We start from the raw sequence: 140,041 nt of genomic DNA on the forward strand, positions 1-140,041 counted from the left end.
GGGAGGGCAAGACCCTCGTGCCACCTCAGAGGCAGGCACAGGGGACAGAGCAACCATTGGCACTTGCCAGTGCTTAAAGTGGCTGTCACATGGTTAAGGCTTCAGAGGATTTAGCAGGGAGCAGGGTGCTGGGAAGGAGAACATGGCCCTCGGGCACCTCTTCGCAAGGTGTGCAAGACTTGCTGCAAATCTAGCTCTGGGCATAGCACTGGGAGCTAACAGAAATGATGGGGAAGGAAGATGAGAGGAGGAGGAAGGGGGAGCTCTCCTCCTTTCTTTCAGGAGACCTCACCCTTCTGGCAGGGACCCGAGAGGGCGGTGGTAATGGTGGGGACACCAGTGTCACCCAAGCACCCAGCCCCATGCAGAAGGAATACGGGCCATTCCTGCTGGGGAGGGATGCGAGCACTATAAATAGTTTGTTTAACACACTACGGCCAGGCCCTGGAAAGCCCCGGCCCATGCACATTCCCTGTTGCTGGCGCTGAGACGGCAGCTGTTGAAAAAGGCCGAATCCAGCAGCTGCTACCCGGAGCTCTCAGCCCCCACCCGGCACCCCCAGCTCTCCCACTCCCTCGCTGGGTGGCTGAGCCCATGGCATCCCTTGGCAGGGATGCCGAGGCTCACCAAGGAGCTGCTAGCTCTGTGCTCGTGTTGGCACTGTTCCCCAGGCCGGCAGTGGCTGCAGGATGCCCCTGCTGCCCTGCTGCTGGTGCTGGAGGGGCGAGGAGGGTGCGGAGGGGGCTTTCCTCCCTGACAGCCCTTGCAGCAGTGGGGATGCTGCTGAGCCTTGCTGGGAGTGGTGAGGCCATGCCCCAATGTGGTGGCAGTTGCTGCCCACGCACGTGCCCTCGGCTGCGGCTCTCCCCAGCTCCGGCTCAGGGTGCTGGGCTGGGCTATGCCCCCCGCCCGCCCGCTCTGCTCACACAAAGGCCCCTTGTGCCCACGGGAGTGACATTCCTGCAGCCATGGGGCCAGGACAGAGCGAAGCACAGCCGAGGGGGAGACAGGGCCAGAGCCCGGCTGCCGGGGCAGCTGGTGGGGCCAGGTGGGGCCAGGCTGCCGGTCCTGCCCCCCCTCCTACGCCTGGAGGATGGACGTGAGCAGCTGGTGGGAGAGGAGGGACCCCCAGGACGGGCAGGCAGCTCTGGACTGCAGGAGGCGGAGGCACAGGGCGCAGGAGGAGATGTTGTGATGTTGGGGAGCAGGAGCAGTGGTGCTGTGCACCCATGGGTGCTGCCTGCTGACCTTGTGCACTCCCACCTAAGGCAGACCTGTGGGATAGGTGTGGGAAAGGTGGGAGTGGGCTGACTCTCGCTGGCGGGTGCCCGTCGCAAGGCAAACCCAAAGCCGGGAGCTGTTTTGGCCACATCTGGCCCCCGGCCCCTCTTGCTCCTCACCTGATACCAGCATTTAAGGACTCTGCTGGGCCTCCTCGTCTCCTTTGCAACTAGGGGGATGAGCCAGGCTACCCTGAGTGGCGTTAGCTGGCAGCTGGGGACCCCCTGCCGATACTGGCCTGCCAGCTGCTGGGGCTGGTGAGGGAAGGGATCTGCCAGCTGGTGCGCGGAGGGAGGGAGGGGGCACCTGTCATCCCAAAGCCAGGGTGTCACTGTGCCCTACAATCGGGCCTGTGTGTGCGTGACGAGGCCTCGCAGCTGGGACAGCAATGACAGCTCCGCGTGCTTGCCCCGGTGCCCTGTTCCCACCTGAGCCCTTGTCTCCTAGAGACTTTGGGATTGCACGGAGGACCAGGGAGCCCTCCACTTGAAAAATCCCTGGGATAACCACACAGCCCTGCTAACAGCACGCTGCTTGTTCTCACTTTGAAGAGCAGGGCTCCCTTACACCTCTTACGTAGCGCTGCTCCTGCATGTTGGCATTAAGACTCTCCTCCAAAGGAAGAGACGAGTTTTATAAAATCCTAGGGGATACAGACCCGCTCCCCACGGCAAGACCTGCACCTGGTGATGCCCATCCACCCATGCCCCAGGCTGGGCAAGCAGCATGCCCTGGGCTTGGCTCTGCATCTCATCCCCCCCTAACCCAGTCCACGGTGAGCAGAGGGAGGACGTGACCCCCAAGTCGGTGCCCAGGCCACACGTCCAACAGATCTTAGTTTATTCCCGGATTGTGCGGTGAGTAGGTGAGGAAGCGGAGCTGCCAGGCTGGCAGCAGTGGTTATTGCTGCAGGTGCATCCTCCAGCAACGGCAGGGGTCTGGGGGATGCTAACTGCCTGCCTCTGAAGGGCAAAGGATGGCTGCCACCCGCCCCCAAGCTGGAGCCACCCCATTACCTCAGAAGGTGAGTGGAGTGCAGGAGCACAGAGAAGTACAAATATGTTGACACTGGAATCCGTCCGCACTGGGCGCAGGAACCCAAGGGAAGAGAGTGTAACAGTGTGGGAGGGTAAGGGGGAAGAAACCCAACTGTGTGCTGGAGAACACTCCCCGAACCACTCCCCCCTCCTCTCTGGGGGAGGGCATCACCTCCTGGGTGCTGGACCCTCCCAGCCCTGCTGTGGGCCATGAGCAGGGGCAGCAGATGCCCCAAGAGCTCCCAGGGATGGAAGAGGAGGCCAAACTGCCATGATGGCAGTGGCGTTGCTGTGCCCACGCAGAAGAGAGGAGCTTCCTGCTGCACTACAGGGTGGCACGTGCTTATGTGGCAGGGGAGACCCCAAACATTCAGTGCTTAAGTTACAGGGCTTGACCCAGTGGAGGGATGCAGGGGCATGGAGCTGGAAGGGATTGTGTTGAAGGCCACGCAGAAGGAGCCAGTGGGCTCCACGCTTTGGTCGTGCTTAGTGGCGATGAGTGCAGTGCAAGGACTTGAAGAGGAGTATGGCCCTTCCTCCTCCCAGAAGGCCACTGTCTCCCCAGGAACCCACTGCATCTGCTTGAGCAAGGCAGTACCTTGGCAGCTGATGCTCCCAGGTGTGGTCACAGAGACAGGCAACGCGTGCCGGTGGGGATGGATGGGGCAGCACTAGAGCAAGCGATACGAGTGTCCCCCTTGGCTCTTTCCCCTGCAGCTCCTGCTTCTCCCTGCTCCGTAGCTGGCGCTCAGCCTACTCCTTCACTCCAGCCATGCAGACGTACCCCATGCTGCTTGCCCTCCTCCTGTTCTGGAGTGGGGAGAGGGGAGGGGGGAGTGGAAAGAAGCCCAGCCCAGAAGAGGAGAAGGGTATCCTCTGCCTGCTTTGACCCCTGGTCCACCAGAGAGTGGCGTGAGGCTTGCTGGGAGGCAGGGCTGGTGGCTCAGCGCAGGATGGAGCAAGGGGGGGAAGAGTATCCTATGTCCAGATCCAAGGGGAGGCACTTGGAGTGGGCCTGGCCCGCTGGGGTGTCCCAGTCGCAGTGGATCTGTCGTGGCTTCTAGCCGCACATCGTCAGCAGCAGCCACTGGGAAGGAGAGGGAGAAGGGATGAGCAGGGGCTACTGCGTTTTTGACATGCCCTTATGTGTCAACTTTGTCGGCCCTCCAAGAAACACGGAGCCTGCAGCAATCCTGTCTTCTCATCTTGATCTTTTACAGGTTCTTTCCCTACCCAAGGGGCCGGAGGGCTTTCTACCACCCACCTCAGGCGCTCCCTTCACACTAATGCCTTGTTCCCTTGTCTCCCACCCCACCTCCCACTGAGCTGAGCTCTTACCTCGGATAGGTTCATGACAGCGGTGCCAGTGCCTTCGGGGTCCATGCTGCGGAAGAACCCTGCAGGGGCACAAGAGCAAGGTGAGCAATGCATCCTTCTGTCCCTGCCCTCCCTGCCCCAGAGCCACCACTCACTGAACATGGCCTCCAGCTTCACCAGGCAGCAGACAAAGTTGTCGAAGTCTACACCCATGTCAGCATCTGCATAGCGGGCCACCACCACCTGATGCAGCTTGTTGTTCAACTTGAAACCTGCAAGGCAGAGAGCAGTCGGCACCCTAGGGAGGCTGGAGAGGAGGGTGTAACTATGAAAGTCCATGCCCCAACCTGAAGGGGCCACCAGCCCAGCCAGGGAAGGGCACCATGTCCAGCCTCAGCAGGAAGAGGCGATGCTCTCCCTGGAGCCATATGACTAGTTAGCAAACTATTCCACCCCAGGTCTCTGCTTCGCTAGGATGGGACCCTGCTGGCCAGAGGACAGAAGCTGGAACCACCTTGTGTGCGTCTCTAACTCCAAGGCTCCAGCACTCAGCACAGCTGGGATGGAGAAAGCCCCATGTAGACATGGGCCACATCTCACTATCACAACAAGTTGGCTCCAAGCATGTAATATAGGCTGATTACACTCTTCTCCAGATATTTGGGACAAGGCTCCAACAGCAGGAGCCCCCATCCCAGCCACATCCTTCTCCAGACCTACCGGCTGACTCTAGAGCCATGCGCATTTCATAGGAGCTCATGGTGCCCGACTTATCCAGGTCGTGTTGGCGGAAGATTCCCTGCAAAACATCATAGAGGATGTGAAGGGCAGGCTCTCCTGTGGCCTCTAGTCTGGCCATCCCCTCATGGTGCTGCCGCAGGAGGGGTGCTACCCCTGTGCAGTGTGCCATGTTCCACGCTCCTCCTCACCAGCCAGCTGCGGATCTTGTTCCACAGGATCTGGAACTCCACCAGCCCGAGGCGGGCACTGCCATCTTTCTGGGGAGCAGAGGGTCAAGGAGAAAACAGCCAGCAAAGGGGCTGGTGTAAAGGCAAAGCCATCAGATCCCTGCCACTCGAGGTGAGAAAAGCCTGGCCACACTTGGCCTGCCCAATTTCTCCCCTAACTTCCCCTCTCTGTCCTCCACCATCAGCAAGATCAGAGCCTGCAACCCAGCAGTTCTGCAATGCTTAAACTTGCTGCCATGTCACTCCCTGTGAGCAGCTGTGCCGCTGCTGTAGGTACCACATTGCTGTGGTGTCCTCGGAGCAAAACTGAGCTGGCCTGCAGCAAAAAGGGATGCTGCAGGGCCAGAATAGAGAAGGGCTCGGAGGTGCTCCTCTACACCCGCCTGACCTCTCAGGTGCGTGTCCTCATGCAAGCAGGAGCACAGGCCATGGCTCCTGTTGCTTTACACCCCTCATTCTTAACTGCTGGTCAGGATGGTTTGGGGAGAAAGAAGCCCAACAGCCCTCATTCCCGTCCAGGAGTGCCTTGAAGGCTGGGTGGCATCCTCTGTGGGGAAGGAAAGCACGGGGAGCTTCCTCCCAGAGGGGAAGGTTGAAGGTGTGAGTAGGGCTGGGCTGGGCTTCTGGTGGTGGAGCCAGGGCCCAAAGCAAGCAGGGGAACTGATGGCCCTTTCCAAAAAGCCTGCTGCTAAAGCCCAGGTGTGTAGGACAAGCGGCCCTGAAGCCGCAAGGACGCTTTCCTTCCTTCTCCTGATTAAACAGCCTTGGCACAGCCAGAAAGCCAAGCCCCAGCTCCCACGGAAAAGTCTTGATGCTGGCAGGCTGAGCACCAGGGAATCTGGTCCCTGCCCACAGCGCCAAGAGGATACATCCATCAGGTTGACCATATTGCGGCAGGAGTCCAGGCTGAACCCATCTGTCTTCAGATCTTTGTCTGCAGACAGAGGAGGAGGTTGAGGATATGCATCAAAACCCAACCTGCTGAGCAGGCCCAGGCTGTGGGGAGCACGGGGAGGATGGGCAGCACTTACGTCTAGCGATGACTCTGTTCAGAATAGTTCGGAGCTCGAAGACACTGATTTCCATGTCCTGCAGCAGAAGCAGAGTTAGCAGCACCCCTTGCCTGCTCTCTGCCCCACTTGTGGCCCTTTCCCTCCTCCTGCCTAAGCATCTCCACCTTAGTCACAAAGCATCAGGGTGCCAGTGCATTTCCTGCATGCCCAGAAGAGTTTGGGCCACAGCTGGATGCCCCTTCTCCAAATCTGTCCCCATCACACCACCCCTGGGGGCAGCTGGGCTCAGCTGTGGTGGAGATGGACTTGTCTGCAGGATGGGACTGAGTGAGCATGGGGTGGGCTGGAGTTCTCATGGCCAGGTGTCCCCTCCCATCCCCTCTCCAGGCCAGGGCTCTCCAGGGCTTGGCGCAGCTGTACCCACCTCCCCTGCCAGCTGCTGGAACATGTTCTTGAAGCCATCCTCTATGTCATCCTCAGTTATTTCCTCCTGGGGTGACGCAGGCCAGAAAGAAGAGGTTAGTGGTCAACCTGGGCTCTGCCCTGCCTTCCATGCTCAGCAAACCCAAACTGGAAGGAAAGCTCTTCCTTGTTCTTCTCATTTTTGTTACTTCCCACATCCCATCACCTTGACAGCCCCTCTCCAGACACTGTGACATCCCAAACCCAGGCAGCCTACAGCTCCTCTTCCCAAGCCCCAGAGCCTCAGCATCAACCAAACCAAAGTGGTGGCTCCTACCTCATCTGCCAGATCTGCCGAGATCTCCTCATCCAGCTCCCTGGGAGCAGAAAGGAGGAACGAAGTGATTAAATGGGGTCCCCAGCCAGCAGGCTGCCTGTGGTGGGGAGATGTCCCACTGTTCACAGACACAGGGCATCCGCTGGCCAGGCAAGGACTCACGCTGTGTCTGACTGCTTCTCAGTGAAGACCCGCAGGATGAAGTCGGCCTCCTTATGTGGCTCAAAAGTTGAGGGCACAACGATGTACTCGCCCGGGGGCAGCCGGATCTGGTTGCTCACCTCCCGCAGGTTGATGAAGGTCTCAGACCGTGCCCGTGACTGGTTTCGCAGGAAGAAGTCCTTCTTCAAGTGCACAGGCTGGCTGCCCTGGGCCTGGGGGAACAAACGTGCTATGGACCACTGCCCCACAACACGGGGGACCCACAGGGAGAGGTGGGACCAAAGCCAGCCCTGTCGGGCAGGACATCCCTGCCCTGTCCATCCCAGCAGGAGCCATCCCTCCTGCCTGCATGGAGGTGCCCAGCACCCATTAGCACCCTAGCCACTGCCAGCACGGTGGGAGCTCCCACACCACTGGGTGCACAAGTGTGCATGCATGTGCATTAACCCATTCCTTGCACTCTGCCCAAGAGGGGGTAGGCTCCAGTAGCGCAGGACGTACCTCCTCAGGAACCTGCAGGGAGGAGAGAAAAGGGGAAAAAAATCAGAATCCCTGTACCTGCTCCCTTCCCTTACAGCTGCAGGGAGCACGGGATGGGGGACATTAACCCGCAGATTGGCCGAAGCAGGTGGGAAAGGTTTCCTTGAGGACTGGGGTGCCAGGCTGAGGCAGGACTGGCAGGGCTGACCCAGTCCCAAGGAAGCAGCATCAGGGTGGGCAGGGGTTACCTCGTAGACAGCGAAGCCAATGGTGTGCATGTCGCCCCCGACCCGCCGCTCCCCGCCGCCGGTGCTTCTGCATCAGAGCCACCAGAAAGCTGCAGGCTACCTCGTCGTCCCCAGGGTCGTCATCCTCTTCCAGCAGCTTGATCTTAAACTGGGGGTTGATCCAGAATGTGGCTGGGAGGAAGAGGATGCATGGATGAGACATCCTGCTCCATCACGCTGCCAAAAGCGGACATATGGATGGGAGAGGTACCTGGGTGATTCCTGCAGCCCCCAGCAGTGCTCCCCCGGCGCCACGTGCCCTCAAACACCTGTGTGTGCCATCTGCTGAGCTCGTCCTTGGTGAGGGCATCGGGGGTCAGGTTGCAAATCTCCAGCCTGGAGAACTCCCTCATGAAGTCCCGGAAAGACATCCTGTGGGAGGCAGGCAGGGGCTGAGGCTAGGCCGCTGCTGAGGGGGAGGGAGGAGAGCACAAGCAGCTCTGGACCCAGCCAACATTTTGGGAGAATTAAGTGACAGCAAGACCTTCTACCCTGAGTTACAGCTCACTTAAAGCCTGCTGCTGGGCTTGGGGAAGACTGTGTATTTACCCTTCCTAGATGTTTATTTCGCATTTAGTTGGGCTGTATTTCCCTGAAGGGAGGAAAATTATTAACTAGATCAGATGACAGAATGTTAGCAGGCTCTCCAGTGCTGGAATGTCAGCTCATAAAGGCAGGTCATGTGCTTCAGGTGAAGTAGGACGGCAGGATCTCCCTCCAGCTACTCTGCTCCTTCCCAGGCTAACTGCTGAAAAAAAGCAGCACTTTGCTGTGGCACTCACCAGAACTCTCCATCCTCCATCTTCAGCTGCAGCTCTTCCCTGTCATCAGGGTCAATGTTGTCCCACTCAGAGGAGCTGGAATAGCAGGAGAGAGACAATTAAATGAGGACTACTCAAGGTGAATTCAGAGCTGCCCTCAACTGCCCCCCTCTCTGATGTGAAGGGCACGGCACACTGAACTTGCGGTGCTCTTGATTGCTGTGTGTGCGGAGCCCACTGGCCTGCCAGCAGCGGGACTGAAGTCTCCCATCTGTCCAACTCACCCATCGCTCCAGGCTCCGGTCCACTCCACCTGACCCCAGGGGTTCCTGATGCGGATGAGCTGCTCCTGCTGTCCCCGGTAGTTCACCTGCCACAGGAGGTTTTATTTTATTTTATTTATTTTAAAGGAATTTTATTGCTATTCAAGTCTCATCTAGCCAACTCACATCTCTGAAGGCTGTGACAGAATAGGCATGGCCCTTCACCAGCTTCTTGAAGGTCACTGCTTCCATATCAAAGGCACTTGTGATCTGAGGAGAGTGTGCAAAACTCAAGTGAATGCAATTGAATTCGTGCAGTCCTATCCCTACCTCTTCCCTCCACCATGTGGAGAATTCCCCTTGCTTTGCACTGCTCCAGCCACGAGAAGCAGAAGGTAGCAACTCCCTGTGCTCAAAGGCTGCTGGCTGAGGAGGATTTAAAGACAGTTTCCCTGCCAGAGGACCCTGGAGATCCAGCGGGGAACCACCCAAACTTCAGAAAGCAAGAAAAGGATTTAATGAGAGGGAGATGGAAAACGCTGTTCCAGCTAATTCACAGACACTGATGCAAGACGTGGCCAGAGCTATAGGCAGACCCTTGCTCAGCAGTCCGCACTTGAGATGGACATTCCTGTTCCACCCAAAGGAGCCCATTCACAGCAGCTGGGCTGCAGCCCCACACACAGTGCCCCAGGGCTGCCACGCTGGCTCTGGAAAGTGTGCTCTGCTAAGAGGGGAAAGAATTAACCTCCTGCCCAGTGTCCCAGCGAGGGGACTGCTGGCACAGTCTCAGGCTGCGAGGCCTCGCTTTGGCCATTACTAGGGCAGAGCCCCTGGTTCATGCCAGTGCACCACTTACGTCGATGGAGCAGCCCAGCAGGGAACCTCTCTCCAGCGCCTTGCGGATGATGTGGCCCATGTTGCGCGGCGGCCGCTTGAGGTCATACATCTCTGCCACGCCGCCGGTGAAGTCCTCGAAGCCCTCGGTGGTGCTGCCCCCTGACAGCGACTCATAGCAGCCGTTCAGCCTGAGCACCGGTGGGTGAGGGGGCACGTGAGGTGACAAGGATAGCACACTGCTGCTCCCCAGGCACCCAGCGCCAGCAGGGCCAGGGACAGAAAAGACCCCCTCGCTTCTGCCCCGCACAGTGAGGGGCCCTGTCCCCCACCCGCCCACGTGCCCACCACAGGGGTACCCACTTGGCATAGGCCTTCTCCAGCAGAGCACTCCAGAACTCGGTGCACTCTGCCGAGTGGACAAACAGGAGCTCCCCGTCCTTGGTGGGCAGCTGGTCATCCACTACCACATCCACCCATTCACCAAACTGCCAGATCTGGGGGGTCAGGAGAGAGTGGGGTGAGCTCAGAGCATCACACAACTTGCTCATCCCTACCCCAGAGGGATGCCCTCACCCAGTGCCCTCCTTCCCAACCCCAGCCCAACCAGCTGTGGAGGGCCAGGAGCTCCCAGCCCACCTGGAAGTGGAAGATGCCAGCATAGTCCTCCTGGAAGCTCTGCCCGTGGGGCACCACACGGTGCAGGAGCTCCTCATTGAGCGTGAGGGAGCCGATGGCAGCCAGCAGCCAGCAGTCACCTGGGGGAGGAGAGGAAGCTGGTGTGAGCACCCACCACCTTCCTAGCTGGCCGGGGTAGGTGGTGGATGTGTAGGACCCCACAGCGTGCTTTTTTGCAAACGTTTGGGGCTTCCCCACTCAGAAAGCACATGAAGAAACCAGAGAGGGTCCAACAGATGAATGGAGCTCAGGGAGCCAGGCTCACTCAGCCTGCCTTGGAGAGAAGTGTTAGCTCAAGGCAACAAGGAACAATCCTCCCTGACTTGGAGCCACTGTCCAGACCATGACATACAGCCAGCCCTCCTGCAGCCGCTTATCTAGGCCCTCCAGGGACTCATTCATGTGTCTGCCCTCTGTATCTCAGACACGGAGTTCTGCAGCAGAATTACACTTTGCATTTAAAAAAAAAATTCATCGAGCAAGAGGTCTAATGCTTCTGCCCCAGCTTCTCACATTGTGAGCAACACCACTGCACTTTTCCTTCCAAGTGCTCTTAACCACAAGTGCTGCTCCAGGCCAGCACTGCACTTTAAAATCCATTGCCGCAGTTCCCCTTTCCCTTTTGCCTTTGAAGACTGTCGCACCATAGCTTTAAGCCTGGATAACCTGTATGGGACTGTGGTTTGACCAAATGGCATTTTAGACTTTTTAATAACCACCTGAACACCACCGCAGTGCTCAGGGCTGTTATCTGCTCCAGTTACCACTGCAAGTTTGTTCTAATTACTGAATACATTAAATGTGGTCAGCCCTGAAACCAGCGTGCTATATGTGCTAAGGCACATGATACTTCCAGCCAAATGCCTAATTCAGATCAGGATGACACTCTTGGTGGTACCCAGATCTGGTTCTGATGACCATGAAATCCCAGTTGCCAGTCCTTCCAGCCTACCCAGCCCATTAACACTGCTTCCCTTGTCTTAGTGCCTTTGCCTTGGAGAAATGATAAATTGCCACTTGCACTTTGTAGCTCTCCTCTCGGTTCCTTCCTGCCACACTGTGTTCTTTCACAAATACTTTGCCATGACCAGCATGTCCTCACCTCAGTTTGTTACTGTCATCCAGCTGCCACCCCTCACCATTTACCAAAGCAGAGACCTCTTTGGAGCAGCTCCTGGCACTGTCAGCATGTTTCAGGCATGAATACACCCAAAACCTCCCCTGGTCTTAGCATGGTCAAGCTGTGCACACAGCACCCCATTTTCATGGAGCCTTAACCTAGAGCCACCAGGAGGCACAGGGTGTCCCCAGCCTCCCAGTTTCCACCACACTAAATGGGAAGGGAACCTTTGGTACAGAGATGGCTGTGCAGTCTGGCATGAAAATGTGCTGCATGGGCCTGGGGAAAGGTGCTGTGAAACAGGTCCACCCTCAGCCTTACAGAAACACCTCTTCTCCAGCCACGCCAACCCTCCCCAGGCACTGCTCTCCAGACTAAGGTCTGGGGATACAGCTCCAGCACTCACCCAGAGCCCCCTGGCAGATGTCTGTCCGGGTTGCACCGCCAACGATGAACTGCGGGTCATCCACTAATTCCTGCAGGAGAAGGAGAGAATCAGACGCTGGTGCTGAATCTTGGCAGGGCCTAGGCTTCTGTGGGGCTGGCCCCCGCTGCAGCTCTGACTTCGGAGGAAGGGAATACAGTCCCTGAGAGACGCACCCCACCTGCCCTCTGCCAGGGAGATCTGCTTGACTGCAACCCCAAGGCCATCACAGTAAGGCAAGACAAGATCTGCAGTAGCCATGTGCGTACACAGCTAGACAGACTAACGGCATTCCCCTTGCGCTCGAGGCACCGGGGAACATACACCCCCAAAAGCCCCAGTAACTGAGGGTGACACATCCATGCCATGACACCTAGAAGCAACGACACAGCCTGCCCACTTTAAAGCCCACAGTCTGCTGCCCAGAGGAAGCAGGACCTGCTAGACACAACGCTCTTCTGAACAGACGCTTATGGGGCATTGCCAGGCCCTTGGGATAGGATGCTGTGAAGCACTGGAGAAACTTTGAGCACTGAGAGAAGCAGGCCAGGGCCAGGCTGCAGCTTGGCAAACCACGTCAGTGCAGACCTTGCAGGGCAGGGACGCCAGCCCAGCCTGAAAAGAAGCCAGCCCAGCACTTACCGATGGACGCTTCCACACCACCCCCCGCGTCTTGCTGGAATGTGGCCCCAGCTCCTTGAATCCGAGGGCAGAGGGGCCGGCTGGGAACTGGGGGTCCCTAAAGAGGGTGCCGCTCTCAATGCACTCCTGTTTGAGGGCCTCATAGTCCTGGTTGAGGTATTTGATAGCGTTGTCGTGTTGGCCAACGCCTTCGGCTCTCAGGCGGTCCCTTTGCAGACGGGCAGCCATCCCACCAAAGGGCATCATGGCTGGGCACCGGCAGCACTGCCTTCAGCTCTGCTCCCTGCAACGAAACAGGCACAGCCAGGCTGAGGCAGGGCCCAGCACCCCTGCACCGCCCTGGGGACGTCAGCCATTTCACACAGTGCCAGGCTCAGGGCTGGATCCCCAGCTGCCCACCACCTCCACGGCGGGGACCTTTTCTGCTGGCACTGCCCAGGAGCAACGAGCAGAGCCTGCACACGGAGCATCCCCAGGGTGTGCCGGCGTGCCAGGAGAGCCCCCTCAGATGCCACCCCCAGCTGCAGCCCCATTCTGGGCCACAGCCTCCAGCCCGGCCACCGCAGCCCTGCTGTCCGTAGGGGACACTGACCGAGCAGAGCGGCTCTGAGGGCCGGCTGGCAGGAGGCAGCCCGTGGCTCTCCCGTTCCATCCCGCTGAGCAGAAAGGCCAAGCTCAGAGGAATTTCAGGCACTTTCGCCACTTTCCGCCCCCATCAACAGCCTCTCCTCCCGGCACAGCCTTCCGGGACCTTCCCTCCTCTCGTCCGTTGCAGCTGTGATGGTGTCAGCGGCCCGCAGCTTCTCCCAGCCCCGGGCTCCGCTCCCTCTCCCGGCTGCCCCAGCACTGAGTCAGTAGGGCCGGGAAGGGAGGAGCCCTGCGGGGGCAGGAGGGCCCTGTCGGCCCGGGGGGGACGGCGGAGGGAAGAGGCGGGACGGCCCAGGGTGACTCAAGTGGAGCAGCCTGCGGGGAGGCGCCGGGGAAGGGATGGGGGATGCCGCGGGGAAGGGATGGGGGATGCCGCGGGGCACCCGGGGACGGGGCAGGGCAGAGCCCCCCACTGTGCCGGTCCCTTGCCCTGGCGAAGGCCTTGCCACAGGCGTCCCCTGGCAGCTCACGGCTGGGTGCTTCGAACCGGCAGGAACAGCACAGGGCGCTGCCCGGGTGGGAAGGAGCTGTCTGGTCCGCGCAGGCAGGGTCACCTGCAGCAGGGCCGTGGGGCAGGTGCCACCACCACGGGCCCACCGGCGTTGCGGCTCACCCTGCCCCGCTCCCCAGCTGTCTCAGCTGCTGCCAAATACTCCAGAGGTTTCTCCGCGTGAGGCAGCGGAGCAGTCCTTGGGCGAGTAACCCAGGAGCTAGCAGCCCACTCTGAGCGGCTGAGGGAGCAAGGTGCAGCCTGGCTCTGGAGAGGCAGCTCTCCTTGGCTGAGGGAAGGCAAGTGACAGCGAGAAGGGTACAAGCCCCTGGCACAGGGCATAAACTTGGCTGCTAACCCAAGAGGCTGCCCTAACCAGAAGCTTTTCAGGAGGAAAATCTACTCCTCCCCGTCACTCTGCCAGTCTGGGGATGCTCTAAACTCGCTATCCTTCTCCAAGGCAGTGCCAGCTCTTCTCTACAACGGCCCCAAATCTATGGAGCTCAGCCCTTCTCCACTGCCTCCTCCCTCACACTCCTGCTCTGCAGCCAGCACCCTGGCAGCCTCTCCCAGTGTCGAGATACTCGTTGCCTGCAGGGCTGGCGGGATGGCTCCTCTGCTCCAAGCACCTGCCCAGAGCCCAGAGGGGCTGTGGGAGGAGGAATCCTAAATACAGCCACTTGCACAGCCTCCAGCACCCACCTCGCCACCTCCCCGGCACTCACACCCCAGCACCCACACCCCAGCCTGCCGAGGGCCAGGAAACTCCCCCTGCCCACAGCCCCTACCCCCTCTTCCCCCCTGCCTACCGGTGCTGGACATGGCCGCAGACATGGGGAGCTGCGTTGCAGCCCAGACACGGGCACCGTACAAGTTATTCTTAGCTCTGTGGCTCAAAATACTTGGGAAGGTTGTGCTTAGTGGCAGACGGAGGTCACGCAAGCGCAGAGCAAGCAAAAACATTTCAGACCCCTGGATGGGACAGGAACCACGCAGGGGCCTTAAGCGATGGGGTCAGTTGCTGACACCCCTGCCAGGCTGATGCTGCAGGCTCTTCTCGGAGGAGGAAAGGCGGTTGCAGAGACAAGCCAAGCCCCCAGGGCAGTTTTCCACACCAGGCAATCTTCATCCACAATATGATGCTTTCCAGTATCATGGGCATCTCTGACCCCTCCCAGGTGGGAGCAGAAAGACATGCTGGTCCCTGCCGGGTCCCTGATACCTTTGCACCTTAGCACACACTGAAAAGCCCCTGGACAGCATCATTGCTGAAACCCAGCCAAAAATCTCTGCAGATCCCTGGTTGCCAGCTGCTCTCGGAGACGGAAGGAAGGGGGAGCTCCCTTCCTCAACACGAGCCAGGCCGAGTCCGGACACCGCATTCTGCCGCATACTCAGCTCGGGGCAAGGGGCCACAGCCGCCCCGAGGGTCCCACACTGCGCAAGCAGCTCTCAAGCCCTTCCCAGCCCCCCGGGTGACAAAGATCCTCCTTTCCCACAAGCTCCCCTTTGTCCTCGCGCAACCCCTCAACGAGATGCGGCGTTGGCTGGGGGGTCGGCAGCGCATCCCGGGTGGCTGCGGTACCCATTTCACTCACCGCCCTGACTAGGAAGCCTCCGGGTCCCTGCGGCTGCGTTACCTAACGCAAAAATCCCCGCGGACCGGCGGGGCCGGGAGGGACCGGGAGGAACCGGGAGCCCGGCGGGAAGCAGCCGCGGGGGCCTCCGCCCTGCCCGCCGCCCGCCAGCGGGGACCGTCCGCGGGGACCCCCGGCGCTGGCCCCATGCTGGGGGTCGGATAAGGGCGAGGATGGAGGAGGGGGGAGGAGGGGGACTTACGGAAGCTGCCGCCGCCGCCACCGCCCTGCCCGCTTCAGCCCAGCCCAGCCCGGCCCGGCTCGGCACGGCCCCGCCGCGGAAGGTGGGGTTTCGGCGGGCAGGATGTGCGAGCAGAGCCGGGAGGGCGGTGGGAGGGGGAATTAAAGGCGCAGCGACTGCTCGCAGCTACCGGGAGATTTACCGGGGCCGCCGGGCTGGGCGCCCTCCTCACCTTTGATCTAAGCAATGGGCTCGGTCCACAGGGAAACCGGGGCTGGAAGGAGTAAAGGAGGTGACCTGCCCCTGGGAAAGGGTTTAGGAGTGACACGGCACTGCCCCGTGCTGCTGGCACCCCAGCTTGGCTGGACAGAGCTCTGTGCTGCGCCTCATCCCTTGTTGTTGACCTTACGGTGCCACGGCTGAGCCGAGACATCCCTTCTCCTTCCCCTGTGCCCGGCGGGGCTGTGCTCACACCACCTTCTCGTGCAAGCCTTGGCGGCCATGGCCAGCACCCACCCCACCAGCTGCCCCTTGCTGCTGGGTGCCGGCAGGGCCCACCTCCAGCAGGCCCCGCTGCCTGGGGCTGCCCGTACGTGCCCTCCATGACTCATGGCATGGCTATGCGGGGTGGTGGTGGGGTGGTGCCATTGCCAGCGGGCACGGCCACAGCGGGGCTCGGCACAGCACCACACAACCCGCTGTGGTGCAACATGGCTTTGCCTGGCATGGCATGGCCCAGCATGGACTGGCGTGGCTTAGCCCAGCACGGCCAACGTGGCTCAGTACAGCATGGTTTGGCCTGGCATGACCAGCTCAGCATGGCCCGGCCCAGCCCCAGGAAGAAGCTCTGCATTGCCATCCTTCTGGTGCCAGGGCTGAACATGGTGATCCCAACGAGTGTCACCAGCTGCGGGGCTCCTCCTCCTCCCCTCACGCCTGGTTGCAGCCGGGGAAGCTGTGCCCATACCCCCTCACTGCCGGAGCTGGCATCCAGCTGCTCCTCAAGAGCACCTGCCTTCTAACCCACCTGTCTTGCCCCAGGAGGGCAAATCCTTCCTAAGCAGGGAGCAGGTTGCACATGGGATCAAGAGCTCTGTCTCTTGCCTGAGGGAAGGGCAACTAGAACATTCAAAACCAGCTGTAGCCAGGTCCTGCTACACCTACAAGAGAACATGCCAGCCCTGGCTGCCACCCAGTGGCACTGCCATGTTGCCATCTCCAGCTAGGAGAGCCCACCCACCGCGGGCAGCTCATTCTGCCCACCCTGGTGCAGAGGAAGCTTTGGGGTGCCCTGCTCTGGGTTGCCACAGTGGCTGCTCCATCTTACCTTCAGCCAGAAGGCGGCTGCATCACTGCCCGCGGGCTAGAAGCATAGGGGGGTCCCTGCTGGGGCCACCAGCCAGCTCCGAGGCAAGCTGCAGGCAGCAGCATGCTTTCAGAGGAGCAAGCAGACCTGAAGCGCCAGGACTTGTTCCTGCTTTGGGCTTGTGCCTGAACAGCTCTGTAGCTTTTCCTCTGGTCTTGACCACTAGTGATCCACTCAGATCCACCCAGAACAGTGCCTGTCCTTGTTGTGACCCATTCATCGCTTGCCTCATTACCCCTCGATAGTCTTTAAAGCTGCTTTCACAGCTCACTCTCCTGGGGTAGGAGGCAGCTCCCCCGTAATCCTGTCACACACGTAATCCTGTCACACACGCTGTCTCATGTCCTGCCTCTTCTGCTTGGGAGCAATTTTTGTCAAATGTGCACAAATACCTGCACAATTTCCTTGTTCCCTTCCCTCAAGCTTCCCTTTGCAGCGATGCCTGCAAGGACTTGGCAGCAGGCACTGTTCTTCGGTTCTCTTTGTCTGTGCCCAGGCATCGCCTCTTCCCAGTACCCTGGCTGTGGGCTGCCAGGGGCGGGAGAGTGCTTTGTGCCCAGCTCACGCTGCGCTGCTGGCACACGGAGCCACAGAGCCTGAACACAGCGAGGTGGGAAGGGAGCTGGGAGCCCGGGGTCACTCCGCCCCGCAGCTCCCCTCTCCGCGGTGCCATCCTCTGAGCAACGGCCACCACACGCAAGTTAATGAGGAGGCAGCAGCTGCCCGGGGCCCCCCCAGCTCCGGCCTGCGCCAGGGCAGCAATCCTGCGGGCTGGCTGAGCTACAAGCAGCATCACATGGCAGGAAAGCGCTCCCCGCCTGGCTGTGCTCCAGGGGTCTGGCACCCCTCACCCCTTCCCAAAGGCTTCAGCTGTCCACCCAAACCAGGCTAGGTGACAGCAGCCACATAAATTGCTATTAGGACCGTACGGTTGGGCTGACACGTCCCGCCAAGGCTACAGACAAAACTCCCCTCCTCTCCCACACCATTCCCAAAGCATCTTCCCCCACCCAGCCTCAGCGCGTGCAGCTCCCCAGCCACCTGCTTTTAGCAGCAATGCCTCCGATGCCTCCACCAGCCAGAGGGAGAGCCCACTTGGGCTGGGAGAGCCCCCGAGCCACGGCTGGGTTCCCGGCAGCTGCGCAGGGCTTGTGCTCACAGGGGGGGCAGCACAACCCCCCACTCCTCCTTTTGTACCACGCATGCTCCTGGATCCCTGCTGCAGCTGGGGTCCTCTCCTAGGTCCCAGCCCCCAACCTGCTCGACAAAGAAAAGACTGCAAGAACAATAGCTCATTTTTTTCCTTTTTTCTTTTGTACACAAATATATACAGGGTATTATACACATCTCTACACAGACAGTGCCACTCAGAACACACAGCTCTCCGTGGGCAGAGCCCTGATGGCCACAAAGGCAGCCCTGGGCCACGGCCGAACCTACAGAGACTGGAGCATCCCAGTCTGCCTGCTGGACTGGGGGGCAAGGGCAGTAGGTGGGTGCAAGATAGGGAAGCAGGATCAACATCCTCCCTGCCCCAGCCTGGGACTGGACCAGGAGCTCTCGGCTCATATGCTCATTTCATTTCTAGCCCATTCCTGGAGCAGATGGGTGACGCTGTGCCCCTCCGCACCTGCACGTGCTCCAGCCCTAGCCAAGCCCTGGGAGCCAGCATCGCCTGCCCTCCCCGTGTACTGAAGACTCACAACTCTTCCCCTGCGTCCCCCCTTTCCTCCAGGCCTGGGATTCCTACAGAGAGGCATACAGGACAGTCAGCTACACCCTCCCACGAGCAGCCCCCTGCCTGCTCTGTGGGTCCAGCTCCCCTCCTCTCACAGGGAAGCAAGGGGGAGAAAAGCCATGGGATGTGACCGCCCTTCCCTGGAGCAGAGCTGATGCCTCACTTGTTCAGGTCTGTTAAAGTGCTTGGAGCTCCAGGGCCAGCATGGGTGATCAAAAAGGTTAAGTGACTGTCCCCTTCCAGGTGGCCCATCAGACCCTGGAGGGCACACCCCAGTGAGCCCAGCACCCACAGATGACAGGCAAAGGGAGGGACAGTAGTGTCTGCAATGAGCACCAAACAGGATGGTGGCAGGGGATTGAGGGAAATAAATATAGCTCAATAGCAGGGAGATTTATTATTTTCCTTTACATTTTACACAAGGGGAAGGGGGAAGCAATTGAGGGCAACTGATCCTGACCAGAAACCTCCTCACAAAGAGCCTTTAAAGAGGGTCAGGCTTCCCTGCAGGTGCCAGGGGATCCAGTCCACCTCTCCGGCCCATCCTGACCCCTGCCTGCCTCTGGACACAGCTATTGCCAGGGAGGGGGCAAGGGCAGAGGTAGGGGAGGAATAGCCCCCCTCACTCAGGCTGGGTGATGGCAGGGGAGCCTGCACCCAGTCAGGGCAAGGTGAAGAAAGCCAGTACAGCCCCATGAGGATTTTGTGCTCCTACAGATGGTAGTCTTGCTCAGAGAGGGCTCCCAGGGGCTGCTCTCCCAGGGCTCACTCCCTCTCTGACAACCTCAGCTGGGGGAAGACCCTGCAGCAGCTCAGGGAAGGCAGCCTATGGGGCCCCGTCACAACCAGGCAGCACCGACCCCGCAGGGTGCCAAGGGCCTGCAGTCCAGGACCCTTTCTCCCCTCTTCCTAGCACCCAGGAGACCCCCAGCACAGCCCCCCTTGTCCCCAGGTCTGACCCTGCCGTGCAGACAGAGGGCAGCAAAAGGGGCTGTGGTACCACACAGGGGTCAGGTTGATTTGTTTGAAAGGGGAGTATAATGTGCAAAAAAAGCCACTTAAAATGATGCTGCAATCCCCTGCCTGTGCCCCTGGGGAGGAGGGGACAGGACCTGGGGGAGAGGCTGCCCGCGCCTCCTCCTGCCCATGAGAAATGCCCTCAGCACCCCTCACCCTGGGAGGGGGCAGCCTAGCTCACACCGGCCCCACACCCCTTCCCTGGGGTGATGCCACCTTTGACCACAAGGCCAGGCTGTCACCTTCCCTGGGGTCTGTCGCCAGTCCCTGCACCCAGCCCAGCTCCTAGCACATCACGCCAAGTGGATGCTGCAAGGGGTTGAGAAAGGGCACAAGCAGGCACAGGGAGAAGGTGCAACAAAAACCACTCCCCTACCAAGGTGGGGCATCCCACACACTGACTAAAGCTTTTCGTTTACCACCTTCCTGTAAATCTAATAAATTATTAGTGTTCCTTGCCAGGACAGGGGACAGAGGGGCCTGCTAAGACGACCCCAAAGATTCTCCTTGTGCCCCTCCCGACAAAGCACCCAGCCTTCCTCCTCCCTGCAGATCCAGAGCAGCACCAGGGGGGTCACAGTCCCCCTCCTCCCCAGCCCCCAGGGTTTTGGGGTCCAGGGATGCATTAAAGAAGGTAGCTAGTAAAGAGCATGCCCGCCGAGCTGCCAGGCTGGTGCAGGGGTGGAGGGGCAGGGAAATGGAGAGCTTGAGGCAGGGCCCCTGCCCTCACTGAAGGCAGTGGCCCCGGGGGTGGGCAGGCAAGGGCAGCAGCTGGCACCCGTGGGCGCCTCTCCCTAGGTCTCCGTGCACACAGCCTGCCCCGCTCCTGGGCATCCTTCCCCATCTGCCCTCTGAGGTCCCTACTGGTGGATCTCGTTCTCTATCAGGCTGTCCTCACACGACTGGAAATCCGTGTCATTCATGCCATCTGTGTTGATGAGCTCCTCATCCTGCGACCCCTGCTCCTCCGACTCAGTTGCTTCACCCTCCGGTGAAGAGTCCTGCAGCACTTGGGCGATGTACTTCTGGCCAGGGCCAGGCACGGTGTTGGTGAGGCGTGGGGAGAAAACAAACGCATGTCAGCCTCAGAGGCTCCTCGTGGCAGCAGAGCACAACACACACAGTGCGACACAAGAGGTTGAGCATGGGGATACACTGGGAGGCTGAGGAAGTGTTCAGACCCCATGGGATGTACTGGGAGAGGGGGTAAAAGCAGGGCTGGCTTGGCCCTACAACAGCGGATGTGCCAAACACCAGCATCCTGGAACAGGCGGCATCCCCAGGGAGCCAGGGCTAGGAGAGCATGGGGTTTCTCAGCTCTTTGGAGCCCATTATGACTAGGAGACTCTGCTCCCTTTTTTTTGCCAGTGGACACATCCTTCTGAGGCTGTGTCTGCCTCCTATGGGGAATCTCCTTTTGGCAAGATGCCACTGCCCTTAGGTACATGGAGACTGGGAAAGAGCCTGGGTTACACGTCCACACCCCAGCCCTGCTCTCCCGAGGAAGCCAGTGGGGGGCTCTGCTTTACACCATCTCTGCATGTATCCCCTGAACAACTCTGCAGGCCTCCAACTAGAAAAATCTTACAGTGGAAGGAAGCAGCTGGAATGAGCCAGTGAGCCAAGAAGAAGTAAAGAAAACAAGACTCTGGGATCTCAGAGTTGGGCAGGGGAGGGGAGAGTCTCCAGAGCATTTTCATGGCCTTAAAGGCAATGCCCACAGAGACCCCATTGCACTGGAACTAGGACCAGCCCCCCAGTGGGTGACAGCCTTTGCTGATGGGCAAGCACGCAAAGATGCAGAACGAGAACGGAGACTGACCCAGCTGGATTCACCGTCCCAGCTGAGAGAGGCAGAAAGTAACACGGTGTCTGGGAATCAGCAGGAAAGAGTTGTGTGGGGTGGGGTAAGCTGGGGAGGTGTTACACTTCATCACCCAGCTCAGGTGAGGGGCACAGCACTCAACACTTGCCTCCCACCCTCACTGGGAGACTTTGGGTGCTGCCTCAGAGAGGTTAGGAGCAAGGTACTTAGGAAGTTACCTCCCCCTTCCCAAACATGAATAAGGAGCGTGTCAGGGTATGGACAGGGACTTACAGCTGATTTGGGAGCTGGCAGACTGGTGGCAGGTCTCCCATTCTGCCTGTTTTCTATGGCATCCACCTCTGTGTGGTCAATCTGGAAAGGAAAGGAGAAACCAAGAGACTGCTGGGGCAACACGTTTGCTGTTCCACCACAGGAGCAGCATATCAGCAGCGTGGACAGCCTTGGGACTGTTGCCTCTGTGGAGCCAGGGTTGAGAGGCTCTGCTGGGGAGCAGGCTGGGACCCCTGCTGTTCTGCAGCTCAGCTGTGCTCTCGAGGAGAAGCATCCTGAACCCCCACCCAGCACTCCACCTCACCTTGTAGTTGTGTGCGCTGAGGTATTTGAAGTGCCCGAAGCAGACGTGACACAGGCAGATCACAATGGTGATCACAAGGACCACGAAGGTGAACATAGAAGTGGGGGCCAGGAACCCTGGGGCAAAGGAAGACCAAAGTGGCAGCGTCAGAGGGATGCTGACCGTGCTCCGTGGCTGGGGACTGCCAGGACCACAGCCTGGCCAGGGAAGCAGCTCTGTAGGTGGTCAGGGCTGGCATCCCAGCCCAGCACTCACCTGTGCGCATGGTAGAGAAGAAGAGAAGCCAGAAGAGGCAGAGGATGGGGGCTGCCACCACCTGGTTTACAGCCCCTGAATGGATCTTCTTGTCCAGCTTAGCAGGCAGGTAAGCATAATACAGGTTGTATCGGTCCACCAGGTGCTTCAGCAGCATGTACATGAGCCCTGGGAGAAAGGGAGCGATGCCAGCAGAGTGGGGCATCAGCCTCTTTCCCAGTGTCTCTGACTGGCAGGTAGTATCTCCCCAGCCTCTGACACAGGGAAGTGGAAGGGTATCACTTACCAAAAGGGACAATGATGGGGCAGGTGATGCTGTATGTCATGACCACAGTGAAGACGCACATCATCCAGGCGTAAGCAGCCCCAAACTGGAACTCATAGGCCTGGTGCTGCAGGAGGGAACAAAGAGCCATCAGCATGACCCTGGGAGCTGAGCGAGGGTGTGCAACACCCAGCTGTACACACAACACTGGGCAAGCGCCACCGCAGCACTCCCATCCCTGGGTGGGGCCACGAGCCACCCCGCCAGCCCCGCTACATACTCTTTTGACGTTCCTCCGCTCGGCCGCTGAGCGGGCCAGGCAGAGGCGTATCATGTACATGAGCAACCCAGGGATGCGCAGCAGGTCCATGGCATTCCCGATGAAGGCAGAGGCAATGACGTAGTTGACAAAGAAGGCCCCGTTGTCGGGCAGGAACACACACCTGGAGAGATGCAGCAAAAGTGGGCTGCAGGAGGTGCTTCCCCCTTGCAGGGCAGCAGTTAGGAGGCCCCAGTACCTTTGGACACCAACAAGAACCTCCCCCACTGCAAAGAAGGGCCTTCTGCCTAACTCCACTTACTCAAATCGCACGGCAGCTTCAGCGAGGAATTTTTTGTCAAACAGCCAGCGGAAAAACACATCCAAGCTGTGGGGGAGGGGGACAAGAAGAGGAATGTCAGAAGCAGCAATATGGACATGCACATGCAAATATAGGGAAGCTGCTTTAGGAGGGCTCAAAGCTCTGACCATAGACTGCTTTGTTCCCTCTTTGGGTCTGTCACCAGCAATTATGTAAATCAGACATTGGAAAAAACAGTGCAGCACCCAGAAGGGTGCATAAAACTTCCCACTCATGTGTCGTCTTCTCCCTTTGCCCTGATCCTATCAATAAACTATTTTCCTCTCTCCCCTGTTTAGGCATAACAACCATGCAAGGAAGAGGTGACTGACTCTACAGAAGAGTACCAGGTACCCTCCAACAGAGATTTAAGGAAATCCCTTAGGAGAAACAAATCCCATTTCCATCAATTCTAATTTTTTGATATAAAATTGTCATCCGCTGGCACCTTGGGTTCTGGTGGAATACAGAGCTCCAGAGGCAACAGCAGGGGGACCAAATCCTCAGAAGGAAGTGCAGTCTGTTTAATGGTATCTGGTCAAAATGCAAATCTGAAAGCATTTACCTGCCCAGATCATAAGGTTATATGCAACAAGGTGTTTTTAACCCAGCCAGGAAACGTTGCTGTAGTCACCCACTGGGAAGGAGGACTATTCTTTTGCCTCCGTCAGAGGGTTTGTCTATTCTCAGGATGAAGTTCACCACTGAGGGGCTGTACCCTGAATCCTGAATTTGGTGTGTGTGTGTGTAGATCCCCACCTTACAATCTGTAACTCACTCCCTACCACAGTAAGGATCCCCCCCATCTCACTCCCATCCCCGGTTTTTCCTTCCTCACAGTTTCCCTACTCAGCCACTGTTCAGTGCTGGGAGCCGATGCCGATGGCTGGCAGCTGGTGCATTGCTATTTGCCACAGGGCATTTCTATAACCCCTGCAGGAAGATTTGGGGCTCACATACAAACAGATGAGCATTGCTGCAGCCTACACATAACTATCCCACACAGACAGACAGCGCAACCTACTCAGTTATGGCTCTAATGGGGAATTCACTAGTTTTGTGCAAAATCTGGAGTGCACAGAGGTGAGGAGTGCCTCCTTCACCAGAAGACCTCGAGTAGACTTTTCACATGCATCATCAACTGTGCCAATTCTTGCCGAGTTATTTCTAACAACTTGTTACATACACATGTCAATACACCTGCAGGTTAAATCAAAAAGCTCCTAGAGACCCAGCCAGGTATGGTCTGGCCTAGTCCCCTAACTAGAACTAAATGCCACCTTACCACGGGGATGGTGGCCAGGGCACTTGTGCAGAGAAAAGGACGTGGTGCAGGAGAATAACAAAGGGCGCACCTCAACCCTCCCCACACTCCAGGCCTCTGCACTTGCTTTTGCTTCCCATCACCCCTACCTGCTCAGGCCCAGCGATGGCAGCAGCAAGACCATGAAGATGAGGAAGGTGTAACACTTGTGCATGGTCGTCCTGTTCTCCCCAGACCTGAGGGCAGAGAGGAAGCTGTTAACCTTTCACTATCACCCCATCCATCCCAGGGGCTGCCCCCACATTGCCTCCTTATCAAAAAGGACTTCCCAGTATCTAATCTGAATCCCACCCTGTCCACCTACTGGTACATGGATATACTCCTTTTCCCTCCAGTATGTCAGAGGTCTGTTTGCAAGTCCCAGTTCCTCCCGCCTTGTCCCACAAGCCCCGCCCCCCCCCCCCTCAAATTTTTAGAGGAATCTCTGCAGTCATCTCTCTTGACCTGTAATCAGAGCTGGTGACATCCTCCCCACCAGTCTTTGCAACATAGAGTGGAAAACAAAGTTTACATTGCACGTCCTGTGGGAAGAGTGCCTCATAGGTAGCACTCTTCTACTGCTTTGCACTTCAAATACCTTCCCTATGGCCAGAAGCTGTAGGAGCTAAGGCGATTTTCCCTTGGAAAAGTTATAACTTACACACGGGTACAGGCACACCACCCCTGCCCATTCACCTGAGCCAAGGCTTTCTTTGCTACTAGCATTTCTCACAGTAACCAGTTCCAACTCCTCCCAGGTTTCTTCCTGTAGTGGGTTTGCACGGCAAGGCTTTGGTAGCAGGGGTTATAGGGGTGGCTTATGTGAGAAGCTGCTAGAGGCTTCCCCCATGCTCAATGGAGGCAATGCCAGCCAGCTCCAAGATGCATCTGCCACTGGCCAAGCTGAACTAATCTGTGGCAGTGGTAGCGCCTCTGGGATAACATATTAAGAGCCGGAAAAAATATCTGTGCCAGTGGAAGAGAGGAGTGAGACTATGTGAGGGAAACAACTCTGCAGACACCAAGGTCAGTGCAGGAGGTGCTCCAGGTGCTGGAGCAGAGATACCCCTGCAGCCCGTGGTGAAGCCCATGTTGAGACATGCTGTCCCCCTCAGCCCATGCAGATGAACCGTGTAGCAGATCCACCCACAGCCCATGCAGGACCCCACGCTGGAGCAGGTGGATGGGCCTGAAGCAGGCTGTGACCTGCTGGAAGCCCACGCTGAAGCAGGTTCACTGTCAGGACTTGTGGACCCACGGAGAGAAGAGCCCATGCTGAAACAGGTCTGCTGGCAGGACTTGGGACCCTGCGGGGGACCCGTGCCTGAGCAGTGTGTGAAGAACTGCAGCCCGTGGGAAGGACTCATGCTGCAGAAGTTCATGGAGAACTGTCTCCCATGGAAGGGACCCCACACTGGAGTAGGGGAAGAGTGAGGAGGAAGGAGCAGCAGAGACAATGTGTAAGGAACTGACCATAACCCCCGTTCCCCACCCCCCTGTGCCACTCAGGGGAGAGAGGTAGAGAAATCAGGAATTAACTTAAGCCCAGGAAGAAGGGAGAGGTGGAGGGGAAGGGTTGGTTTTGTTCTGATTTGGAACGGTAATAAGTTTGACTAATTCTTCCAAGCCGAGTCTGTTTTGCCTGTGACGGCAATTGCTGAGCGATCTCTCCCTGTCCTTATCTTGACCCACGAGCCTTTTGTTACATTTTCTCTCCCCTGCCCGGTTGAGGAGGGGAGTGACAGAGCAGCTTTGGTGGGCACCTGGCATCCAGCCAGGGTCAAGCCACCACACTTCTTGTAGACCTATGTCAAGCTCTGCTCAGCCAACCAGGCTGCACAACAGCAGCCAAGGGTTGGCAGAACAGCTGTCCACGGCACACCACAAGTATCCATGAGGTGTAACATAACACTGCACTTGGGAGTGGAAGGCAGCAGTTCAAGCAGAAGGATCCAGCCGGGAGCTTTACGTCAGCGGGAAGTGTCTAGTGGCCAGGCAGCACACTGGTATGACTACGAATAGGCATTGGCTGTCCTTACCTGGTCCAGTGTGCTTCGAAGAAGGCAGAGTAATACACGATGGTGGGCAACAGAGCAGAGAAGCACCACAGCAGCAGGGTAGGGAAGAACTGGGTAATGATGGGGTTCTGCAATGAGGCAGAGAAGAGACCAAATGTTACATGGTGTGGCAGCTCTTGTACCAGACACGGGTACAGCTGTCTTTGCTGATGCTGAGCCCCCCGCACCACGGCTGCCGCTGCACCCCCCCCTCATGGTCAGGCTGACAGGACCTGGGAAATGCGGGCAATCTCCTTCCCTACCCTCCAGGGCTGTTGTGCCTCAGTGTGGTTCCCATGCTACTCATCCTGCACCCATCTCCAAAGGCCTTACGTTGAGGTACTCCACGGGTTTGGTGACATTGAACTTGTCCATAGTGGTGATGATGATAGCAGGTGTGGTGAGGAAGAAGAGGAGGATGAAGAGGACCACGTTGATCACGAGGCAGCGGATCCACCAGATGAAGCCCCGGATGGAGAGGTGTTCCCTGGGAGGGGGAAAGGAGGGCATCAGGATGGCTGCATGGAGGAAAAGGGCAGGTCCAGGGCCTCACGTGCACACCATGGCCCAGCTTGCACGAATAGCACTTGAGGTGTCAGCCCTATGCCTTCCTCCTCCAGGTCAGATCAGACCTCTAGCTCAGCCCGGCTGGGCTTCAGCAAGAACAACTCATTCAGTCACCAGAGGAGCAGATGGGGAGGAAGAGAAGGTGCACCCCTCTCTCATCGGCAGGGCCCAGTGAGCCCCACAGAGCTGCTCACCAGTAGATGTTTTGTGGGTCAGGGGCATAGCTGACGGTCCAGTTGGAGACGTGGAGGGACTCGCTGCAGGAGGAAGCCCTGGGCTCCCCACGGCATGCACAGCCCTGGCACTTACAAGCGTTGAAATCTTTGAGGATTCTGCAGAAGAAGAGGTAGGTGCTGACACAGAGGCCTGGCAAGGACAAGCTGAGGAGCATGCCTTAGTGCTGGCATTCCTCTGGTTTAAGGTGAGAGCTGGGACAGGTCACCTTTTGGGGGAGGACAGGACCCTTTGCACTCACATGGCTGTGATGGTCTCATTGTGGAAGGTGACAAAGGCCATCCCCAGAGGTTTTTCATTCACCTTCTCCTTCTCCCTCTTGTAGTCATCTTTGAGCTTCTCCTCCAGCTTGGTATAGTACTCTATGGCCTCCACCTGGGCAGGGGGATAGGGGTCAGAGCAGAGACCTGGGGACCCAAGCCCCCACATGCCCCACCACCCAACATCTCCAGCTCTCCCCCCACCTCCTCACAGCCCCTGATGACACAGCAGCACAGATGGCCGCAGGGCTTGGGATTGATCATGGATGGTGTGTTCTCCTTGCTCTGCAGGTTGGTGAAGTAGATTCGCCCACGCTCAGCTTTCTTCCTGAAACAGGAGAGCAGAAGAGAAGAAAGGGAGGAAAGAAAGAGGGCAGCTCAGAAGAGCTCTTGTGGCACTTGAAGGGGGAGCCCGCAGGACCAGCACACCCTGACTTCTCATCCAGACCAGGGTTACCTCTCCGCATCGAGGAACATCAGTCGGGCCACATCATAGCAGGGACGGGCCTCTAGGACGGTGCAGTTGGCGTAGGCCTCCCTGTGGATGCGAAGCACCAGCTCATCACATCTGGCACCAAAGGCTGTACCCTCAAGCAAACCCCACACATCCCAGACTTCGCTCCTGCCCTGGGCCAAGAATCATGACACACAGCAAGAGCTTGCTGCGGGAAGCGGGGGAGCCAGTAGGCCCTTACAGAAGCAGCAAGACATGGGGCAAATACTACATCCCCCGGGCTTTGGCACAAGGAGTCTCTTTGGACTTTTGCTCTGTGGCAGAAAGTAACCCCTCTGACCCCACACCCCCTTCTCTGCCTTCATGGGCCACAGGGCTTATGGTTGAAAAGAGGTAGAAGGGCTCCCAGAGAGTAAAAATAATTTCTCCTCTCCCCCTGGTGCTTCTAAACATGGTGGTGACTGTGTGCTCACTGAAGTCCTGATGGAAAAGGAATGTATTTATTTTTTTTTGTTAAAAAAGGAAAAGACACTTTTCTACAAGTCTGTGACCAGAGCAGAAGCAGAACCACAACATCCCGTAGTCACTGCTTGAGCGCCTCCTACCTGCACCTCATCTCTGAACCTGGACATGTCCTGTCCACTGCTTACCACTGACCCCCTATGGCTCTGCAAGAGATAGCTGGGCATATCCGAAGGACACTGCACATTCAGATAAAGATTTGTGCAGAAAAACAGAAGTGAGATACCCAAAATAAAAGCGTTCACCGATTTTGACTAGCTTTCTGCTCTCAATATATTACTGCCCTTCCACTAGCGCTACCCCAATAAAACCACCCCCATTACCAAGCAGCGTTTAATTAGGGACACAGTGAGACTCACTCAAAATGCTTCTTGATCTTCTCTGGCTCAGCATATTTTGAAATCCCATTGATGAAGAGAGTTCGCTTAACCTGGATGGAAAAAAAAAAAAAAAAAAAAAAAAAAAAAGAGAGGTGAGGGCAGGTAGATGCAGATGTTGTGGAAGACTGGATTACAGCAAAACCCCAAGGCTAAGGCTCAGGTCAGTGATGGGGAAGGGCAGCCCCATCATTTCTAGCACCCAGAGCTCCCCATCTCCTATGCTTCCACTAGCTGTTGGTATCCTGGTGCACTGCAGATTACCAGGCTAGGGGCTTACACTGCAGCTGCCTGAACAGAAACAGGGTCTACCCTTCAGAAATGAAGGAGGCAAAAGCAGCTGGAGCAACTCCTGAGGAAGGCATAGGGTCCCCCACAGATTCACACAGCGCAGGCCTCTCCTGTCTCCCCACAAGCAGTCAGGGCTGCTGCTCTGAAGGAGATTTACCTCTGGACAGGCAGAATAAGAGAGCAGCCAGAACAAGACAGCCCCAAATTGCTGTGGGAAGGGGGGTCCTCAGCACTCTCTCAAAGGCCACCTGATTAGACAGAAGGGCATGGGAAAATGCGCCTAGGAGAATGGCCAGATCCTGCTCACCAAGTCATCCTCTTTGTAGCGCATCTTGGAGGTATGCCGGCGCATGCTGTACACTGTCAGCAGCAGGTACAGGAAGGCAAAGGACGTGTGCAGCCACAGCAGGTTATTCCTGTAACAAGGGAGACCACAAAAGTCAATGCAAGTTTACCACTACAAGTCTGCGTGTGGCTGGTCAGGCCCTGAAGGTGCTGGGGCCACAAGCAGTGTAACCAGCATGGCACCCACATGCCCTACAACCAAATTCCAGGAGCTCAGCCTGGAAATTAGAGCAGGGACAGCAGCCTCACAGCAAGGGGCAGACATGCAACCTTCAAGGAGGTGAGCCTCTGTAGCAAGCGGACATTTATGAAATAACCCCTGAGGGCCTCAATTATCTATCCCACCCCTACCCACACTTACCCGGAATTCAGGTTCGCTATAGTTGTCCTCCCAAAGCTGTAGGCATTGTTTTCTGGGGAGAAAGAGGCAGACACAAGCATGTTCACTTACAGCGAGTGGCACAGAGCACCACTAGGGTGGGCTACGGCAGAAGTCTCAACTGCAGAACACCCCAAAACCCCACACTGCTCAGGATTACCCTCTGGATGCATTATGCTCAAAAGCATAATGTGAGCATATGGCTCAAAAGCAGCCAGGATTTGTCTGTGTTAGTCCTGTCCTGCTCTCCACAGCTCCCCAGTGGTCTGGGAGACAGTGTCAAAAGCAACTCCCCCAGCCCAGCCAAAGGCTCCCTGCTCTCACCTAGCAAGTCCCCTGAGAAGTTGACAGGTAACACAATGCCCACGGAGAGCACACCCACAGCCACCAGCAGCCCGATGATGTGCCTCTGGAAGGACAGGTAGTGCACTGCATCACCCCCGCACTTGTCCCGTATCTCGTCATCCCTGCCAGGGAGAGAAAAGCTGTCAGGCAATCTTCTACGTTCCCTTGGGTGCTGGAGAAAAGCACTGGGTCATGGCTCCCCTCCTGGTTCGAGAACACACGGCACCCCTGGTTCTGCCCTACAGAGCTGTGTCCAGGCCCCGGGGTAGGGAGCCCAGAACCAGCCTTGAAAAGCCTGGGCAGAAACCTGCCTGCACAAGGCTTACTGCTGCCCCAGTACCCATGCCCCTGCCCCCCAGGACAGGCAGCTGGACATGAGCAAACCCCACCTCACACCCTTCTGGTGGGCCTTGCCTCTCCTGCTGAGATTATCCCACAATGCTCTGAAGACAAGACGTGCTCAGGAGACTACTCCTGAGCATCATCAGGCTGGGGGTATCTCCCTGCATCTTCCAGTTCCCTCTTTGCAGCCATTCCTTGGACAGCAGTGTCCCTAGCAGGAATCTCAGGGAGAGGGGCATCTCTGCAGAGCAGTGATCAGTGTTTCTGAGATGGGACCAAGGCAGAGGAGACCTGGCGGCTGGGTGCTCTTCTCTGTCACAGCCTCACTGTGTGACCTTAGTTTTAACTTTAGGACTCATCATCTAGTCCCGTCTTTGCTCGTCCTCTCTGGGGACCCAATTTGCTTGTGCTCTTCAGAGAAGGGGCTGCAGCAAGGGCAGCAACTTCACACAGCTGTACTGTGCTAGGTGTCCCAGTGCCCCACATTGCCTCTCCTCCTTCCCCGTGTGGGTCCCCCTGCGCAGGTCCTGGGGCACTTACTTTATCCTGAAGATAGCCGTCAGCCAGGAGCAGAAACCCTGTGCAGGACAGAGACAGGAGGGTCTCGCATCACTCTGTGTTCCCTTATCCCTGCTCCCTCCTTCAAAGGCTCAGGGACCAGGCCGGTGTCCTTGTACCTCCACAGACACGGCTCAGGGAGAGACAGACCACAGGCACCCAGAGGTGCAGAGCCATAGATGGGCCAAGGTGAAAGAGATGACAGTGCTACTCCACGGGGCACAACACAGGCTGGACTCCGCCATGCGGCTGTCCCCTACCAACTAGCAGCTCAACCTCCCAGGCAACCCATGGGCTCCTGGCTAGCATGGAAGATCTCCACAGCCTAGGGATAGCCAGAAAATTCACCACACAGGTACTTTAGCCATCATCCTGGACAAGAGGAGCTCTGCAGGGACCAAGAAGGCAGGCTGGGCCAAGCCAGTGCTTCTCAAAGGACATCTTGGGGAGAAGTATTTCCTGGGAGCTTCACAACCTATCCATCACACCTTGTTGTCCTGCTGAACTGTAACTCCCCTTTAGAGAAGAATACAGCAGTAGAGGTAGACAATGGTGTGAGGAGGAGCTGGCAAGTACTGTTTGTAATGCTGAGATGATAGTTTGGACAGATGTCCGTTAAGCCACAGGAATGTACAGCCTACTTATTTATGTGGCTTCTAGACGTGTGCTTAGTTACGTCTCCTTGAGCTCCATACCACACACACACACGACAAGGTGTGGGACTTAAGGCTTGGGAATGGGCAAAAAGTGTTTCTTCTGAAGAATCCTTGGTTCAGACAAGCTGTGGGCTCCTGGCCACTCAAAGGTGAGGTGTTTTGACTCTTGCTACTACTCACATTGTCCCTCTGGTCGAAGTCCACAGAGCTGGAGACAGAGGTGAGGCGTTCGTAGCGGTCATGGTTGTCAGAGTGGAGGGCGGAGGCTACGCTAAAATGACAAGTGGGAGGTGAGGGAGAGAGTTAGAAGATGCAAGGAGGCAGCCTGGCAGGAACCAAGAACACCCGGAAGATCAGAGGTTAATTCAGGTCAGTTTGCCCCAGTGAGATGGGGAGAGGTGAGATCAGAGAGCAGAGGTAGCAGTAAGCAGAGACCCCTCCTCAGACGGCAGCCCGAGCCTGGCAGCTCCCATGGGCTTGGCCATGGAGGCTACTCGCTCAGCACCTTCCGAGAGGCACCCGCCTGACACAGCAGCCCCTGTGAAGACGGGCTGGCAGCAGCTGCCATGGAAAAGAGTTGAGGCCTGTTTAGTTTAAATAGAGGACAGAAGGTGGGAACCAGAGGGTGCCACAGCCCCTCTGGCTCCAGTGCAGCCACGAGGCGGCAGCCCCGGCACTCCGGAGAGGTGCCGGCAGCAGCTCCCATCCTGGAGGGCCTCACTCACCTTAGGCAAGAGGAAGGCCAGGAGTCTGGTGGGTTATAATATTCCGCTACACCAGTCCTCCCTGCCCTTAGTACTTCAGTGCAGGGAAACCCGGGAGAAGGAACGCAGCTGAGCCCCAGTGGCTGTGCTGCCTGGGACCAGGCTCAGCCCAACGGGCTCCACAGCCTCAGTTGAGCCTCCTGCCTGGAAATCCCTCCAGCAGGAGCAGGGCAGACTGCTAGAAATGAATGACTACAGGCTAAAGGACAGGAAAGCAAGAGAGGTGAATATCCCAGAACTCTTTACTCCAGGCACAGGCAGAGACCTAGATGAAGAACCTGCAGCAGAAGCATTCAAGACAGACAACAGCCCCCACTACAAATGGAGGCAGCGTGCAGCTGGCAAAGGAGACAAGAAAATCGTCCAGAGACCTAAATTAAATAGCACTTGCAAGATGACAACAGCAGGCTGGGATCTTGGAGGTACAAGAAGAGATATGGCTGATCTGAAGGCTAGAAGCAAATGAAGAACCCCAGATGAAAACATGGTCTCCCTGTAACCAGTACAGGCTCAGGAAGATCAGATGGACAAGAATCTGGAGAAGCAGCAGCTAAGAGAAGTGCTAGAGATGAGGGGGATGACACTATGGGAAGAAAGACAAGCAAAGTCCCTGACGACCCTGCCAAAGGAAAGATGGATGGACACGTGGCCTCCCTCAGAGCAGAGCAGCACCTGCTGAGTCCCTAGCTGGAAGTAACACAGAAAAGGAAAGGAGATTAGCTGAAGGTCATGGGACTACAGCAGTGCAGATTAGACAGTGGTGTGGCCCGACACCTTGCTCTGCTGGAAGGACAGAGGAAGCTTCAATCAAGCTCTCAGACCTTCAGCCCTTTAAAAATCCCAGAGATGCTGCAGCTGGGTGCAGGAGCAGGGGCAAATTCCTGCTGTCTGCAGCCCCGAGGAGAGCCCAGCACCATGACACTGTGTGGTTTTGGCTCATCGGTACTGGAAAAGCAGAGGACAGTGGCAGCAGATGCAGCACAGGAGGGAACAACTGAGGGGAGTGCCATGGTATGAGATGACCAGGCTAACTCAGCACCATTCAGGGGGATGCAGATGATAATCAGGATGACCTGCAGTGCTCGGAAGACAGAGGAGGCCAAACCTCGCCTAAATGGGAAGCTGAAGAGGGAGCTCCAACGGTACCTGCACTTAGGCGGAGGCTTTTTAAAGCAAAGCACTAACAAAGCAAGTGGGTGGAGGCAAGGTTGCCTTAAACTGCAGGAAGACTGTGGTGGAACCCTGCCTGCTACCCCAAGTTTGGTGCCAGCCCTGCCGCAAGAAGGACAGGGTCTGAGGCATGGCTAGCCTCAGGCCAAGGGAATCACAGGCTCCAGGAGGGGAGGCCAGGCATGCCATGGAAAGGGCTTGTGGCAGTGCGAGGCAGGAGGTGGCTGCGTGGGTGGCAAGCCCCACAGGGCTCTGTGATCGCTGTCCTTACACGCAGAGGTGCAGGCAGGTTGCCATGACTCCTGGTACAGACTAAGTCACCAATTAAGAGCGCTGGATAGCTACCACGAGCCCTGGCAAGGGGCAGAACCTGCTGGTTCTCAGGCAAAGGGACACACCACAGAAGGATCCCCTCCTACACCAAGAGTGATGCTGCACATTCAAGGGCTGGGAGCACCAGGTGGCATACACATGTCCCTAACCCACCACCTACCACTGCGTCCCAGCAGAGAACAGTTGGAACGGGAAGATGCCACCAGCCTTGGAGGAGCACAGCCAGGACAAAGTTTCCTTGCTGAGCTCCACAGGCTTTTGGAAGTTTCTGGCTATCAACACTGTTCCGGCTCAAGCAGTATGTTTAGGGTGGGGTGGATGTCAGCAGAGAGCTCCATGAAGCTCAGATGAAGAATGGCAGCAGGAAGAAGTGGTCCCCTGGAGAGACACAAACACTCATGAGGAAAACTGAGGTGGCCCCCTTGAAAAGCCTCAGAACATGACAGCTCTGCTACTTCTGCCTTACTCCCCTCACAAGGTATTAGCAGTGAAAACTTGCCAGACACACCTGAAGCAGGGCCAACCACCAATGAAACGCTCAAGCACGAGTGAGGGGTCCCCTCTGTGCCATGTACCACAGCTACTACCACCTCTGTTTTCACAGCTCTGACTGCTCTCCTCCTTTGGGGGCAAGGAGCAACTACAAAACCAGGAGCATCCCTGTACCCTCTCAAGGCAACAGCAGTGGCAGGCCCCTGCTTTGCAAGCAATGGAGTATGAGAAGTGAGGCTGCAGCTTGCTGCCCCAGCCTCAGGCGTGTGCCAGCCTGGCTGGAGCGACCATTGCAGACTCTGCACCACCAGCTGATCATCTCCTCTGCAGCACGTACCACCCAGCCAGTCGGCAAGGCACGGGGGATGCTCTTAGGCATAAAAGCAGCAAGAAAGAGGAAAGTGCAGAGAGGGAGGTCCATGGCTGTGCTTAATGGGCAATGCCAGGTCAAGGTGCCAGAAGATGCTCTCAGCAGCACTGAGGCAGGAAGTTTGCTTCTGCAAGGAGAGAAACGACAAAGGTGCTGCCTTGCTGGGTGTGCTGCCAGCCAGGGGTAGGTGGTGAGGGACAAGGGCCAATGCTTGCCCTTGTCCCAGCAGCTTCAAGGGGTAAAAGAAAAAGGAGTTTTCCAACTGCCTGCCAGATAGTCTCTGTGCATCTGCCTGACCTTGCAGCTAACATGGGAACAGCCCTTGCGGCACCCTCACACAGGAGAGGCCAGGCAAAGGAGGCTCCCCTGTACCTGGGTGACCCAAGAGTGCTGTAGGCTCAGGCAACCAGGTTTATTTTCTCCATTGTAAGGCAGAATAGTTGCACATGGGTAGGTAGTGCAGGGTATGTGATGTGGCACCCTCTGCCTCAGCCAGGACTGGGACTTCCTTGGCACTGCTGCCCTCAAGGAGTCTTTAAGGACTTCTAGGGGAAAACAAAGGGTGCATCCAGCTGTGGTAGTGGCTGACACAAAGGGGAGGAAAAGAGAAGAGCACAAATCCACACCCAAACTCCCAGCCACTTAGATTAGTTCAGAAGCAAGACAGAAAACTGCAAGAGAAAAGGAGAAAGAGTGAGAGCAAGAAAGAGAGAAGAAACAAGACCCTGAAAAAACAACATACTATTCCCGCTCCTCTCGCTCCGTCTGCCAGCGTCGGCGCCTGGGGGTACAGAAACAGAAAGGGAAAGGTTACAACCAGGGGAGCAGGTGCTGTGTCTCCTCTGTTGCAGGAAGCTATGCACCCAACACGGCTCCACAACATCCTAAGGAACAGAAACCTGCCAATGGTCAGGCTAGAGAAGACCTTCCTTCCAGAGCCCAGCACTGCCCCAAGCCACAACAACCCGGAGTCCCCACCAGCCCAGCAGCAGAGCGCTTTGCTGTCAGCTAAAGGGAAGCTGGCTTCACTGGGAAGGCAGCCTGGCTCCACAGCATGGGCATCCCAGGGAGCTCCTGAGGGACAGGAACTGTCTGCCACCTGAGCTCCCCTTCCACACCCCTCCTTCCAACCCAGACAGCCAAGACACTTACATCCCACCCTCCTGAAATGCTCATCCCACCCCACGGAAGGGCCAAGCAGCAGGGACTCCTCCCTGGGATCCTGGTCCTGGTGATCCACAGCCCTTGTCCCTCTCCTCGTGCTGTGCTTACCAGCCCTCCCTCACCAAATAGCTGGTGCCCCTCTGACTTTCTGCACGCAGCCACTGCTTGCACTCCCTTGCACCCAAGGTGCTCAAGCACAGCCTCTAAGAAGGGCCATCCCTTTCTCCCCACTGAAGGTCAGAGCTTCCCTTCTCCTCGCTTTCCCCTAATGCCCCCGCACTGCTCATTTCCCCAGCCAGGCCAGGAAAGGAGGAGCAGAGGAGCCACAGGGACACAGCTACTTCTCTGACACTATCCAGGACCATTTAGCTAAACCAGCAGAGTTACTTGTTTGGTGCTGAAAGAAAACAACTCTTACTCTTCCCACTGCTGTGCAGGGAGTGCTCAAGAGCAGCTTGCTTGAATCTGTATTGCCAAAGGAACCAAAGAGGCTGGAACTCAGCCCCATCTGAGCCTTTGGGTGTGCAGGTGATCAAGAGGAAGAACCACCTACCAAAGGCAGCCTTCAGAAGCCACACTTGGCCTCCAGCACATGAAAAAGTACCATTGGCACAGCAAACCACTGCTGCAGAGAGGCTGACTACCTTGCACAACTCCTCTAGCTTAATCAAGGAGAGTTCCTTGTTCTGAAGTGGCATAAGTAATCATTGGCCTTCCTGCTGTTGACAGCAAAAACAAGTATAGCATCTCACTCTGCTGTGGAGCTGCCATCCCCAATGGGCCCCAGCTTTTGCTGACAGACACTGTAGCCCATGAATGTATTGGGCAGGAAGGATCCATACCCAGATCAACTCATCAGCACTTGGGACATGAGCTAAACTAATATTAGCACAGCAGTAGTTCACCTGGAAACTCAGCCTACCACTTTCAAGTGCTCTTAACAAGAGCTGCATCCAGCAGAGCCACAAAGACACCTTCAGAGGCTTAACAAAGACTTCACTGTGGCAGCTCTCACCCTTCCTGTGACCTCTTTTCCTCTCTTCTCCCTCCATCTGCTGTTCCTCTGTAAGGGTCCCTGCACACCTGTGTCACTGTAGGGACTGTAAGTGATATGGAGACAGCAGGGACCATTCCCTGTGTCAAGAGAAGGATGCTGTAACAAAAAAGCTGGTAAACAGGGATTCTTCCTGTTCCTGGAGCTCAGGGGATACTGGCATGCTTGCTTCTCTTCCCCAGCTGCCTCCAGCACATGCGATTTATCCCTTCTGCCCTGCAGCGAAGAAGGGTACCGCTCATGCCTTGTTTTCCTGCCCCTCTCCCATGCTTACCTGTCAGCATCAGTCACCAGGGCCAGGCGTCCATAGTCCCAAGCAACTTTACGCAAAATTGAAAAGACAAACAACAGTGCCTGGAAGAGAGAAAAGGAGGAGCTGTGAGATGAGAGCCACAGGAACAGGGATGGTAGGAGGGGACAGAACTGCTCAGCTAACAGCACACCAAGACCACAGGATACCACAAGCTCCCCAGGACTGTTAAAAGCAGACTATCCTGATGGCTACGGAAGGCAGAGGTCCAGGATGCAACACACAGTAGCTAAGTTAGGCACAGGATTCAAAAGACCCTCAGGTCCCAGGGAGGCAAGATTATGCCTACAGCATCTGTGGTCCTGCAGTTTCTAAGCAGGAACAACCAAAGCCTTTTGGTAGGTAAAGCTGCAGGGACTTGGCACCATAAGTGGGAGTTTTGGGATGCAGGACTGACCTAACCTTACCCATGTCCTTACAAAAGTTTGCAACACCCTTCCACGGGCTCACTGTGGTGGTATTGGAGTTAAGTCAATAGTGACTAAGCCACACAATCAGGACCATAAAGTCAGACAGCAGCAGAGTCAGGGATGGTACCTGGGGCCCTCAACTCTTAACCATTCAACCACAGTCCTCCCTTCACAGCTAATTAGGGGAGAAGGTGCTAAAGCAACAGTAGGTAGACTTACAAGAAAGCACATAAAGTCAAGGGCTAGGACAGTGGGCACCCCACCAAAGGGCAACCCCTGCAGCACAGTGCTGCGGATGCGGGCACTGTAGCAGTAGTCCTTGGTGCTGTTGCTGCATGTGGAGGCCTTGCATGCGGCCCCTGCTGAGCCCAGGGTGGCGATCACGTAGGGAAGCATCTCTACAGCTTCATCGTCTTCCCTGGGGAAAGGAGAGAAACACCTGGTTAGACACACACCAGCTGGACAACAGCATAGCCCTGCTGGAGTTAGGGGCCAGCCCTGCCTGCTACCTCAGGCTCCTCTGTGCTACAGGATTTCCCTGGGAACAAGATCATCTGGAGAAGCCTACTGAGTTTGGGGAGTGCTGGAAGAGCCCAGCTGCTTCAGCAGCTGTGGTCCCACCACACAGTCCCAGAGCTCCCTTCTTTGTTCCCCGACACATCATTTAGGTGCACCTCGTTCTCACAGACTACTCCTCTTCCTGAGGACATGGTGTCTCAGCCTCTCTCCCTCAGCAGGGAGAACGTTTAAGTACAGGAAGGAATGAAAGGGTGGGGTGGTGGGGGCGTGAAGTCACACCTGGATGATGGAAACAAACTGCTACGGACAGTTGCTGCATCATGATTCCACAACTTCCTTTGCCTGGCTGCATGCCATTAGCTTTATTAGGCTTAATCACCACACTCTGCTCACTGCAGGCCTCAGCCCCAGGGCACCCATCAGAGTTGGTTACATCCCTGCCTGTCTTCTTTCCTTCCTCTGACTTGGACCCATTTAGATGCGACTACACAGAAGGAGGAGAGGAGGCTTAGGCTCTGCCATTTAGCTGGTCAAATATTTATTTCAGTTACCTCCCCAAATTGCTACAAGACCCACAACTGGGTATGGGTCAGCATCACTGCTTGGACACCAGGAGATCTTCCTCCTGTGCATAGCAACTCACAGAGAGGACCATGCTAGCAATGAATAAATGCAAATTGAGCATGACTGGGATGCTCTAGAAATGACAAGTCAACAGCAGAAAACACAACCACTTTGTGGAACAGGGGACAGAAAACCCCAGCAGCTGCAGAAGGAAGCAGTGACAACAGATGGAAAGATCTACTAAGGCTGCCGATTCGTGAACCACTCCTCTTATCTAGCACCCAACCACTAGCCCAAATCCTTCACTACTACCACATACGATGCAGAAAGGCACAGCATCCCTTCTGGGCAATGCTCAGGGGCTGCTTACCCAGAAATACCATCCTGGTGGGCTGGGCAAAAGAGCCATCACTTGCCCAAAGTGTAAGGAAGCCACCATGCTGCCTGCCCTGTGTCGGTTTCAGCCTCTTGTCCCAGAGACGGACCCTGCCACCAGCCCTGACCTTCTAGCTCTGTGTTGGATGGTGACATTAGCAGAGAGGGCACGGGGCTCTTCCCTCCGGATCACAGGTATATCCTGGCAATCTCCTGCCTGGCTGCAGATATTTATCAGCATCACAGCCCAATGCTGACTGGATAATGACCACCAAACTGTTTACTGTGGCATCCTAGAGAGCTTGGCTTCAAAGTTATCCCTCCTGGCACAGCTGGCATGGATGCACAGCTGCAAAAACCAATGACAAAGGGCACCACGGCAAGCAAAGGCCCAGCTAGGTACACGCACTAAAGGGCATGGCTTTTCCAATTTGGCTGACCCAAGCAGCCTGTTAAGAGATATTCCTAGGTACAGGGCTGGAGCAGGGCTGCCAGGAGCCGAAAAAAAGAAGTAGAAAAGCAGGAGAAGAAAGCCAAGCCATGAGATAACAGCTGGGAACCAAGTGGGAAGCCAGGCAGGATAATTCACCCTAGCTGAATCAATGACAGATGTGGAATGCTCCAGGGAAGGAATGGGAAGGGGCTCACCAAAGGAAAGTTATGTGCTTTGGAGTGTGAATGGTTATACCCCTCTGCTTTTACCTCCAAAGTGCCAGTCTCGATGGACTCATTGCAGAGTGAAAAACCTTGCCATTACTCTTTTTGGGAATCTTGTAAACTTTTTAGGTTGTAAATGGTGTCTTGCAGCAATGAGTTCCAGATGTTGAATGAAAGACTATGATCCCACTGCAACTCCACAACCTTCAGTTCTCCTTGCACAGTGAGAAAAGGCTAAAAGAAAAGCCTTCACTTTTTCTAGACCTACTAAGCTCACTACTATTAAGTGCCCCCTCCCTCCCGTGTCACGAGGTGTCTTCCAGCTCTAACCACTCTCACCGCACATCCCCAATATATCCTCTCTTCTGACCCTATGGAAAGATGACCAGAACCACATACAATATCCTAAATAGGGAAATGACCTTGACTGCCAGAACAGCATCTTGATGCTCTCAGCATTTCTCCTTACACTACTGTTCGTGCAGCTGAGCATGACTTACTTCTCCGACAGCATCTTTGCGTATTGAGGAAAAGCATCTCTGTAACTGGCCCGCAATGCTGCGGCCCCGAGTAGTCACGGTAATTCAGAAGCCAGCCATGTCTCGGAACAAATCATTCCTTCCAACACGCGCAGCTGCACGCTTCTCAGTAACCCCTTTCTCATCGCCTCACACCACTCTTGATTCATATGGTGTTACTTTAGAGTCACTTCATCTTGACAAATCTGAATGCCCTCAGGGTATCGGCAGATTTTGGGTACCTTTCTGGACATTACCTTTTCTGCGTCATTAATAGTGAAGGACCTCATCCCTCTGCTCTTGTCACACTGAAATTGCTTATTTGCTCCTAGGCCTTGTTTGTGGACCCTCAGCCAGCTTTTGATACAGGACTCTACATCTCCTCCAGTGGACACTTCTTTTAACAGTTTTGTGGGGAATTTCAGAGGTTTTCTGAACATCCAAGCAAGTTACACAAGCTGGCCGAATATTACCTATTATTTTACCAAAGTACTGAAAGACTTGCAACAAATCAGGAAAGTATGATTTTCCTCTGCAGAGACCAAACTGTTTACCTCATTCCTGCATGTTTTATAGCCCCATTTTCCAGTCACCTTACTAAAAGAAATGAAGCTCATATGCTCATACTGCTCACAACACTATCATAATCATTATTTATACAAACTATTACATGTTCAAGACAAATTTTGCAGGCTTATGGGTAATTTAAGCCACATTTCACAGAGACAGGTCCCAGAGATGGATTTTTCTTCTGAAGCCTAGAGGATGGTCTGGAAGGGACTGGAGATAAACCTTCCTAGCCTCTCCAGTAACCCAGAGCAAACACCCAGTAACGGAAAAGCTGCGATATATGCCCAAGGCTTACATGGCCTTTTCATCAGCCCAACCAGACGGCACAGCAGCAGTCAGCACCATCCTTAGGTATGCAACCTCCCCATCCAGCTGGTAAGCACAAGAAGGGGCTCCCCATGGAGACAGAGGTGCTTTATGCGTGTGGGAAGGCTGGGAAAGCTTGAAGGGATGTTCTTCAAGGGATGTCTAGAGCACTTCTGTCCTTCCAGCTCCCCCAGCTACAGGCTAGAGGTGACCTGCCATCAACATCACTTCAGGTCAGACCCACCAAGGTGCTCAGCTTCCTCTGATGCTACAACACAGGTTAGGCAACGAAGAAAAAGCTTGGTGAGCATCTCTGCAGGTTTCATTGACAGTGCCTACCCAGTATCCTTCATCCAAAGACCTTTTCCAGGTGCTTATCAGTTGAGCGAGAGGCTGGCTACTTTTGCCAGGCACAGTGCAACCTGTGGGCCTGGCAATATCTCTGTCGTCATGCTCAGTCTGCACCTCATGTGCAAACCTCTGCCCCCACCAGGCAGGGCATGCTGCAATGTGCCCTATACTGCAAAAGTGCAGGGCTGGTCCTGCAGGCAGCCAAAACTGGGTGTAGTGTTTTAAGCAAAGTTCAGGCAGGGAGGAAAGGTGGCGCTTGAGCAAGCACAGCCTTGCAACGCAGCAGTGTACTGCCCAATTACGAAAGGAAATCCCCTCCAGCAGTGTGGGAGGGAGAGGGGAACTTCTCCATCAACAGCTGCCCCCCCTCCCCAAATACACATCAGATGCCCTGCCTCCACCCAAGGCAGAGACGGCTTTGCTAAGCTTTCTGTTCACATCCCACTGCCCACCTCTGGGGAAAGACTCTGCATGTCTCCTTACACCTATGCTGCTGTTGCAGGTAAGAGAGCTCCTGTGACCACACAGGCTGTGCTGGACCAAGACATGGTTGAAGGTGCCCTTCCTGGTCCCTCCTGCCCCTCTCAGGCTGCGGGACAGGGCAAGCTTGGCTCCACCTGGGCTGAGATGCTAACAGCAGCATGAGCTCCTGCACATCAAGACAGCTAAGGTGCAGGGAGTTGGTGAGAAACTGTTGTGAGGGCTGGGGTGGTGGGAACCAGCCCAGCGTATCCAAGCCCTTTCTTGACTGCAAGCATGGCTTCCCACTACAGCACACAGCGGGGCCAAGTAGGCAGTAAGAGGAGCAGGACATCAAACCAGGTCCCATGCAAGCCCCTGGGCCTTCCCCTCCTGCACTCTGTGCATTTAAATGCTGACTTCCTCAAAACAGCAAGTTCAGTGTAGAAAGACTTGCCAAAAGGCATAGGCATTTTTGGCTCTTATTCAGCAATACTGGACTCCATCCCCTTCTCTATAAGCAGCAGGAAGAGGAGACGGAGGAACAGCAGTCCCCCTACTTCCCCCATCCCCAGAAAAGACTGCTCCCTGCCCTGCACCACAGCCTCCACATCCCCAGCAGGAACAGTGTGTCTACACTGCCCCATGCGTCAGGAGCAGAGACATCCCACTTCCTAGCTGAAGTCCCTAAAGCACATCCCACCAGGCGCTGCAGTGCATGCAGCCTCCAGCCCAGCTCCCACCTGATAAGCCTCGTGCAAACGCAGCCCTGGGAACTGCTGCTCTCGAGGGCTTGGCAGACCCAGCAGGGCAGCAGCTCTCCTTCTCCTTGCCTTTGTCCTTGGACTGCAGATCAGCACAGCTTGCTGGGTTTTCCTCTGGATGAGCACCCATGTAGGAGTCAAGCAAACCTCCACACTCCCATCTGTCCATTGCAAAGGGAAAGAGGGAAGAAGGCAGTGCTGGGAAGGCCATGATGACATGCCTTGGCCCTTCCATGGCTGTGTCTCAGCCTGCAGGATGAGACACGTGCATCAGGATGCTTGCAGAGTCATCCCACAGCCTGGGCAGGGGGTGACACCTGATAGAGGCCCAAGGGGCTCTTGCAGGGCAGGGGACCAGGAGGTGCCCATGGAGCAGGCTGCCTGCCCCACGCTGAACTCTGTTGCAGCACAGCGTGGCCAGGGCATGTGATAAAAACAGTGCTGTGGGCCCTCCCAAATGGAGTATTTCCCATTCTCCTCACCAGTTCACCCTGGAGTCTTTGCCCCTCATGTCCAGCACTTGCATCCTCTGCCAAACCCCTGGCACCAGGAGGAAATAAAAAGAGAAAGCACTCTGCTAGGATTCAAGCAGGAGTGGTGCAGAAGCTGGACAGCCATCTTACAAGCAGATGAAAGCATCAACATGGGCAAGTGTCTAGCTGTGTTCTTCCAGTCAGACACGAGGAGGTGACCTGAGAAATGCTTGCAGAAAAATATAAATCAATAAAGCATACGCCTGCACTTGCAGCCAGAGTGACGTAAGCACACAAGCTACGTTCATTTGTTTTCTCACCATTAAATGTTAATAACCCCATCTGTAATTAGAACAGTGAGACTGTGCTCCAGTACAGAAGCATTCATTTATGGAAATGTGACAGTCTCACAACAGGCTGGGGGCACACAAACAGGCAGCTGGATACCCAGCATGTCTGGGGTATTTCCAGATTAAAAAAACAAACCACCCAAACCCACAAACAACCCAAGATTTTCTAAATATCCAGGACATGATGTCCAGGGAGATGAGGTGCATTCTGGTTCCTGAGGGTGCCGTGGGCATGGCCTGTACCTTGCAGACCTGCTCCTCTGGGGTTCCCCTTCATCTCCCAAGCACCATAGGTGATCCATGCTGTGACGCCAGAGACCGAAGCCTGGAGGATGTGCCACCCTGAGCCCCTGCCTGCCAGGGCAGCACAGACCTGCCTACACTGGGCACTTGGGGACCCTCACACAGCTGCTGGCACCAAAGGTTGAGGAAGCCTTTTCACCCACCAGTCACCTAGGTTACCTGCACCTTGATGGCAAAACCCAGCAAAACTCCGTGCAAACCACTTTCAGCCATGAACAGACCACAGGAAGAACAGTCCAACTCTTGGAAAGTGAGCAGGGAAAAGCCTCAGGAAAGACTGGGAAGAGGGGGCTGGCAAATTAGCAGAAAGTCTTTCTCAGAGTACGGCAGCAGAGAAAAGGGGTAAATAGCACTTTTGCTGCAGACAGAGTGGTGGGAAAGCTGCCCTGCACCATGCTTCAGACCTAGCATGGGACTTTCAGGCAGCTGAGGGACAGAAGTGCTGATGTGCTGGGTGCAGCAAGGAGGAACATGATCTGCAGGCCAAGGGAAAAAAGCATCAAAGAAGCAAATGTGCTACCGGTGCATTTCAGACAAGCCTGGGCAAAGCACCAATGAGTATACAACAGGGATCAGTCCTGTATCACCAGGAAGGAGGAGGGCCTGCCAAAGCCCTGCATCTCTATCTCCTCTCCATCACCTCCAGCCAACATACAAAGCTCCTCTGCATGCCTTGTCATCTGTATGAGCTAGCCAAGCAGACACCAGGCCTCCAAAGCTTTTATCTGGCAAGGTCAGCTTCTTCAGAGCAAAAACTAAGTGCACCCTTGCCCTGGGTCCAAAGTCCTTCCAGCTGGCTTTGTATCAGGCCTCAAGTATCTACCAGCAAAGGGCATCACACTTTTTTTTGTGTACATCAGCTTCCAGTCCCAGTGGTGGCAGGTACCCTCACTGTCATGGCTAGCTCCTGGCCCCACGCTGCTCAGACGTCCACTTTGCCACAGCTTGCACACTGCTGGCTGTGTACACCCTGCTGCTCAGGAACCCCGGTCTTGCTCCCAGCACAGCCAACCACACAAGTGACTCATCTGTGCTGGGATGGTGCCTGGCAGAGATGGAAGTAGATGGTAACAGCAGGGAGCCTTTGGATCCCTGAGAAACCTAGGTTTAACTTCCTCCTAAAGGCAACCAAGACCCACAGAGATCAGTTCATAAGCAAAACACGAAGGAAACATGGCTTCCCCACCTTAAAGGAGGAGGGGAACTCCTCCCAACACTGTCCTGAACCTGCTAGAGGGTGACACTGAAGAGACACAGATGTTTTGGAGACTCCCGCTTACTTCCTGGGGCTCAGTACTGGGTTGCTCCTTCATTTCAAAGGCTTGAGACAGGGCTGCCTGAAGAACTCCCCTGGGAAAAAACACAAGCTGGGGAATCTCACCATCAGGGAAATCTTCAAGTTTCAGGTGAAACCATGCCATTTTATTTCCACAACTTCATCTTGACAGTCCTCCCTTGACCAGGCCACATAACACTTCTTTCTTGGAAGTTATTTTCTCATCCATGACTTTCAATAAGGAGAACAGCTTTTCGGCACTAACTCCCATGAAGCTTAGGGAACATGCCCATTTCTCAACTCCTGTCCCTTTCAAGATCATCCAGATTAGTCCATCACAAAATCTTGCCTTCAAACATCAGCAAAACCTTTCAAGCTGCCTTCACCCACTGGAAACTGTCTGCCTTGCCAAGCCATACAGATTTAGCTCCAGACAGCTATGTCTTTTTTTTTTTTTTATGTCTCTTTTACAGCAACTCCCTCCAATCTGCTGGTAGTGCTTTTGGTCATATGGTGGCCTGAACATAACGTACCATGCCAAGAGGAGCTGTACCACAGCTCAAAACCCTAATACACTGTAGTTCATGGTCATCTTATTTCAGCTGGCTAATCTGTCCTTAGTTTCTCTGGCTCTGCCATCTTGCTCCCATGTTGCACCTTGCTGCCCTCCTGCCTGAGTCTTCACATCCCTTTGGACCAGGTGCTCCTGGGCAAGGGGCGTCTGTCCCTGTCTATCAAGAAAGGGCTGATAGTGTGTCCCCTCCCTGTCCAGAGAAGTTTAATGCAAGTGTGGCACCCAACTGCAGTTCTGCTGCCAAGGTGGCAGCCCAACTGCTACAAGGAACCAGCACAGCTGTGGCACCTGGCATGTCTGCACCACTAAGGAGAGGTTCCCAGTCCCATCTTGCTTGCCTCCTGGAAAAACACTATGGAGTCTTGACACCACATGGACACCCCCAGGGTTCCATCCATGTGTCCCCACCCTAGTCCACAGCAAGGGCCTGTCTCCTCCTCTGCTATTAAGAGGAAGCTCAAACCTATCCAACAGTTCTCCACATCAATCAGCTCTCACTCTGCACGGCAGAGTCACAGGCAACCTGATTTGCATTAAATTTTGAGTGTTAGATTTCATGAGTCACCGAATCAAACACTTTAGTTCCAAATATATCTACCTGTCACTTTGCCTTCAAGCTCCTGGGCTGTAAATCTATCAGAAAGAAATAATTTGTCTGCCAGCTTGTACTTTATAGTCTATAAAGAACTACCATTTGCTGTTTGGCTTCCCTTGTTTCCTGTAGGCATATACTGGTAGTGATACAGAAAACGCAACAAAAATAAGTTGAGTGGTGAGACTGACGAGGCACTGGACTTCACACTGTATATTCTGCAAAGCACTGGCCATATGGCAACCAAGCCCTGGTTGGGAGTAAGTCCCAGAAAACAGGGCTTCCTCACCTATCACCCAACATGCCAGCAGTAGCAACTCTACCAACTCCCAATGGACATTTACTAAACCCGAGGATGGAGACTCCACCACCTCTCAACACCAGCTCTCATCCCTTTTTCCTTTGTTTATCAGTAAGCTCACTTCATCTCAAGAGCTTCTTGTTTATCTCTGATCTTAATGCTCTTGTGCATAGGGGAGTATTAACATACTTGCCTTCCCTCATGCCCCATATCTGTCCTCTACCAGTCACCACAGACTGGGTATTCTCACCTGCACCCAGCTTTTCCTCTTGAGTGAAGCACACTTATCCCAAAACCATGGTTTTGAGCTTGTCTCTCAAGGTCACATTGACCGTCTCCTCCTCCTCAGTTCTGCATGACAGGAGCCTTTACTTCCTTGCAGCACAGTACTCAAAGGCAAAGGAATTTTTGTCTGCTGGGCATGATTGCAATCGCTTACCTACACAGTGTTATCAGCAGTTCCCACCAAGGAAACCCTTGGTGATGCAAGTCACCTCACAGTGGCAAGGAGGATCTCAGAGTTATCCAAGCTGCCCCTCAGGGTTCCACAGCTGGTTCCTCACCAAGGGCTGGTGGGATACCCTACTGCATCAGCCCTGGGAGCATCCCTGCTCCTTACTCTGAGGCATGCAAGCTGCTCACTCAGAAGTTATTGGAGGTAAGCTTCTCTCTTGCCCAGTCCTTTTACCTTAAGCACTGACACCACCACTTGTTGGTGCATGCACCACAGGGTTGAGGCTTCATGACCCTATTTTTAGCAAGTGCTCCATAGAGATCCAGGAAAATTGAAACCGTGCATAAGTTTGGGAATGGTGACAAAGCGGGTGCATGAGTTGCTTAGAGCAGCATCCCTGGAGATGATGCTTAGCAGCACACTGAAAAACCCTCCTTCACATCAGAAGGTGAGGAAGCTTGGCACTCGCAAAGGAGAGCCCACCAGCCTGGCTCTCTCATCCAGCAGGAAACACATGGGATGTAAAATCAGGGAGCCTAGAGGGAAACGCCTTCCCTTGTGGGCACTGGGGGGCAAGCAGCCAGGATGCTGCATGACCTCCACCTGGAGCAGGTTCTCAGCGTTGCTCCCGCAACAACAGGAACTCCAAACCCAAGCACCTGCACCCTTCCTATACAAATAAAAGCTGATTCTTTTCAAAAGTCCTTAAACAGACTGCAGCTCCAAGTGTTTGTATTTTTCAGGCTGGGGACATCCTTGCCTTTTCCTCACAACACTCCTAGGGTAGCACTTGCCTTGCAGGGTTGGTCTACAAAGGACCCAAAGCACAGGCAAGCAAAGGTCAACATAATCACAGCCCTGCAGCAGGCAGAATTGAGCTCCCTTTATGACTGCATGCTGAGAATAGATTTGGCAGCCACAGCAGAAGAACTAAATTGCTCCTCAACAACAGCAGACATCAGGAAAGGGCTCTCCCAGCGAGTGGTCTGGATCTGGCCAGCAAGCCAGGCCAGTTATAGGAGGACATCTAGGAATGAGCATTCTGCATCTGCTGGGGAAATCATGACAGGAGTCAGAGCTCTGGCAACAGCAGCACAGCCCAACCAACAGCACAGCATCAGGGCTCTATGCACAGGGCTAGCACAGCACCCAGTACAACCAAGAGCAACAGGGCAACCTTGGCCACAAGGATGTCCGAACTAGGACATTGTGACGTTGGAAAAACCTTGAGGCTTTACAGCATGCAGGTCCCCTTATGCACTGTCGCAGCAGCTACTGAACTCTAACAAGGGAGACAGGAGCTGTGAGACACCAATTTTGCTCTGCTATGAACATTATTATTTATTCAGTGCCCAGCCAGAGCTCAATATGGACGTTAAATACAGCCTTGAGACTGTCCTCGCCCGAAGGCCTCACCTATGCTACAGAGAGACACCCACTGGATCTCATTTGGCATATCAGTAGCCAAAGATGTCCCAAATCCTCTTCTGCAGAATGCTTGCTATGATGCTGCCAGAGGGATCTGATCTAGAGGCAGCTCCGTAATAACCTTTATCTGCTGGGAAAAATGAGGGTTGAACACTCCTGCATTTTCAGGGCAGCTCTGCCTGCCTTCGACTGTGGGGCTGGGGTCTGCAGGCAGGAGTCACTTGCATGCACCAGGCCGGGGATGCCAGGCTCTCAGCCAGTCACCAGCACTTGAGAGAGATGCTGACCGGGCTCTTCTTTTCAATGGTTTCCCTCCACCCTGTGGGGCTTGGCAAGAAGAGCTGGGCCTGGCTTGGGAACATAGGGAACAAAGCACCGATTGGGCACTGGGCACAGAGACAACAGCATCTAGCTGAGACTGGGAACACCGAAGTGGTACTTCAAGACAAGCAGCCCAGCTCCCAGAGCTGCAGATAAAAGCGTGCGAGAGAGTGGCTGCTTGACTTGGAGGAAGGCGCTGAATTTTTGGTAAGACATGGCAGTGCAAGCCTCATGTCAACTGGACTCTATCTCAATGTTAGGACAAACAAAGGAACGGTACTTTAACTGGGCAAAGCTGCTCTGAGTCACTGTTTATCCAGGGAGCACAGCTCCACAAGAGCAAATATCAAGCCTATGAAAGTCCACTAAGACTTGCAGTTGGTAACCTGGATGCCTCTTGCCTGCAGGCCCAGCTGAAGCCAAGGTGCTCCTCACACCTACTTTGTTTCCTGAACCACTGAAACCCTGACCTGACATGAAGGAGATGGCTTGGAAGTCACCCCAGAAACAATGTGGAGCACACCAAACACTGTGCAACAAGGGCTACTGGAGGTGGTCAGGAAGGGCCCTCCTGCCCAGATGGACCAGCATCACACAGAAGAACCAAGACTGGATACCCGCCAGGCAGCCCCCTCAGGCATGTCTGCCAGGCAGCCACATCATCTCCTGGCCATGGCACAAAGAAAAACAACAATGGGTGCCTTCCATGGGCTTGAGTCTGGAGAACACCCAGGAACAGCTAAACATCATGGCCTGGAGCTGCTGTAAGGCAGCCTGTAACCTGGAAGCTGCTTTCTATGGAAAGCACTGCCCTAAATAGAGTGCAGATCAGTGGGGAACTGCCTGATCGCAGCCACAGCTGCAGCCTTGAGAGGGACCATGCTCAGAAGTACTGTGCTGCTCCCATCCTGCCGCCCCTGTTGCCAGGCTAAGCCCTTCAGCCTTGATCTTCACAGTGGGAGCCAAGACCCATTGCTTCTTCTGGCCATGCTTCCCTAGACCACCCCTCCCTCCCAAAGCGCTCTTTGTGCTCTGTGCTTCCATAGATGACTTCTGAGGCCAAAAGAAAACAGCATGATAGCACTGATGGCTGGGGTCGAGGTGCTCCAAGCCTCGGGTGAATCTCATCTCTGATCTTGTGTCTCCAACCTTGTCTGAAGCCTTGAAGTTTGAAGGTCAACCTGTACCCACAACCCCAATGTTCACCTGGACACAGGTACCAGCACACAGCACAACACTGTCAGGATGCACCAAAGCACACCACAGGTTTCCACCAAGAGATCATACTCCTGGCTGTTTTCCTTCCATATTCCCCATGGAAAGGGCATCGGACTGTATGGATCGATGTGAAGTGCAGCATGACAGAGGTGGGCAGGAGGGGCAGTACACCCACATAAAGAGGAGCCAGTGGACCCCAAAGACAATCAGGGTACCTTAAGAACATTGAACTGTTGTTTGATAGTTCACATGCTGCAGAGGGTGAACATGCTGTTCCATACCTCATTTCTGGATCAGGACAACACACCACATGTATTGCATGAAAAGACAAATCACTGGTTAAAGCAGTGGTTGAGGTCTTTAATACAACACGACAGAACACCAAGCAGTTCCTCCAGAATTTTCCTTAGAGGTGCGAAGTTTGCCTGGTCTTCACAAACACATTACAGGAGCAGAGATAGAAAAACAATTAGTAGATTATAGCATTCTGAGATTAATTACTAATAAATAACCCAGATGAGGTTACCACTCAGTATTTCTCCCAACACAAATCTAGCTTTGGCAGCTGTATGGGCTAATGCTTGTTAAAGATATTTCTCCAAGGCTCTTCAGGCAAAAGAAATCACCCCTGCTCAGGAAAGCTCCTAAGTACATACTTATCTTGAAATACTCTCACTGAAGTCATGATAACTTAAGTACATGGCTAAATTAAAGTGTTTACCTAAAAAGGGACAGGCTTGAGCACTGTACTCTGCTTCAAGGACCGGCTGTTTTCCAAGACCATTCTCCGAACCCCAGCTATGTGCAGTGGTTCTCAACCCAGCCTCAGTTGAGCGTCGCAGGGCAGAACTGGCAAAGACCAAGTAGCTTAACCAGAATTTTTCTTTAATAATGAGAAATAGGTTCCTGCAGTACACTTCATAGTGACTGGTTAAATAAATCATCCTAGACCAGAAAATTTTCTTCTCTTCATGGGGAAATGGTTCTGGCAGCCTTGAAAGGCATGCCATTCATCCTGATTCTGTTTCCAGATTCCATTACTTCTGCTTTTGGCTGCTCCTCCAAAAATACTGCTCCCCCTTCTCAGCAAAGGGATTGAAGATCCTTTTCTGTCAGGAGACACCTCACCTGCCTCTGCTCTCATTAAGCTAAGCTTAAGAAGCTCTGTACACCTGGCACTTTTCCCAACACACCCTTCCAGCCTCTGTTTCCGTGGCTGATGTCTCTGTGTGGTCAGCATCTTCCTAGCTGTATTGTGCCTGAACCTCTCAAGTATGGACACAGCCAGAACTGCAAGGAGAATGGTACTGATGTCTTCTTGCTCTACAGCACAACTCCTTTGCATTCATAGCCTGAGAGGCCAAAGAGTTCTCTTTCAGTCACGCTGTGGCCAAGTATTTAAACCCCTATAATGTGTTATCCTAGCTTGTCCTCTCGCTTCGTGTTTCCTTCCGGCACATGGTGCCCAAGCATGGCATCCCTCCCATGGTGCCCAAACTGCCCACAGCAGGAGAGGAAAGCAAATAGTTTAAAATGTTTTTAAAATAAAAACAGTTTGACAAGTGTCAACTGTTACACAGTGAACTTCAGTTTTCCTGTTTGTATCAACAAACACTCAAACATCCTAGTTACCCCATTTTTACATCGTGGGACACACCTGAACCTTGCTGCCAGACTTGCTACCAATCATTAGCATCAGGGCTTGCCTGGCTCTTGGCAAACACTACCACACCACCAACATGGCCTTTGCGTCTCTATTGCTGTTATGAGGTCTTTTGAAAAGGTCTTCTGCACCAAAGCATTGGGTCCCTCAGTTTCCCCAAGCAGCTGTATGACCTAAGATCTCCTGCACTCCTGCCAGCGCAGGCAATCTACAGATGCCAAGAGCAGAGGTGAACTCTATTAACGCATGGAGGTGAGGCTTCCTAACAACTGCTTTTCAGATCTTGGTGTGGAAAGACACGTGCTTACATGCCGGAGATAAGGCAGAAGCCTCTCACAGGACATACTGCTTTTTATCAGTGGAGAAAGTGCAGCCACACTACCTCACCTCACACACCAGTCAGGCTGTTCCTGGGATGCCTTTTGCCTGGCTCTTCCAATGCATCTCAATCAGCTCAGAGGAGCCAGCCCAATACTTCACAGGAAAACACTAGGCAGCTATAGGTTTACATGGCTTAACACACTACCTGGACAATACAGGGTAAGGCCAGACGGTGCTGCATATTTGAGCAGCAGATCAAGAAAAGCCTGCACTCCTCAAATGAGAGCCTTGAGGTTCAGTTTGCACTTTGCAAGCCACTACCACCCTCCTGAGAGCTCCCAGGCAAGCGCAACTGCTCCTACCCCCAGTCACCCTCCTGTTTGATAAGGCAGAAGGCCACAAAGTTAGCAGTCCCCTGCCTAAACATCACCCTAGGAGATATATCCCAGGCACACCAACTCACAGCTCCTTGAATCACGGCTGCTTGCAGTGGGGACATCCCCTCTCCACCCTACACTGCCGGGGCTGGCAGCACACCTTCCAGGATAGCCTCCAGGTGGGAAGGTCCCTGGCTGCTCCAAGGGCAAACCTGGCAGCCACACTTAGCTCCTCCAGGGCCTGAAATAGGAAAGTACAGGGATGCAGGAGAGCAGCACCTCCTCCAGCCTCTCCTCCTGGGTGGCCAGCCCTGCTGCTGCTGCCACCCTACCTGCCTGTTTACACCAGAGACAATCCTGCCGCAGCCCAGTAAGGGAACAGGGAGGCTGGAATTTCACCCCTGGCACACTGCCCTCCACTTAGGCCACCCAGCTGGCAACTTGGTCAAAGCCTCTGAGGAATCCCCACATACAGAAATCAGGCCTCTGCTGAGGCTGCAGTGCCAGCCACCAGGCATGGCTGCCAGGTCTTGTGGCAGGGGGACACATCCTGTCAGGGTCAATGCTGGGACCTCCGAGACCAACCCTGCTGCATGCAGCTGTGCTGGGCTCCACATCTCACACGTAGCTGGGGGCTGACTCATTTACTGCAGCTCATCAGAAATCCACAGCCCCAGCAGTGCTTTAGGGTCAGTGCTTGCTCTCCAAGCACCACAGGGGTAGGGACGTGCATGTATGACTGGGCAGCGATCAAAGAGATCCTTTGCTTGGTGCCTTCTACCCAGCACACCAGTGAGCACTGCAAAGCAGCCCAGGGCATTCCTCTGCTCATCTTCAGAGTCTCACTTGGATCTGGCTACATACAGTCTCCTGAATCAGGGACCATCTCAATGGGAGGAAGCCGACAGCTACCAAGTCCCAAGTTTTAGCACACTGCTGCCAGCTGCAGTATCTCTGTCCTTACATGAAACACCTGCAGCCCCTCAGGGACAACTGCAGCCTAATACAGCCATGTGCATCCCCCTCCTTCCTCCTGAATCCTAGCTGCTTTCAAGGCTCCCCTCCAATGCCCTCCATCCATGTGTCGGTAGGGGTGGGAGGTTGTGGATGGCTTCCCAGGGCCAGATGTACAGAGCTGTTGCTCAGGAAGCTTCCCTCCAGCCATGCCCATAACAGCCCCTTGACAAGGGTCACCAGTACCTCTGCATGTCTGCCAGCCGAGCTCACAGCTTCCAGGCCCAGGTCCCACTACGCCTGTGCTCACCAGCCGAGAAAATTCCTCCCAATATAGCATCAGTTGCCTATTTATAACATGCTGTTTACCAACACCAAGTACACTCTCATTGGAAGCGGAGGATGAGATGAGTCAAGGGAGCATGAGCAAGGGACCCTTCTCCTGTCATGGGAAGAGGAGAGGACTGTGGAAGGGTTACTTAGGGCTGCGGCATGGCTGATCACCCGCAGCTCTCTCACCAATGCAAGCAAACTTGAGGCACGCTCAGCATTTTTTTACATCAGACCCTTAAGCTCTGGGAAGATCTTGCTGTGAAAGGATGAGATCAGACCCAGCACACAGGAGTATGCCAACATCCCCCTGCAGCCTGCTCCAGGCTCAGGAAGCACCCAAGTGCTGCCAGGTGTTGAAGAACAGATTTAACATAAGGTCTCCAAAAACTTCCTGACAGCTCCTAGGGCCCTCTTCCAGCAGCTCAGTGGAGGGCTGCTGGTTGCTACAATGCTCTGACAAGACTTCTTCAGGCAGTGCCTGCCTCTGGGGGAACACAATCCTGCCAGCCAGCAGCCCTCTGGCAGATGAGTGGGAAGGCAGCCCCCACTGCTTTCCCTTGCCCAGCCTCCATACTCTGGATGGTCACTCTGCCCGCTGCATTTACTCAGCGCCCCTGGGAAGAGTTAGATTTGCAGGGCTGCATAAAGCAAGGACATCTGACTGCTGAGGTACCAATGACACCAGCCTTCAGCACTGGGCAGAGATAAGCACAACAAAGTTTGCTATGGGTGTCAAAGTTAGGTAGTGGGAGGAGAGGAATTACAACCCCAGGCTCCCATGGCAATTGTTTCACATTCAGGATACTGTCCAGGAATATGCACCTGAGCAACAGAAGGCAAGAAATAAGTACTTCCTAGGGCTCCTTAAATTTTGCAGACTTCCTTTGGTGTCCAAGCTATACTCCCTCCTGGGTGGCTGGAAACAGATCCCGTGTGATGTTATTGAACTGCACACCCATATGGTGGCAGATCAGAGTCTTGAAGCCCATCCAGGCGAAACAACCGGTGCCAGCCCCTGGCTCCTCCCAGAGCCACTACCACATTTTCCATTCTTCCCTCCTGGCTGCATCCAGCCATCTCCCAACGCCAGGCTCATTTTTAGAGCCTCACATTTTCTTCTCTGTCTTCAGGAAAGTTACTACTTTCCTGCCTTCAAATAGCCAACACCTCTTCCGCCCGACCAAACTGGTAATGGACCTCCTGGCTCTGCTCCCCTCTGTCATTTCCCAGCTCCATCTCCTATGCTACTGCACTTACCAGCCCCAAACGGGCTGATGAGGATGCACATACACATTAAGAAGCTGGATCGATTTCCAAGTTTTTAACCTTTCCTAACAGGCACTGGGAGGGCTGGTGTTGGGGGCTTTAACATAAAGCCTCAGCTGGGGGTTGTTGCATATTCAACTAAGGCTTTGAGTCCAGCAGCATGCCTGGAGCACACTGCCCTAGCTGCAGGAACACAGGACATCATGACACATAGGGGCCAGGAACTGCCGGTCAGCTGCACGATGAGTTGTGGCTATAAGCCATCCACTCAGCTCACCCTCACATACCATCCCTTCAGCATGGCTTCTCCCCACCAACAAGCCACAGATTCAGTGGGGGTGCAGGCTCCTGCACTTGCAAAGGTGGAGGCACCAGCAGCACTGCCCATGTCCAGGGTGATCCTTCACTCTCTTCATCCTCCTGACTCACCTCAGCACCCACTGCTGGGCCCCCACTCTGCTAGCTTCCCACATGTCCACATTGCAGCTCCTGGACATCCCCACCCATGCCCCAGCCCACCTACTCCTGCCAGCACCAATTCACCCGCCCCCCTGTGCTGACTCACTCCCTGCCACTCACAACCACGCATCCAGCTTGCCTTCGGCATCCCCGCTACCCCAAGTCACAGGGCGAGGTATCAGCACACTGTTTTAGAGAGCAGCAGTGAAACAGCGTGGACTCACAACGCAGGACAGCCTGGTTCTGCTCTGCATCCCACTCCAACCAGCTGCATGACCACAGGCATGCCGCTGGTATGACCCATGCCACTGCTTCTGTCCCTTGGAATCACATACAGCCCCTCCCAGGGAGATCACATAGTTAACTCACAGGCATTAGAAAGACACTCCACTTTCCAGATTAGACATCCCAGCAGCACACAAGTATTTCTTGCTGTTTACACCCCCACCCACAGTCAGCTGAAACCCCTGTTGAGTTACTAAGAGAGAAGAGCACATTCTGGAGCCATGGTCCTTCGTTCCCATTGGTAAGGTCCAGGAAAGTGGCTGGGGGCTGTCACTGCCCTGCTGCCCCTTCCTCTGCCCAGGCTTTTGGATTACTCCTCTCCTGGGTGAGCAACACCTTTCCCGTCCCTGCTCGAGTGTCACCAGCTACAGGATTAAAACTAAAAATGTTTTTGAATGGTTTCCCAGCTGTTTGCTGGGGCAACTGCAAGAGCACAAGCTTCATGCCACCTCTGCCAGCTCAGGTCATCTCCAAGCAGCCAGGGAGATGCCCAGGCAGGCAACAGCGCACCTTATGAAGTTTTGCCACCAACTGTTTAATCTCCCACCCAAGGTCAACGCTTAGGCTCTTCAGGACCAGGTAACACTCCCTGCCCTCGAGGGAGGGGGTAGTGCCACTGAAGAGCAAGTTTGTCTCAGAGTGAGAAAGAAGGAACAAAACACTTCCCATCCACTCATGGCCTGAGGCACAGGACGCCCCTGCCAGCCCCAGCATAGCCTCTCCTGTCTGCAAGCAGTGTCCACCTTCATCTTTGGGTACCTGCAAGGAACAGTAGTGCTGCAGGGTACTCAGCTTGGATGTCCCAGCTGCCATTCCCCATCTACAAGCTCTTAGTTCTGTGCCTCTTGGGGCTCCTACATGTCACTTCCTACTACCTGCCACAGTGTCTCCACTGTCACCTTTTCTCCTTTAGTTCTTTTCTACCTGGAGAAGACTTCAGGTTTACATTATGACCAGGTTAAACCCCAGCCCTGGGAGGGGGTCCCAAAAGGGACAGCACATATGCCTGACAACTTTCTATGGTCTGTTATTCTTCTGCCCCAGCATCCACAGTCACTGGAATAGGAGCACAGAAACTATATCTCAGCTGTTCCCTTTGGTATTTGTCTTGGTACCACAGCACTGGGGAAGGAGTGGGATAATCCTCCCCCAGCATGGCAGGTGGCAGAAGAATGCGCCAGCAGGGCTGCCTCCTCCTGGACCTTCTTGCCTGCTGGGTTACCAAGGGATGGGGCAGAAGTTCTTGTCCCACCATCCCCAATGCACATGCTTTAAGAAGAAGTAGAGGCAGATAATAATAACAGTAACAACAACAAAAGAACAAGAAAGCCAGTGCCAAATCACCTCCCTCCTACCACGTTCAAGTCTCAAACCCTCATTGATCCCAAAATCCGACTGGCATGAGGCTCCTGCAGGCAAAACGGGGCACGAAAATGCACAGACATCTAAAGCAAGAAGGCAGAGCAGGAATAACAAGGCAGCCAAGCCAAGGCAGCTCGGGTAGGAGGAGAGGGTGTTACCCCAGAGCTTCGCTTGGAGCCTCCAGAGCCAGGTCTGCAAGGAGGGGTTGGCAGGAAGGGCAGGCTTTGCAATCAATAACATTTGGAAGTCAAGGGATGCTGTTGAGATGCTGGGGTGGGCTGGGAGACAACTTAGAGGTCTACCAGGATGACTGACAGGCTGGAAACATCCAGGATAAGGGAGGGGAGTAGAGGGATGAGCAGACAGGCACCCTTGCTGTGGGCCAGACAGGCTCATCACTCTGCAGTGGCTGGGACTGCATCTCAGGACTAGGCTGGGAGTTTCCAGTCCACACCCCAAGTCAGTCACAACACACAGCTCTACCTGCACCATGGCTTGGATGGGCTGGAGTCTGCCTTCACTGAATGGGTTTAAAAGTCCCTTTTCCTGCTCCAAGAAATGCAGCGCAAACAAGAGACAGCATATGTGCCACTGTCCAAATAGCAAAGCCCCCTCTCCCCAAGCTGTCCAAAATCTGCTTTGTTCTCTATTTACCAGCCACTCACCTCCAGCACATCAGTCACTCCCATGTATTTTGAAAACAGGCTCATTAAAACTGTACACCACCTCTACTTTGATTGGCCCATCTCTTCTCTCCCCTAGATTTCTGAGCTCCAGCTAAAGCACTATTTGCTCTTTCACACCTAGCCAACCCCAGAGACATCTGTGAGCACAGCTGTGTCAGACACAGAGGTAAAGACCCAAGCGATCAACATGTCTCTACAGGCATAAGACTGCTCATGGAGGTGCAGTTATACTGGCAAAACTGCTTCTTGGTGTTTTGAGGTGGTGGAATAAAACCAGACTGAGAAGCCAGAGCATTTTTGCCAAAACAATGTATCAGCAGAGCAATCAAAACAGGTAATCCTACACATCAAGCAGGACAGAAAAGCTGGAGGTGTTTTGAAGGAGGCACCTAATGCGCTCTACAGACATGGCCCAGACCGTGCTCAAATACTGCCACCATACCATGTTCTCATGAGGTATGCCCCTCACCCCGTATCTACCAGAGGGGAGCTGAGCTATAGCTGCTATTCCACAGGACTCTTCTGAAGCAACTTGGGCTGTTCCACCCAGGAGCACTCTGCTACCCAGAGGAAGACACAAATGCTTACCAAAGCTCTGCCCCCATCAAATGGAACAAAGCTTGAGAGAAAAAAAAAAATAATAAGGGAGTGAAACACTGGGGGTTTTCCCCTTTCTCCCTTAAAGCATATCAAAGCATTTGCTCTTCCCTGACTCGCAACCATTGTCAGGAGCTATCTACTAGCTTTGAAATTCCCCTCCTACCCTAGGCGATAATAAAACACGAAGACATGAGAGCGTGAGATTCCAGGAGCATTAGGCAGCAGGGATTTACAAGGGATACATCCTGTGAGGCACACTGGATCATCTTTATTTTTAACAGCATTACAGCGTTAGTGGGTGAAAGGGAAGTTGTGGATGTAGCAAGATTTTAGCAAACCATCTGCTGCGACTTCTCACCCAATCTCTCTCTCAAGGTTTGTTCATCAGGCTAAGGCAGAAACATCACCTCATGGACTGAAAACAGGCATAAAGACCCTAAATAAACCAGCAGCTATAACTGACAGAGCACTGGACTGCAGGCTGGCAGGAACCAGAGGTGACGTTTGGTTTCATTCATCATTTTCACCAGCCAGGGTGCTGAGTTTGGAGAGATGGTAGATGCTGGCTGCTTGCAAGTAGCTGTTTGGCCAAGAAGCAGTGTGCCACTGGTGAAGGGATGCTATAGATCACGCAGAGGCAGATGACAGGCTGGGGGCAAGGAGAGGCAGGGAACAATTTCAGAGGCACATTCAGAGAGTGGGCATAGGCTTATCAGGGCACCACCCTATATTAGCTGGGGTCAGGCTACTGCTTTCTTTTACTGGAGATGCCTCCTCATAAGGTAGAGGACTCTTAAGGAAAGGACTTAAGACACCGAGGCAGAAGCAATGAACAAGGGCAACTTTGAAACCCAGAGAACAGGGGTGAACAAAGAAACTGGCAACAAGCAAATATGGGGACCTCCACTTTGCTTGTGGAGAAGGCAGAGCTGGCTGCACAGCTCTGAAGGTGACTACAGCCCCAGCATCTCACCATGGGTTCTTCTTGCCACTCGTCATGGCCTGGCACTTCTACCCTAGCAAGCTAATGATACACAGTCATAAGGTATGTTATGCTTATGCAGGATAACGAAGCCTCACCTTAATCTTTTCCTTGATTAGACAAACAGATTGATCTTCTTATGTTTCTCAGCATAAAGCTTTCTCTCCAGCTCTTAGATTATCTTGTAACTTTCCTGCATTCTCTTCGATTCATCTGCATCCTTTTCTGAGCACCGACAGCATATTTTATTACCAGTCTCCCCACCACCTCCTACAGCAGTAAAATCTCATTCCTAGAGCTACTCACTGCTGCCTTTCCAGGTATCAAATGTTTCACAAGGAGCCAAGCTTGAAGGGGCCTCTGGTCATCCGGTGAGATTCTCTGCTTGAGGCACAGCCAGCTGCGACTCATCCATATCTACAGACTTTTGGCTAATTTGTTTTAGAACCACCACACACACACACCCAGACCCAAAAACATAAAAAACTTCAAGACAGCCTCCTCTTCTGCTTCACCATCTCAATTGATACTACAGAAAACCATGAAGTCTGAACTCCCTCATTACAGCCGAGTGGCTTCCTGCCTCGTCTTCATTACAACTACAGCCTTCTAGAGAAGTACATTGCTCTACATACTTAAAAGACCATGAAGTTCTCTCTTCTGTCTTTTCTTCCTCAGGCTACACAGTCCTAGTTCATCTCATCCTTCTTCCCACACAATATTTCTAAAGACCTTAATAATTTCTGTTGCTTTCCTGGATACCCTCTTGTTTGCGCACGTCCTCCTCCAAGGGTGGCATCTACATCTGAGCTTGGTCCTTCAGCAACACCTCATCCATGTCAAGAGCTCTAATTGCTTCCTGCGCTTTAGAGGCATTGCTCCTCATACAGCCTGGCACAAGGCTCACCTTGGGCTTTTCTCCTCCCCCAGCAGAGCACTAACTCATCCTACTCTGGAACTCTGAAACTAGTATCAACATTTTCCCTTGCCCTGCCTAGCCATGGTCTTCTTATCAGATAGGAACCCTTTCGAGTACAGCTTTTCAACTGGTTGTGGGTCCATCTGAGGGATGCTTATCTCCTACCCCTTCCCCATTTGTTTATGAGGCTGACGCTTGGGTCGGTAACAAAGACTGACTTAAGATCTATTACATCCACCACCCCCGCTGAGCCACTAGGCAAGACATCCTTTCAGGCAAGGGCATTCACAGGCTTGATGTGGTACGTTCCAGATAAGTGCACACTGGTGGATTTTTAATCAGCATATTCTCCCACCTTCTTAACAAGATAAACACTAACTGCTTAATTGTTTATTCCAGATTATTTAGACAGGCTGGTTGTAGTCCCATTCTTTCTCCCTGTATTTCAAGGGGTCAGAGCTTGGGTTCTCTCTTTACCAGATGTTCTCCAAGGTGGCTGCTCACCATGCAGAAGTTGTCTTAGTCTGCTATTTAAGTACTTTCAGGGGAAATTTTATAAGGCTTTTCCCACATGGTCACATCTAATTTACCTAAATACTCTTGTCACCTGTTCTGACTGGTGCTTGGATTTACTTTTTAAAATTAACTCCTTTAAGTACCTCATCACTCCTGACCTCCTTTGCAAGGTGAAGACAGTTCTTACTGTCACATTTTATTTGTTCTTTTCCACACAGCCAGGAGCCAATTCCTTCTTCTATCCAGTAGCTGCACCAGCTCCTTCTGCCCTAGCTGGGAGTTCACACCGAGTTTCACATCCACCACAAATTCAGTTCCTTCCTCCCAGATTTGTAACTTTGCAGGTCATGCCAACTCAAGCTGCCTTTTCTGTGTTCTGTAGTAGCAAGCCCCTGGCTGGCTACCACAGCCCAGCTGATGGACAGTAATTAATTTCCAGGTTTGTGCCTCAAGCATAGACAAGAGCCCAGCAAAACCAAGTCACCAACTTGTGCATGCTGCCATTCTGGAGAAGACATCAGCTCTACCACCATCACCTGAGAGCCTCCAGCGTCCAATGGTTTCACACAAAGGGAGTCTAGACCATATGCACAGGGAGTTGAGGATGAATCCTTTTTAAGATCATCCTTGGATCAAATTATCCTAATGTCTGCTGCAGAGACCCTCCTCTGTCTGCGTCACTGCCAGGCTCTCTGACCTCCAAGCAGAAGACATTAGGTGTTAATAATTGTTTCAAGCAGGAGACAAGGCCTGCTTCCACCTGAGTTTCTTCTAAGTACATGATCATGCCAAGATCGTCCCATCCCCTGGCTCTGAAAGGACCCGAGACACAGCCCACTAAAGGCCACCATTTAATTAGCAAAAGCAGGACCAGGCCAACACACAACTGTCCTACTAAATGCACTCTTGTAAGAAATTGCGCTTAGAAAGATAAGACTATCACCCTCCTCGTGAGTGTGTCAGCAACACGTCAGGAGACAGCTGGATGCTCTAAGGGAGCCTGTCAGAGCCGCTCTCCCATGCAGGTCAACAGGAGAGAGCACAACACCACATGGCCTCCTTGTTGGTGTGACAGAGCCAGAGGTCACACCACCGGTGGCAGCTGTCTGTCTGCAGGGCCATGCTCTGCGCTGAGCCAGGAGCAGACCTGCATGGAAACCAGCAGTAACAACCCTAGGGGAAAGGGAAGGGGGTGTCAAAGCAAGCAACCGCTCCACACACAGAATTACAGGGGTGCAGAGGAGATGAGCACACCCAACACAGGGACTCACAGGAGTAGCCCTGGGGACATACAGTCCTTCTAGGGAGTGACAGGTAACAGTCAGACAAGAAACGTCTGCAGCAGCCACTCTTCCAGCCAAAGAAAGGCAGGGATGTTTTTTCTCTTGCTGCTCAGAGGCAGCACAGTTGTGGTGGTTCAGGAAGGCAATTGCAGAACATACCAAAAACAGGCAGACACAGATCCTGCCTGCAATTGCTTTCTCCTGGTGTAACGTGCCACCTGTTGAATACAGAGTCCCTTAAGAGATCCAACCCCTCTCTTTCATGCAGTACCACAAACACCTTCCCAGATTGGGCAACACAAACAGGAATCTTCAAAACCTTGCTTTAAGTCAGACCCATACTACAAATGGCCAATTTCTATGGGGAAAAACAGCACACATAAAACAAGACCCTTCTCTCTTCCCAGCACAATAACCACGTGGGTAGAAGCTGATGACATTGAAAATTAGACCAAAGCACATCAAGAACGGGAGACCTTGCTCAAAGGATGCAGTGGGCTATGCCATCTTGACCATATAAGCTGTGTAGCCACTATAAAAGCATGGCTTAAGGGGAGCACTGGGATACTGGGGAAGCATGCCCACTTTGCCACCTGACATTACAAGGGATGGGGAGGAAGGGTCTTGAAAGCAGAAGAGGGAGAACAGCAGGCAAGTAGTATCAACAAGAAAGAGCCACAGGGAGAACAGAAGAATTTCCAGCACTGCTTACCAATCAGGTGGAGGGAACGCACAATGCAAGCAAAGAGAACCCTGCGAAGGGCAGCCAGCACCACACAGAGAAGCATGGAGGAAAACGTTCTGCATCTCACGCTTAGCAAGAGAAGCTTCCTGCAGCTAATCTGTATTTGGAGCAGAGGGCAGACACCCAGCTCCGCGCTGGAAGGACACGAAGTGAGAAGGCAGTGCCAGCCACGGGCCTGCAGGCTCACAGAAAAGCCATTTCATACTGCAACTCTTTGCTCTACAAGCTTGGCACCAGCTTCATGGATCTCACCCTCTCTCTGTTGCAGAGCGCGCACACACGTGCGCGTTTCTTTGTTCCTTGATTTTTGTTCTTCTCCTTTCAACCAGCTTTCTAGCCAACGCATCAGGTCTGCCCCCCAGCTAACTCCCAAGCGAGCCAGGGAGCTGCCAACAGGACAAGGGCTGCAGGTGAAGAGGCACCTCCTGAGAAGGCCACGCTCAAGGCAGTTTCTGTGCACACCAACCCCCCATATGGGTGGCAAGACAAGGAGTCCTTCTCAGCAAGAACCTGAACAGCTCAGGGCACAAGAGAGGCTCAGGGCTGCAGTTCCAGGCAGCAGGCACTCTCACAATGAACACAGAGCTACCTTCAGAGAGTCCAGCTGTCCCACGCCACAGTCCTTCAAAGCTAGAGAGCATCACTACCAGCAACACACTTGCTAGGATCAAAGCGGCAGAGGAACACAGGAACTCCCCTCCCTTTCTCTATCCCTGCCTCCCTCCTGCCTGGAAACCTGCATTTTGGTTTCCAGCTCAGCCTGCAAGCAAGCTCTGAGCTCCCCAAGGCTCATTTCCAGAGCCAGGAGGAACAGCAGACAGCTGTGCTGAGACCAAACCTTCCTCTGACTCACAAAGCATCCCAGAGGCCATGACCCATTCGTGGTTCCACTGCTCCTGCCCCCCCCAATGCACCCTGCACCATCAGACAAGACCTGGTACCCTGCAGAGCCAGTTCAGGTGGTAGCAAATGTGCCCCTATGCTTCAGGCTCTATCCAAGCAAGGCCTCCACCTCCTTCTGCGAGGCAGCATGGAGAACAGGCATCGGGCTGGCACACCAGCTGCTCACTGCAGGGGCCATCAGCCAGGGGGGACGGCTGCTGGAGGGCAGCATGGGGCTGCCCAGTGCCCAGCTCGACACAAGGAGGTAGGGCAGGAGCAGCCTGAGGGACTGTCACCAAGGATTGTTCCCCCTCTCCTTGGTTCCCACCCCCTGGAAAGCTGCTGCTAGATTAAAAAAGCCTTTACGGTACTGTCATTCAAAGACACTGAGACAATCTCCATGTTTCCCAAACATTCCCATCATCTTGTTTCATCTATGCACCATAAAAAGCCCCAGGGAAGATCCGGCCCCAGCATCCAGCAAGCCTTATTATCCTTGCCCATCCTTACCCACCGCGGAGCTCTCAGATGCTTTGATATGCAAATCAGCCACAGGATCCATAACCAGCACCGTCTGCAATTAACAGTGCGGGCAGAGTATACTATGCCCAGGGCCTCCTCCAGCACGAAGCAGGCACCCCACGGCTGCGCAGGCTTCCCAGCTGCCTTTCCTGGGAGTGGGAGGTGCCGACTGCAGAGCCCTTGGGTCCCCAGCATATAGCCTCACCCTGGCTGCCAGGATAGAGACAGGTTGCTTACAGAAAGCATTCGGACTGGGGTTGCACCTCGGTATGGATGGGGAGGGTGGCAGAGAAGCCACCGGCGGGACACTGCAGGGCTCCACATGACCCGAGGCACTCCAGCTACCCTGGGCTCAAGGAAAGCGTAATTAGCAACAGACAAAAAGCAGGCCCTCAGCACTGCCAGCTCTCAGGCTTTTATTGCAAATCTCACACTACCTGGGGTTTTCTTAAAGTCCTAGTTCCCAGAATTAAACAATTTCATGATGATATTTTAAATTTTTTACATAAAAAAAATCATAGAACTCCCCCCAAGCCAGTTCTAGTCCATTTTAATGCTGAAGAAAGCTAAAAAATATGACTAAGGATATTTTACAAGCCCAGAAAGAAAACAAACCAAGAACAAACAAGAAGCAAAGCACTCAGTATTTTTCTTTTTTTGGCTCAACTCATGGCTTAGGACATTTCAGGATAGTTGCACCACGCTCTGGACAAAGGAGAAGAAAATGGAGCACTGCAAAGCCTCACAGCAATGCCTTGCTGACAAGAAAACCGACACCCTCAGAAAATACAGTAGCTTCAGTTCCTTCCAAGGTTACTGAAGACAGGAACAGACAAAAATAGAGCAAACTTAGTCCAACAAAACATACTCATGAGCCAAACCAGAGTCTCTTCCCAACCCCCTCAAAGGCATCTTCTTTCATGTTTATCTTGCTCCAATAGCATCCAGGTGAGTACTGCAGAAAGGACTTCTCTCCCTGTAAAGACAGTGTATTCCTAGCACTAAAAGGCTTGAGATGAAAAAGACCTTTCCCAGGTAGATGCCAGCTAACTGCAGCCATTAGAAGCAACGTCTTTAATGTTTTGCTATTTCTGGTTTGAACTGAGTCCTCCTGGAGTCGGTTATGAGCTGAGTGGTCGGCTTTCTGTTCTCCCAGAAGCATTAACAGAATAAAAGGCTATTAGGAACCATACAGCACAGGCGTTTGGAGGGGAAGGGTACCAGTCCCTGCAATGCACTTGCAACGGCTTTGTCCCACACCCGGGTGGGGCATCTGCAGAATCATCCAAGAGGTACCTGTGCCGTGCAACCCTTCAGTGGCTTTGTGACTGCTGCCAACGGGATGCTCCTGCCCTGCAGCCCGTGGCTTTCCATGTGTGCTTACTCCAGAGGATGACACAATGGAGCCAGACACTTCCACAGAAACAGACAAATCCAGGAGGGAAGGAGGGACCTCCTCGTGGACTATGCACAACTAAATTAGTCACGCAGAGCGCGCCCTGATGAGCCTTTTGCTTCCAACTCCTACTATCAAGGGAAGGGTGAGGGAGGGAGGTGCCCAGAATCCCAAATTCTCAGAACACCTGGTCTCCATCCAGCGGAAAGCTATCAAACCTGCTACAGGCACCAGCCTGACTGCAGCCACATCACAGATTTTTGGCGTGATGCCTTCAGCAGGTAGCTACATACAGGGCACACTAGGACAGGAGGAAAAAAGCCATGGCTTGCCGATTCGGAGGGACCGGGGACCAAGACAAGAGCAGAAAGAGACTGCTTGGGTACATTACCACAGACACAAGCCCTATCTGACCGCCAGGTTCTCCAGGGACCAACGGGCAGGGCGGTATCAGAAATTCGCCTGCTGTTCCCACCCTTGGAACATCCCTCCCGCTCCCCTGCCGCTCGCCGCCGTGCCCGCAGGAGAGGCAGGGAAGCAGACAGGCGGCTCCCCAAGGCCGAGCACGAACAAAAGCAGCCTCAGCACCGCCGACGGCGATCGCAGGTGAGGCGGGAGCCGGTGCCACCCCGCGGAAGCGGGCCCGGCGACCCCCGGGGTGCAGAAGCCACACCAGCCAGCAGCGGCCGGGCCCAGGGCCGGCGCAGCGGCAGACATGGGAGGCGGGCGAGAGGCCGCGGAGCCCCGAGCCACCCGGCTCCCACGCAGCCCCGGCGGGGAGCACAGGCCGCCCCGTGGGCGCCGCACCCGGGCGCGCCCCCCGCTCCGCCCCAAGATGGCAGGCGGCGCCCCCCGCCCGGGGCCGCCCCCGCTGCCGGGCTCCGCGCGACGGCCGCGCCGCCCGGCCCGCTCCGCCTCAAGAGGGCCTGAGGTCCGGCCGCTGCCCCCCACCCCGGCAAGCGCTGAGGCGGCAAGGAGCCGCGGCCCCAGGCCCACCTGGCCCAGAGGAGCCGCGGCCGTCGTGCCCAGCCGCAGCCCCCAGCACCGGCGGCTCGCTTACCCGGTGTCAGGCGCGGACTGGCTCCCCCCAGGCTGCCGCTCCGCTCCGCTTCGCCCCGCCGGGCCGGGCGCTGCGGTGCTGCGCTGCGCCGCGCAGAGAGCGAGCGGCAACCGCCCGAGTGGGCTCGGCTCCGTTCGGCAGCGCTCGGGGCGGGGCACCGGCCGGGCGGGCGGGGCCCTGCGCAGCGGTGGGCGAGGCCCGGCGGCGGGGCTGCGCATGCGCGCGGGCGCTGCGGCCGGAGGGTCCGCGTTTCCCGTCGGAGGTGCGCGGCGGGGGGTGCGGGCCCTGTGCGGGCGGGGGGCGCGGAGGCGGTCCCGGGAGTGGGGGGCAGTGGAGCGAGGTGGGCGGCGGGTGTAGGCAGCCGTGTGGCAGCGGGCGGCTCCGCCCCTGGGCCGCGGTGCCGCCGTCGTGGGGCCTTGGGCCTGCCGGCCGCGGCCGGCCGCGGCCTGCGGGCCGGGCGGCCTGCGGGCGGCCTGGCCCCGCCGCCGAGCCGGGCCGCTCCCGGGGGTGCTGGCGTTCCCCCGGAGCCGGCGCCGATCCCGCACCGGCCTCTCAGCCGAGCTGCTCGGGGCGCGGGCGGCCTTCTCAGCCTTCCCCGGGTACCGGCCCTGCTGCCCGTGCCTCACGGGGAGCCGTCTGCAGGCGTCAGTGGTCCTCTGCGCACGGGGCCTGAAACGTTTGAACCCTGGGCATGTGTTGCGGCTCTAAAAAGAGTGAAAAACGCTGGCCTGGAGGCGGCATAGGGACTGAGCTGGAAGCAGCATGGCAGATGGTCACGGCATCTTGGGAAAGCGGCTGGGAGCCGGAGCCCGGATTGTGCAGGGCCTCGAGCCCACATGTCGCTTGCACACAGGGCACTGCAGATGGGGTGGCCGGTGGCATCTTGCCTCTCTGGCAGGCAGCACCCTCTGCCCCCACTGACCTTCGGCCCTGCCCTAGCAGTCTGGCCTGGGGGCAGGAGGAAAGCACTGGTCTGACAGTCCTGCATGTGTGTCCTTCAGAGCATTTCTTTGCTTCAGGATTCATGCGGGGCTGTACTGCCGGGATGAGGCTTGTGTGGGTATGAGCAGTCATGCAGCAAAGTTAGACCAAAATTCCTGTGTCCTGACAAGCATGGCATTTACTCGTGTGTGTCATGGGGACTCGGGAAGTGTGGGTGCTAGTCTTCCTTTGCTGGTTATTCTCCAAAAAACCTATGGAGATTCAGTGAGTAAGGAGAGGCATTTTGGGGAGGAAGACAGGATGACAGATTTCTTAAGAGCGTGAAAGTCTTACTCCTTGTAGTAAAAGCAGATGGGCATCCAGCTTTTTTAAAAGCAGGACACAGATGCTCATTTGAGCTGTGCTCACTTGTCTGGTTCAAGAGTTTCTCCAGTCATACCTGGGAGAGTCTAGTTTGGACAGAGAGAAACTGAGTTAAGGGAAGTGTTTGAGTTAGAAGTGAGGTTTATTGCAGCAAAGCTGCAGGTAGCTCTGTCCTGCCTTGCGGCATGAGTATGCCTTTGCAGGTCACATTTGTCTTAAGCCTGAGTTCTGTCTGTATTGGGCATCCTTTTCTGGTGTAGCTTTATCAGAAAGGCCTGGAGTCACTGTTGTTCTTTGTTCTGTGAACAACCAGTCAGTGGTTACTGACTTCTTTTTTTTAAGGGGTGAGCCACAGCTCCCCTCCTCTTCCTTCTTGTTCATGTCCTTCCTGCCACAGCTCCCCTCAGCATGGTTACTGCTATCTGGTTTGTAATCACACCTTGTTGGTTGGTATTTGGTCACCGGTCACCCAGGTCAGGGCTGGGAAGAGAATCTGGTCTTGTGGCTTGCCACCTATTGTCTTGTTCCTGACACCTCAACACTTTTTGGAAGTAGTAAAGATATATTTGAGAGGTTATAGCAGCATTAAGTTATGGGAGTGTGGGCAGTTCTCTGTTTTCACCTGTAATTCCAGAAGGCAGAGACAAGGAGGGACCTTGCTGGGCTCCACCTCCAGCCCCACAGACCATACCAGCGCAGGCCTTCTGGGTGCTTGCTCTGCTCATCCTTTCCTTTGACCTCGCACAGGAAGGTGTCCTCTCTGTAGCTTAATTTCCTGCTGCTGCACTAGGAATAATTCCTCCTGTTTTAGTACAGTGCTGTGAATGTAAATATATAGAATGTTTTAAGGTGCTCAGATACTAGAACGGTAAGAGCCATAAGTGCCTTAGAGTTGGAACCTGGTTATGTAAAATGTCAAAGGTAAGTTTTCATTAAAGATACTTGGCTCTTTTTATCTGCCTTCGGTGATTGTCATCTGGAAAATGAGGTTAGTGTGTTTTGCTGCAAAATTGTTAACACGTACCTGTAATGAGTTTCTGTTGGTAACTTGGATCAATAAATATTCTGTTTAGTAGCTAATCCTATTCATAAATGGAATTCGTAAAGGCTTAATTCCTCTGTGTGAATCCTTTGCCTTTCTGGCTGTCATTAAGGTACACAAAGCCCTTAATCACATTGTTTCCTTTATGAGGAGAACTGTGAATGTATTGAGTCCTGTAGTTCACAGTTGGCTCTTGTAGCTCGCCCTGACAGACGGTCTATAAATAAACCTGCAGTGGCAGAGTAGGGGTTTAGGTATTTGCATCACATGTAGTATCTTGGATTTATTTCCTGCATTTTAATGATGGATGACAGATGCAGTTCAAATCTTTGTGGTGCCTAGAGCATGTCTGGTTTGGTCTCTTAGAAGAATAAAGGGAATGTTGGCCCCTACTGTTGGACTGTGCAGGTCAGGTTACTACTATTAAAGTGAAGAATATTTTTCTCTTTTATTTTGTATGTTTGACAGCAGGCTTTGGGTAGTAGGCCTCAGCATTTTCTTTGTAACATCCATTGGCTTTTCCTGGGGCCTGTTTGTGTGGATGAGTTACTAGCTGAAAGAGGGAAAAGAAGTAGCTGAATGGTTGTGGAACTACAGATCTTGGGAATACAGGGAGCAGGTGTCATTTCTGAAACTTGTGATTAAAAAGGAAAGTAATACTGGATTACTAGGTAACAGCACTACTTAAAAGTATGTTTACTCTAGGATGCAGGCACGGTAAGAGCGGCACCTTGACAGTTTTTTAGGGTATACACTGATAAACACTTGGTCAGAGCCATTGCACTGGGCTCTTGAGTGTTCAGACACAGACTTTTTTAGTGCTCCCACGGCTGTGTTAATAGTGCAGATTAATACAGACCATTCTTGTGAAGCACATCAGTATTTTTTCTGAAGTGAAAGAGATTCTTTTCTTGTACAAATATCCTGGTGTTTCTCTGGAGATACTGTCAGAGTGTCAATCTGGGTTGGGGTTGGCAGTGAAAGGAGAAGTCCCTGTCTTGTGTTTTGCCACATTCCCTCGCACCAGCATTCATGCACCTGCAGGATGAGTTGGATCAGGGAACTTACCTAGCTGAAAACTGTGACTAATTTACATTAATGCTAGAGCCAGCATAAGGGAGGTGATGGAAATGTGTGTAGGGGGGGCACAGGCCTTCCTTTCTTGGTACTGTGTGCCCTGACGTTGGTTGAAAGTGAGTATGTAATCCTGTTGTTCTTATCTGGAAGATGTCCTTGCTTTTTATCAGCTCCCGGAGGTGGTCTACTCATGTGTTTACGTGTTTGATGGAAATACTGTATGTGGCCTGCTTCTGTTAGCTGGAATGAAATTTTCCAGAATTCCTCCACTCAAAAACCTCTCAAGATTGCAATAAATATAAGTTAATTCTTTAATCTCAAGGAGAAACATTGAAGGTGGTAGCTGTGGTATGGCACTTGAAAATGGTGCAATGGGTAAATAACTTCCAGAGGTTTGTAACTGGTGAAGAATTTCTTTGTTGTGTGCTGTTGGAATTCGATGTCGGTCTGTTGCATTGAAGGGGGTCAGGCTGAAGGACCCTTGAGAAGGGACTGTTTGCTGCAGCAGGTTATTGCATGCTCAGGCTTATTCAGTGAAGTAGAAATTGGGTCGTTTTAGTGAATATTTGATTAACAAACTCCTCCCCCCTTTTGGAATCTTACTCCAAACCCTGCCTGAGGTCTGTGCTAATTTTTAACAGGTGTGTGGAGCAGAGAGAAGCAAAGCGTCTCTATGATTCTAGTTTTAAGAAATTAGTCTCTCTAGCGATGAGATAGAGAGACTGCTAGAATTTACAGGCAGCAGGGTAGGAACTGGGAGAGAGGTTTCCCTGCATGGTTCTTTATTGCTGCTTTGGTGCAGCTACACATGGCTGACATTGTATCAATAGTTGTCTTTGTGTTGGACCTTTTATTTTAGGATCGTGTCTGCCTAAATACTGCTCTTGCCTAGCATGAACAACTTGGAAATTAATCCTGCTTGAGCAGGAGGTTGGACTAGGTGACCTCCAGAAGTCCCTTCCAAGATAATTCCTCAGTCAGGAGTGTATTAGTGGCTAAGTACTAAGCAGCATTGGTGTTTTGCCTGTCCAGGGTATTGCAGGGTGCACTCGTGTATCAGTTGGGCAATACCAACAGCAGACTTCTGGGAGCTCCTGCAGATTTTCCTGCAGGAAATAACTTGAGGGTTATTATGGGGGTACTCTTCCCATACACCTCCAAGCACTGAAACCTGACAGCCTGAGGAGAGCTGCCTCCAGAAGCAAACTTACGTCACGTGTGTTCCCCATGCCCGTGCTAAGCGCAGCCTCCTCTGAGCCTTTTTAAGGTCTACTGGTGTGAGGCAACATTGGCACTGGGAAGGGGAGAGGTGCCTGCTGCGCTGTGGCTGATGGCTGTCATTGCTTTATAGCGACTCGTCAACTTTGGCACCAACTCGGAGCGTTTGTGTGGCAGCAGCCAACATGACAAAGAGTGGCCTCTGTGCCCTTTGGAGTTTAGTTTAGTAATTAGCCACTCCACAGAGGGGAAAAACTGAGGCCAGAGGAGATCACAGCCACAGAGGGAGCAAGTTGGGACTGGGTCTGGTTGAGGTGCACCTGGAGATAGGCCCAAACTGTTGGCTAGTTGTTTCTGGAAGGGAGGCTGGCATGTTACGATAGCTGAAGATGTGATTCACCCTTTGTGAACCCACTTGCACCCTTGAATGCTGTACTCCATGCCACAGATGCATTCTTCTCTTCCCTCCACCCTGAACCTTCCTGCTAATTGGAAGCACCCCCCTGTTTACTCAGTTCTTAACAGGATGCTTCATACCAAATAATCAATTTCTTAGCTTGTGACACATCTTAATGTGCCGAGGAATAATTCTTAGGAAAGAAGGGGCTACTGAGTCATCTGGAAAAATAAACAGTTCTTGGGTGCTTAATGCTGTTGCTGCTTCTGCTGGTAGTTTTGTAACTTCAAACCTTCACTGTTGCCATAGGGTAGAAACAAATGATGACTCCTCTCAGGAGTGGGGAGTGAGTTCAGGGTTTAGGCAGCACTTTAGGACTCTGACATGCAACCTTAAACACATCTAGCTATGCTGGTCCTGATGTTTTTGTCCTTCTGACAGCAGGCAGAGTGTGCACCTGTGCCTGCCCTGCCACAAACCAGCAGACCTCTCCTATTGGTCTTATGTAGTGGTGAGGATGAGCAGGCCTGTCCTCTCCTGTCACTGAGGCCACCGTGCCTGCCAGGGGAATAGAGACAGGATGACAGTGCCGGCTGGACTCCCCAAAAAGTGTCCAGCAAAGATGACAAAGAGGCCAACTTGCTGCTGCTGCTTGTTTAGGTTTTCTAGGGGGATCCAAGGCCTTGGTGCGATTCTGGAGGAAGTAGGAGCAATACCCACTGGGTTTGAGTTTCACGCAGGGAAACAGTACACCTGAGCGCAGAACAGGACACAGGCTGGCCTCCTTGCCAACGCAGAGTGTGGGCTTACAGCAAGGCAACGTAGTCGAACTTGCTTAGAAATCCTAGGAGCAGCAAGGCCCAGGTAATTGGATCTTGATTGCCAGCAGCGCTGTAACTACCGCAGGGCCTTGTTTTCATCAGGATCACACAGCTAGGTAAGGAGCTGTGACAAAAACACAGCCTTCTTGGAGTCTCCTTTCAGAAAGGGGGCAGTGCAGGGAAGCTCTGAACTCATTTGGAGTTCTTCCACCCTACTGAAAAGTGGCGTTGTTTAGCAAATAGACGTAAGCTTTGGCTGTTGCTGTTCTCTTCTAAACCTGCCTGTACGACAGATGAGATAGTTCACCACGTATCCTGTGCTTTGCTCAGAGAGTGCTGCTACAAAATTGCTGTGGTGCTCATCTCCGGTGCTTCTCATCTTGCTGTCGGGTAACGCTTACTCTCTTGGACGACTGCAGATCCTAAAAATTACATACATCTCCAAGTAAGCAAGCACACTGGGGGAAAATAAAAACAAAAGAGAGAGTGAAGATTTAGCCTGGGCGTTACTTGGTTGTAATAAGAACAGCTGTGGCATTGTCTGTTGGAAGGCACTGTGGGTACTTTTTTCTCCCTAGAGAAGGTAGGTCAGCTTTGTTTTTAAAATAAGAGAATGGCTTTACAGTGTACCGCTACAGTTAGGTCCTAAGCTCATCAGAATTGGCAACGGGAGATAAGAGGTCAGTGTATTTCTGTTTACTTTAGAAAAGGAGAGAAGCGGAGCATGTGTTGGTTATACTGCCACGGTCTAAGCAAGCAGTGTCCCACAGTGGTAGTTGCAGTCAGATGGAAAGCCTTAGCTCTACCTGAGCCAGCCTGAAGGATGACTGGCTGTCTAAGTAAGTGTTGTTTTCTCCCTTCACTTGGATCTGCCAGCATAGCTGCCTGGGTCATTGCTCCATAACCGATGTCTGGTAAAGTGATCCAGGTTCAGATAAGTCTTTGAGGTGGCGTGTGCAAGCTGGTCCTCATCAGTCTGACAGAACGAGGTTAAGGAACTGCTGTAGATGCAGTTAGGGAAGAAGGTGTGGTAAACTCAGAGGTTACCCTTGTAACCTCGCTCTGCTGCAGTTGGGGTGGTGGTTCAGTTTGGGTTGAGCGAGCACCGTAAAGTTACAGGGAACTGTTTCTTGTGGGCAGCCTTAATGCGGTGAGTTTGGCAGAGGTATGATGCTGATCTCTAAACACAGGCTGCTGAACTCCTCGTGTATGCTGAGAGGGAGCACGCCCTCACCAGTGGTGCTTTGTCTTGTTTCTTGTCTGGCAAATGGTTTCTTGAAACTGATGCCAATCTGCAGAGTATTTCTGGCTTTTTGCTTGGTTTATAGGTAGCATTGGTAACTTTTACAAGTAACTGTGGTAGCTTTTACTGGTCACTGCAGCCTTTAAACTAATTCACATCTGAAATTCTCAGACCTGCTTGTTGTTACATAATTCACCGTGCATGCAGAAGAGCCCTTACCTCTTTGTGCAAGAAGCTACTGAATCCAGCTTTGTAGTACATGCATCTGAATTATATTGTCTCCTGAATTCAGGTAGGGGTTGTTGATCTGCTTTGTAGCGTGTTGTGGATGCTGTTACCACTCCATGTGCTGTGGATTGCAGTGTTTAAAATGGTGCTGAGGCTCTAGTGTGTGATTCACATAAGGCAAAGGAAGCAAAACAAATTCTGACCATTTTCCGGAGCATAATTCTCTCTTTTTCTTATGCAGGGTGGGTTACCAGAATCCAAATGGCTCTCTTGAATAGACGATTGGGTCTATCCTTAACCCATCTAAGTGGTACAGTGATCCAGCGACATTTCAGGTAATTTTCAAATCTTGCTTTTGCTTTTCTTTTCTTGATAGAGTTTCCTGATTGGAAGAGATGCTGTTAAGTAGGTCAACATAAGTTATGGTATTTGTAATACAAAAATTATAGTATAATTTAAAAAGATATCTCAGTTGTCCCTTCACGGGTTGTAAAGTGAACCCAAACATGCGCAGTTCTCTGGCAGTCTGAACTCTGCATTTTCATATGCGTGTAAGGAGGCTTTTAGGCCTTTGAGGGCAATGCTAGGGCCTGCAAGCAGAAGTTGAAAGTGCTTGTGTTTCTCAGCCAAGTGCAAAAAATTGTCAGCCAGCCCCTGCGGATGCAGAGCCAATTACATGTTTAAAATGATTCCAGAGTTCATTATTTCAGTTATATAGTACAGAAGTAACCTGAAAAATTACTTCCTTGTACCTTAACAGAGTCTATTTTGTTATTTTTCTTTAGGTCCTTGTTCCAGGCTCAAGGCACTTAAAGCTTCTTAAGTTCATGGACCTCATTTTACAGTGCCTTGTGCAAAGCTTAGAGCGTAATCCCACAGTACACTTGGTGCAAGTGTGGGGAATCTCTAGCATGTAACTCTTTGAAGGGTCAGGGCTTCAGTTTAAAGGATGAGAATAGCCATTCCCATGACTGTGGTCTAGAGAGGGGCTTAAGACAATGCTCAGGGCTAGGTTGTGTGGTATTCCCAGGAGCTTCTGGAGGAGGTGTCTAAGTCTTACCAGCTTTCTCTGTAAATGGGCTGCATGAGAGCATCAGCCAGTAGACATACAAAGTATATATATACACTGACAATGAGAGGGAGGCAAAGTCCACAGAGGCGTGCAGTGCTACTGCAGGATGTCGCCAGTCTGAATGGGGAAACCTTTCCTTTGCGGTGGGCCCGCTTTGGATGTGGTGGTGTTTTGCTCCACGATTCTGGTAGAAATGAAGAAACAAGGGGAGAGAAAAAGGCCTCCTTGTACAGTTACTCTTGGCTAGTGGTACCTGGGCAATCGCACTTAACAGTTGTTTGGTACTGCTGCGTTGTGGATTTGGTCCTGCCTAGGTTCCCCCTTCTCCTTCCTGTGACAATACTCTTGTCCCTTTCCAGCCTCCTCCCTTCTGCCTTCCCTGCTGTGCAGCTGCAGCCGGCAGGCAAAGGATAGGGAGTGTAGTATACCACAGTCCCTCCCTGCCAGGGGATGGGACAGGAGGGGGTGGCTGCTTGCAGAGGTGAGTGACTTTCTGAGAGAGAGGAGGGATGTCTTCTTGTAGGGGAAAGCTGGGGTAGGCCTCTGCTGTGGGAAACAAATCTTGAAAGTCAGCACGACCTCTGGAGCAGTTAGACTAACGCAGACTGACCCAGCCAGCCTTCCCTTACTGTGTGTAAAGATGTCTGCTTCAATTGATGTCCATTCACACCATGTTTGATAAGCAGGAGATGGCTTGCTTTTCTAGGTGGCATTGCAAATACAGGCCCTTCATCTTCAAGAAGGGCTGATGGTCCCCATTGGCCTTTATTTACTGTACATGCTTCTGCTCTGCAAAACAAAATGGACAGTTAGGTTGACTCCATATGCTGTCTATTTGAGTAGTTCAGCTGACGCCAGCTTTGCATTCCTGCAGCTGTCTGGCCAGCATGTTTCTAGTGCCATACTGCAAAGCAGTTGTTTAGCAGTACAAAGGATCTTCCTGCTTTTCCGATGGTCTGTGTTTGAGCATCCTTTGAAAAGAAGTGACAAATCACTTGCATTTGAGCTTACTGGATAAAAGAATAGCCGTTTCTGTAAGGGAGGTTGAATTGTTTCTGTTTATTCCTGGTGTTCCCAAACATAATCAGTCTCAGGTCTAACAACTTAGTATTGCACAGTTAATTTTTGTTGTTTCTTACTTCTGACAATCCCACAGAACAAACAGGTACAGAAGAGATGGTGTCTCTCTGGGTTCCTCCCACATGAGGAAGGTGGTGATCTGTTAGATTCTGGGTGGTGGCAGCTTAGCACAGCCACAGCAGGACCTCAGAGGTTTCGCTGAGGGTGGAATAAGATGGGAGACCCTCATAGACTTTACTGAAAAGAAGATAGTTCAGAAAAGTCCTTATTGCTGGGGACCGTGTACAAGATTGAAAGAGCCCAACTTGAGTCTTAGGTTCCTGTAGGCTGTTTGTAGCAGAAGCAAGCACATTTTTTTACTTATAAATTAAACTTTAATGGAATAACCTGCAGTTACTAAAAAGCCCAGTAAATGCAAGCTGCTCTTCACGTCGTCTTTTTGTCATGTTTCAAAGTAGAACAGTTTTGTAGTTTCAAAGTAGAAACGTTTTGTGTTTGACATTTAGCGAAGAGTGTGCAAAGTCCAGAGTAGCATCTGGCTTTCAAAGAGCACATTGAATGCAGTCAGTGTGTCACCCATATGGTAGATATTTGTTGCTGACAACTTCCAAGTGGTTTGTGTAATGGCAAGTTCCTGTGCTGGGTTTGCCCTTGCTCCCCAAGGGTTATTGAGGGGATCTATCTCTCATTCTTTCCTGTCTTTTGCTAGTATCACTGGAGCATGCCGAGCAATACAGAAACTCACCCGCGTGCGAGTGGTGGACAACAGTGCCTTGGGGAACACGCCGTACCACAGGCCACCAAAATGTATCCACGTGTATAACAAGACCGGAGTTGGCAAAGTAGGAGATACAATCCTTCTGGCTATCAAAGGAGAAAAGAAGAAGGCTTTAATTGTAGGGCACAAGATGCCTGGCCCCACCATGACACCTAGATTTGATTCCAACAACGTGGTACTGATAGAAGACAACGGAAATCCAATAGGGACTAGAATAAAAACACCAATACCCTGTATCCTGCGACAGAGAGAAGGAAAGGTCTCCAAAGTGTTGGCCATTGCCCGCAACTTTGTGTGAAAGCTAAGAAAGGTCTCCGGCAATCCTGTTTATATCCTTTCATACAGTATCTGTTCCATGGTCCTAGAAAATGGTGAAATGTGAAAAAATTGAGGTTCATCAAGAGTCTCTCTTCCCATTTAAGAGTTAGAATCAACTAATTTCTATGTTGAAATACCTTGTTTTTCTCCAAAAGGAGGTTGGTTTATTTCACAGAACAACTGCAGTGTGTTTGGGAAATGGTCCTTTGCTCTTACTGCTACGGTGGTGTTAATTTTGTCTCTCATCATTAAAATGAGAACATGAAAACCCTTCTTGTTTTGTACCACTTATGCTCTCTTTTCCCTACTTCTGCCTTTTCCAGTTCCTCAGGAGCAAGAGACAAAGCACAGTCCCTGGCCCAATGACACTGGGGTCTGCAAAACAGATTCACATGTAATGGAGTAGGAGAGAGAGACAATGAGTTATTGGTGCCTTGGGCACATTCAATAGAAGGATTAAGTTTTTACATTTTTACCTAAGAAAAGTCTTTAGGAGGAGTCAGAATTGGGAGAGCATGATGGCCTTCAACTTCACTGGTGTGTGGTTGAAGAGGGTATGCCAGAGAAGGGGGAAAAAGAGGTAGGAAGGGGAGGTGAATGGGGTAGGTTTGAGGTGCAGTGTATGCTCTCCACCTGACCAACCTCAGGAAATCGTGTTCTCTGAGTATGCAAAGGCTGGGTTCAGATGTAACGGTCCAGAGAAAGAAGCTTCCTTCTGGACTGCTTTTCGGGACTGTTTCAGACGTGATGTTTGTTGGCGAGACTGGCTGTTGTCCAGCTTCCTAAGCTTGGCACAGTAGTGGGCAAATGCTACTGTATTGATTTCAGGGCCAGCTGTGATCCAGGAGCCAAACAACTGCCTTTATATGGAGCTGAGAAGAGAAACTTGGTGCTCGTGGCAAGTAAAGGGTCATTGGGGCAGAGTGCTCCTAGAAATAGCTGCGCTGGGGAAGCTGGGGAAGAGGGTGCGGGGGATGCAGCCAGCGGGAGTCTGGCCAGCTTCAGGCCCTTCAGCCGATGGCACAGGTCTGGTGGCAGTGGCGGCTGGCTGTACCTTGTCCTTTCACCTCCCCTCCCTGTTGTGCTGGGAAAGCTCTTTACCTTGGCCATGCATTGCTGTCCCTATGTGAAGGTCTGAAGACCGAAGTGCTGAGCTGTTCCACATTTTTAACCAGTTAACCCTGACGTGTTATCTGCCCCATGCTCCCCACTGTGGAATTCACCTTGCCCATGGAAGAGGTGAGCCCTGGATCCCCTTGTACTCCATTACTCCAGGTAACGTAGATAAGATGATACTTCAAATTTAAATTCGGTCTCAACATTTAATAGCACTGTCCCACATAGTGAAGCTTCCTGGTGAACTGGAGGGGCCCAAGCCTATGTGCTACCCAGTTCTGTGGGAAAGCAGAATCAGCTGCTGCTAGCAGCATGATCCTTGTTTGCTGCTGCCCATGGGCCAGTGGATGTTGGGTCCGTTGCTTGGAGCCCTCCTGAGCCCCATGGGCATTGCCTTTAAGCTCTCAGCCTGCTTCCTTCACAGGTGTCTGCCCACTGGCATAGCAGAGAGCGGACGCTTGCCTCGCTGATGTCAGTCTTTCAGTCCCTCTGAGCACAGGTGGCTTCCAGGAGGAACTTTCCATGCTGGGAGGTGATGTTCATGCCATTTTGCTAAGCAGGACGGTGAACAACCTACACGTGTCAATCTCGGCACGTGTGCGGGATGAGCGTGCCGGGCTTGCCACCCCGCTGTGGGGATTGCCTCCGTGGTGCAGGGGCATGGCACAGCCTGACTGCTCAGGCACTATTCACTGCCTGGTTTTTCTCTGGTTGAACTTGCTCCCAAGGCTCTTTTTTTTTTTTTTTTTTTGTGATGAGGAGCGCTGTTCTATGAGCGGCTTCTTCTGCTGTCATCAGATAAATCTTCACAGCCCACTTGAGGTGGGATTTTTAGCCATTGCAGAGCTCATCCTGATAGCATGTTTTCAAGTATTTCAAGTAGAAAAAGGGCATATGCATTTATGCCACTTAATGGCTCTGCAGCCTTGCTTTAGAAAACCTGCCACAACCTTTGAAAAGTCCCCCAAACCTGATAAACACATAAACAAATACCTTTATATTTTTTTTAATAAACAAATCATAAGACAGTTGACATGTCCGTCATGGCCTTCCTGCAGACAGAAGGAGCTCGGACTTCCTCGATGGAAATCCTTTTGAGAACCGAAGAGGAAGATGGCTTCCACTAACACAGGGCCAGAAAATACGCTTTGAAATGGCACTTGTATGGGCTATTTCGGCTTTGCGCAAAGGCTGTGGGTGTGGTGCAAGTGGGGTGCATCCCAAGCTGAATACCTCTGTCCCAGCTAGCCTGGTTTATAACTCATCTAAAGGGCTGCTTTACTGTGAGGTTTTTGCTTGGCAACAGCTCCAGCCTTGAAGCATCTCCCAGTAGGACCTGGGGGCCTGCAAACAATCCTTGTTTTTCTTGTCCTGACCATAAGGGCTATGAGTCTCTCATGGGATGCTCAGACCCTGCTGTTTGGATATTAAATATTTCACAGCATATTTGCTAATAACTTTGCAGCGTTTTGCTGGGGAAGAGGTCGTGGGGAGAGGGCACGAGGAAGCGGGCAAGACAATGCAGCATACTTGAGATTAAAATGTGAAGCGATGCTTTATTTCAAGTAAACTGATATGTGGAACTAAATCCTTAACCTTGGAGCTTAATAAGCAGACGTGCAGACAGCTAAGCTAAGCATATCCCATAGAGTGTCTCCTGCAGTTTTTACTCATCCTTCTCTAACGAGGAACGAAGCGTCGGCAGAAATCCCTGGCCCATAGTGACAGCTCTGTGCTTGGCAAATTCCAGGCGCTGCCTGTAGCAGCATCTCTCTGAGGGGACAGGGCCTGGTTCATGGATGAGCCCTTAGCCTGTCCCGCTGACGTTGGCCCTGCCATGGCTGTGGGCTGGTCAGCCCCTGAGCGCCCCGGCACTGCTCCAGCAGCAGAGCCCGCGCAGGCAGGAGCCAATGGATGGTGCTTTGCTGGTGGCCCAGGCTGATGTCTGTTCTCCGGGCTCACTCGTCTTTTCCTTCAAACAGGCCCTGTATTCCAGATCCTCTCTTTTGTTTTGGCACAGGGGATGATAACCTGCTTGTTCTCAAGTTCCAGGCTGGCCCCTGCTCTGCTCCAGATGTGCCAGAGCCTTCTGAGCAGCAAGGCAGTAGTGTCCTGGGAGCGGCTGCTGGGTTTCCTGCGCTCTGGCTTGTGGCATTCTTCTTTAGGACTGCCTGAGGCTGAGCTCTCTCCAAATGGGAGGCTTTTCTTTGTGCATCCATCCTGCTAGGGAATCAGGTGTGATTTCCTCTGGGGGTAGCAATTCTTGCAGGTCCTTTTCTTCAACAATGGCTGCAGGCTGGTGGGATGAAGGTCGTTCTGTCCCCTGCTCCCTATTTGTGTTCATTTTTCTTCCATTAACGTGATTTCATATGGTAAATGGAAAAATTTCCCAGTGTGAGACAGTGCTTAGAAGGAATTCTCTCATCTCCTGTGCAGCCTCTGGGGGGGGAGCTGCCACCCGCTGCAGAGGGGAGGGGAAGCCAAAGGCAGAGCCCTCCCAGGGTCTTCCAGCCCCATTACAAGTGTTCCTCCATGGGCAGCTCCGACTGGCTCCCTGGGCTAGTGTCTTATTTCCATGTATTTGGATATGGCGTTTGTGTCAGATGAAGCTCCTGAGAGGGTGCCTATTCCCCGGGCTACAGCGGGACTTCGTGCCTAGATATTCTTCCATGGAAATTGGGGGAGAGGGGTCTTTTTTTCAGGAAATCCTGCATGAGTAGGGAGAGATGGCCTTTGGGGAGATGCTTGCCCAGAAAAGACATCCGACGGGGCTCTGATGAGGGCTGGGGTCTGGAAAGAGACAGGCAAGCAAGGGGGATTAGCTGGCCGTGAGAAGGGGTGTCCCCGAAAGGAAGCAGGCGAGACAGATTATTGCAGAGGGATGCAGCGGGTAGCTGATGTCTTCCATCTGCTTGGAGACCGAGGCTGGGAGACAGGCGGCCCCGTCTCGTGGCCCTGTGCCAGCAGGGTGGATGGACCACAGAGCTGGGGAAGGCAGCTCGTGGCTTGGGGGCCGGGAGGAGGGGGAGGATGGGCAAAACCCTGGCCGAACTGGGGCGATGCAGCCAGAGGCCAGACTTTAGTCCAAAGCAAGCGATGGGCAGGGGTGAGGGCAGCAAGCTGCACATCCCAGAGCAGGAGGCTAGATGGCAATGTGGGCATGATGGTGTGCCCAGCAGCCTGTCCCCATGGCCCCCGCACCGCACGGCGGGCCCCTAAGCCTGACTGACGTGCTGGAGCTGAAATCTCCCTCGTCAGCACGTTCCCCAGCACGTTCCCCAGCCGCCAGCCCACAGCGGGGCAGCGGAGCCGCAGCTGGCAAGGAGGAGGAAGATGGAAACTTTGGGGTGACCAAGCCTGACCTGGTCCCTTGGGGAAAGACCTGGTGAGAGCCAGGGAGCTCTGACCATGGATGAGCCCGGTTTCCACAGAGGGGTGTTAGGTGGCTGGGGGTGGCACGGTCACATCTAACACCAATCTCGTTTTCGTAAGAGCGAGCTGGGCTAGGAGATGAGTGGAAAAACGGATTTGCAAGTGGTGCTGTGACTAACGCAGGGCTCATAGCTGCTCACGGTGGGGAGAAGAGGGACACGATACCCTGGCCAGCAGTGGGATGCTGGCTTGTGGATGGCAGGGGGGCTGCAAAGCAGGGGGCAGGGGTGGGCAGTGGGGAGGTGCAGCCTGGGTCTCTTGGGAAGCCTGGAGCTGGGCCGCTCTCGTGATGCAAAACCACCCCTCAAAATGCATTGAAACTCCCTCCCGGGGCCTTTCACCTAGAGGCAGATGCCAAATCCCCTTCCCTGAGGGAGAGGCTTGCCAAGCCTCAGGCAGTGAGCGGGGTTTGCAGGCTGCACAGCGTTTTCCACCCAGGTGCCCATGGAGAGGCAGCGAGAGGACCCTGCTGAGCTCTTCTGAGACAAGTGAGGACTGTCATCTTTCAGATGTCTGCTTCTCTTCTGGATGTGGCTGTGCTGTTTAAGATCTGCATGACCCAGGGAGAGCAGAGAGGACCGGGAGACAGCTGGACCTGGGGCCTCCCTTGTTTATACCCTGCAGCTACTGTTCAAGATAGACAAGGTCAGGGGCAGGGTGTCCACTAGGGAGGCTGTATGGACTGGAGAATTGTACTGGGAAATCTGGAGAGGCTGGAGGGCTAAAGAGCCAGAGTGAAGGGAGGAGGCTGGAGCTGGCACCACTGCCAGGGCAGAGCCCCACGGTTGAAGCTTGTGTGGTCGCTGCCCAAAGGGCTCTCCCATGAGTGAGTTAGCACTGACTGCAGCCTTGTGAACTCATTTGCTGAGTGGTTTCTCCCATTCTCCAGCATAAGAAATGTGGTGGTGAACCTAGTCTTAACGCTGTTGCATAAATCACTGGTGGAGCCTCAAGTGAGCTCATGCATGCTGGGCTGGCCAGCTTATCTCAGAAGCTGTCAGGGGTAGAGGATGGGAATTTTCCTAGGCCTGTCACAGATACACCCTCTAACAAGAAAATAAAATTGGAAAGCTCAGGAGTGTCTAGCCTGGAGAGAAGGAAGATTAATGAGGGCTCATGACAGAAGGATAAAAAGAAGGATGTGGAAAAAGCACATCAGGCACATCCATTTACCCTCTCTGAGAGCGCAGTAGAGGAAATGTTCAATCAAACAGGCTGGTGGAGGAAATAAAATTTGATTTTTTTCATTTTTACTTTTATCCAAAACACAACTTGCCTCATGGAATTCATTGCTCCAGGGCACCAGCAAGCTTTACTGCTTAGTACAGCTCAAAATGATCTTGGACGCTCATCTCCATGCCAGTTAGAGTGAGCATACTCGGTATGAATAGTACACATGCTCTCCCCAAAAGATTGTGGAGTGATGTGCCTTGTTATTGTGGCATAGACACCAAGACAGGCTGTCACTAGGGCATCTGAAATATGAGCTTGCTTTGAAAATGTCTGAAGGCTGTAAACTCCATGAACTTAACGTGGTTCTTTAAAAATAAACACACAAGCCCCACGATACGACATGGACCAAGGCAGAGCCTCTGAAGCAAATCTGAGGTCATTTGGTGCACAATCGTACCCCAGACCTGGCTCACTCTCTAGCTCAGATGAGCTGCTCTTCATAGTTATGGCCTTGTAGCCCTCGGGCGTGCAGTGTTAGGGGCACTGTGGTGAGTATTCCCCAGGACCAAGGCCAGGACACGGTGGTCCCACAGCTGCTCTATGGTGAGGCTACTCTCTGCTTGCCTGGAGGCATGGTGGAGTGAGCTCTGCCCGCGTCCCTGCCTGCCGAAGCACTGCACCTCTGGGAAGGGCTCGGCAGGCATCCTGTCCCCGGTACCGGGGTGCTTCCAGTGGTGACCCACAGCAGCTGTACCCAGGCTGCCTGTGGCATGTAGGGAGAGGAGGTGAAGCTGCCTTCAGAGCCCACCAGCTGCTCTTTCTGCCAGGATCTACCAGGGCAGGGCAGGAAAAGGAAATGAGCCAAGTTTGGGCCACCCCAAGGAAATTCTTATCTCCTGCCCCATGTATAGCAGTCCCACAGTTGGGGCTGTCCTCATGCCAAAACCAAGGGCAATGCTTCGGTGGCCTTCCTGACTGCTGCTCTAAGTCCCCGGTATGAATGTAGATGGTGGCTGACCTTCAGCCCCTGACAGTTCAAACATCCCAGCTATGGTAATGTCACCCCGTGACATCCGCCCCTGGCCAAAGAGGGCCATCACAGAGCTCATAGCCATGGCCATGTGGCCCAGTCTCTGAATCAAACCTCCTCCTCTGATGGGCCCCAGTTGTGACCATTGCATCCCAATGTGGTTTCCTGTGTTAGATGCATCTCTTGGGATTAAAGGATTTGCTGCTCTAGCTTGTGAGGCTGGGGACTAACCCTGGAGAAGGTAAAAATTAACCTTCTTCCCATTTCTGGGACAATATGATTGGAAATCATGGTGGTCCCTTCTCTGCTCTGAAATGAGGAGTGTTTTATGAGTTGAGAGCAGCAGTCGAGCATTCAGGGTGGCATGTACTGCTGGGGAGCATGTTCCACCTCCTGCATCTGGGAGGTAGGAAGAGCTGCTCAGGTGTCCCCTGATGTCCTGGTCCTGCCAAGCCTGGTCCTGCTTCCTCAAACAGGCACCCTATGCTGGGATGGGGCAGGGGGAGATACAGATGCCCAGCCCATGCTGCTGGCCCAGCTGCAGCTCCCTGGGAGGCACTGACAACAGCAGACCACTCTTGGTTCACTGGGGACGGCAAAAGCTGAACAAGCCAGAGTACATTTCTTACCACTGTGCCTCAGGCCATCCCTAGGGAGGCCCTGCCTGGGGCTCCCCAGCTGCTGTTTTGTCCTGACTTTCACACTTTGCCCCATGGACCAGCTGTCTGGGATGCACAGGAGGCTTGAGAAGGTGGTACCCATCTCCAGTGCAGGATGGGCTATTATTTCTGCATGATGAGCTTTTGGGCTTCTGTACTCCATGTGTGCCTGGAGCAGAGAACTGGCACAAAACTCATTGCTCAGAGGGGTAGATAAAGTGAGGAGAGGAGGTGGTAGGATGGTAGATGGTATCTTTGCCCGTGTTTCCTGAGGCTGATGCTTGACTCTTGGCTCTCCTCCAGGAGGCCCTAGATAGCTCTAGGAGGCCTTGAATCTGTGTTTCATGATGCTGACAGCAGTAAATAGCTGGTTTAACTAGCTTCACAAGTCTGCTGCTTTGCCCTGGATGTGCCTCAGCTCTGTGTTGCAGAGGAGGGACAGGTCCCCAGGAGGCCTCACCTGCAGCAAGGTGAGCTGAGGACACATGGACCTCCAGGGCGTCGAACCCAGACCCACGGAAGCCATTGGTTTGGTGGCTCAGGTGCTGGGGCAGGGGGAAAGGGAAGCCAGGCCAGCTTCCTGCCTGTGAGAGAGGGTCTCCAAATGCCCACCAGGCTCTGCAGGGCAGGATCCATCCTTCCCCTGCTCCCCAGGCAACCTTTACTGCTGGTGTCTCCACCCAGCATGTTCACAGCAGCCTGCATTGCTGGCAGACTCAATGGCAAAAGGCTCTGTCAACACAGTGGTGGCTGGCAGGTGGTATATTGTATCTCTGCAGAAAGTTGAGCAAACTGTAATACGTTAAAGAACAGAGAAAGGTAGAGTTAATGGGCTGTCCTGTGCAAATTTTGGGCAAAAAACAGAGGCTGGGCTGAGCTCCCTTCTACAGCCTCCAGCTCCTCCTATGTGGGGTGGTTGAAGGTCTGGGAAGAGGGGAAGAGCCCTGAGAGATCCTTGCCAGATGGCATCATATGGGTGGGAGATGGGCTGTAGGGAGGGATGTTGCTAGTCAAGGGGAAATGGGCTGCATAACCTGGGAGGCATACAGACTGGTTTTGGGGCAGGTGTGGGCTGCTCTGGCGCTGCACAAAGGCTGGGTGCTGCTGAGAAACAGAGGAGGTGCCATCCCAAGAGACTTGTGAGCTGGGGCATGAGCTCTGTGTTTCGGGTGCTTCAGGAGCTGGACTTTTACTGACTGACAGGATAGCAGATCCTAGCTGAATTCTGCCATAGCCTTGCTTTTTCCTACATGGGCTGTGTGGGGTGGATAGGGGCTGTTTGTCATGTCCAGGGATAATAGTTAAGTAGTTTATGGTAGTGATGGTACTGTGAGCCTTTTAAAGCATCCTATGCAAAACTGGCCCAAGGGTTTGTGTGGTCCTTGGGCAATGTCTGAAGTACAGGCATGCCAAGAGAGGTGGAGATCAAAACCAGGCTGCCTTTACGGCTCTACAATCTGCCCTTGGTTAGTGGATTTTAGCATATGAGTGAGGCCTGATGCTTGCCTTTCTTTCTCCATCCCTTCACGCACGCCTTCCCCTGGTTGTCTCTTTTGCCTATCCCATTCAGCAGTGAATGTGCTCAAACCGTGCTCAGGCACTGGTGGGACAACCAGCCCATATGATTAACCAGTCCTTCCTATACATCCCTCTCACCCCTGCTTTCACTGGGCTGTGACTCAAGCCCACCCCATTCTCTCTCCCTTCAAAACAGCTGTATCTAAGGGACCATTCAGGCAAATAAGCCAAGTCTGATGGGTCTCATGCCTTCATCCTGAGATGCACTGAATTTCAAGACAAGCTGAGGAAGGGGGTGCACTGCAGAGCATGTTAAAGCATATACTTTAACCGTGGGCTTTCTGGTCCCAGGGAGGGCAGAGGGAGTGCTGTGCAGTTCGTGGTCTCACTGGTGTTACAGACCCAAAGCAAGGCTCCTGGGCTTGGATGACTCAGTTTCACACACACTTGACACTGAGCCTGTGGGGTGGATAACTCAGCTGGGGCTGGCAACTTCTCGTCCTGGGGGCTGAGTTTGTTGGGCCAGTATCTGTAAGGTCAAGTGCCTACCCAGCGGTTAATGCAGCACCACCTCACTGACAACATAGCCCCCAGCCTTGCCCAGACTCTGCGTCTGAGCACTACTCACTGGCCTGTCCTTTTAATTAGGAGGTGTCCTCCCCATCCAGGTGTTTGAATGGGCTTTGGATTGGCTTTCTACCAAGTATTAGCCTGACCTGGGTGCTGGCCACATAGGTGCTGAGATCTGGTGGGGCTGTGGCAGCCCGTGGCTCAGCTGCATTAAGGTGTCAAACCTGAGCTGAAAGCCCCTGGTACCACGCAGAAGGGTTAACAGTCTGCTCGCTCCCTCTCTGCTTTGGGGAGCTTTGTTCATTGGAGTATTAAATTCCACAGCTGTAAATAATCTGCAGCAGGAGAGATTATCAAGGCCTTGGGAAGAAGCAGCTTTTATTAATAAGATCAGTTCTCCCTGCGAAGCATCACGTAGTCGCTCTCCACCCTTTCTTTGCTGTCTCCAGGCATTGCCAAGGACTCATGGCATAGCTTCCCCACCTCCATCCCATGCCACCCATCCTCCCACCATGCTCCCTCTGTCTCGCCAGCGCTGATCGGCAAATACAGCTTTTCACAGTAACCAGTGGTGCGGGCTAGACGTGCTCCCTGCTTTGCCTGAATTATAATTGTGGTTTCACATGGCCAGGCTGCTGCTAACTGAGGCAGGGAGGAGGTGGACACGTCCTTGCTGGGACAGGAGCGTGGCACCGCTCACCGTCACAGTGCCTGCAGAGCTCTCTGCTGGGCTGGAGGCTGCTCCACCTCTGACTTCTCCATGGTCATGGCTGCAGGCAGGCACGGGTGCTGTCCCGGGAGCAGAGAACAGTCCTGGTGGGTGTTTGGAGGGAACCACATTTCTGGTGATTTAGAACCTTGTGGTTTGGTGCCTGGGAGTTTTTTTCCAGAGCATCCTGGGAACCCCAGGTGAAGGTGGGAGGATCACAGCTACCCAGGGTGGACTAGGCTCAAGCCAGGAGGCCAGCTTGAGAGAGGCTCTGTAGGATGGATGCCAGGGCTTGGCCCTCTTTCAAGCCTCCCAGACTCTGGGGATCCCACGTTTCCATGTGAGGAAAAATCCCTTTGCCAAATTCCTCCTCAAACCCAGCTCCCCCTTGCAAATAATTTCTGGTCTCTTAGCACAACCTGGCAGTGTTGGATCCCCTCTGCCACCAAGGCGTAGAGCACAGCATGGTTTGCAGCTCAGCGGGAGGGACATCAGACCTAGTGGTTGTTCCCACCTCCAGGAGGTGGCTGTGGCTATGGTGGCTCTCCACCACACTGCAATAACCCACCTGGTGCAGGGCCCTCCTGAGCTTTTACTTTTCAGGCAGAGATGTAGAGCCAGCATGAGGCCCCTGTACCCCCAAACATCCAAAAGCAGTGCGCAGGCATCCTCCTTCTCTGTTGGGAGAAGGACTGGTATCAAGAAGCAACAAATGCTTTGAGTTTGGGGGAGGGAGTCCCCCAGTTTGCACTGGGCTTTCAGGGCACTGTAAGCATTGCCCAGAGTACCAGCCTCACGGAGAGGGTTCTGGGAAGCGAGCACCAGCCCATCTTGCCACTTCCCACTTCCCTTGCAAAGCTGTCGAGTTCAGAGCTAACCCGGAGCACGCACGTCTTGCCCTGCATCACTCACCCAGCTCACTCCTCCTCCCCGTCTCCCTGAAGAAGCCCCGTGCCCTGCTGACCAGAGCATCGCGTTTAATTAAAATGGTCCCCCTGTGATGTGCTGTCTGAATGTCTCTGGTTCTCCCCGCTGGGCTCTGGCCAGAGAGACGTGCTGGATGCCTAGTGGGGTGCAGATGACTCTGTTTTACTCCTGTGTAGCTTCTGCAGAAATCCCAGCCTGTGTGCTTTGAGAAGTGGAAGTTCAGCCTTCTGGCAGGAGGTGAGCAAAGCCATGGAAAGGCAGGGGAAAGGCCCTGCCATTCCACAGGGAGGACTCTCTGAGGGGCTCAAAACCCATATGGATGTTCTTAGGGGGCCTCTCATCTGTTGAGGCATTATTATAGCAGCCCCCTGCTGTCACATGCTGCCAGTAGAGCGAGAGGTCTCGTGTGCTCATATGAATCTGTGGCATCAGCTAGCACTAAATTGAAATTCTTTTCCTCCTGGACATGCTGAGCTGAATCCATGGGCACCTATGGAAACTGCCGGGCCACGTGTGTGCTGCTTTATTAAAATACGTAGCATTTTATCCGCGGGTGGCGGGCGGCAGAGGCCGGCCATGCGCTCGCTCTGCGGCTTCCCCCCGCCGCAGCTTTGCCCAGCCGAGAGTCAGTCTGGGCGAGACCCCCTTCCCCCCCTCGCCAGCGCGCCGGTCCCCACGGCGGGGCTGGCCCGCCCCCCCCGCGCCGCCCCGTGTCCCTGCAAGGCGGGCGGCGGCCACACGGTGTCAGGCGGGTGCCGGCCTTCCCGCGGAGCGCGGCTGCGGGGGGCTCGGGAAATGGGGCATCCCCGGGGCGCGCCCCTCCGCAGGGCAAGGACGGCTTCTGCTCCCGGTCCTGCGGCACCTAGGAAGGGAAACACGCTTTTCAGGTGCTGGGTGAATTGTGCCCGGTGTTTCGCAGCGGGGGGCGGAGGGGAGGAGGTCTCCTGCCTGGAGCACCCCAGGTGAGATGAGTTGTGCTGCGCCTCAGCCTGTCGCTGCGAAGGGAGGAAGGCTGCCCTGCCAGGGGAACAAAGGGACTTGGGTGGGGAGAGCAGCACTTGCAGGCAGGGAGTGTTGGCAGCACGGCTGCTGTTGCTCGGGGAAGAAAGTGCCTGAGCACGGGCCTGGGGAGAAGCTGAGTTCAGGGGGGTGTGGGTCCCCAGCAGCATCAGGAGGTTTGTGCTGCTGAATGCCCCCTGGAACCAGGGCAGGCACGAACTGGACCTTGAATCAAGTTCAGTTGTGCCTTCCCAGCTCTCTGCTTTGTGGCTGCACCGAGTGTGTTGCGGGAACGCATTTTTCCCGCTGCATTTTCGTGGCGGAGGCGGGGGAGCCGGTGCAGAGCAAGGGCAGGCTGGGGAGGATGCATCAGTAAGTGGTGTGTGATGCTGGAGCGAGCAGTGGCCCAGCCTCGCTCAGGTGCAGCTCTCCGTGCTGCGCCTCACGTACAGAGACGCTGTCTATCCTCCAGCTATTTACCGCCAGCTCATTTTGCAAACGCTGCACTCACAAGATTTTTTCCCCTCCCTCTCTCCCTCCCTCTCTCTCTTCTCTGTCGAGATGCTCAGACAGTGCTCCCCATTCAGCTTCAAGCAGGAGGTTTCCCACCTGCACACGCATTGCACACGCTGACCCACCTGCAGGTTGTTCTGTTGGGCTGGTCCAAATTCACCCCCTTCCCCTTCTCCAGCTCCCCTGGGACTTTAGTTCTGGTGGGGGGAGCTCCAGTGAACAAAAAGGGGAGGCTGGTGCAAGCTGAGATGCTGCCAACAGGGAGACTTGGCCAGGGACCCCACTGCTCCTGCTCACCCGCCTGCTCACCCGGAGGTCTGGACCTGGCTGCCCTACCAGGCTGCTTGCTTCCTGCAGCGTCGGGGGTTGCCATCTTTGCTGCCTGGGGGTAACCCTCCTTAGCAAGGAGAAGGGGGGAAGGAGAGAAGGAAGGAAAGGAAGGCCATGGGGGATTGGGGAGGGTCCCCTCACATGGGTGGGTAGGGCCAAACTTTATTCCTGTGGATGATAGTAAGGGATGTGGGAAAAGACCCAACCAGGGGTTGCCCCACTGCATGCTGAGGAGGGAGAACAGAATGCACAGAGGGGTGGGACGCAGACCCTCCCCAGTGGGGATCTGGAAAGGGATTGCTCATGGAAAGGGACTGCCCCTCAGTGTCTCCTCCTGGAGGGGGCTGCTTGGCCCTGGCAGGGTTTCTTCCCGAGCAGGGACTACGGCTGATGGCTAACACACTTCTCCTGGCAGGCATGTGCTACTTCCATCTTTTTTTAAAGCCTCAGGCCCATGGCTCCTTACAGGAGAAGCTGAGCTTTTATCTCCCCTATCTCCCTGTGCTGAGAAAGGACTTTGTGGTTTTAAGGAGGTGCTTTAAAACGAGCTGAACACGGTTTTCCTGCGGGTGGGAGACCAGGCAGAATAGGTAGGAGACCGCTGTCTCTGCCGCCTCCTGATTTCTAGCTGCTTGGTCAGCGGCGGTGGGGCTGACTGCTCAGCTCTCGGCTGTGCTGCCCCAGAGCACGGGAGACCCCCCACATACAGCTGGGGCAGGCCTGAGGCTGGGGTGAGGGGCTGGACGGAGAGACCCCCAGCCTGGAATTAAGGACGAGGACAGGATTGCCTTTCTGCCCCGTGGGAAGTCTCGGGGGGGCTTTGGGAGTGCTGCTAGGATGAGGGCTCGCCATGGGGCCGGGACCCAGGGGCAGGGCTGGTGGGGTGCCGGTGGGGCGGTGGGCTTGGGGGGCCGCCCGTGGGCCGAGCGGGGCGGCGGGCTGGCGGGAGCAGGCTACGGTAGGTGGCAGTGCCGCCCGGATTTTATGAATGGAGGAGGAGGAGGAGGAGGGGAGGCAGATGGATGTGGGGAGGTGGTGATGGAGAAGAGGGGGGAGGGAAATTTGCTGGCTGGGCTCCGGCCTCCACCTCCGTTCCCCCTCGCCCCTGCGCCAGGCGCCCTCCCCCAGCCATTAGCATAGGCCTGCCCGGGTTTACATGCCGGGCTGCACGTTGCAGCGGCCGGATCCAGCAGCCAGCAGCGCTGGCAGCCGCCCCGAGTCAGCTGCTTCCCAGCGAGGAGCGGCGCGGAGCGGAGCGGGGCGGCGGGAGGCGGCCGCAGGCACCGACGTTAAGGTGTCCTCGTGGAGATGCCGCCGCCCGGCCGGCCCCCGCCGCACCGGGGTCCCCGGCAGCCCCCCCCACACCCCCCCCCCCGAGCAGGGCCTGGCCCCGGGCGATAGGTGACCTTGGGCCCTGGTGTGTCCCAGGGGTGCTCGCCACGCACCCCTGGGAGAGCAGCAGCGCTGGGGCGGGGGGCTGGGTGCAGGCTGGGCTCTGGGGGGCACAGCTGCCTTTTGCAGACTCCCTTCTCCCCACTGCCCTGGCCTTGCAAGGCAATGCTGGGGCATCTCCCTCCCCTGCAGCTTCTTTGTGTCCTGGGGGGTGTTCACAGCCCCCCACCCTGCTCTCCCATCACCTCTTGCTTGCACCAGACATCCCCTTTGGTGGGGAAAAGCCGGGAGAAGAAGCTGAGTAACTCCCCGCCATTTGCTGGCGGACAAGCTAGAGGTGAGGAGCGCTCTGTGCTCTGAGATAAGGAGAGGAAAAGCCCTTTTTCTGTCTGTGTTTGGGGCCTCTGAGGCATCACCTGGGACTCCACACGCTGGTTGCTTCCAGTTACAGCTGGGATTTCCCACTGCAGGGGCTAGGACATTAGCATCACTGGCACAGCTGGGGGATGGGTGACTGAGCAGCAGCAGTGACCACGCACAGCCCCAGAGCCTCCCCTGTAACGCCTGGCTGGGTGTGGGTCCTGCCTGCAGCGTGGCACCAGCAGCCCTTGCTGTTCCTGGGAGGCATCAGGCCGGGGGAATTGCTGCTTTCCCACCCACTCTGCCCACTCTGCCACACGGGGGATAATATTTCTTCCACAGGCAGCTTTGGCTGCCTACATTGGTGAGGCTTGAGTTTCCTTCTGGGGAGTGGTCAAGGTGCAGAGACGCTCAGGGGGAACTTTGGAGGAGACCCCCAAGAGTGGCGTTTCTCTGGGAAGGAAGCTCTAACATGGCTTTTCTGAACAGCACATAGATCTGGTCCCTGCTGGGGGCACCTACCCTTGTGCATGCCTGTGTCAGAGCACAGGAGCAGAACCTTCCTGTGGCATGGGCCAGGCACCCCACAGAAAGCCCCATCACGGCACTTGCAGTGGCTGGACCCCCCTTGTCAGCAGTGCCTGCATTACTTGTGGGACTGACAAGGCTGGTGCTGCCAGCACTGACTCCCCCAGCATGGCTGGCTGTGCCCCAGGGGTAGTATCCTACAGATTTGATGGTGCTTTCGCCACTGTTTGGGCACTGGTTCCTGCCCTCTGGTCCCACTCCAGCCTGGGTGATCCCACCCGCCTGACCTAAATCCCACAGTGGTTTCAGCAGGATGCAGGGGTTTTCGTCATCCCTTGCCTGAACCAGTTAGGTAGGATTGCTGTGTGCTGGGAGGTGGTTACTGCGTGCCACTTTAAAGGAGTCCGTGCTTCAGTGGCATCCTGGACCCTGCAGGATCCTTCACCCAGCAGGCAGGCAAGAGGGGACTCTCCAGCCGGTGGGGTGAGGTGCCCCCAGGGCTGGGAGGTGATACAGGAGAGCCTGCAGTGGCATGGGTCCTTCCACCTCATGGTCAGCACGAGGTCCCTGCCTGGCCCAGCACCTTATGGCACCTCAGAGCCACTGGCAGCACTGGCCTTGCTGGCGCTCCAGCCCAGGGAGAGCGGGGGCACACCTTGCCACCCCATATGAGCCTGGCTTGAGCCAAGTGGAGCAGCTAAACCTCAGAGCGAGCACGAAGCAGAGCCCAGCTGGGCTGCTTGGCTGGGCACGCAGTCGCTCACCTCTGCCCCGTGACCAGCGCTGGCAATCGCTGCTCGGCCGCCGCGGCTCCCCCCATGCCCTGCGTGTTTGCCAAGCACTCAGATGGTCCCTTGCTTGGAAGAGCTGACAACCCGGGGATTTTTGTTTGCATATTAAACCAGCTAAGTGCTCAGAATCAGCTCCAGCTACCGCCATGGGGAGAGCAGCTCCAACATACCTAGTTCCCTGCCAAACCTGCCTGCGCTACCTTGGAGGCAGTGGTGCTGCTGCCCTCCAGGGCTGCCGGGAGCGGGTGCCTGGCAGGGCTCCGACCCACTAGCCAGCACCCAGCGCGGGGTCCAGCTGAGCTCGTGGGGAGAGCACCTCTCTGCAGAGCTGCCAGCAAGTATGCGGGGAGCTCACCTCGTGGCTGCTGTGTGGACAGGATTCCAAACACCTGGCTCTCTGTCCTCAGGGAGCAGTCCAAGAGGAGTGGGTCACGCCTGCCTACAGCCCTGGGCGCAGGGGAGCAGGGTGGGGGAGCCAGCATGCACCCCACCATCCTGTTCCTGAGTCCCTGTGGCTGTGGGTAAGAGAGACCCACTCCACATCCATGCACAGGACAGGATGAGACCTCACCATGTAGGACAGTCACTTTCAGGCCATTTGCAGCACACCTGGCACTTTGTCTCACTGGTTTTTCCCCATGTGGTTTGCAGGAGCTGGAGTTGGTTGGCCTGCCGGGCACAGCACACAGCGTGTCCCTTTTCCAGGGCGAGCTAGTCTGGCTCTCACAGTCCCATTTTGGGAAGTAGGGATCAGGGGAGTACATTCTGCCTGGCACGTAGGCTATCCTTGGGTAATGACTGTTTTTGGCCACTCTGATGCAATGAACTAATTAGGAATTTGCTGTCACCACAGGTGGACTTACCTGGCTTGTACGCTGCAGCCGGGTGATTCTTGCTCCATGTGACAGTCCTCCAGCCTCCCTGGGGACCAGGAATAGCAGCAAGGGGATCACACGGCCACTCTGGCTGTCCTCCCTTGCACCGTGCCAGCCTCCTGGCAGCCATGTGTGCAAGCGTCATGAGGTGGCTTCAGTGGCTGTGGAGGAACGTGCTCCTCCTCACCAGCCCCAGGGACAGGCAGGTGGCAAGTCTTCTGATGTGCTGGCAGCACATGTGGCTGGGGCACAGCCCTGTCAGGAGGGAGTGGTGGTTGCGGCACTTCTCCTCTCTGGGTTTTAACCAAGATAGCCAAGGGTGCTGGGGTGAACCCAATGCCTTTGGAAATGTCTCCCCCATGGTTTGCAGAGCCCCTCCTGCCAGGCAAAGAGCTGAGCAGAGCAGCCCTGTGCTCCTTGCAGCAGGGAAGCATCCTGCTGCCTGGCTGGGCACGGCACTCTGCTTGTGCTGGCCCCACAGTGGCTGCCCAGAAGTGGTGAGGTGGGGTGAGTACAACATACAAGGACTCCACAGCCCCAGTCTGTCCCAGGTAATACAGAGAATCTGCCAATGTCATTGCATAAATTTAGTACCTCTACAGGTGGCACAGGTTGGCCACAGGGCCTTCAGTGCTGAGGTTAGCCCAAGACATCCCAGCATCACTGGGTTTGCCCACAAGGAACCCCTGGAAAGAGCTCCCTCCTAGCATGTCCCAAGGACTGGGGTCTGTGAGTGGACACACTGAGAATCACTTTGGTGACTGTGAAGGTGAAGGGCCCTGGGGAAGATGTGCTGCGCACAAGCAGAAATCAGCTGCAGCTGCTGGAAGAGCTTCCAAGAGGAAAACTGCAGCCCACGGAAAATGAATTAGTGTTGACGTTCACAGAACATTTGTTTATATTAAGCAATATGTCTCAAAGCTGCTCAGCTGTGGGGAGCCGGTCACCACGGCACTTAGATGTCTTTTGGTGTTGCTGTTCATGGCACTGGCCAAGTGGTTGAGTGGTGGCAGGGAGAGCTGGCCCCATCCTCATAAGCCTCCTCCTCTGCACCGTACCTTTTCTCCCTGGTTGCTCCTCATAGCCAGAGAGATGAGCAAACAGTGATTTTCCTTCCCAGAAGTGGATGCTCTGGGTCATGCCCTCTCCCAAAAGGCATTATCTCCTGCAGCATTTGCAAGAAGGTTGCGGTGGGAGCATTTGCTTCAAGGAGCTTCCCATGGACATGGGTGATGGAGATCAGGAGGTGACAGGCAGTCTTGCCCCAGCTTTGCCCCAGCTCTGCTGGGCTGGTGACACTGGGGTCCTCGCAGTTGTCAGGGCATCAACTCTTCCACCAGCTTCCAAAGGCAGAGAAAAAGCTGTGGCCAGGGAGCGCGGGCTGCGCTCTGCTGGCACCCACGCCTCGTAGCTGCTGGTGTGTGCAGCTCTGCTGGCTGGGGACAGGCACCCACAAAATACCTCAGAGGCATGGAAAAAACCATTATTTAATTCCTGGAAATCTATATAAATTGGAACCATCTCCCAACAAGAAGCACCGAGTTTGGTTTCCTGATGTGAAGTGGCAGCTACAATGAAGAAAAAGAAAAAAAAATAAATGTTGGACCACCCACTGTCTGGGGAGAAGGCGCCCTGGGCCCCCAGTGTGTCTGGAGGGGGAACTGGCCAGGCCCTGGGGTCTCCGCAGGTGGGACACTCGCTGCCTGCAAATGCAGGGAAGCCTTCCCGCAGCCCTCCCCAAACCCAAGGGAGCCACCTTAAGAGCTCTCCCTCCATAGGACCAAACGGGATCCGCCAGGCGTTTCATATACCATATTCTATAGCCAAGGAAACCTTAACAAAGAGCCGTACGCTCTCACGTTTCGCTTCAGGCTTCTCCCTGCTGCAGCTGGGGCTGAGTTTTTTAAAATCTTTGTGTCATTATTTCATTCCTCTTTTGACTCAGCCATCGAGGGACAAGGAGATGCCAAACGAAAAGAATGGGCATTTAAACAGAACTAGATTGAAGAGGCAGTGTGTGCGCCGAACAACAAGTCTTTTTACATTTCATATGATCTTATACATGGGCTCCATTCAGTATATTTCCCCTCTGTTTCATTTGAATGTACAGAATTAGCCATTCACATCCTCTGGAATTACGGCTCTTTAACATTTCCATTCTGAGCTGCCTCCATATTTTGGGGGTTGGGAGCGTTATTAGCTCAGCTGGGGAAGCACAGGCTGAGGTCAGAGTCGGTCTTGCAGGCTGGAAATGAGCTTTTTCTTTTTTGGGAAAGTGCAAGATTTGATGCTTTGATGACTGCGGTCAGAAAAATATACGAGAGTACACAAATATACATATGTGCTGGAGCATGCGTGTATCTGGTTTCAGAGGAGGGGGGTCTTTTTTGCGTTAATCCTGGTGGAGTTATTTCTTCAGATAGAAAAGCGAGCCTTAGTTTTCCAGTGCGGGGTGTGCTTCATGATCGCCTGAGGTCGTACGCGTGGCTGTGTCCTTGTGTGTGGCTGCGTGGCTGCTGCCTCATTGTCTTTTTGAAAGACAAATATTGAAAACAAATATTTACTGTGTTATTTACTAAAGCTCCCTGGATACTTGTACAAATTTAGAAGAGTTGGCCCAGAACACTCTGTTGAACTGAGCTCGGAGTCACAAGAGGAAAACCAGGAGGGACATGTTTTCAGCTAATCCTGCTGAAAAGCTCAGGAGCTAGCACCGCTCCTGTCCCGAGCAAGCATGGGGCTGTGTGGTGGCATTGGTGCATCTTGCAGCCCACACTGCCTTACCTGAGAGTCCTGCTGCATTCCCATGGTGTTACTTCTTGCACCCATCAGTACAAGGAAGGAGGCTGACATGAGAACATTTCGCTTGTGAGGCTGCCTTTTTTCCTGGCTTTACTTGTCTGCTGGTACAGGCAGGCCAGTGTCCTCTTTGGGGGTGTCCTACCTTCCCCAGCATCTACATGCAGGAGGGTTTCTTGTTAGACAGCTGGGATGTGGCGGTGGTAACAACCTGCAGAGAGGAGAAAGCAGGACCTGCCCTGTCTCTGCCGGTTGCTTTGCAACACCTGTGTGCTGCAGAGAGGTGCTTCCCTTGGGGGACCCCGAGGCTGTGGATGAGGTGGTCCCCAGGGACCGACATCCCTGAAAGAGGTCTCTGCCTCCTCTGCCACTCTTTGCTGTATTTTGAACTTTTTCTATCCGTCTCTTCTGCATCATCATTTCCTCAGGCCACCTCATCAGGTTGCTGTGGAGATGAAGACAAGGTGGCAAACAACAACCATGGGCCCCCAACAAGGCAAAGAAATCCAGCAAGGCTGAGCGTGGCTCAGAAGGCAGCAAGGCTCCCATTTTCCCCCTCACCTGGCTTTCTATAAGGCAAGGTGTAGCTTGCCTTATAGGACGGAGCTTGCCTTAAAGGCAGGAGTTCAGACCTGGAGGCTGGAACTGCTCTGCAGGTGATCATGGCCGGTTGTCTTCACTTTAATACACAGCATCTGCTGGAGAGGGCTCACCTGGGCCAGGTGCAAAACCCGGGTCCCTGGTCACCCACCCCTGAATCAGTCAGACACAATCAGGCTGCAGGCTTTCTTGGAGATTCCTTCAATCACAGCCCCCGCCTTAATTGAACCTGGTTATTTATACCTTTTCCTGTGTGTGTTTAATTATAGTAGAATCTGGCAATACCGCTGTGCTTAACGGTCTGTTGGTGTTTCCATTATGAGCCCAGACTGGAAGGGATTATATAGCCTGAGTGTTTGAACTGAGCCTCAGACAGAGACTTGGCATAGACTTGCAGCCCAAATACAAAGATTTTCAATTGGCTAATGGCAGTTTTGAAAAGGGAACATTTTTCACATGCTTAGGCCCTTCCGTTTGCTTAAGCTGCCTTCCTCCGTTTTAAACTCGGCAAGCAAGGAGTCGTAATTCAGCCTGTTACAGCAGTGACTCACGTTCGTTTCACAGTGATGCCGTAACCAGCCAAGGCAAGGCTTTCTGCCTTAAGAGGAATTACGCTCGGAAGGATGACTGGGAAGTCATCTTTTTCTCTCACCGGCGTCACACCATCTGTGCATCCAAACTGCAGCTGCTGTGGCCAGCACGAGTTGTCTGACCACGTCTCAGGCTCTGCAGTGGAGACACCTAATGTGACCAAAATGTCCTGGGCTTCATGAGCAGCCAGCAGCATTTGTAGGATATCAGTTGTTTCATCCTCAAGTAGAGGTTGAAACAGGTTCACTTGATCAAGTCCTAAAGATGCTTTTTCTTCCCATCGGCTATTTGGGAAGTCTGGGGTAATTAGCTCAGGCAGCAGCATCCATGCTGAGGATAGCTGGGTGGGACCAGTCCCACTTGGAGGGGACTAGAGCAGCTCTCAAGGTGGGATGTGGTGCTTGCATATATCTCCACAACATTTTTCTCTGATGGGATGAGAGGCAGAGCAAAAGCAGGGGAAAAGCTATGTCTTCTTTTAATGCATGGGAACCTTTGGTACAGAAGGGTCGAGTGATTTGCCCATGGTCTCATAGCAGGTCAAAGGCAAGCCTTCCTTGGGAGCAAACCTAGATCTGCACTGCACGCCAATGACTCTGCAATGGCCTTCCTCCATGAGAATGTGTTAAATAAGCAAGTTGACAAAACAACCAAGGGGATATCATGTGCTGGGAAGAGTTGTAAGGTTGGCCAGGCACCAGCAAAGAAAACTAACTAGTGATTTCAAGAGGAGCTATAGCAAAGATCGTAGGTTGCAAACAGCCTTTCTCTCCAGAAAGCTTGGCTTTGGCTTTAGTGGTGGGTGCTCTGAGTCTGTGTCTTAGGGAGAACTGGTCCATCCATTGCTGCTGTCACCGATCTTTTGCCTTTTGGAGCCTGAATGGAGGTGAATACCAAACCCTGCACTCGGCTGAACAAGCAGCAGCAAACCCCAAAGCTGCTGCATTTGCCGCCTGGTCCCGGAGGGGTGCTGTGCAAGGTGCCCTGGCTGCTGCTCCCCCAGAGCTGGGGCCGCACTTTGTTCCTCACCTCAGGGGGGACTGGAGCTGGGGGCACTGACCTGGGCTGTGCCAGGCGGCTGCACCCCCCGACCTGGGAAGGGCTGGTGGGGACGAGGTAGAGGAGACAGCTTGGTTCCCACCAGGACTGTCACCATGGGAACTTCTAGGGATCAAGGCCATTTATGGCTGGTTGTAAACCCTGACTCTGACAGCAAAGGCTTTCTTCGTCTTTTCCTCTGGGCTTGGCCCTGGCTGTTTCAGAGAAAGCAGGCTTGCATTTTACCTCCGGCTGGCTCTGCACACACATCCCCTGGCAGCGAGCGCTGGCCCGCTGCGTGGGAGCTGCTTGCGCCCAAGACACCGTCTCTCCCAGAGAAAGTGGAGCAGACACTCGAGGTCACCGAGCACCGCAGGTCTGATGGCTCTGCAGACACCTGCAAGTGCAGAGGGAGAGAAATGGTGGGCTCACTTTTCTTTCGTGGTGCCGCTGCCCCTTGGAGGAGCTCTCAGATCAATTTGTGAGGCTAAGGATCTCTGCTAAGGTCTGTCTCCCCTCAGCAGGCTCCTAGCTTTGAGGCTGTAAAGGCTCATCTCTCGGCTTGGCCAAAGCTGGCAGTGCTACAGCAAAGAGACAGAGGAACAGCTGGTAGGAGCCAACCTGTGGAGGAGAAGTTGAGGGTTGGAAGGACTTCAGCAGCCAAATCTCATCTGGTCCCTCTTCCAATGCCAAATGCTCCTGTGAAGCTACTTCTGCTGTGCAGTTTCCAAGGACTACCCTGGTTCAGATGCCCACCTGGCCCTCCTCTAGAGAGGGAGGTTAAAATGTAGAGCTGGTCAAGAATTGCTCCTTCTCCAGCCTCTCAGCTCCTGTCAAGAAATAAGTCCCACTCACAACTTCTGGATGCTGCTGTCTCCCGGGAGCTGCAGGTCAGGTGGCTCATGCCCCTCTTGCCCTTCCGCTGGCTCAACACTCTGGTTGGATGGCCGATCCTACTGTGTGCCAGGACACCCTGGCTAACAAAATGTGGTGGGCTGACCATGGTGCTGGGTGGGAGCCCGGCACAGCAGGATGGCGGGGTAGGGGAGAGCACGGCATGGCAGGGCAGAGCATGGCAGGGCAGGGCTCGGGGACTGGGAGGCAGCCTTGGTGGTTCAGAGTCGAGGCCTGGGGAGGGAGGCCACTTGGCCAAACTGCCTGGCTTCCAGGAGCTCAGTTTTGTGTTAAAAAGCAAAAGTTCCCTGCAGAACCCAGAACCTGCTGTTAAAACAGAATAAAAGATTCAATACAAAGAAATAGCTCCAACAGATAATCTCCGTATAGGGAGCATTTCAGTGGAGAGCTGCCCAGAGACGCTCCCTTTCTTGAAGACCCTTGCATACACAAACACTCCATTGCAGGTTTCCCCACAGCTTGAGGTCCAGCTCTGCCCATCATGTCTGCCAGGGCCTGCGACCCCATCTGCACAGGAAGACATCTCCTAGTGGAGTGACGCACTCGGAATAACATGGACCACTGCTTTCTCCATTCTTTTGCTTCACGCTCCCTGATTTCCATCGCAGATGAGTCACTGGCTGGCGCTCCAGCTGGAAGATGGGCGAGTCACCCTGTGCTGCTGACACAGCCTGAATGCAAACTTTCTGTGCTCGCCTAGGTAAGAGATGAGGAAGAGGAGATGTGTTTCCTGAGAAAAAGTGGTAGGGTTTGTCTTGGGCTTCCTATGAGATTCTGGGGGGGGAAATGAAAAGGTATCGCCACTTTGTGAGTGTAAGGGCATTTTTTTTCTGTATGTTGGTGTGGGTTTTTTTATTTTTAAGAAAGTTGTAAGAAAATTTTCCTCCTTAAGAGAAAAATAAAGCAAGAGCAGAGAGTGGTTGTGTTGACTGCTCGTCCGTGGAGAACAGCGGTCCCATGAAAGGCCAGCTAACGTCCGTAGAGGGAGTGTTTGCGTTGGTGCCTAGAGCTAATGAAGTATGACTGTGAAGGGGGCTCTTAACACTAGTGCAGAGAGACTCACAAGCTTCAAATGTTTGCCTGGATGGTCTCCAAACCTTCTGCCCTCCTTTGGGCTAGAGCTGAGGTTGGAGAACTTGGAGCTGCGAAGATTTCAGTGTGGCTGCTTCCAAGCAAAACCAGAGCATCACAATGAAAATAAATAAACAAATGGAGCTATTCTGAGCCTCAGCCACATCGGAGGGTTTCATTTGCACCATACCAAGCAGGATGTGTCCCTCCCTGTTTAGAAGCAATGTCCCAGTTTACAGTTCAATACTTTCCAATGAATTCCCTGCTCTGTCTTCAGAGCATGGAGCCTGTGCACCTCTGTGAGACCCTCAGCTCAGACTTACAGAGCTCTGCTGATTTCCACTAGCAGGGCAGGACCCTGATGTCATGGTGCAGGACTGATTCACTCCTTACTAGGCTGAGTGCTAATAGTAATAATTCCATGATATGCAGCTTCTCCTCCATGCCTTGTATTAAAGAAACCTCTTTGCAGATGTGGTCTTGTCCTGAACACCCCCACATGTGAGCTCTTATACTCCCTACACACCTTTTGGCTGTCACCTCCGCCAGCGACGCCGTCCAAGACCTCTTGGTTTTGCCAGGGCCCTTGCCTCATTTAGTGCTGGTGATACTCAGCAGCTGGCTGTCACCTTCCTCCCACCCCACTCCTCATTTCCTCTGGCTCCCCAGATACCTTGGCTTTCTCAAGGGCTGCATCCTCGCAGGATCCTCTGCATCCTTGTGCCCTGCTCTTGGCTGGTTGCAGTTCTTCATGCCAAGTCCTCATGGAGGCTCACATTCCTTTCTCCTCCTGGATCCAGTCCAGTTTCTCTTCAGCCAAATTCCCATCCCAAATCCTCTCTCCTCCCAGCAGTTCCTGTGGTCATGTTTCTTAGTCTGGTCAGCTCCTTTCCCCGCCTGCCTGTGCGTGCATGGCTCACTCTGCCTGGGCCAGGACGAGGAGTGTGAGGTGGCAGGAGCTGTCTAATCTCAGGGAGGGACTGGATTTGTGCTCTGGATCGCAATGATCCACAGCTTTGCTTATCTGGAAATCCCGCTCAGCCCCTGGCTGGAGCGCATCCTGAAAGGGGAAAAGTTTCAGGGAATTCAGCCGGTGAGCACTATAAGGCTGTCTTAAGCGAGCACATGTGAAATGGAGTATTTCAAAGACTTGGCTAAGTTTGGCAGCAGCAAAGGGTGCATCTGGACTAAACCAAAGGCCTTCCCTGCTTCTCCTTTTGCCAAACTTCAGGTCTGTGTGCCAAAAACATGCAGCTTCAAGAGCTCTTCAAAGAAAAGGTCATCAGATTTCTCTGTAACAAAAGCAAGAGAAACCAAAGTATTTCCCCTTACATTACTCTTGGAAGCAGATGAATCGTTTTGGCTGAAATTACATATTTTATATCTGTATTTGTATAGATAGTTCAGCATTAGGCAGCCAACCAGCAAGACAAAGATCAGCCCAAATGGTTTAAGTATGGCCAAGTTAAAACCGGCTGAAAACCAGTGCTTGGCATGGGAAGAGTGACAGCATGTTCATAGTGCTTGGCAGGAGCAGACCTACCTGCAATGCCTGTCCTTTGTATCTCTGCTTTCACAGAGCTGCTGGAGTGGAAATCATATTTGGTTGGGGTGAAGGAATTATGAGAAAACCCTAAAACTTCCATCCTTTTCTGCCTTCACCTTCTTTCTCCCCCAAGCCAGAATGGTAGTGCCCAGTCTTTAACCTGGGAGCGGTACCCAGGCTCCAGCCTTGGTTTGGAGATGGAGCTCGGGGCGGACAGGGTATGGTTGCTTATGCACAGGAGAGATGCTCAGCTTATACCAGTGCTTTCCAGCTCCCTCAGACTTGCACCTCATGACGTCTCTGGATGGTGTTGTATCCTGCAACGCATCCTGCATCAGGGGGAGGCTGCGTGGTCCTCATGGCAGAGTGAGGAGGGGAGGAGGGAGGGAAGCCAGGCATCACAGGCCGATGTGCTGGGAGGTGTGGCTGTGCAAGAAAAAATGGCAGAAGATGAGGGCTCCAAGGCCTGGCAGGGCTGGGTGAGGCTGTACCACTGCTCAGGTCTGTACAGTGTCCTCTCCTATTTTTTTGCAGTGTGATGAAACAGTGGTTCACTGGCCTCCCTCCTGGTGCTTTGTGGAATGTCTGTGTTCTGTCAAGCTGGGGAGTCAGCATCCCAAATCAAAGTGATGCTGCCCAGGACTGGGAGGAACTTGTGCTGCGAGGAGACCAGGATGTGTAGCTGGGCCACAGCAAATGGCATAGAGCTGCACTGCAGCAGTGGAGACATTAAAGAGGATGGAAGAAGCCTGAAGTCCCCAGTCAGCAGAACCCACTGCAACACTGTGCGCTGAGAGCTGGCTATGGATGCTGCATCAGTGCAGGGCCCTTTTCCCTCTCCTTTCTCCCGCACTGCCACTGTGCCCTGACAGGGGCCACTGCCATCACAGACAAGGAAGATGAGAAGCTGGCCCAGCCATGGTGGAGCTGTGGTGGCTGCAGGCAGGGCTGGGGAGCAGTGCTGCCCTTTGCAAAGGTGCTGTGTGTCCTCAAGTACCTGTTTTGCTCTGCTGCCAGAGTCTCCGGTAAGCATGCTTTTTGCTTTCTGGGAGACTAAATAGCCTCTGAGCGAGGAGAACCTGGCAGCCATCGCAGGCCCCACTGTGTTGCTGGGGTGTTTTGGAGAGGAGAGAGGATACCCCGGGAGCAGGATCTCGTGATGAGGCAGCTGCAGTTTTCATGATGACAGCCTCCTTGCTCCCCACCTCTGCCATGTGAGGTGCTCGCTGTGCCTCACCGGCACTCAGCCAGCAGCAAGCTGCACTCTCCTTTCTGCCTCTCTGCTGGGTCTGCGGCACCAGGCACTCTTTCCTGTTTAGGCATCTCTCATCACCGGTCGTATGGACAATTTTGATGAAGGAAGGAGGGAGGAGGGACATGTCAGGACCTGGATGAGGAAATAAATATTTAGACTCAGATCCACAGAAGATAACGTGGTGCTTTACATCTGGCTGCCACTAAGATTTGTTAAGCAGCATCTGAGGTCAGGAGAGTTTGCCCGTTCTTGACTTGGGTGGCCGGTGGGTACTCAGCACGGCTCCAGCATTGTGGTATCTCCTGCAGCCTCCGTCGTCTGCTGATGTTCCTTGGTCTGAAGCTGATGGAGGCCAGGGTATGTGAGTCACTGGCCCTCCGCTGGCCTTTGTCCATACTCTCCATTTGGTGCTGCTTTGTGTGTGTGAGAGCGTGCTCCCCTCTCCCAGCTGTGCGTGCCTGCCTGCCAGCGCGCGGCTGATCGAATTTGCAGCTGTGCTGGTTTTCGCCTCTCTTCTAGCTCTGAGAGTCTTGTTCATGGATTAGGGGGGAAAGAGGAGGAGGAAGAGAAGGAGGGAGGGAAAATGAAAAATAAATTAATAAACCACCAGAGGGAGAGATGTCTAATAGAAGGGGATGTCTGCTTTCAGAGCTGTTTTCCCCCCAGGCAGCACGGTGTGCCATCATCCCCAGTGTGCCTTCACTACCAGCAAGCAGAAGATGCTGCCTCCCCACACCTTCCTGGAAGATGAACTGGGGTCCCTGTTGGAAGTCCCCCTGTTTGCTCAGGGGCTGCTAGCTCCTCTGGGTACCACGTTGATTCCTGAGAAAAAGCAAGCCACTGTCTCGTGGCTTTGCACCCAGTTCTGCTGCTTCTGGGTCTGCATCCGATCTCTCCGTGTCGTGAGGGGGCCAGTACCTATCTGCAGGTAGATGGACTGGATCTTTCCTAGTAGGCACCATCAGCTCTTGACCACAGTGTACGGCCCATAGAGCACAGAGGTGGTGAATACAGAGCTGGACAGCCCCTCCAGTGGGAGCTGGCTGGCAGCTGCAGAGCTAGGACACACCACCTCATGATCCTACGCCTGACAGCCTTCTTCATTGCAGTAGGTGCACAGGAGGTCTCCAGCCATGGTGCCTTGCAGGGGAACCATGAGACATCCCAATGGGGAGAGTACCACATGTCAGAAGGTGTTTGGAGGTAAGTTCTGCTCTTTGCAAAAGGTTGGGGAGGGCCTCAGGGTGGACTGCCCAGGCTCCTGATTCCTGTGGCATGCTGCAGATGGCATAACCCCCAGAGGGTCTGGTGGATCAAGAGGTGAACTGAGAGACATTTTTGAGAGCTTGAGTGCCATCCTCCTCTCTCTACTGGGGTGCTGGACACTTGGGTGCGTCAGTCTGAAGCTTTCCTCTGCATATCACAAAAGGTTTTGCCAAATGATCTGTACCCCGGTGTGCCCCACAAAAACCTGCAGCAGGTCATGGCACCTATTGCCTGGGGTCTTCTGAGGATGAGCAGGACTATGAGAAAAGGGGTGGACCAGCCAAAATGGTATGGTCTGTGCTGCATACTGTCTTGCTTCCCTATGTTTTATGGTCAATGAATTTGTCAAAGACCTCATAACATTCCAAACATTGTCCACCCTCCCAAGACTTTCCAGTAGCAGACTCAGTTTCTGAGGAGCCATTTGGACTTCGCACTGCTTGGCCCTGTTAATCCTGCTTTTTCCCAGGGAACAGCAACAGCCTAAAGCTTGACTGTGCTTTAGCTGGCATGGATGCAGATCTGTGGACTGCAAGGGTTCCCCACCTGTGCAAACGAGATCAGACAAGGCCCTGGGGACACGGGTCAAATCAGGACTGAGCAGTGGCTTCCCAGCGAGGGGCTGGGAGGGCTGTAACTTCCTCAGCAGCTGTGAGCCTGCAGATACCAGGGGGAAGACACTCAAGGGGTCTGGGCTGGTGTTTAAACAGCCTGGAGTGGAACCAGGCTGACTTTACAGTTTACAGCCCAGGTGTACGCTGCAGACAGAGGAGGGTATTTTCCCAGTCTTTCTGGCAGTTCGACATACAGCTGGAGAAATGCTTTGGACATGAGAATCTCCTGGTGAGATGTCAAGACCATGCACTCTGTGGGCTGTGCTGGGCAGGGACTTGGGCATGAGAGAGCCATGGCTGCAGCAAAGACCCCCTCGCTTTTCATCAAGGTGCCCAGGACTAGGAGGAAAGGACTTCTCATGCCCTGATCCCCAGGCTAAACGCTCCCTCCTCTCCTGCCAGCCTGACTTTGCTCGTCTTGTAGTCCATGGACTTTCCCCAGCTTGCAAAGACCAGGGGTGATCGTGGCAGACTTCTGATCAGGGACTTTGCCTCCCGGTCTGGGTGCAGGAGGTGATGTGGTGCCAACCCCTGGCACAAGGCTCTCCTTGCCCTGGCAAGGCTGGCATGGGGGTGGCCCCCACCGTGGTGTTTGGTGCAGGCAAGGAGGGGTGGGTTTCGACTGCATGCGGCACATCTTGCTGTGCTGTGGGGTAGGGTGAGGAGCACGGAGCCTGTGGCACCAGCCCGGGAACAAGTATGTGGGTGAAGGAGGGGTAGCTGCTGTGCTGGTGGGGATGGTGAGAATGGGGAAGGAGTGGTTGGAGAAAGAAGTCCCCCATCCTCTGAGGCGCTCAGCTCCAGAAAGGGATGCTAAGTGTCTCACAGGATAAGCCCTTAAAATCCCAGAGGGGCTTCAGTTCCCCTCAGGTGCTGCATCATCTGCCATCATCCTGGAGGCAGCAGTCTGGGGGCGATTCCGACAGGGACCTTGGGCAGAAGCATTCTTCTCCCTCTCCTGCCCCAGCAGAGATGGCTGCTGGGGGGATATCGAGCAGAGGTGCCAGCTGGGACAAGCAGCGAGGGCTGCAGCTACCAGAGGCAGCTGGGCAGGAGGGGTGGCCCAGGGAGGGGACAGGTACAGCAGCAGGCTGGTGGCACCACAGTGTGCACAGAGGCCAGAGCTGCAGTCACAGGAATGGAGATGGACGTTGCAGCCCTTGTCCCACGCCCCCAGCGCCGTTCAGAGGAAGGCAGGGGGGTGGGAAAACTGTCCTCACCTCCCCTCGCCCCTGTTCTGAGGAGTGAGAGAGAGCGCATGGTACCCCGCGGGAGGGGGGCACAGCGGGCACCCCAGCTCAAGAAGCAAGACTGTCCCAAGCCCTTGGTGCTGGGAGGGCAGGCAGGAGTGGGAGCCCCGGAGCAGCCCCTGCTGCCTCTTCCCTCGGGCTCTGGGCAGAGCCGACAGTGGGGTGCGCAGCAGGCACCCACACTTCCATCCTCTGCTCGGCAGCCTGCGGTGGGGAAACCCAGGCAGCGCCTAAAGCACTCCTACAACACAGCCTCTGACCTTCTGCGCTTCCCCCGCCACCTGCAGCTCAGCCCGCAGCCCCCACCCGTGTCCCGGTCCCCCGTGGGTGTGGGAGGCACCTTCCTCCCTTCCCAGATCCTCCGCCGCCCCTCCTCCCCACCTGGGAAACAGGCTCCCTTCTCTTCCCGGCCCGCTGTGCACACACCCGGCTTTGCACGTAGCAAATGGAGGCGATTTCCTCCTCGGCAGCACATGGAAAGTATTGAGCCGTGTGTGTGTGTGGTTTTTGGTTTTTTTTCTTCTTTCCTTTTCTTTTCTTTTTTTTTTCTTTTTTTTTTTTTTTCCCCTTCCCTTGCCCGACACACTGTCAGCATGCTGTTGGATACGGTGTTAGATCTCCCACTCCTCTCTGCTCATGTACATCTGCTTCTGGTCATCCTGCACAGCGCTGAATGTCAGGAAATGACTGAATCACACAGCGAGCACAGCCGGACTGACCTGGCCAGGGACAGGGCGGGAGGGAGCCGGGGATATTGGTGGGGATACTGAGAAGTGAGGGGGGAAAAGGAGGTTTTGGGGAGCTGTGACTTGGCTAAGATCTCTTGTGCTGGTTCTGTCCCAGCAAGAAGAGCTGTGGGGGTCTCCTGTGTCTCTCCTCTCCACTCTGGTCAGTGTCTTTGGGGATGGTTTGGTCCCAGGAGGGACACAGGAGTACTTACTCTTTCAGTTTTCTGATGGAATATTATTTCCCAGTAACCAAGGAGGGTGAAGCCATCAGGAAAACCCTGGAGAAGAGCCCTTGGCTCACCCTGTTCACGACCTGGGGCCAGAAGACAAATACACTGTGTGTATTGATCACGTGAGATGCCCATCAGCCAGTGGGACTGGGTTGGCCAAGGAAACCTTGTACTGGCTGAGGAGGGGTCTCTTTAAATACCCAACACTTCACGTAGTCTGCCCTGAAAAGGAAAGCAAAATGCCAGGGACCCAGAAAGGACAGGTGCTATGGGTCATGAACCGAGTGTGGCAGCCAGCTTAGCATCAGTGCTTGTGGGCTGCGTGACGAGGACTGCTGCTGTCATTGTTGTCTTGGGACAGAGTCATTGTCCCCACAGACTGCCTGCAGCATGGGGGAAGGGAGAACTGGGGCACCTGCAGCACAGCTGCTCTGCCCCTCAGCCAAGGCAAGGGCAGGCACTGAGCCAGTGTGGAGGGCAGGACCTGAGCAGGGCACGGGTGGCAGAGCCCAAGCGCTGTGTGTGTTGGGGTATGACTTTGCTCTAGGGAAGGACAGCAGCTAGGTAGGTATAGAACATATGTATAGGCATCTCTGAGCTAGTGGTGCCAAGAGTTAGTCACCACGAGGACATGGTCCAGGCTCCGTGCTGGGGGTAAATGACTCATATTGAAGTCTGTGGAACCAGAGCTTCATTGCTCTTGGCACTTAAACCAGCTAGATTTAATGCTATGTTGGGTACATCCTTCGGGACTAGGTAGAGAGTCCTTTGCAGCATGCTGTGACATTTGCAAGGACAGCACATATGCTTTCTGGAACAAACATCCTATGAGCCCAAGAACCTGTCCTCGCCATCAGTAAGTAGTACTCTGTTGTGTGTTTGAGGGAGATACCAACGGAGTCAAGAAATTTGCTATGAATTGTTGCTCCCCCCTTTCTGTTGATCTGAGCTGGGCAGGTAGAGTGAATCCTTACTTCCAGGTGCTGTTTCTGGTTCCTTTTGCAGGAACCTGCAGTACGTGAGGGCCAGAGCATCACTTCAGGAGAGGAGGTGGTGGCCGTTCTCTCCACCTGACTGTCTGGTGTTTGTCCTCTGGACTGTTTCCTTCCTCTAAGTAAGCGCCCATCTGACTCATGCTTGAATCCCTTCCCTGTCGCTGCTCCAAGAGCTCATTGCACACAGGAATTGCTGTGCGTGTGCAGACCTTATGCTGTGCCATCCCTCGGAGCATGCTCCCTGTCCTCCCACGAGCTGCTCTCCGCGAGCTGGTTACAAACTTTCTCTCTTGCTTAGAGTATTTTACATCAAAGCCTAGTCTTTTGTCTCCCAAGATTTTAACACTGTTCAAGTTCTTAAAATCTGAGCCGCCTTCTTCTGCAAGCTGCAGTCCCAGTGTGGCTGGTGCTTGCAGAAGTTTGTAGCCATGCAGAGCATGAGGTGTTTCAGGAAGCTGTGGGGCTCTTTAGCCAGAAGACATCAGTGATGTGCCACCTTCTTATTGTTTTGGTAGAGACCTAATCCCTCAGCGGGGTGCTAGGAGGGTGAACACAGGGCGCTGTCTGCTACACAAGCTGCAGGAGTGGCTGCATCTCACTTACAAGCCAGAAGGATTTTGCTCTCAGAGCGTGTATGGGATCTTTGGGCTGTAGTAAGGGGATTTTTTTGTTTCCAGCTCCACAGTAGCATCCCCAGATGGAACAACCTGGGTTGGGCTGATCGAAACAACACAGATGGACTCAGCTTTTGGTGGCCAATGGTGGAAGAGGCGACTGTGGGGTGACGTGAGATGCAGCCCATCAGGAGCCAGGGGAGGGCCCAGAAGATGGGGCTATCCTGGGGGAGGTACCCTGCATCAAAGGAGGTCTGGGTTCCCCCACCCCTCACCACTGCCACCACGAACAGTCCCATTCGGGCACCCCTGTGCCAGCTCTGCTGTGAGCTCAGGGACATACTGAAGTGGGACTAAAGGCTTTGGAGGGAGGAAGCTTCCCTCAGTGTGGCCCTGGCAGTTGTTGGAGCAGAGCAAACCTGCCCTGACTTCCAAGCACCCCTGTCCCTCAGGATGCAACTGCAGGCCTGTCCCAACACCTGGCCTGCAACACCACTGCTTGGTCCTTGAGGTCCATCCATGCTTTGCTCTCCATCTGAGGAGGGCTGATCTGGGTCCTCTCTCCTCCACATCATCCCCCAAGACCCAACCATCACCTGGACCATCAGCAACTACCATCCTGCATCTGGAAGCTAACCAGCACTGCCCCAGCACCCTGGCATCATCTCCCAGCTCTGCTCAGCTCTGTTAGCCAGTGAGCTGCATCCCTGATGGTTGCCTCCAAGAAGGTGGCACCAGCTCAAAGCCAGTCCCACAGGTGCAGGCGAGAGGCACAAGTGGGCAGCTGCCACCCTCCTGCCTGGCTTTGCCCCATGGCTCTGCCCTGCCTGCCAGGCTTGGGAGTGAGCACCCAGCCTGGCGGGGCTAGAGGCAGCTGGGGTGTGGAGACGGGAGCGCACTGCCTGGGATCCCTAGGCAAGCCTTAGTCAGAGCCCTGCTACCGTACGTGCAGCCTGGCACTGAGACGGGGTGTAAGCCTCCGTGAGAGGCAGGGAGGGAGAGCGGTGATAAATGAGCCTGGGTAATTAATTCCCACTCCTGATGCATGTTTGCTCTCCAAAATGTGTGTGTTGGCATGATCCTGGGCAGGGCTGGGCTCGGTATCCAACAGACAACTTCTTTTATCTTGATTATTTCATCAAATCTGTTAATTGTATCTATCCCAAGCCCTGGGCTCAGGATGGAGATTTCACATCAAACAGCAGCGGCTCATAAAGTGGATCCTAGCTGGGCACTGAGCTCAGCTCCGAGGCTGCAAAAAGGACTAGGAGACCTCCCAGACTGTGATTTCGTCCAAGGCTCTCTGCAAACATCCTCCTTGTCCTGCTGGGGCAGACGAGGTCTGCAGGAGGCTGTCGAACCCTGCGTTCAGCAGGTTGGGCAGGGAAGGAGGTTCTTGCACTGATGACTTCTGCTAAAGGATGCCCCAGCCTTGCCCTCAGCAGTGGGGGAAAGTGGCCACCTGATGCTTGGAAACATGTCACATCTGCAGTAGTTTAAAACTGTGAAGCAAGTAATCTCTGCAAAATCCTTACCTGGAAGTCAGGCAGAGTCTCATCCCAAAATGGCTTGCCGCCAAAGCTCCTTGCATAGCACTGACACAAGGCTATTACATATGATGTCCCTCTTGCAGGAGCTGGCTGCCCAACTCTGGGAGGCTCCCAAGGCTTCCAGCCTGCCCTGCACATGCCCTGTAGACAGCTCATTAATTTCTATTCCACTGCCCAATCTCTTCTTCCTCTGACACAATTGCTTAGAAGTTTCTTTGCAGCCCTCCAGGCATCCCACCCTCTTGCTGGCTTCCTTTTCCACAGCTTGCTCCAGCTCATCTCCACAGGACTTTGCCCTGAGCCTCCCTTCAGAAGAGCTTCATATCTGGGGCCCAGGGTGGAGATGCATGAGAAGACTACGGGGGTCTTCCTTGCCTTAAAGCCTGGACCTGTAGCTTCAGGCAAAGATGTGAGAAGCCCCTAAAACTGGGCATGGGGGAAAATGGGGGCAGTGCCTTTTTTCCAGGAGAAAACAATTCTGGTCTCTGCTTAGACAGGGCAGGATCTCAGAGGCCCTCCCAGGGCTGCTTTTGGACGAGAAGCTTCAGGCCAGCGAGCTAGGTTAGCAAGCACAGGCTTGCTTCTTTTCTGATGTGCTTGTATCCTGTGTGACATGAATAATAAAAAAAGGCTTTGTAGCCTTTGGTGTCCTGCACCCCTGGGCCACACCTTGTGTCTGGAGTTCAGGAGCTGATGGGGCCATATTTGACCAAGCACTCCTCGTGCAAGCACAGTCCCTGGGGTGCTGCTGGGTCCTGCTAAGCTGCAAACACACGAAAGATGGCTCCTTACCATGGATGTACATCTCCCAGAGCTGGCAGCCCAGCAGCAGCCCTGGCCACCAGCCACCGGGGAGGTGGGAAGCACCAGGGAATCCAGTGTGGCAAATGTCCAGCTGGGATAAAGCAAGTGGCTGGGCTCCCTATGCTCTCCAGCACCGTGGTGGTGAAAGTGGTTTGGAGGAGGTGTGTGGGAAGCCTCTCCCAGGCACAAGTGGGCAAGAAGGGAGGGAGCATGCAGGCGCTTGCTGGGAAAGCAGGCAAGCAGTACTGATTGCCTGGTAGGGCTGGCAGAGTGCAGGCAGAACCTGCTCTCTCCCAGGGGTGTACAAAGGTGGGGAGGGACCACGTGGATGCTGGAAGTGGAGGTGCTGTGTGTGATGGGTGGGGAGGAAGGTTGGTGCCTGGCAAAGCTGTAACCACTCACAATCATATGAGAGATCCTGCAGGACACCTCTGGCTGTCCCATAGGCTCCTAAATCACCCCTCAGCTGGCCGCTGCTTGAAGCGCTCCAGCAGCACAGCAATATACTGCACAGCTTCATCTCTTCCCTACCCAAACAGGGGCCTTTCCCTTCCCCCAGCTGCCCTGCCCACACTTGTGGAAGGAGAACCCGGCCCTTTAATTCCAATCACAAATTCTGGAAATGATTAGCGGGCTGTCATCACTCAGCTCCACCGGATATCAGGCACGGGGCATTTCCGTCCCCTGTAATTAATGGTGTGAATGGCTGCCTGGCTTTGCAGCAGGCAGGGGAGAAGCAATTGAGCGGTGGGTGTAGCGCTGCCCCCCCGCCTGCCTATCTCGCTGCCCGGCTGGGAAAACCACTGGACCAAAAAGTGGGGCAAAGAATAAATTCATTCATGGCTAAAGGTAAGAACAAGGCAAAAGGGTTCACCAAAGAACTGGGCTGCTCCTGTCTGGGAAAAGAAATGGAAAACAGTGCAGTTGGGGTGGTGGGGGGGGCAACACTGGGGCAGCCCCTTTCACTGATGCGCAGAACTGCACTTTGTGCGACTGCTGTCGCATCCCCTAAGGGGCCTGGGAACTCGGTGGCCCGATCATCCCCTGTCCCTTCCTGGGTACCCAGAGGCAGCTGCCAGCTCCAGCCTGACGGAGAGGATGTCAGCATCACACCCGCAGCCTCCCCGCAGTCCCCCGGCAGCCTTTGTTTCCCTCTCTGCCTGCCCCTTTCCCAGGGCGCTCTGTGGCTCCCGGGAGCTGCCCGTTTGCCAGCTGCCTAGCTAGGGCCGCTATCTGCCCCGTGTGAATGTTGTGCATCCATCCAACAGCCTCCCAGCCCTCCACTGAAACGCCTCATTGTGCAGCTGGCTGGACTACGTGAGCCTGGCTACGTGGAGCCTGTTTTGCTTTGAAGCTAACTCTTCCTTTTGAGTCAACAGAGCTGTGTGGTGCAATTGTAAAATTTCCCTTCGTTGGCCAACCTCCTGATGTTAACAAAAGCTCCCTGCTATGTAAACAGGCCAGATGCTATGGGATGCTGTCTGCAGGCTCACGTACCCTCCTCATGCTGTGGGAGGTGCTGGACTCACACCTGCAGGCTCCCTGAGCTGGCCAGAGGGGTTGGAGCTGCGTGCCCCCAGCCAGGGCAGTTACCACTTCCCTTGTCCTTTCGCCGGTGACCTCAGAAGAGTCTCTCCCCTCCTTTTGGATTAGCTGGCCCTGCTGAAATCCTGGCTGAAATGGTCTCAAATGTGGTAGTAATTATCTTACGAAGATGGGGTGAGGTTCCAGATGACTAGGAAAAAAGGCAGAGGGATAGTACCTGTTCTTAAAGGAGTAAAGGGAATGAAGCCATGGGACAGCAGAGCTACCAGGCTGCCTTCAGCACCGGCAAGGGCCCTGGAGCAGATGCCCTGGTTGTAAGACTGACCAAGATAGCCAGGTGAGAAGTAAGAGCCAATATGGCTTTGGCAACAGCCTCGTTTCCTTCCACAACAGGGTTGGAGGGCAAGGCTGTAGGAGATGAGGGAGATGTGTCCTGGCTCTAATGCTATGAGCTACTTGCATGCTCAGCCTGGGTGTTGGTTTCAAAGATGCATGTTACATTCGCTGCCAGTGATGGACCACACGGTGGTTGCAGGCACTGTGGAGATCAGGATGGGAGTTCAGGCAGATGGTGACATTGGTGAAATGGATATGAACAGGACGCAATTCATAAGGGCAAATGCAAGCCACAGTAGGATAATTTGCTCTATGCATATACAAGGGGGCAACAAGGCCTTCAGAAAAGGACATGGCTGTCATTGTGATGACCAGTGTTATTACTGAGTGACTCGGCAACACACAGATAGGAAGAAAAGCAAAGGCCCCTACTAGGCTATATAAACAAGAGTGCCACAAGCATCATGTGTGCTGCAATCATTCTCTACACAGTATCAGGAAAGCCTCATACCTTCTGGATATGTCCGGTTTTGGGCAATGCAGAAAGGCTTACATCTATTAGAGTCCGTGGAAGACAATCAGTAACCTAGTAGCCATGACCTATGAGTAAAAGTTGAAAGAACTACATTTGTTTAGTCTGCTTAGGGGGAAAAGGAAAGGGAAAACATTACAACCTCCAGATTTGTAAAAAGCATCTGAAAAAGGAACAGGATGGATTGTTCTCCATCTCCAGGAGGCATAAGGTTAGACATCCAGAAAATATTTTCAGCTCCTTAAGCCCTTAAGGGCTCCTTAAGACAGAGTGCCTTGCAGTGACCATACAGTCTCCTTCTCCAGAAATTTCCAAAACAAGGCATTACAAATCCCTATCAGGCCCAGTTAGACAGTGGTATCCTTCCTTGGCAGAAACATGTCTAGATGACATCTCAGGTGCCCTGTTCTTGGTCATGCACCACTACATGGTAAGGTGCGGACATGCAGTTCCAGGAGTGAGTTGCTCTTTGCACGCTGACAAGAAGGGCATCACTGAAAATAAGTGAACAGTGATTCTCCTCGCATTGCCACGCTGTCCAGACACCACACCATATCCCCCCTTTCAAAAAGTGGATAGCCTTGCAGAATACTTGGCACAACACCAGCAAGCTGACGGTTGCCCAGATGAAGCTTAACCCACTGTTCAGACAGCCCTGCCCTTCAGCTGACAGAGGACAGCAGGCTGCTATTGCTTCTGGCTGGGAAATGCAGTGGTTTCATTGCACTGTGAAGGCTCCTAACTCTGCAAAACTGTGGGTCAACCAGAAAGGTGCATTACCTCATTCCTGTCTACAAGAATCAGATGAGAAGACTCCCTGAATGGGCCCCTCATCCGGTGCGGGCTAGATAACAAGTAAAGATTTGGGGAAGTGGTGGATGAAGCCTACCCTTTGTTGTGGCTGAAGTTAAACCACTAATCCAGGGTAAGCTGCAAGCATGGAGTAAACATCAGTCCTTGAATGAGCTTTCATGATGGCACGAGAGAGAAGGCCTAGTCTCCACTAGACCTTGCAGCAGTCCTGCAGGAGGAGGACATGCTGAAGCTGGTGAGTCCTCCAGGGGGTCAGTGGGAAAGCAAACCCACAGGAGTCCTTCAGAGCTGTGCCAGACTGCTGCAGCAGGCTGTTTGGAGAAGACCTGAGCTGCCTTCCTTCTGCAGACCTGGTGCCATAGCCTGTGTGGGAAATCCTCCCACGGCTGTGCTGGTTCAGCCCTGTGCTGAAGCTACAAACTGCCCCTTCAAACGCAAATGCTCTGTGAAGGTTGGCTCAAGCAAATCGGTGTCTCTGCCAGAGGGTAAGCATGTTCACAGAGGCTGGGTGGAGGCTGCATGGAAAAACTAGACCCTCATTGACATGGAGAAGCCAACCCACCGCACGCACTAAAGGAGGCATTGGCAATGAAAGGGCTGACCGTTGCCTGGATTACAGCACTGGGACGAGAGAGGCCACTGTGGTATAAACATCTGTCAAGGGCAGATGAGGGCTGGAGCAGAGGCATTCCCCACAGGTTCATATACTTTTCAAGGACCTGAGGCCAACGGTCTGTTTTCTGTTCCTCGGTGATTTCACAGATGAGTGACCTCAGTGATCTCATGACCCATTAATAAATAATCTTCCAAACTCCTTGGCTGAATCGCCCCTGTGTAACAGTGCAGGATGAAACCACGGGGAATAGCTTCCTCCAAGACTTCATATTGCCGCTCAAGAGCATTTGATAAGGCCATCCCACAAGGAGTACAAAATCCCCTGTGCTTGGAAGGGAGGAGAAAGGGGTCACAGAGGATAACACAGCTCAGATCTTGGAAAGTACCTTCTCTTGCTGTTCTGCTTAGCCAAGATGGAACTGCCCCAGCAGCTGGTTCAGTTCAGATGGATGCAAAGGTGTACGACCATCCCAGCAACCCTGAGAAGCTATGGCTGCCCCTCCAGATATTCCCAGATTTCACTGGAAACCAAAGGGGATTGTGTCTAAACTATTTATTTCTACCAGCCAGCACAGCTTTGCTGCTCAAGGGTGTGAAGCAGGGAGACCAGCCACACATCTCATAACATGTCATTTTGGTATCTGGCAAGTTTGTTCCAGGGGCTGGGCTTGGAGGAGTACCACAGCCTCCTCCCCTGCATGTCTGACTGTGGTGCTCGGGAGAGTGAGTCATCCATTTTTCATGTGGAGCTCCCTGTCATTCCAAGGGAAAAGGCTGTGCTTCCGGCATCCCTTGGCGTGTGGGTTTCCATTCATCTGTTGATGACCAGGCAACATGCCATCCCCAGGACAAAATGGCTGCTGCTTAGTTCCTCTGCTATTAGTGCATCCCTTAGGATTTTGCTGAGCTTCTCCAAGGTCTCCAAGTCTTTTGGACAGTCTGTCTGAGCGGAGAGAGAGCAGTGTCTGGAGATTTTGGTGTCAATCCCTCAGTGCACTGTGGCCAAGCCAGAAAGGCTGCCTCTTCTTTTCCCTTGATTTCTGCAAGTCCTGCGCAGGGCAGGAGGGAATCGGACCTTTTGCTGCTGGAGCTCCATGTTTTCAGGCAGCAGAGACGCATCTGCCCCTGTGGTTTGTTGACAGGCTCTGTTAGCAGGAGACCCTTGGTAAAAGCTTAAGGAACGGTATCCCCACTTGTGTCCCAGTGGGAGGAATATTAGGTGAATAAATATCCCAAGGGGCAGGCCAGCCAAATCAGGCCCTCCTGATTCGGAGAAGTCAATCAAAGAGGACCAGGTGGTCATCAAGTGGTCTCCTCACTTTGGGGAGCACATAACGCATGGCTTCTTGGTGGGATCAGCCAGCTTTCTCCTTGGCGTGGACAAAACTCCCCTGTTTCACAGGAGGTGGTAAACAAGCCCTGGACCTCATCCCTTGGCTCCAGGGCACACAGTTGCAAAGCTCCTCTGATCAGTGTGGGAGGAAGCGCCTCCACCCTCTTTATGGCTGCCTGGTAATCAGCCCCAGCTGTAAGCCTCTCCCTTCCATGCCTGGAAGCCCAGGCTGGCCTCCCAGGGTGGGGCACGGGCGGTTTAACCCATTCTCTGGACAGATGGACAGATGGATGGACAGACGGACAGATGTTCCCCAGCTGCCACTGAAGCACTGGGAGCCTCTTTCTGCGGGGTTGGCTGGCCGGGTTGCCAGAAAGGGACCGCGAGGCTTTGGGGTGCAGAGGCGTGCAGGTTAGTGCCCTGGGGGAACGGTGATGGTTTTGCTCACTCCTTGCTTGAAGGTGCTGCAGGGAGCGACCTCTTCCCTGGGCTGCTGGCTCTGCTGGCACCTGAGCGTGGCTGGGAGGTGAGGGGCTTTGCAAGGGGATGGTTTGTCCCCAACATCTTCTTCACAGGACTGTTCCTGGTGGCTCCTGCCAGCACCATCAGGCAGAGGATGTCCATCCCACGAGTGCGTGGGTCTGTGGGTTACTGCAGGGTGCTCTGTCCTTCTGCAGACCAGCATCCCAGCAGCACCTGGGGCTTTGGCTCCTTTTTTTAAGCAGCTTTTGTCCCTTAGAGAAAACCAGCCATGAGGAACTGTCTCCGGGTGGCTCTCCGGTCCAGGCGCAGGCGAGTGGCCAGGCAGCCGCTGGTGTGATGCCTACGTAGCACCGCGCCATGGAGACGGGGCAGGGGATTCCTGAGGTGATGGGGCTGAAGCGCGAGAGCAGAGTGGCGCTGGATGGTGAGAGGCTTTCTCTGCTCATATAGCTAATAGACTAATTAGCAAGGAGCTCGAAACTTGGCTGTGTTTGTTGTCAAATGCAGGCCCCTTTCCAAGTGGTGTTAACAGCCTTCCCTTTTCACTCTGGGTGCATTGTAGAGCCGGGGCTTTTCTGCTGCTTCACAGAGGATTCTTCATTTAGTAATGGATATAGGCTGAATAGCTGTTGCAGCTATAGGTTACACCAGGATCAGGAGCGAGGGGTGGCAGGAAGGGGGCAGGGTCCTGGGGCTGGGAGAGCCATGGGAGGCTGGAAGAGGGGATGGAGGGGGCACTGACCCAGCTGTGTGTGACACGCAGCTGGGCTGGGGGCTGCGGGGGGCTGTGGGCATGCTACAGGCTGCCAGGGTGGATTGAAGGGCTTGGCCAGCTGAGGTCCCCGGGAAGCTGGTGGCAGAGCCAGGTGCCAGTTAAGAGAGGTGAGAGAGTTAAGCCAGGTGAGAGAGAAGCGCATGGGCAAAGGTGCGATTCTGAGCCAAAGGTGCAGCTCCTTGTGCCGTTCGCATGCTTCTAGTTAAGATGCCAGTGTTTAAATGATTCCTTTGAAAAATGCTGCCCTTTCACATAAGAGACAAAAAGTTCACAGAGGCGAAAGGCTACCAGTGCTGGCAGGATGCTGGCAGTATGTGGGCAAGGGGCAGGCGAGCTTCCCTGCCGCCCTGCTGCCAATGCAAATCTGCCGGCGCAGCTGAGCCGAGCCCAGGGGAAACTGTGAGGGTTTCCGCTGGGTTCCCACAAGTGCAGGAGCCGAGGCTGTGCCTGCAATCACGTCTGCCCACAGGCAGTGGCCTTTGTAGGCTGCCTGGATAATGGTTATTCACTGCTGGTGGGAGTGGAGACTCTTGCCTCCATGGGGCCACCCCTCCATCCAGACACCTGGCATCTTGGTTCCCTCCAGCCTCCCAACTGGCATGCTCCTGACTCTCCAAATTCAGCTGCTCCTTGGGAGCATCGTCCCTTGTTTTCCCCCGGGGTGCCTGAGAATGAAGTGGCCAGGGGCTTCTGGGGCTGCCCTATTCCCCCAGGCTGGTGCATTTTGCACAGAGGGCAGGGCAGGGAGGCAAGGGCTTCGCAGAACATTGCCAGCAACCAAGTGTGGAGGCATGGGTGATGCCTGCAGCCCTGGCTATCCCTCAAGCGCTCCACGGTGCCTGAAACAGGCTGTAATTCACACCTTCACCACATACTCAAACACCACCCCAGCTGAAGTGAGGTGAGCACCTGCCAGCTGCACACAAATATTATCTGGGTGTCACGGCAAATATTAGGCACAGGGCCTGGAGCGTGCCCAGCCTCCCTCCGAGCTCCACGGAGGCTGCTTGCCCACAGCAGGCCTGGCTTTCCCGCAGACGCTTGCAATGGCATGGCATCACTGCTGCTGTTTTCTTTGGATTGGGGCCAACCGCTTATGGAAAAGCAGTCGAAGCAGCGCGGACGGCAGGTAGGGCAGAGCCGGGGTGAGGGGTGCCTTGCCGACGCAATGGCTCACATCCCCAGCATGGTGTGGTGGAAGTCGCCCAAAACCTCAGAAGTAGGATGGTGGTTTGGCAGAGTCATGACTCCGTGACAAAAGCCATGACTGAAAGTGTTTGACATATCCACACTCATTCATGTGATGCTTGGAGCCAGAAAAGACTTCCAAAAACATGTCCCTTCCTGCTGCCAGAGAAAGGAGGAATCAACTCCCTTTAATAGCAGCCAGGAGACCTAATATCAGACCAGGTATTTGAACCCTCTTTTGCCCTTCCACTTACTGCCAGGCTTTGGCCCCTGTAAAATCTGTCTGAAAAGACCATCTGATGAGCACTCCATGCAAACCCAAGGTTAGCCAGCCCATGGGCTGCCTGGGAGCTGGTCACGGTGTGTAGAGCGTGACTAGCCATGGAATCCCACTGGCTGTGCCCCCCTTCCCCAGCTGAGCCACCAGCCAGGCTGCAACAAGGCCAGAGAGACTTCTGAGGCTGCCATGCAGCCTGCTGAGGTGTTGAACCCTGGCACCGACAAGCTTGGGATCTCACTGTTTGGACCTTGGGGCTGAAATTTTCCATGAACATCAGCTTCTAGTCTGGAAAATCAGTTTGGCGACAGGGTCAGATTTCCAGCTGAGAAGAACGAATGATCTCACTACCAAGTAGGCTATTTCCAGACCAGCATTTCCCAAACGGAGTGCTCTGGTGCTAAGCTCCCCTGAAGCAGCGCTGGTGGTACATGGTGGGGCCAGGCTGTTTCCCAGTGTGCCAGCTTGGCTTCATCAGTTCCTTTGCTGTCCCTCCTTGCGTTAGGGATTTCAGTGCAGAGACCTGGCTGCTTTTGCATTTCCAGCTTCTTTCTGTGTTTGCCTTTCTGGGTCTGGATGTTGCCTTGGCTTTCTGAATGCCAGTAATTCCCACCCATTCACCTCCCTTCTAAGTTCCGTTTTGAGTTCACACATCTGTTTGTTGCTCATTTGAGATCCAGGCTTAGAGGCTGGGCAACCATGGAGGCAGTCTCTGTCCCAGGTAGTTCCCAGTTTGAACAACCCCTGTAATTCCCTTTGAGAAACCTCTTTCCCTTCTAATCCTTTCAGTTTATCCCTTAACTTGGCTCCTTCCTTCTGCCCCTTCCCCTATCTGACCCCACAATTTCTTTCACTTTTCATCCCTGCTTTCTATTCATCGCAGTTCCTCCATCTGCTTCTCCTTGGCCCCTTTTCTTCCTCTCCCTCAGTGACCTGCTTGCTTCCCTGGAAGAGACAGAGAATAGGTACAGGCGTCCTTGCTGTTCTCATGTCTCTGGGATGAAGTGGTGAATTCAGAGGTGTAGCATCCCAAAACTGGCAGCAGAGGGGCAAGCATGAGACTGATACCGGAGAAACTTTCAAGGTATTTGGACAGACAGCCCCAGTAGGTAGCCTCAGTGCAATACACCCTGTTATTCCTGCAGGGAGCTGTGTCCTGGCTGTTCAGAGTGGTGCTGGTAGGAAGGCAAGGAATAGGTGGAGGATGGGTGGGAAGCCTGCCAGCAGCACAAAGCTCCCCTGCCACAAATTCAGCTGTGTCTCCACCTTTGTCTGGAGTGTGGCACTAGGAGGACATCATTGCCCATGTGCAGGCAAGGGGCTGGGGGTGGGAAATGCCCTGGCAGAGCTGAGGGCCCCTGGGGAAAGCAGGAAAAAGGCTGAGCAGGCGATAAACCTGGCGCACAATGCCCTGGCTGAGGTCTCCACACAGACACAGTCAGAGAAACTGCTGCTCCCATTTCCTACAGCAAACAGCAGCCTCCCAGCAGCTCTGCCCCTGGGAAGGTCTGTGCTTGCTAAAGGGCCGCTGGCATAGGGGAAGCTTCGATAGCTGACAGCAGATGAGGATCTGTCCTTGTCACCTGGCTGGACAGACAAGCTTAGCTTCTTTTTGCATCTCCTTTTTCTGTGTTGTCAGCAAGACCCAGATTCCCTCACCCGCTTTTAGGTGTAATGCTCCCAGGAAAGTTATGCCTGACTGGTTTCCAGCGGCAGAAAAGGAGAACTGAACCTCTTCTGACATCCATTTGGTGTAAGCACCCACCTTTTCTGCCGTTCACAGCAGAAAGCACAAAACCATCAAACAAACAGATCTTGGAGAACATGGGAGGGCAGGTTCTCTGCAGTCCCACTTTCCTGTCTCAGCAGTGCCCTGCTGAATTTGCTCCACAGACACCAGAAACAAGTCTCTGCAGTGGCTGGCCTTGCCTGCGTGCAACAGGCTCTTGCAAATTGGAGTGGGAACGTCCTGCTTCCTCTGCTGCTGTTGGCACAGGCTCTGGGCGCACCTGGTCATGCCCTCTGTGGTCCTGCCCCTGGCATGACAGGATGAGGAGAGCTGTACAGGACAGCAAGGCCTTTTGCTTAGCCCTGTGATGACAAAAGGTTGTCACATCACCCCAGCACTGTGCCCAGTGGTATGAAATCAAGCCCAGCATGCTTGGACCTTGCCATGCCTTGGCCAACAGGCCAAGATGCCTTCCCACTAGAAGCACGACAGCGAACAGCCCCCACATTTAGAGAGTTCTCTAGGGTTGGTTTGGACCCAGGGGCTTGGACTTTGTTTGCATCTTTACCCATCTTAGCTGTGCTGGTCAGGCCACCTGGGGTCAAAGGCTTACCCTTCCTCGCCGAGCACTGCGAAAGCGGTTTGCAGGATGGGGTGAATGAAGGATGTCATTAAATCTGCCTCATCTGAGCAAATGCAGGTGCAAATGGCAGTGCAATGCAGCTGACAGCCACTGGCATGAGAGCTGTGACCCACAGAGGCTGCTGTGGGTCCTATCCCTGCATAGCTGTGCTGCTACTACCTCCCCAGAGGGCTGAAGTAGTACATGGTCTCCAGGATCTAGGGACACCTTGGTTGTGGTGTTGATATATTCTTAGTTGTGCCAAGGATGGATTTGAGTAGCCAAGTTACTACGTGCCTATTGTCCAGTGCCTGATATTACAGGGACTTTCCTACCCAGCGGTGTCACCCACGTGTGTGTAACTGTTGCCGACAGCTGCTGACTCATGGGTTCAGCACACCTCAGGCTCTGGAGACTGCTTGCTGGTCTCCAAAACAGCTGGAAACCTCATTCATTTTCAGGAGATGAGAAGGTAACAAAGACTTAGTTAACTCCCAGCTGGCCTATGACATAATGCACAGAAGTGCACATGAAGAAATCACATATTATAAAATGCTTCACTGTGTCTTCCCCTTCCCTTCCCTTCCCTTCCCTTCCCTTCCCTTCCCTTCCCTTCCCTTCCCTTCCCTTCCCTTCCCTTCCCTTCCCTTCCCTTCCCTTCCCTTCCCTTCCCTTCCCTTCCCTTCCCTTCCCTTCCCTTCCCTTCCCTTCCCTTCCCTTCCCTTCCCTTCCCTTCCCTTCCCTTCCCTTCCCCTTTGTGAATTTGATAGGAGTCAAGGGAAATTGTACCTGAGTGTGGAATATGAATTTGGGGTGCACTTGTGGAGACATTTTTGAGTGGGGTGTGCACGAGACCTATTTTCACTCCTGAATCAGTGGCTGAGAAGTGGGAGCAGGGCAGGATGCTCCGGAAGAGGGATGCAGGAGCACGGCCAGGCTGCAGGGGTTTGAGCAGAGGGAGGGAGCTCTTTGGACTCAAGGGTGCGGGAGCTGTGCTGGGCTGGGAACTGCTCTGAAACTGCTGACAGAGGCAGAGGGAGCAGCAGCAGTGTGACCCTCAGTGTGGCATCGCCCGCAGGCCAGCGGGAGGAGGCGTGTGGCCCGGGGACAGAGGAGGTCACAATTTCTTTCTTAGGTCAAAAGTGGGCTCAGGCTGGCATGATAGAAAAGCACACCCACCCGCTTGGAAACTTGCGGTCACCTGGATGGCACCAGCCGGCGGCGGGGCTGGAGGGGCTGCCAGGGATGTACGTGGTGGCACGTGCTGCCCTTGGGGCAGGTGCAGCCCCCACCAGGGCTGGCTGGGCGCCGTGGGGGGGGGCCGGGGATGAGCAGTCAGTCGCCAGTCACCTGCCCCGCTGCCTGCCAGCTGATGGGGGCTGCGTGCAGGGAGCCTCAGCTGACGGGCGCCGGCTGCCAGCGCGGCCCTTGGCACAGCGGCCCGCGCCTCCCGCCCCGGCACACAGGGGCTCGCACGTTGCTGACCGCACGTACGTGTCCCGCAGCCCAGAAGGCCCTGGCAGCGGCCGCCTGTGCCGCGCTCCTTGTCTGCCTGCCAGCCAGTGCCCAGGATCTGCTTCCTCCCTCTCTTTCTCTCTCCCCCACCCCCGCCTCGCTTCTTTTTTTCCTCTCTCCCACTTGCAGAAGGCAAGGGGCGGGGAGAAAGAGGGGATGCCAGCAGTGAATGTGAGGCAAGAGGGGACGGGAGAAGTGCTGGGGGCATCACTGCTCTGCCTGTCTGGAAAGAGATGGGTGCTCATCCCGCCACTGCAACTGCTTCCAGAGAAGTCACTTCCTTCCCTCCCTCCGCTCTTTGTTTCATGCCACAAAGGAGGAGAGGACTGTCTCTGTGCCAGGCGGGGAGCGTGTCCCCCACGGGGAGTCATCGCTCTCTGAGCAGCTGCTCTGCCTGGGATTGCGTCTTGGTCCCTGCTCCCGCTGCCCAAAGCACAGGGGTACTACTGCCAGGTGGGGCTGGGACTCCAGGTCCTCTCCCAGCATGGACAAAGCCATCGCTTCTCCTCCTTCCCTGTGTCACCTCAGGGTCCTGCTGTGACACACAGGGCTGGGTGGCCTGGCCCAGGCTTTGGGGTAGGTGGTGAGCCCATCAGGAGGCTGTACAAAATGCAGCGGTGGCTGGTGACAAGGAGCTCTGTGGCAGAAACACTGTCAGATGAAGATTGCAGAGCCTGTATGTTGTCTGCTGGGGACAGCTTAAAGGACGGATGGAGGATAAAAAGGGTGATACCAGCACCCTTCTGGTCAGCAGCAGTGTGCAGGGCTTGCTTGCATTCATGTTTGTTAGTGTTCCCTGTGAGGTCTAAGATGATGTCCATCTCCCCACTCTTTCTTCATAACCCTGGCTCTTTTCCAGCTTGCACAAAATCCTCTCTCCCCAAGCTTTCTAACACAGAGATTTTCCAGTCTGAGGTTCCTGATGTCAGGGAAGCCTACTCCTGTATTGTCACGCCTCCAGAAGGGCAAAGGTCCTATGGCAGACCCTTAGCCACAGTGCTGTGCAAAGCACTCTGATGCATTTTGCTCTTCTCGGTAGGTGGCCCAGGGCAGAAGGCAACCAGGTGGGCTCTGACACCAGGTTTGAGTGGGATCTATAGAGTGAAAGGATGACTTTTGCTTTATTAACCTGTAAATCCTGCTCACAGCCACAGCACATTTGACACTACTTTTTTCCCTCTTTCCCCTCTCTTTTTTTTTTTCCCCTTTTTTCTCCCTTCCAAAATGTCTGTCCTCTTGAGTCTCTGACTGGGAACACTGAACTCATCCCTCATCCAGGCAGGCTCCAGGTTCTCATGATCACTGCCCTAGACTTCCCAATCATCCTACTGTTCATAGTGACTCCCTCCCCATTAGTAAGAGGAAAGGCCAAGGGCTCAATTTTTCCTTTGGACCCTCTCATGGTGAACGTGCCTGTCTGTGCCACATGGCATAACCTTTACTCACCACTGGAATGTCTGCTCACATCCACATGCCCACAGATGTTAGGGGGCAACTTTCCTCAGCAAGACCTCATGCAAGAATCACTTTCTTCTGCCAGCAGCCTCAGGGGCTCACTCCATGAGCATGTCCTCCCCAGCAGCTTTGTCCTGGCCACGTTTACTGTGCTGGCTCCTGCAGCCAGCGACATGCTGTGGTCACCTCCCCAGGTGAATGTCTGCAGAAGCTGGTTAGTGACCCTGTCCATTTTGATCCTAAATTGTTTAGAAATCTGAATGACTGTGTTTCCCCAGACACATTGCCTTGTGCTGGCACAGTAGTCTTACATGCACACCAGCACTTGTGGGTGCTGTTGGATTTAGCTGTGTGTCTTCAACGTGGAGGTGCATCTCCCTTCCCTCACCCATGTTTCCCCTTTGGCATTTACCCCTTGGTTCTTTACCCTGAGGATTTTCCTGAGCTCTTTGCTGTTGATGTGCCACCCCCAGCATTACCAGCTCCTCCAGCTATGTCTTGTCCACGGAGATGGTGACCAGCACCAGGTCACAGGGATGACCGGGTGGTTGCCATAGATGACAACGGGCTCCCCCTTATTTTCTCCTGTGCCTGTGTTGATGGGGCTCATAGATTCCCACCAGTCTTTCATTTCAGAGATATCTATCCATTAACTCTCAGGGGTGGAGACTACAGTTGCTTATGCTTGTATAGCTTGAAGAACATCTAGCCAGCCCTGCCAGTTTGGAAGGTAAGTGGTTTTCACCTTTTCATTCAGCTGCTTCCTGTAAGAAAAGACATGTGCATCTTCTCTGAGTCCAAAATCTTGCACATGCCAGCACTGGCTTTCTTCTGTCCTCATTCCTGGTGGAGATTCACCTGGCCTGCACATACCTTTGGGTCTCCAAAATCATATCTGAATGCAGAAAATCTTCCTTCAGCAGATTTGTGCTTTGTTAGCAAAAGAAGATCCTTGAATTTCTTGATGTTCTTGGGAAACTTCTCCAAGACTCTTCCCCTGGTGCTGCAAGGGCAGTGTAAACAGTGCTGATTTCTTTATGTGAGCCCAGAGTATCTCAAGCCATGCTTCTGGCTACAGGTCGGTATTGAGGCCAGTGATTTGTTTGAGCTTCTGTGGATAACTATGTCAGGGCCAAGCACTGTGCCAGTAAGCTTCTTTTAAGGACTGGGTTTTTTCTACACAGTCAAGATTGAGGCAGCCTATTATTAACCTCAGAGTCTGATGGCTTGCTTTGCATTGCCATTTTAGTCTGCATTTTCACTGACTCCAACATACAGCTGCTGCACTTCCATGCACCCCTGTTGTCTCCCTGCACTTGCTTTCAGCTCCACCTTACCAGAACACCTTTCCCAACATTGCACTTCAGTGAAACTTGTCATGTCCTTCACCTATCCACAGAGAGGAGGCCATGTGAGAACAGCTGAGTTTTCAGTCAGCCTGCCCCAATTACTTGTCCCAGGAACACAGTGGAGTAGGGAAATATGGCCTTGCTCTTTGAGACAGGCAAAGTGACATGACAGCAGCAAATGGGAAGCCAGTAGCAGAGACCTCACTTGAATGCAAAGCTCCGGGGTGCCAGGCTTAGGTGAGGACAAATTTCACCATCCTGAAGGACAATAGGAGGTGAAAGCATGTGTTTTGCCCACACCCAAGCAGCTGCATCGCCACCGATAGCAGGAAAGGATGAATTTTGCAAATAAGGACTAATTATAAGGCTGTGTCTGAGCTCAGACCTCCTGCTTAAAAAGTCCCTCTGCATGTGAGTAAGCATGCAGTGGTGACCTTAGCAGGGCAAACCTCAGAGACCACGGGAGGTCTGAGGGTGCCAGGCACAAGAAGGGATGAGCCTATGACAGCCCATCTCTGTGGAGAGGTGAAGCAGGCATCCAAAAATAACCTGCCACTCCACTGCCAAGAGCAGCAAGCCTTTGATAAACAGTTTAAAAATAACCTCAGTGGGAAAGGCTTCGCAGCTCCCTCCATCAGAATTGGAGTTGTGCTGTGTTTGCCTTCCCATGCCCCCGCCAGCTTGCTGCTGAGCATGCTGCTCACGTGATGCCCGCTGCCTGTGGAGGCTGGCCCTGGCCGGGATGCGGGTAACCACGAGGGACTGGGAAGATGCTTCGCTATATTTTGCTGCTGCAGCAAGGGTTTGTCCTGGCTGGGAGCAGGAGCGGGGAGACAGCCCAGCGGGGACGTGCCTGGTGGGGGCTACAAGGTGCTTTTCGTGTTGCGGCTTCCCACCCTCCTGTTGACACAAAGGAACGGCTTGTGCGGGTGTCAGGCAGAGAGGGGAAAGCGCAGGGAGGTCTGCCACAGGAAACCAGAGCCAGATGTGCTGAGGGCCAGTGTGTCCTGGAGAACCCTTCCTGGGGAAGGGGGGCAGCAGGGGCCCTCTGCTCCACGTGCCCTCACCCAGCACTGGGACACGGAGCAGGGGCAGAGAGGAGCCCTCCCTGCCTCCCTTCCACACCCCCTGGATAACAGTGTGGGTCATAGCCAGGAGATCACATTGGGATGCAGCCCCATTCTTGCCTGGCTGCCCCAGGACTGTGGCACATCTCCCTAGAGAAAGTGGATTTTTTGGGGTGAATCCCCTGGGATGCTGGCTGGGCATGGGGGACCTCAAAGGTCTGGTCACCTGCAGAGGCAGCCCTGGCAAGCAGCAGGGCAGCAGGGCTCATTGCACCGAGACATGCTCTTGGGCAAGATGGTCTCAGCACTGTATGGAGGGACAACGCTCACACATGCCCCTCAGCCTAGTGCCACCATGCACACACCCCTCCAGGTTCAGGACACAGACCCTGCACCACTGCCCTGCCCCAGCTGCCTGGAAAGCCCCCTCCAGCGAAGCGGGGAGCAGGCCCTGGAAAGAAAAAGTCTTACACAGACAGAAAACTCTCATAATTGGGAAAGTTATTGTATTTCTCTTGTGGGTGGGGGAGAGTGGGAGGGAGGTGGGGCAAGGCAGGGGCAGGCAATCCTTCTCCAGACATTGTCACTCCAGCGCAGTGATCCTTGGAGAGCCCTTGCCATTTTGCTGCCAGCAGGCAGGAGCCAATTAAGGGCAATTAGGGTGGAAGCGGAGAAGACGCCCCTTTAGCTGCCGCCGGAGTGGCCTCTGGGAGCACTGGCAGGGCTCCACACTGTAAGGTTATTAGAGTTCTCCCCCATATTGTCCTTGGAAGAGATGCTTCAGAGCTGTCTCCTCGGAGCAGTGAGATGAAAGGGAGCCCTCCTTTGATGTGTTCACCCAGAGCCTCTGCTGTGGCACATGTAATCAACCCTAGCACTTCTCCAGCACCTTCCACTGCTGTTAATTACCTAGGCCAGTTACCCCAATATCTGAGGTCTCCCAGGCAGAGCAGGACCCCCCCAAGGCACAGACGTGGCCTCTGCCCTACACATCCTTTTCCATGAAACAAGATGCAGCAAGCAAGGGCAGAGAACAGCAACGAAGAGAGATGATCTGGGGCAGAGGTTAGCCAATCTCCATTAGGAGAGGAAGAGAGGCACAGCCGAGGATGAGTGGGCTTGCTCACAGCCACACAGGCCATGGCATGGACCCAGGGCTTTTCCTGGGGTCCTACACGCTCAACAGCTGGATGCTGATGATCTCAAAGCCTCCCTCCTAACTGCACGTACTGCCACAGGACACCAAACCATATGGAATGACAGTGGCTGAGCTTGTAAGAGCTTTGTTGCTTATTTTGTCCCAGCATTTACAAAATCCCCTTCCTTGGCCACCCTTTCCTCCCCTACAGCTCAGGCAGCTGAGGAACAGCAGAGGCAGGAGATGAGGCAGCTCTGTTATGTGTCATGAAGATGTCCCCTTGGCCCTCTCCAGTCCCCGCTCTGCAAGCCTGAGTACTAAGTGCCTGTGGGCAGCAGTGTCCTGCCAAGACAGAGATCTCACCACAGCACAGAGTTTCCTGATGTGTTGCCCACAGCACCCTTACTCCTTTTCCCCTCTTCTTTCTGCTTCTTGGACTGTCTCTCGCCCAGGTCCCTGGGGGTCACACCTCCCCATCCTTATTCTTGTGCCTTACCACTCCCAATGTCACCGTTCCTATCCTGTGTTACTCCCCCCAGGCAGAGCTTAGCATGTTGCCCTGCGTTATTCTCACTGCCAGGGGACCACAGTGGGGGCAAAGCTGGAAGAGGGAAGAGATGCAGCTTTTACCACTGAGTGTGGGCTGTGATGGGATGGGAAGAAGGTCCATGGTAACTTGCCATCCCTGCAGAATATGTATTTTTCCTGCATCCAGGAGCTGCTTCTGGATGGACTTTAACTTTGTCTTGATGTGGAGGACAGCAGGAATACTGTCAACTCCAGACATCAGTCCTTCTGTCTCCAGTCTCTGGGCATTGTTCGTTTGGGCCAGGTTCCCCACAGACCTTTGAAAACCAAGTGGCCCTACCCTGGTTACCCGTTGAGCGGGTCCACTGCCCTGCCACCCTTCCTCTTCACCTGGATGGTTCCTTGCATTTCCCAGCCAGGCGAGCCCGCTGACTAAAGCTGCCGTCTCCAGCACTGTACACAGCAGCACAGTGGGAACGGCAGGCTCTGAGCATTCTGGCTCACAGTCTCCAAAGCAAAGGTGGCCCCAGGGCACTTCCCATGGCTTTTCTACCCACAGGTGCCACCACCCATCCGGAAGGAAGCAGCCAGCCTTCTTCTGAGCAGCTGCCTTGTAAATGCATCCTCTGAGCCGCGCACAGCTGCTTGACGCAGGACAAAGCGACCTGTGGCCTCAAGAAGTGAAATACAACGTTGAAAACTCACAGTGCTGCACACAGCCAGAGAGACTGATGATCTCCACCAGCTTTTGTGACAACTGCCTTTCTGCTTTTCAGTTTCTGTCAGGAACAGGAACGACCTCAATAGTTTCCTTTCCTGCCTGGTGCTGCCCTTGCAACTGCTGCAGAGCAGAAAGGCAGGCAGACAGATGCAGACCTTGGTCTGCTTTGTGAAAATACTTCCAGTGCCATCACGTTTGGTAAAGGTCTTTCATTTACACATCCTACTCACTGGCCTCAAAGCACCTGAGAGCCTCTCAGAATTTTTCCCAGCATCCATGATGCTTTCGTGTAGCTCTAAACAGGAAACAATGCTCTTGGAAACCCAGAACCGGTCCCTGGAAACTTGGTGGAGTAGTTACAATGCAGAGCTCAGAAGTGTTCTTCCCACACGTGCTACCTCTTAGAAGCCAAGGAGGGATTCCTAGGGCCAGGAAGAGAGAGTGGATGCCACCATGTGGCAGCAGATTCCCAAGTGTGGAGCTCAGGAGAGCTTCAGGCAGGCCTGGCTCATTGCTCACGCTGGAGGATGGCCTGGCCGTCCACATGCAGAACTTCAGCGAGGAATTGTGACCTTCCGTGGTGTGACAGGGAGGTGCTGTACCAGTACCCTGTCCCTTCCCCAAAGACACCAGCCACCCACTCAATGGAGGTAGGATTTATTTTGCAATTCATCAGCTCTGGAATTTACCATCAAAGCCAATATTTGTCCGAGAATTGTGTTCCAGCACCAAAGACCCATTATTCACAGTGACAGCCTGAAGAATTGAAAACAAACAAAGAACAAAGTCAAATCAAGTAGCTTTGGACATAAACCATCCCGCCTCAAGGCAGAAGATGACTTCTAAGCAAGACAGGCAACTTCTAAAGGAGAAACTTTTTTGGCAAGCATGTTATTCCACTGCTGCAAATTTTCTTGCCTTTTTCTCAGAAGCAACCAAAACCAGCCCGCCAGAAAACACTGGGCTAGATGGAGACTTAATTTGATCCAGGCCAGCCACCCTTATCTTCTACATTTTCACTGTAAAAAGGAGGAAAAAAAAAGAAAGAAGGAAACTTTTGCATCTTTCTGGCAATGAAGACAGCCCTAAATATTTGAAGCTAATATAAAAAGATGCAACCGCATTGTTTGTGGTCTGAAGTGTGCTGCAACAAGGGCTCTGACTGTCATTCGTATCAAGAGGCTGTTAACTCTCAACTCAGCAATGGCAACTCAGGCCTTGGCTTTCTTCACTACTGCGTGTTGGCTGAGAATGTGCTCATCCCCCAGGCTCTGTACTGCCCTCCTAGCCATCCGTGTGCCAATTCCTGCCTCAACAGCTCTTCCAGGGCACTGCACACGTAACTGCTGCACGGTATCCTGTAAATACAGCACTGTCAGTTTAAAAGACATTTGAATATCAAAAAGATTAGCGTGGGGACAACTACCTGGTTTGGTTACTTGCATATTTCACCCTGTAAGTGCTGCACTTTAATTTGAAAGTGTGAAGGAAGCTTTTGTCAAGTCTGAGGTCTTTTGTCCTAGAGATCCAGGTAGTCCAAAGGGCCCTGTTCCCAAAGAACTTGGAGTAAACCTGCCTTGAGCAGCTGGGTCCATGCAAGCTGCTTGTATACCAAGGTTTAGCTGACTTTGGTTGCTGGGCCCTGGCCACCCTAGGTTTTTTCCCAGTTCTTCAGTTCTTTGGTCTTCAGAGCAAATGGGGCTAAGCGGTCAGGCCATGCCAGCAGACCTCCAGGGCCCTGTGCTGATTTGCCCTGGCAACCAACCTGTTGTTGCTGTCTGGGAAGGCCAGGTCCGTGTGTCCTTGGGAAGAGCACGTAGAAGGTCAAAGTGTGGACTGGGCAAAATGGAGCAGATCCAGCGCTTCTGCTTTTCTCCGTGCTTGTGCAGGGTAGAGCAAAGCAAAGCATCGGCTTGGGAGGCAGGGTGAGCCTGTGGAAACCAGCTGCAGCATGGAGCAGGAGGAAGGACCTGGGGCCTACAGTACCATAGGATGGGAGTAGGGGACCCTGACTTGCAAAGGGCACAGAGCTCACACCAAGGGTATGCCAGCTGTAACCATGCTGGGGTGCTGGCTGGAGAAACAGGTCTGGATATACAGCAGCAAAAGCTCAAAAACAAAGAAAAAAACATCTAAAAATCTTGACCTGACTGGCTGCTTCAGCTGAGTTTTGTAGTGAGTCTGGAGGTGCCTGTTGCCTGGAGTGCTGTGCTCCCACCATGCTGCCCACCAGCTGTGTAGGAGCAGAGCTTGTCACCATGGGTCACCAGGGACAGTCACCTTAATTGGCTTAAACCACAGCTTGACCCGTGCCACCCATCCCGAGGGAAGGTCTCTGAAACAGAGAGTGACCGCCGTGCAAATTCCTCCTGTGGTCACTTTTGTAAACTCCTGCTCAGCTCGGAGAGGGATGGGGAAAGCAGTTAGTGGCATTCTGCCTTCAAAGAGCAGCCATGTTTCGGGCGTGATTCATCTGTCTGAGGATTCAGCTTGTTTTGATAATTTGTAGAAAGCCAGCTCAGCAGAATTTCTAACCAGCTGTTCACTGGGGTGTGATATGAGGTTGTCACCCTTGCCACCTGGGAGACCTGGGGGATGCTATTGCCAACACAGACGGGGCACAGCACCAGGCTCAAGTGAAGCCTTCGAGCCACATCCAGCTCCCATCATTTCCTTCATAATGTCTGTGGAGATGCACAGAGATAGGGACCACTCATCTCTGCAGGGCTACACTGGCCTGGTGTTTCTTGACCTTTCTTTCTTTGAAAGAGCAATATATGCCTTTGGACCTCCCCACAGAGGGCTGAGTTGTAGCACATGGCCCTCACCTTGCCTTCTATTCCCATTGGCAGTTGCCTTTTCTCCTTTTCTAGCATATGTGAGGATTGATGTCTGTCCCCCAAAATTGTATGCTACCATTTTGCAGTCCCTTTGACATCTGACAGACCACTTGTGACCCACAGACCACAGGCTGAGAAACACTGGATGGGGTGATATCTCTCTAGTTGCCTCCCAGCCCTTCTTTCAGGTGCTCTGAAACACTTAGAAGCAATCCCTGCCCTGAAAAAAGCATCACCTTGGTTGGACAGGCATGGGGAAGGACTCTCCCAGAGATGCTGCCTGGGCAGCCCAGTCGAAGACTTGGGGGATCCAACTTGCAGTTGTGCTGTGACATGGGACCGGGATGCTGGCAAAGGGCAGGCAGGTAAGGGAAGTGCAGTGCGGGTCTGCGGGTTAAGGGAGTGGAGGGGGAGAAAAGACTTCTCGCCAGCCCCACCACACTCCAGCAATCAAAGCCCAGCCTCTGTAATTAATACTATTTAGCCCAGGTTAGTGGCAGAGGAAAATGTCTCTTGTCAGCCTGGCTTTGCCCACTGGCCCTGATTTAGCAACATGAAAGCATTTTTTCTGATTAACTGTTCACTGAAGGAGATAAAAGAGATGACCATGAAATGTTTTCTTTAATGTGATGAATGTAAAGGGACTGGTAGAGCTGGAAAGGGTGAGAGGAAAGAAGAGAGAGTATTCCGACAGCAGATGGGGCTGGGGTGGGAAAGGGGTGTAGGGCAGAGCTGGGGAGCTGGGGCTGGGATGGAGGCGGCTGTGGGGCAGAGCTGGGCTGGTCGGGGCTGGGCTGGGGGTGCTGCAGGACAGGAATGAGTGGATGTCCAGGGTGAAGGTTAGTAATTCAAACATGTCTGAAAAGAGTAACTATGCGAGCAACTGTAATTGTTACAGATGTATACATATATATGGAGGTATGAGGTTTTCTGAAGGCTTTTATGAAATCTCAGTCAGTGCCAAATTTCACTGCTCATCTCTACTACTAAGCTAAAAAAATTGTCGGTAGCTAGGAAACAAAGCGAAGTAGTAAAGCTCCTTTTCTAACATGATGTGGTTAGGATATTTTGGGGAACAGCGATGCTGCCTCTACATTATAAAACCATACCAGAGGATTGAAAAGCTGTATTTAAAAGCTGAACACAGTTTCCTACCAGCCCTTAAAAGACATTTAGCTGGCATGTAGTCTAAACTGGCCTTCAGTGGCTTCCAATGTCCTTTTAACTAAGCATTCTTGATAGCTTAGATTTAAAACTTTTCTGAAGCTGGACAGTGAAATTGGCCTGACTCTCTTAGGATTAATTTCTGGTTCCTATGTATTATCAAGTAGTTATTGGGGAATTGGATGGGTTCTTGCAAAAATGAAAAAATACTGATTTAGCAGAGAGAGGGAAATAATCCAATGAACATCCCCAGGCAAGTTAGTTTTTGCAGTTGTTTGCAGAAAGGTTTTTTCCCTGATGTTTTTATGTACTTTGTGAAAGAAAGGGAGACTGTACAAAGTAAAATGGTTTTAGTTAAGAGTATCCTGTTGAAAGGTAATTGGGCACAAGATAGAAGATGAAAGTCCTGATGCATAAGTACCAAGTCACGCAAACTGACATGTCTTGTACAAGCGGATTGTGCTAAAGGGGATGTAACTTCACAGGCAAGCAAGCAATCATGTTATCTTCCCAGGATGCACAGTGAGAAGCTCAGACATGCACAAAAGCTTTGGCCATGTTCAACATTAGGTCGGCTGGTCCGTAAACAGATCGGATGTCCTCTCACCAAGCCCCCCTTTTGAGTCAGCTTGGCTCCTCTCCCAGAGGTCAGAGGAGACATAGGAAAGGTCCCTGAGCAGGCAATGGAAACACTGAAAGGGAGGTGAGGCTTGAATGCAGATAAGAGGAGTGAAAACTAATTGATCTGAGAAAGCACTGTGATTGTGGGGCATAAAATAATGACTGGGAAGTCCCTTTTATTTACTGGGAGGCAATAATAGCAGAGGGCAGATGATAACACTGAAAGGGTGACATTTTAGGGCTCTTTAATCTAGCAGAGAGAGGTGTAACAAGCTGCAGGGATTGCAATTTAAAGCCAGGCAAATGTAAATAAGAAATGAGTCACATTGCACAGGGGGTGCTGGCACACATCGAAACAGAGCGGGAGGGGTCTGGGGCTCCCCATCTCTTAACGGCTTTGTGTCCAGACAGGCTGATTTGCTGGGAGATAAAAACAAGGTACTGAGCTCAACTGCAGCGATGGTTGAAATTCAGCTGCTGGTGATGCATGGCAGAGCATTAGTCAGGGTAAGAATTCCTGCCCTTTCTTCATTCAGGCAGAGGCTTGACTGAAAAATACACCATTCACCCAAACAGCTCCCCCGTAGGGAATGTCCCAGGGTGGTGGTGAGTGCAGTCACCTTCCAAACTGATTTTCGGGGCTGAGAGAGGCACGCATCCTTTTATGACCTGGGGGAAAGCAGGCTTGGTCTGCATGGAAGCAGCCACAGGCAGCGGTCTTTGAGTGGAGGCCTGAGGCCAGGAGAAGTCACTGCAGTCAGTGTCTGCAGGAACATGCCTGTTGCTCACACACATCGACCTGGCGCCAGCCACTGTGAGAGCTGTACTGGGCGATCCCTCCTGTCTGTGACCACCTCCTGGGAAAACAAAATGCTTGAGCCTCTGGACCCCATAAGCGCTTCCAGCAGCCTGTGCTAGGCTGCTCAGGGGCACCGTCCCTGCTGCCTGGGAAGCCTTTCTGTGATGGCTCTGTGGCCATCTCAGGACAAGCCTCTGCCTTGGCATCCTTTCTATCCCCTGCTCAGAAATGCTTCAGAGGCTCATCCATTGCATCAGTGCATGTTTCCCTAGACAGGCCTTTCGGGGACCCTTCTTGTGTGCTCCTGAGGGCAGAGCCCTCCCTGCGCTTCCCTCATCTATAACTGTGCTGCCTGTTCCCAAACCCTTCATTTCTGTGAAATGCCCTAAGCCTCCCATAAGCTCAGCTAATTTGTGCTGTGACCCATCCTGCTAATCTGCAGGCAGCTGCTCAGGCTGCCAGCACATAGCAAGGGTCTGGGGCAAGGGGAGTCCGTGCCAAAAGCCCTACCTTGCCTCTGGCACGTGGAGTGGGGCAAGTGCTGCACAGCAGGTAGGAGAAACACCTGCAAGTGATCATTAAGTGGTAATGTTTTCCCAGAAATCGGCGTATCTGTCAACATGGAGTTTACAATTGTAAACAGCTTTTATTTTAAAAGCAAACAAATAAACTGGTGAAAGTCTCCCAGTAGCAGGTGCTGCCGCCATGCTAAGCCCAGCCTTGCAGCCCACAATTTGCAGTTGTCTGTTTATTCTATCTGCTATTTACAGCTGGTCAAATCACTCCATCCCACCTCATGTTTCCTACTTGCTCTGTCTTCCCAATTAATGTATTTACTGTGAGTATTTTAATAAAACAAAAAAAAAAAATATTTGACTGAAAAGTATAGACTGTGGCCAGGGTGCTGCTGACGTGAGCTGTTTGCGAGGGCACAGGCCAGCCGGGGGGGGCTTTCGCCATGGTGGAGGTTGAAGAAATGGTGAGATGTGAAGAGGTGGAACACAGATAAAGTGAGGGACAGAGCTTGAGAATAACAGGGCTGGGTCTCTCCCCATGGTGCGAACCACGATATTTTCACTGGCTTTGCTTGAGCCACCACCCATTGCATGCCAGCTGTGGAGGTTGTCCCAGATGCCAGCTAGGGCAGCCCCTGTTCTGCTGTGGCAGGTTGGCCCCTGGCTGGGTAGGCAGAGACAGGCATGAGAAAACTGACGTTACGTCAGTCCAAAAGGGAGGCTGTTTGATGAAGAGACTTGCCATGCGTTTGGAGGAGTTTGGCTGGGACACAGATGGTGCCATTGATCGCAGGCCTGCAGCCGCAGCTGGCTGGTGATTCTGCAGCTGGAACCACTGAAACCCTGGGGCAGAGAAGAGCCCTGAAGCTTCTGGGGAGATATGACACCAGCCAACAGAGAATAAATGGATTGAACAAGCCATGTATGAAAAGACATTCATGTGCCACTGAATCTCACTTCATTCTCCACTTCTTTGCGGATGTCCCTACTGCAGATCAGCTTCCACTGGGTACATGAGCCAAGACTGCAGCCACCTTGCTGTGTCAGCTTTGCATTTTCTTCAGTAGGCTTCTATTTCCTTACATATGTGCAAGTTTAAGCAGTGTGTTATAGCCTCAAGCAGCCACCAACCGTGCCCCTCCCTTATTTAAATTCACTTTACCTGCTAACACAGCACAAGGTTCTGTAAAGTATGGATATAACTGAGCCCCTGCTTCGTGGGGAGGTGTTTTGGTCTGTGTTATGAACTACATAGCCCTCAAATTCAAAAATTTATCATACACGTTGCCACTGCCTTTCTGAAAAGGGCAGTTTCTTTCATTTCATATTGGGTTGTTTGGACAGCAAGCTCTAAACCAGAAACTGCTTCTCTTTCATGTGGAGTCCATGATAAAGACTTGTTCTGGATTTTTGAACACGTGTGTTTTGCACCCCTTTGTGGAGGGAGCGTAGTCCACCTGTTTTTGCCTGAGTAGATATTTTCTCATGTTAGAGAAGACGGTACCGTGATGCCACTGCTCAGCAGGAGGCACAGGTCTGCATCCTGGCAGTGATGCCACTGCTCAGCAGGAGGCACAGGTCCGCATCCTGGCACGATCTCCCGAATGGTTGCAAAGATGCCTTTTCTCCCCAGGAATCTCTATGTCTGGAAAGTGGGGAGAGCCTTGCGGTGAAACGATGAAAGTGGTCCTACCTGATGGGGCATGCCTCTGCTCACAGAAAAACCTGGACAGCTAAGTGAATTGAGTATAAAGTGTAGATAGAGAAAGCCCAGTGAGTTTTCCTTTTTTAAGTGGTTCTCTACCCAGGATTCAAATTCTGGACCCTTAAAAAGGCCAGTTATGACTACTTGTTTATAAAAATGATACAGCTGATCTTAAAGAGGAGGTTTAGGGTGTGTTTTGTTACTCTTAGGAGGTCTGCACTAAATTAGTTTATTACATTTTTTTACACTGGATAAGTTTCAAGCTGTTTTTTTAACAGGGCTGCTAACGTAACAATAGGATGCGACCGAACTGTTAGTAGCTTCAAGCTCTGTCCAGTGATTCACTAAAGCATTTCACTTGTACCACAGCTGATATTTGTGTGTTGTTCAGCGTGCCAAACTGGAACATTCAATATTTGGGACTGAGATTTCTCCCAGACAGAAAGGCGCTTGGGAGGGGCTGCAGCCTATCTCTGGGCTCCTTCCTTTAAAAAAAAAAGTAAAAATATCTGATTAAGTTCATTATATTTTGGGAAAAAAATATAGAAAAAACTTATGTCGGAAAAAGAAATAGAAAAAGCTTTCTGAGAAAATGGCTTGAAACAATGGATTCCTGCCATCCTAGCTGTCTCACCTTTCCTGCTGGCTGGGCTGTGATTTATATTTCTATCAATGAAACAATGAACCTGATGTGAAACAGCTCTGCAAATAACCAGAGCAAAATCCATGCAACCCTTCACAATATTCCAGCTCAATATTTTAGCGGAATGAAAAATAGAAGAAAAGGATTTTTTTTTTTTTAATTGAAGTTTGCTTTGGAAACTGGGCAACAGGGTGATCTCTTCTGGAATTGCCTTGGCAGATGTAGTAGTACCACATGGACTGACTGCTCCAGGAAGCAAGGGCAGGCTTTTTCCATAGAACACCACCCTGCATTCCAGGTCTCCCACCTAAGCATTTTTTTTAATGCCAAATACCTTTTCTGACAAGATTTACAGGGGTCTTAAAGAGTCTTATCAAAAATCAGATTGGAAAAAGGTCTAATGGCCCTTCCCGTCTGGTACAGAAGGGAGTTAACAGCATAACGATGCGAGAATGTTTAGCAGTTCATGTGATCGCACAAGTATTTCTTTTATTCCTAGAAATAGGACCCCAAAAAAGGGGTTTATGAGTTTGACAGATTGCCCCATTCTACACTGTCAGTTGCTTATTTCACCTCCAACGATACACAGCTGCAACATGTTTGATGTGCCTGTGAGCGCAAATCAAAGCAGCGAAGATGTCCCTAAATATCTCCTTAACAAAACCTGCTCAAGTAGACTAGATTATCTACAGAAGGAAGCACCTGCACTTGGGTATTTAGTTCAGCATTGTGTTACCTAATGCTGCTGACCTGTTCTGTGATCTTGAAAAAAAAAGCTTTCCTTTTGTTTCCTCTCTGATCCCATCACTCTTTTGTCTCCTTACATGCTGAGTGCTTCATGGCAGAATCTGCCTTGTCCCCTTTGTAGCAGGCTCTGTGAGCCGCTCAGTCAAAGCCTATAAAAAGCAATGTTGTATGAATAGTGCCCGGCACCTGGGCAGACCAGCGAAGAGATCTGACTCTTTTGCCCCCTTGTGAGTCGTGGCACAGTACGATTTTATGGTGTTGTGCAAGTTGATGACGTGGGTAGGGAGATCAGACATCACCTTTGGATGCTGCTGCAGTTCCTGGTTGCTGGCACGGTAATGCAGCAATGCAGATGAATTTCTTGCTGATGCTTGAACTAGATGCAATATAAAGCAGCTTAAAGGAAGATTTGCTCAATTCCAACTTCCAAGCAGACCTGAGGGTATTTTCATTGGAAGAGGAACACCAGTATGGTCTTCTGTAAAGCTGCAGCTGCTGCTCTGAGACGTGAGCTCGGGTAAGTGAAGTCTGTTGGGAGCAGCAGAGTTGTTGAAGCCTAGCTTTCAATGACAGGGTTGCAACGCTGTAACTCCCTTCCTGTGCCTCCCATGCTTATCCTTACAAAACCCTCCAGTCCACTTGAAATCCTCTACTTCTGGGCTGTCTAGCAGCTAGCAAAGGCTGGACATGTTGCCTGGAGAGCCAGACTCACCACCACCTCTTGGATGCCTGAGGGGGAGCCCGTCAAGTCAGCTCCTGTTGCCCCAGCCCATTTGCCTGTAGCACATGGACAACAGCCCTTCCCAACCTCAGGGGCTAATCTGAAGAGACATTATTTTGGGCAGGCACAACATTCACTGAAGGCAAGCAGATCACCAGAAGAGAGAGGAGGGAATTTCATACAAAGACAGGCTGAGCTGTAAATGAAAGAAAAGCATACAAAAAAGGAAGACAGTTTTCTTTAGCTTGGATCGGCCTGAGTTGTTAAGACTCCCAGTCTGTACACTTCAGTCCCGGAGTATTTAGGCTTTTTGCGTAACCAAGCTACCTGGCTTTGGGCTGTTCTGTCTCATGGGGCTTCTTGCAGTTGCTGGACTGAAAACTTGGTTGCATGTAGTTTTTCTTTGCAAGTTTAATGGGGATAAAAACCATACGAAGGTAATGGAGATAAAAATCTTGTGACATCTGTTTGCACTTTAAAAAATTGTATAAAAACTGAACACATGCAAATAAGCCCAGCATTTGACGGG

At 53.6% G+C, this 140,041-nt stretch overlaps 3 protein-coding genes across 4 annotated transcripts; 1 reads left to right on the top strand and 2 right to left on the bottom strand.

Moving 5' to 3' along the window:
- Positions 1-2,104: 2,104 nt before the first annotated feature.
- CAPN11 (calpain 11) lies at positions 2,105-15,105 on the bottom strand. Its single transcript, XM_056357582.1, is given in 23 exon segments — positions 2,105-3,405; positions 3,657-3,715; positions 3,791-3,907; positions 4,356-4,434; positions 4,565-4,633; positions 5,473-5,537; positions 5,635-5,692; positions 6,041-6,106; positions 6,356-6,395; positions 6,518-6,729; positions 7,019-7,030; positions 7,246-7,296; positions 7,298-7,416; positions 7,496-7,656; positions 8,067-8,141; positions 8,330-8,415; positions 8,495-8,578; positions 9,168-9,336; positions 9,509-9,642; positions 9,785-9,903; positions 11,350-11,419; positions 12,010-12,292; positions 14,987-15,105. Coding segments are annotated over 22 exon segments (2,118 nt in total). The 5' UTR covers positions 12,256-12,292; positions 14,987-15,105; the 3' UTR covers positions 2,105-3,378.
- A 2,518-nt stretch (positions 15,106-17,623) lies between these two features.
- On the bottom strand, positions 17,624-66,521 carry TMEM63B (transmembrane protein 63B). 2 transcript variants are annotated; one of them, XM_056357170.1, is made up of 24 exons: positions 66,370-66,521; positions 37,605-37,803; positions 36,940-37,019; positions 35,190-35,228; positions 31,499-31,589; positions 30,645-30,682; positions 29,742-29,884; positions 29,400-29,451; positions 29,001-29,109; positions 28,385-28,455; positions 27,507-27,587; positions 27,254-27,377; positions 27,031-27,164; positions 26,750-26,887; positions 26,322-26,475; positions 25,971-26,077; positions 24,042-24,128; positions 22,590-22,655; positions 22,289-22,451; positions 22,030-22,135; positions 21,744-21,911; positions 21,489-21,604; positions 21,185-21,265; positions 17,624-20,111 (listed from the first exon to the last, which is right to left on the bottom strand). In XM_056357170.1, the coding sequence occupies exons 2-24, from the start codon at positions 37,779-37,781 to the stop codon at positions 19,947-19,949; spliced, it is 2,490 nt and encodes an 829-aa protein (XP_056213145.1). In that variant the 5' UTR covers positions 37,782-37,803; positions 66,370-66,521; the 3' UTR covers positions 17,624-19,946. The 2 variants fall into 2 exon arrangements, with proteins under 2 accessions (XP_056213145.1, XP_056213146.1); XM_056357171.1 differs by lacking the exon at positions 35,190-35,228.
- A 7,137-nt stretch (positions 66,522-73,658) lies between these two features.
- On the top strand, positions 73,659-77,221 carry MRPL14 (mitochondrial ribosomal protein L14). The gene is made up of 3 exons (XM_056357172.1): positions 73,659-73,764; positions 73,942-74,035; positions 76,562-77,221. The coding sequence occupies exons 1-3, from the start codon at positions 73,674-73,676 to the stop codon at positions 76,926-76,928; spliced, it is 552 nt and encodes a 183-aa protein (XP_056213147.1). The 5' UTR covers positions 73,659-73,673; the 3' UTR covers positions 76,929-77,221.
- The last annotated feature ends 62,820 nt before the right edge of the window (positions 77,222-140,041 follow it).

Source organism: Falco biarmicus, chromosome 12 (assembly GCF_023638135.1).
Source record: "Falco biarmicus isolate bFalBia1 chromosome 12, bFalBia1.pri, whole genome shotgun sequence".
Taxonomy (NCBI): Eukaryota; Metazoa; Chordata; class Aves; order Falconiformes; family Falconidae; genus Falco; species Falco biarmicus.

What these genes read in the sequence shown, in the direction of transcription:
- TMEM63B (XM_056357170.1), bottom strand. Translation starts at nt 37,781, where the DNA reads ATGCTTCCCTACGTGATCGCCACCCTGGGCTCAGCAGGGGCCGCATGC. An exon ending in GACCCACAAAACATCTACTG is followed by an intron (nt 26,476 to 26,749) that starts GTGAGCAGCTCT and finishes TCCCCCTCCCAG; the next exon opens with GGAACACCTCTCCATCCGGG. An exon ending in TTCGAAGCACACTGGACCAG is followed by an intron (nt 24,129 to 25,970) that starts GTAAGGACAGCC and finishes CTCTGCCCTCAG; the next exon opens with GTCTGGGGAGAACAGGACGA.
- MRPL14 (XM_056357172.1), top strand. Translation starts at nt 73,674, where the DNA reads ATGCAGAAGAGCCCTTACCTCTTTGTGCAAGAAGCTACTGAATCCAGC. An exon ending in ATATTGTCTCCTGAATTCAG is followed by an intron (nt 73,765 to 73,941) that starts GTAGGGGTTGTT and finishes TTTCTTATGCAG; the next exon opens with GGTGGGTTACCAGAATCCAA. An exon ending in GTGATCCAGCGACATTTCAG is followed by an intron (nt 74,036 to 76,561) that starts GTAATTTTCAAA and finishes GTCTTTTGCTAG; the next exon opens with TATCACTGGAGCATGCCGAG.